General features: G+C 38.0%; 1 protein-coding gene across 3 annotated transcripts; it reads right to left on the bottom strand.

Moving 5' to 3' along the window:
* Positions 1-37,895: 37,895 nt before the first annotated feature.
* Positions 37,896-134,951, bottom strand: CBLN2 (cerebellin 2 precursor). 3 transcript variants are annotated; one of them, XM_050767904.1, is made up of 7 exons: positions 134,817-134,951; positions 53,614-53,679; positions 45,185-45,817; positions 44,687-44,734; positions 43,012-43,534; positions 39,875-39,994; positions 37,896-39,597 (listed from the first exon to the last, which is right to left on the bottom strand). In XM_050767904.1, exons 5-7 carry the CDS (start codon positions 43,366-43,368, stop codon positions 39,400-39,402), a joined length of 675 nt encoding a protein of 224 aa, XP_050623861.1. In that variant the 5' UTR covers positions 43,369-43,534; positions 44,687-44,734; positions 45,185-45,817; positions 53,614-53,679; positions 134,817-134,951; the 3' UTR covers positions 37,896-39,399. The 3 variants fall into 3 exon arrangements, with proteins under 3 accessions (XP_050623861.1, XP_050623859.1, XP_050623860.1); XM_050767902.1 differs by having other exon boundaries at positions 44,687-44,731; XM_050767903.1 differs by lacking the exons at positions 45,185-45,817; positions 53,614-53,679; positions 134,817-134,951 and having other exon boundaries at positions 44,687-44,837.
* Between the last annotated feature and the right edge of the window lie 9,228 nt (positions 134,952-144,179).

Genomic DNA, 144,179 nt, shown 5'->3' with positions numbered 1-144,179 from the left:
AATAAATATGAAAATAAACAGGCTGTTTACTCCTAATGCATTGCTAGTCCTTACATAACCATACTATGCACTCTTCCATAAGAAAAAATAAAATTAAACATTGCATATCATGTGAGCATTAAAACTGTACCAATGGAACAAAAAATAAACCCACATTTTTGTCTCAATATTCTTAGCAACTATATTATGAATATGTAATTTCTGGAGTGGACTATTTATTAAAACATATATTATTAAAATGAACAACAGTGAAAGAATGTGACCCATATCTTAATGCTGTAAACTGCCTCCAATAATCCTTTACAAAGCTTAGGTTTGCTATGTTTTACACATTTGGAGAAAATCTGTATAATTACACTTTTATAAAATATGTCTCCTAACATATATGGACCTTTGGGGTAAGTCAGTTCTCAGATGAACTTCAGTTCTGTAGCATATTCAATAGAATAGGCAAATTAAATGATTGGAGATTCAGGTTCTTTATAATTAAAATGAAGATAATAGTAACAGATTAATTGAACTGCTAAGAAGAAAATATGAGCTGATACTACATAAAGAGAAAAACATCATAAGTGAAACATAGGACATGAATAATTGGTAATTTAGTGTTACTAATATTTTATTATTATTATCATGGCTATATTACTTTTATTGTCATGGAAAAAAACTGAAAAAGACACTTACCAAATATAGGAATTATAGGTGGCTATATTTCTTTGAAGAGCTTCTCTGGTAAATTCCCTGTAGAAAATGTACAACTTAAAGTGAGAAAAAATATTTTTAAAATAGGGGATCAATATGTTATGCTTTATATTCTCTCCTCTATAAAATACTTACTCATGAATTTTATATTATAAATAACTTCCAGTAAAGAATAATTTTTCACTTTGGTCTGAGAATATCATCACATAAGCATACCTTTACTAATTAAAGCCCTCACCTAGTAAATGAATGTCCGGCATTGATACTTACTAAATGCAACTTGCTAAGTAAAAAGAGCAGACACTGACTTAGTACTTACTGTATGGCTGGCACTAAGTGCTTTTCATCATTCTCCGAACAACCACACAAGGTAAGTATTGTTGTCATCTACCGCACAAAGATTGTGAAATATACCTAAAACTATGAAGCAGCAAGGAATTTAAACTCAAGAAATATAACTCCAGAGTCTGTGATTTTAACCCCTATGGTGCACGGGCTTTTCAAGTAGTGGATGCCATTAATCATTGAAGATTATGACTGTGTCAGAACAGTTAGCATGCTTTATCCTGTCCCTCCAGTCTCAAAAAAGAGTTTATATACCAGGAAAGTGAAGTATCCTGTAAATATATCCATAGATAATCCAGTTTATCCCAATTTATGAAATAATGTTACATACCTATTTGTATTAAAAGATTTATCTCAGTTAAAATTAGGAATAAATTTATAGGAAAAGCTTTGCCATTCAGTACAGTGTGTGTCTGTGTGTGTGTGTGTGTGTTTTAAGCAAAATAATGGTGAGAAGGCAATTATTGCTAACACAGAGACAAGACATCGGGTGACACGAGGGTACTCTAACAGCGTGTAAAGTATTACTAGAAACGTTGCATATGTTTAGATAGGAAATATGTTAATATTTTCACATCTTTAAAATATTTTGTGCACGTATTCTAAAATATGTTTTGAAATAGTGTCAGTATAATTAAGTCAACAGTTACTTGAAGATATTTACTTAAAGACAAGAAATGTTGATCATCATTTAGTTTGTTTTTGGCACAGTGCTCTATCCTCTAAGCAATACAAAGAGAAATAAATGTTCTTCCTATATAAAGGAGTTGCATAGATGGAAAATAGTGCCACTTCCTGATACAAATAAATGGAATGGTGTATGTTTTGCAAGGAAGATAATGAGTTTTTTTTTCTATGAGAAGTCAGGGTAAGAAAAAAGGAGCCAGGATATAATGAGATAGTAGCTTGAAAAATTATTTTTGAGGATAAGGGACACGTTGGTGGCAGAATCTACAAAAACAAGAGGGTAAGTGTGCAACAAAGAAAAAGAACTAATTAGTAAGCTGGAGACTAAATTTCCATCAGAAAAATTCAGAAAAGAACTCAGAGAAACTGATTTCAGAAACAGGTGGAGAAGAGGGTTATAGATAGCTTGAGACAAATATGGGAATCAAAACTCAGAGAGAATAAAGATGCAGAGAATTTTTTAATCAAGACATATGTAATTAATTCACTTGAATTCTCTTGATTTAAGAAAAATACAGAAATTCGATAAAAACTGCAGTGTGGGAGCAGAGTGAGGTTGCACTGTGAGGATTTGGAGGTTGAAAACAACAACTGTGAACAGTTTGTAGAGTTTACGTACACATTGGACAATAGCCTGGCTGAGTGACAGAATCCTTCAAATGGTCCTGCCATGATTCAACCCTGACAGCACAAATGGGTCAGGGACACTGGAACTCTGTTAGAGGACAGCACCTTACATTCTGGCTTCATCACTTCTTGACTATGTGAATTCATTCAAAGTACTTAAAATACTCAGAGATGTATCTGTTAATTGAGGAAAATAGATGTGTTCTGTGATTCTTGTAAGATATTTTGAAGATGAAGTCAGGCCATGTATAAGCATATCTGTATATATAAATATATAGATATACAGACATGCAAACTGCAATGCTTCATTCCAGTGTTAGCTGTTATATTCAAGGAAGAGTAGCATACAGCAAAAAATTGAAAAAGAAATAGACACTCAGTTACCCAGGGCTGATAATTAGCAAGGCAGGAATCAAAGAAGAGAAGCGTGAATGAGCCTGTGCACAAGGAAGGACGTGATTGTATGGAAGGCAGAAGCAGCCAGCTAAGGGGGATGAACTCAGAAGATAAATATTGGCTGAGGAACTTCACATCATGGAGGGGGGTACAAAAGGCAGAGGAAATTGGAGATGTAGAAATGAACTGGAAATTGGTGTTAAAATGGCAAATTTCAAAATTTCAAAAATGCTTTCATGTAGAACAGTGTTAATTGGTGAAGTAAGTGACTGAGGTGGAAGTGTTTAGAGATGGAGCCATTGAAAAGGAGAAAGTAATGAATCTCCCAGTTGGGCTGGTGGTATTCAATGAAAGATGTTTTTTCTTCCTCTGTCCATACAATAACAGCTAGTATTTGTATGGTGCTTTGGTTTATGAAGTCATTTTAAACAACTGTTGATTTTAATATGACTTTATTTGGTCACTACACCTTGCATGGTGGACAGAGTTTCAATGTTTCTTTGGAAAAGAAAATGAAGCTTAGAGAGATTAAAATAACTACCCAAATTCAGAATACCAGCATATAAAGAGTCAACTGCTTTGAACTTAGAAATCTGACCTTCAAATACTATACTATTTTCATGCATTAATTTACTACATCTTATTTAACATAACATTAAATTCTACATAAGAATATATTTTCCTCCAAAGCAGAAAAAATATTAGGGAAAAGAATGAGGAAATGTATGAAATGAGAAAAATGATTAAATGCTTACATATCACCAATGAATTTGCATAGCCTGAGACTAAAGACATAGTTAATATTCAAGTTCATTACTTACTGCCTTCTTCAATAGATAAGCAGATCATAACAATTCCTCAGGAATTCAAGTGTCCATGCCAGAGCAGCAATTTGCTAAGAATGTGATACATGAACAATTTGCAATACTAAATAAATGGTACAGTTCTAGGACCAAATTCTTCTTTGGTTTTAAAATTAACCATTGTGGCCGGGCGCGGTGGCTCAAGCCTGTAATCCCAGCACTTTGGGAGGCCGAGACGGGCGGATCACGAGGTCAGGAGATCGAGACCATCCTGGCTAACACGGTGAAACCCCGTCTCTACTAAAAATACAAAAAACTAGCCGGGCGACGTGGCGGGCGCCTGTAGTCCCAGCTACTCAGGCTGAGGCAGGAGAATGGCGCAAACCCGGGAGGCGGAGCTTGCAGTGAGCTGAGATCCGGCCACTGCACTCCAGCCTGGGAGACAGAGCGAGACTCCGTCTCAAAAAAATAAAATAAAATAAAATAAAATAAAATAAAATAAAATAAAATAAAATAAACCATTGTTAGTTTTAGTGTGGGGCTATTTCACAAAAAAAGATACAAAATATTTTTACAGTTTTAGGGATAAATGATATATATTTATATTAGCTGAAAACAATTAAATTTTTGTAAATTTTTATTAAAGACATAATTTAAGGTGAGGTGACCATGAAGTTCCCTGGTTGTCCCTATTAAATCTCTCTCTCTCTCTCTCTCTCTCTCTTCTCTCTCTCTCTCTCTCTCTCATCCATGCTCCTTTCTCTCTCAGTTCTTGAATGAGAACATGACGCCTTTAACATATGATACAATTTTCTTTATTAAAAAAGCTTATGTCAGGTTTGTTTTTCTTGTCTGTGATTATACCATATCCTAAATTAGGTCTTATACAAGCTTTCAAATCTCTTTTCATATTAGAAGATAAACATTAAATGAAAAATATTCTAAGTTTTAAATAACTATGGCCATGAATACTATTATATAAAGCCATACTGACTTGCTAATTCAATCATTAAAATGAATTCATAAAGACAAAGCAAAAAAAAAATTCCTTATGCATGAAGCCCTTCCTGAAGTAAAGCCACAGAATAACATTTCTCAAAACTGCAATTACTTGAAGAGAAAATTAAGAAAAAAAATTACCTCCCTACATTTGAACATAATATATTTAAAAGCAAAGATGTAATGTTTTCCTAATTCATTTTGCAATCTTTCTTCACAATCTAAATTAGACCACCTTATCACAACCTACTTTCATTTTCCTGTATAGTATGTCACTGTAACAAAGACATCAACCAGGATTTTCCAATTCATTTAGAATTATCCAAATTGTCTTACACCTTAACCTTTTTGATCTACATAATTCCTCCTTTCTAAAATCTCTGAAAAACTAATTGCATGCCCTTCCTCCTATGAGGAGGCGTGTAAATGGAGTTTCTCACAATGTCCTCAGATATCCAGCTCAAGATATTCATAGCTAGTCGCTGGCTAAGGCAAGATATCTTGTTTTTGACATGTACATTCTTTAAATGACAAGTGAATTCACCTACCACCTAATTTCCTACGTGTGTGTATGTAGGTGTGTGTTTAGAAATGATTGTGGCAGAAAAGATGTCTACAATACAAGCACAAAGAAATCATGGAGAAAAAAATATAATAAGGAAAAGGAATAGAGTTACTTGTCCCATTTTTTTCTTGCTTTTATTTATTAATTTATGTTTGCAGGGTGGAGTTTTAGACATTCTTTTCTTTCTCCTCGAATTTTTTTAAAAAGCCGTAATTAATTTAAAGAATTCTCTTATTAATAAGTATTAGTGGATTATAAAAGTTAAACACACAGTAGCAACTAGGAGAGGACTCTTCAAGCTCAATTCCCTCTCCCCTACCTCTGCCCACATCCTCAGGACTTTATGCACTTTCCCACTAGGTCCTCAGCTATAAAAACTTGCAAAAAATATTTCAGAGAATGACGCATAAGTAGCAAATGAAAAGATAGTGTTTTTACTCCTGCACAGTCTTCACCTACTTGACACTGTTTTGATTTGCATTTCCTGGTTTCGTTTCATTTTGTTTTGTTTTGTTTTGTTTTACTTTGTTAAGTCTTCCTTCTTTGAAGGTCTTCTTAGCCTCAACCTCAGGCTTTGCTGGAAAAACTCATTCACCTTTCAAATCAGCAGAAGAAAATCAAATAATATCCTAAGACAATTATAATATTTTACTGCTGTTGTTTCCAGGTTACGCATTGCCTTTTTTTCTCTCCTAAAATCATAATGATGTTACTTTGGGGTAGAGAGGAGGAGGCAGAAGGGCCCTCTTTTAGAAAGTTTCGGTAATGAGTTCTCTTCAAGTCCCAGTGTTAGGAGATCTTTGGGGTATTTCTTTGCTGACTGGAGACCTCTATGGCTTGTTGGGCCTTTGCCTGAGTTCTTGTCCTGTGCCCAGGAAGAATGAGTTACACAGACAAGTGGAAAGGAACAAGATAAAGAGGAGCTTTACTGAATGTTACAACAATGTAGAGGGGACTACAGTGGGGAGCTCCTCTCTGAGGCAGGTGGTCCCATCGTCTCTGCTGCTCTCAACAGAGAGGGCAGCTCTTCTCTGCAACGGGTCTTCCCATCCTCTTGAGCCCTGAACTTTTACGAATCTCAGAGAGGAGGAAGTGTGTGCCCACTGGTCCATGCGTGGCCATGGGCAGGCCCAGGACAAAGCACCATGAGTTACCCCTCTGGTGGGCAGGACTGGCAGCCCAGTCCCCAGGTTTCAAGCCTGCCCCGGCCTGAAGGTGGAGCTTCACTGGGGACCCGCCCCCTTCTGCCTAGGAGCCTGCCTCCTGGGGCCATCCATGGCACCCAGGCTGCTGGCACCAAGGGGCACTGCTGGCCAGTGCCCAGCCACCTTCAGCTCCTCCTCAGCTTCCTTCTCAGGATCCTCAGTGGCCAAAGTCCAGAGGGGGTCACGGCTGCATGGGGCTGGCATGTCAGCACTGCTTCAGAGGTGCGCATACCTGGCCAGGCTGTGACAGTGTCCGAGTTAGCCCCAGCCCTGCTCCCTGATCGGAAGTGGGCTGGGAGATGGGAGAGTCTAGGCAGCCGGAGCAGGCAACTCTGATCCTGCAAGGGCAGGGGTGGCCTTCCCAGGACCCCAAGAGTGCAGGGATGCTGAGTTGGAGGGCTCTTGCCTACTCCTGGCACAGGGAGGAGTTGGGTGGGGTCAGTTGCACCTGCGGAGCTTCCACCCCACCAACTTGGAAGAGGCAGGGCTCCTGCTTGTCCTCGGCTCCCACCGGCTCCTGGGGCACTGCACCTACTGGCCTTGCCCCCTTGCATACTGGGGTGGGGATCCAGGTCCTCATTGGACCTGGGCCGGCATCTGGGCAGAGGTGACATTGCCATAGACTCCCTCAGTGGCCTCCGGCGCTCAGGAGTGGCCCAGAGCTCCTGCAGCGGGCCCCCAGGGAGGTGGGCTGGGGTTGGGAGGACTGTCCTCAAGCCCCTCCACGCAGCTGCTGGCGGGATGGCAGCGTGGCCCCAGACCGCCCACTGCGGCGATCGCCAGTGGTACTTACTCTTGTTTGCTTAATTACCCACCAGCGTGAGTATTAAACTCTCTCCTCTGCATTTGTTTCATCTTAAAATGGTAAAGCCTATGTCGTATCTATCCATTCCAGTCTCTTCAGCAACTAGCAGAGCTATACACACTTTGATTAAATAAATTTCGTTACATCCTATGCCTAGTTTTTATAGAGCATTGCAAATGAGAAACATTCTCCACGTGATTCTCGCTGATCTTTCTCTCACCCATAGGATGCAAGTGCACAATGACAGGAAAACCATGTCTAAAAAAGTGTCTAAAAAAATTCACTCTTTACCCATCAGAATTCTAGACAAGGTATTAGCCAAAAAAAAAAAAAAAAAAAAAAGTTGAGATAAAGAAAGTTTTCGTGTAATGGTGCATAATCTTCTTTCATGATCCTGCTGTTTAGGATAACTTCGTCATCCCTATCTTTCCTATTCCTTCTAACTCCTTTTTCAAATTCACTAAATAAAGTATACCCACATTTTTTTCTAACATTCTGAGAGTTTAGTAGTCAGTTATCTGCTATTTGCTCACTTTCCTCATCTAATTCATCAACTTGCTATGAGATAATCTGTGAAAAATATTATGCATAGTAATTGGTTAGTTGTTGGGCAAAATTAAATATGTGTTAGTGTCATTTATTTTCTATTATGCTTGATGGCATCTTCTCAAATGCAACTTTACTGAAGGTTTATGCGTAAAAAAGGGAATTAAGCTGCCTACAATTGATTCTATCTCTTGTGGCAAAAGGAGTTTGTTAAACAAATAGCAAAATTACTAGTTTAAAGTGAAAAACACAGTGAATTAGTAGTTTACACTTTAATATTTAAATACAATAAATATTTAAATATAATAAATACATACAATAAAACAGCATGAGCAACATCTTTTGGTAACAAATTACTCTGATCAACAAACTTAGTACTCATAAAATATGTGGTAGAAAATTCTATGTACATACTATAAGAATAACACTGAAATATATAATATTTTGGCGAAGGCCCTTCATGTTTTTTGCAGGATCAACCCCATGACTCTATTTCCAATGTGTTGTTTTAAGTAAAAAATATCAATATCTTGATTTATAATTGCATCAAATAAGTTATTAAAATGGATGTACATTCAGGCATAAAGTAAAGGAATTAAAGAAACACAATGAATAAATTTGTTTGTCAGAATAGACTAAAGACAAGAACAATATTATTTTTAGAGAGGCTAATCTCAAAAACTAAAATATTGAGAGATATCCAACATTTGGGGAGAGGACCAAATATTATTTTATCCATGAAAGTTTTGTCATTCTGGCTTTATTAAATGTTATTCAATATATTTTTTTATAAAATTGATGTGTTAGGCTTTTGATATTAATTTTATAAATTTTATCCTGAATTCACACATTAGGTTTTCCGGGCCAGAGAGAGATATTTATTAGTAAATGCAAGGCAGACATGCTGACTCACACCTGTTATCCTAGCACTTTGGGAGGCCAAGGTAAACTGACCGCTTGAGCCCAGGAGTTCAAGTCCAACCTGGGAAACATGGCAAAACCATGTCTCTACATAAAATATAAAACTTAGCCAGGTACGCTGGTACATACCTGTAGTCCTAGCTACTGAGGGGTGAGGATCACCAGACCCTGGGGAGGTGGAAGCGGCAGTGAGCCGCGATTGCCCCACTGCATTCCAGCCTGGATGACAGAGTGTACCCTCTCCCTCACTTACCTGACTACCTTGGCCCTGAGGCTGTGCCATGAGAGCCAGGTCAGCTATCCCGTATGAGTAGCCAGGCATTCCATAGGTGAAAGACAGGGAAAAATGACTTTGCCTTCTTGTAAAGGGGTGAAAGCAGCAGTACCCCCTCTCTTCTGAAAGGATATCCTAGAAAATGTGACAGGACTGAGTTCCAACTCCAGACCTTTGGTAAGTAAATAAAATCTCTCCAGGATCCAGATAGTGCCAAGTGTATCCACGTTCCAGGGTATCGTCTCCTGGAACCTTTAAATGCCTGGGAAGGAAGCGCTCTGGTCTCTGGCCTCCTGGGATCTAGTTCAGGCTGTCAACATTCAGCCCTATTCAGAAAAAAAGAGTTTTATTATCTCTTCCTCTCAGGGTCAGAGGTATTAACTACACAGATGGCTACCGATGTAGATCTTTTAGTATCTGAGGAGTCTCGGCAGGCTAAAGATTGTACAGGAACACTGAAAAACACAGCGGAGCGTTCTTTCCCCATAATATTTCTCAATATTAATTAATTCTACTTAATGGATCTAATTACATTATAAAACATAAAAGAGTAATAGCTGTTTATTTAAGTGTGTTGTATATAAACAGCAATGAAAACAGTTAAATATGAGAAGCATTCAACCTTTATGCAGAAACCTTTGATCAGTTCACACATTTTTTAACACTTAGTAAACATATTTTTAAAATCATATTAATGTCAAATCTAGAGCTAGATTTTAAATGTTGCTCTAACTTTTCCCGAGTGAAATAACTGTTCCCTTTTTCCTCATTTGTTCATTCCTTACAAATCTGTAATTTTTAAAGAAAGAACAAAAACAATTATGTAGGCAGTACAAATTAAGTCCAGTGTTTGCTTGGCTTTCTATATTAATGAGAAAAAAACTAGGGGTCACGCAATGATAATTTACTATTTTACTAATTTGCAGATACATTGAGGATGCGTCTCTGTTCAGGGTTCCCATATTTTTAAACATTTACCCCATAACTATGTAAGTTGCTCATGATAGGTCACAGAGATCAATACTGGAATATTCAAACTTAGATGTCGTATGTTTCGTCCAATATGTCTCTCCTTATTTTCAAATCTTAATACCTAAAAGTATACTTTTAGTGATGTCCTGTCACTAGAGATAATATATATGGAGCAACTGTACCATGTTTGGTATATCATTAACACATAATAAATTGCAGCATTTGTTGTTAGGGTATTGTTTGCTCATAACCTTTGCAAATCAGGCGAAGAAAGTACAGCCATGTGCAGAAAAAGGAAGAATTATTTGTGAAAAACATAGCTCAAGGTACTAATGATATATCATCTAATTAGGTGAGTCATTAAACCCCATGACACTAAGTCTCACTTACCTAAGTGTTAAATGCATTTAAAAAATCAGGACAGTTTTCCTATACAGATAAGTAAGATAAGGGAAAAATATCTCAGAATCTTCACATGCTAAAATTATTCTTAGTCACTGAGTAGGATGTAGAAAATAACCCAGGTATTCAAGTACTACACACCTAAAAACAAGCTTAATGAAAAGTCATCTAGTAAATACAGACACTGTAAGTCTATTCTCTTAACCTCATAATTGCCTCCAAACCTGCACCTTTACCATTGAGCATACATCTTTGTCTTCATGTACTGTGGACTGTCCTCCTGACTCCTAATGTCATTTAACTAACCTAGAAATTGATGTTTAAACTAGAAGGGATATGAGGGTTTCCTATTAATTGACATTATCAACAGGGTAAATATTTGCAAGACATGTTTTAAGTCTAACCATAAACCCCAAAACATAGTTTACAGCTCCCAAATATGGAATTAGATATGGAATTAGTCCCAAACTTTCCCACATTTTCCTATCATTCTCTGAGCCCTCCAAACTGTTCCAACCTCTGCCTGTTTCCTAGCTCCAAAATCATTTCCACATTTCAGATATCTTTACAGCAGCACCCCACTCTCTGAAGTACCAATTTACTGTATTAATCCAGGAATCAACGCACCATCAACCCTAGTGACCCACTAGCAAAATTTTTTCTTTCTGTTCACATGACCTTATACTGGCCTAGATGTCTTAACTCCAGAGGGAGGAATGCTGCCACCAGGAGACACAATGATGATTTCATTTAATTGGATGTTAATATTGCCACCTGGCCACTTTGGGCTCCTCCTACCTCTAAGTCAACAGGCAAAGAATGGAGTTACAATGTTGGCTAGGGTAACTCACCCAGACTATCAAGATGAAATCAGTCTGCTACTCCACAGTGGAAGTAAGAAAGAGTATGTGCGGAATGGAGGAGATTCTTTAGGGCATCTCCTAGTATTACCATGCCCTGCGACTAAGGTTAATGGGAAACTACAACAACCCAATCCATGTAGGACTACAAATGGCCCAGACCCTTCGGGAATGAAAGTTTGGGTTACTCCACCAGGTAAAAACCATGACCTGCTGAGGTGTTTTCTGAAGGCAAAGGGAATACAGAATGGGTAGTAGAAGAATGTAGTCATTAATACCAGCTACTACCATGTGACCATTTGCAGAAATGAGGACTGTAATTGTCCATGAGTATTTCTATTTTGTTAAGAACATGGTTGTGCATGTATACACTTGTACTAAGAAAACATCTTCATTTTATTTTCTTTTTTTCTTTATCATATTTTCAGAAGTTTCTATTTTTGTCTCGATGTTTATGACATTCTCTCCAAATTCATCTTAAAATAGTTGTTTTCTTTTTTTTCTTTTTTTTTCACAGAGTTTCACTCTTGTTGCCCAGGCTGGAGTGCAATGGCACAATCTCGGCTCACTGCAACCTCCATCTCCTGGGTTCAAGTGATTCTCTTGCCTCAACCTCCCAAGTTGCTAGGATTACAGGCATATGCCACCATGCACAACTGATTCTGTATTTTTAGTAGAGACAGGGTTTCTCCATTTTGGCCAGGCTGGTCTTGAACTCCTGACCTCAGGTGATCTGCCTGCCTCAGCCTCCCAAAGTGCTTGGATTACAGGTGTCAGCCACTGTGCCAATCAAAACAGTTATTTTCTATTAGTCAAGCTGTATGCTGTGATGGTTAATGTTGAGTGTGAACTTGATTGGATTAAAGGATGCCAGGTATTTTTCTTGGGTGTATCTGTGAGGGTGTTGCCAAAGGAGACTAACATTTGAGTCAGTGGACTGGGAGAGGCAGACCCACCTTCAATCTGGCTGGGAACCATCTAATCAGCTGCCAGCATGGCTAGAATAAAGCAGACAGGAGAAGATGAAAGAGCAGAATTTCTGGGTCTGCCAGTCTTCATCGTTCTCCCATGCTGAATGCTTCCAGCTCTTGAACCTCAGACTACAACTTCTTCAGCTTTTGGACTCTTGGATTTATACCAGTGGTTTGTCAGAGCACAAACTGAAGCCTACACTGTTGACTTTCCTACTTTTGAGGTTTTGTGGCTCAAACTGACTCACCACTGGTTTCCTTGCTCCTCAACTTGCGGACAGCCTATCGTAGGTAGGCTTTACCTCTACTTTACTACTTTACCATAAGGTAAAGTCCTAGTTTCCCTCCTAGGCCTCCAGGCCTGTGATAAGAGGGGCTGCTGCAAAGGTCTCTGACATGCCTTGGAGATATTTTCCCTGTTGTCTTGGTGACTTGTTCCTCCAAGGCCAGCCTTGACATCTAGGCCAGCCTATCGTGGGACTTTACCTTACCTTAATAAACCGCCTTACCTATATACATATATCCCATTATTTCTGTTCCTCTAGAAAACCCTGACTAATAACGCACACTGATTCTCTTAAATTCAGGCAACCAGCTCTTCCCATTATGCAGCCTTCCTTTCTCCCCTTCTCTCTCTTCTTCCTACTAGCTAAGGCACTTTGCCACTTCCTAAAACCCAGTTATTGCCCTTTCTGCAATTGAGGAGGCCTTGTTCACACTTTGGCACTTGGTCAAACACTATGATATTATCTAATTTTTCCACTGTGTATTTTATATTAGTAAAGGAATGTATCAAAAGTTAATACAATATCTTTCAGCCTGGCCTCTTTGTACCCTCTACTGTACTATACGGATAGTAGGCCTTTCCTGTTGAGTCACTTGATAGGATTGTTTAGTCATATGGAGGCACTAGCTGAAGGCCATTTAGCTAGGAAAGTAGGTTTCTAGTAATACCTGGAGGAACCATACCCCAATATCCAAAATATAATTTATTCCCCCTGCATTAAACCCAGACTGCCTTCCCCAACCACTTGAAACAGAAACAGAAGCAAAGCAAATGTTTATCTCCTTTAGCAAGCAGGTATCTCCTGAGTAGAAATGGTCATTCACCTCCCCTCTGCCAAACTCAGTTACTAATCCCAAAACTCCATCAGACCTAAAGGTGATGAATACATCATTACACAGGGTGGCACGATAATGGCCAATAAAGTTTGCCTTTTCCCAGTCTAGTTCAGAGTAGACTATGCCTGTTTTAACATGTTGAAGATGAAGGTTTTAATGGACTTTAATTTACTTTTTTTTCCACCTTATATCAATTTCTTATTACAAATGAAGTTCCAGGAATGCAGTGCCTATGGACTTTATAAGACCAGGAAAATAAATATAGAAGGAGAGGGAGAGTTTGTATTCATGTGTTATCAAAGGTTGTGGATTTTCACAATAATCTTGCTGAGAGATTAATGGTAAAATAATGCCTTCTAAATCTGAAAGATAAACTCCATTCAAACTGATCTCCTAATTTTTGTTATCTTGTTCTGGTACTTTATTTTGCAAGTCACTATAATAATGTTACAATAACATATTTGTTTCAGCTACAATATCAAGAAAAATGCCTTAGACTGAATAATTTATAAGAAAACAGCAATTTTTGCTCAAAGTTATAGAGGTTAAAAAGTTCAAGATCAAGGTGCCGGCAGACTCAGTGTCTGGTTTAGAGTCTATGGATATATCCGTAATAGATCATAGGGGTAATTTCATCAGAGGAAACTTATAATAAAGCCTCAAATAAAAATATTAAAACGAAAAATAGAAACAGATGAAAAATGCCTTTCATGGACTCATCAGTTAATTCAACATAGTCAAAATAAGAAACAGGAATTTCAAAATATTTTAATAAATATTGCCCAGAAGTAAAACACAAGGAGGAAAAGAAAGTAGGAATAAACATACAAACTCACGCATGCACACATGGGAAAACACCAAATATGACTGTGACACATGAAATAAGAGTTTCAAAAGGTAAGAGAGAGAAAGAATGAGAATGAGGGGAAATGTCTGAGGAAACAAGGGCTGAGAATTCTCCAAAATTAATGATAGATACAAAACCACAGGTCCAAGTGTCTCAGAGAATACCAAGCAAGAAAAACAAAACGCACACCGAAGCATGTCAAATTCAAACTTCTAAAAAGCAAGGGCAAAAAGACAATCTTGAAGTTAAATTTAAAAATAAGATTGTGAAAACAGGAACAATTATAAAAATTGCAGAACTCTTTTCATAATAAGTCATATAAGCCAGGAGATTAAAAAGTAGTATCTGTAAAGTGCCAGAAAACCAAAAAAAAAAAAGCTACCAACCAAAGTTATATTCCCAGTGAAAAGAAAGTTTCATAATAAAGAATAAATAAGATCTCCATGACAAAGATATGTTTTGTCAGGAGAATTCATTGCCAGAGGCCCGCACTACAAAAAACGTTAAAAGAACACTTCAGAAGGAATACAAAACCAGATGGAAATTTGGATAGACACAAACAAATGAAGTGTGCAGGAAATGGGATAAATGAAGGTAATTTTCACATTTTTATAGTACTCTAGAAGATAATATCCAAAACAAATATAGTTGCAATGTATTTTATGTTTATATTATATGTAAAAGAAAAATATATGGCACACGTAACAAAAAATGGCAGAGAGGAATTGAAAGTAACTGTTACAAGATTGTTAAACTACATGCAAAATAGCAGAAAAGTATCTGAAGGTAGTATTTGATTAATTAAAAGTGCATATTTGGCTGAGGATGATGGCTTCCAGCTGAACAACGAGAACACGTGGACACAGGGAGGGAAACCACACACACTGGTAACTGTCAGGGAGTTGAGGGGAGGGAGAGCGAGCATCAGGACAAATAGCTAATACATGCGGGACTTACTACCTAAGTGATGAGTTGATAGGTCCAGCAAACCACCATGACACATGTTTACCTATGTCACAAACGTGCACTTTCTGCACACGTATCCTGGAATTTAAAATAATTTCTTTTTTAAAAAGTGCATATTTTATTGCTAAGGAGTAGATTTTCAATATTCTCACAACAAAAAATATATATGTGAAGTGATGGATAAGTTAATTAGCTTGATTTAATCAGTTTGCTAAGTATACATATATCAAAACATCACGTTATACATCCTACATATATATAATCTTTATTTGTCAACTGTACCTTAATAAAAAGGCACATACTTTAAACCACAGAGAAATCACTAAGAAAATTTTTGTGATAGATAATAACCCAAAAGTAGAAATAAGATGAAATAATAAAAGTTACTCAATCAAAAAATGTAGAATAAATGATAAAAGGAGAGAGAATAAATGTAAAACTCTTAGCAAGATGGTATATTTTTATCCCATTAAATCAATTGTACAATTAATGTTCTAGAATGACTGATTAAAAGACAAAGAGTTTAAGGTTTGTTTGTTTGTAAACACCCAAATCCCAACTATATACTCTCTACAAAAAAGTAAACTTTAAATATAAAAGTATAAATGGCTTAGAATAAAAAGATAGAAAAATATGTACTAGTTCAACACAAATTAAAATAAAGCTGAATTAGCTATATTAATATCAGAATAGTCTTTGGAGCAAACACCATTGGGATCAAGAGACATACTATATTATGATGAAAAGGTCAATTCTCTAAGGAGATATATCATACTTAAGTATATATGCACGGAACTTCAAAATACATAAAAAATAGATGAAAAGAAAAAATAAGAACTACAATAGCCAACAAATTTTGAAAATGAAGAAAGAAAACATTATAATCATCCATACTTCTTGGTCTTTACCTAACATAAAGCCACACACACTAGTCCAAACAGTGAGGTATTAGATAAATTTTGACATATAAATTAATGAAATAGAATACAGAGTCCAGAAATTGATTCACAGATATATCGTGAGTTTGTTTTCAATAAAGACATCAAAGGTAGTTATTGAAGAAAGCATAATTATTTTAAGAAATATTGCAGGAACTAATGGATATTCATATGCAACAAAATAAACATCTATCTACATTCATACCCTGTATAAAAACTAACAATGTGGAACATAGAAAGTGCTATGTATGAAAATGCATATCAACCAGCTTTGTGGGAGTAAAAAAAAGACTTGAATTTTTGCATTTGCTGATTTTTACTGTGTAAATAACATAGACATGACTGATCTTTACCTAATAATGTGACATCAGCAATTGCACACAAATTTTAGGTATTTACTATTAACTCTTAAGAGCCAATAGCCAACTAGCTGGCTAGAGAATACCACTGATTTGAAATTGTAAAATCTAAATTATAAGGAATCCAGGTATTCCAAAGGAGAAAATCTTTATGACCTTATATAAATAAAAAAATTAAAATTTTACCACAAAATGTGATCCATATAAGAAATAATGTTATACTGGACTACATCAAAATTTAAGATGTCTGCTTTCCATAACAACAAGAAGACAATATAAAAAGAAAATACTGGAATAAAATTATTTCTAAGTCACACATGTTATTGAAAATCTGTATCCAGTACTCATAAAAGACTTTCGGAATTCAACAATAATCACTGTATTAGTCCATTTTCATGCTGCTAATAAAGACATACTTGAGACTGGGTAATTTATAAAGAAAAAACAGGTTTAATGGACTTACAGTTCCACATGGCTGAGGAGGCTTCACAATCATGGCAGAAGGTGAAGGAGAAGCAAAGTCATATCTTACATGGCAACAGGCAAGACAGTGTGTGCAGGGGAACTGCCATTTATAGAGCCATCACATCTCTTGAGACTCATACACTATCACAAGAACAGTACGGGAAGACACACCCTCATGATTCAATTAACCCCACCAGGTCTTTCCCACAACACATGGGAATTATGGGAGCTACAATTCAAGAGAAGATTTGGGTGGCGACAGAGCCAGGCCATATCAATCATTTTGGTCAACATAGCAAGATACTGTCTCTACATATTTTTCTTTTAATTAGCTGGTCATGGTTACTTGCACCTGTAGCCTTAACTAGTTGGGAGGCTGAGGTGAAAGGATTGCTTGAGCCCAGGAGTTGGAGGCTACAGGGAGCTAAGATGGCACCACTGCACTCCAGCCGGGGTGACAGGGAGGGACTTGGTCTCAAAAAAACAAACAAAAAAGATCAATAATAAGAAAACACTTTTTCAAAATTCATTGGCTATTTACAGTTCCTAGTTTTTGCCAATTTTTAAATGTGTTTTCAGTAGAATTTCCCTATAGAGTAGTATTTCCACTCTCACTTATAATATCTTAAAAGCAATTAGATATTAATTGCTTCACTCTACTAGAATGGGGGCAAAAGAGTCACTGCAAAGTGCAGATGAAGATCTATGCAACTGGAACTCCTAATCGTGACTGGTAAGAATGCAAATTTGTGCAGCTACTTTGGTGGTCAGTTTGACAATTTCTTATAAAGTTAACCAAACCCTCAAGAAGACAGTCAGCAATCTTACTCATAGGTCCTTACTCAAATGTAATGATGACCTATGTCCAAACAAAACTGCATATAACATTTATAGTGGCTATATTTGTAACAGTCAAGAAATAGAATACAATATTATACTATTAATACTCAGCAAGTAAAAGTAATGAACACTGACACACACAATAAAACAGATAAATATTAAAATACATCATGAAAAGTGAAAGCAGCCATACAAGACTGCCTGCTGTAAGATTATGATATTCTAGAAAAGGAAAAACTATGAGACTGTAAAGAAATCCATGGTTTCCGGAAACTGAATATGGAGGAAAAGGTTGGCTACACAGAGGAGGAATTTTGGGGGAGGGATGGACCTATTCTCTATCTTGATTATGGTTGCTTGGCTCTATAACACTTTCAAAAGTTGTAGAACTGTACCATAAAAGAGTGGGTTTTACTGCATGTAAATTGTTTCTGAAAAATTGGAAGATACTTAAATGTTCTATGGGCTTTTTAAAAAGTCAATAAATCAACCATATAAACTAAAATTAAACACTATAAATATAACAGACACATTTGTTCAGGAAAATTATTATAGCATATATGTTGCCCTGCAAATTGTCTTAGAAATCAGGATGAATTTGTTTTTAAAATAGCTATTCTTTCCTTAAAAACCTGTATATTGTGCAGGTGGGAAATAATGATAGACTAGAAATGAATGAGTGATCCCTGGACATTTCTTTTATGCCTCCATAACAAATCAGTGTTCAATTACATCACCAGTTAATGCATTTTCATAAGGAACTATGGAAAGATGTGCAAAGGCAGAAAATGTTAACTATCAACATTACATAATACAGTTTCTCTATAGGTTTTTCTATTCATATAATAAGAGCTCACTAGAGTGATTTAAGTTGGGTCATAACACCTGGTAAACATTTCTTTTAAATCCAAGTTCTTCTTTAGGTCCTATAACAAACTTTCAGTTTTCAACCTTACATCACCTCTTAATGACTCATTTTCTGAATAAGGAACAACTATATGGAGAGAGATCAGATGCAACAGGCAGAAAAGCCTGCCAAAGTCCTAACAACTAGATCACATATGCTTATCAAAATCCCCCCAAACCTCATGCTTCATGAACTGTGACTGTGCATGTCATCATATCTCCAGCACCTAACCCTAGTAAATAAGTGAAAAAATTGATAATACAGTACTTGGCCAAAATATATTATTAAATACATAAATTAAATCAACTTCTCTTGAAACTTACAAATTGCTGCCTCTATCGAAATTTTCTGATGCTCCCAACACTCTATGATGCCATAATTCATAATTGTACAGATTTTATGCCAGTTAGGCTGGGCCCAGACCTTGGTTAGGACAGCCCTCAGTGAGGCCCTGAACAATTTCACTAACTTCTGTTCTTCAGTTTCCTCAGCTGTAGACTAGAGAAAATGATAGCACATGGCAGTATAATGAGATGTAACAGGAGTCAAACACAGAATGACACCTGGCACCAGGTAAGCTTTCAGTAAATGTTAGTCATTTCCATTAGTGATATCATGTAGCCTCTAAGTAACAGAATTAACATATAGAGGTCAAAAAAGCAAATCTCCTAGTTAACATTTGCTTTTCTTTAAACATCTTTTAGGGGTAGTCTGATGCAGTTTTAGAATCCTAAACATAAAGGAAAATGACAGATATGACTATAACAATTAAGATGTAAAAAGCACGTTAATGCTGTAAATAAACTTTATTCTCCATGTGTCTTCTACATAAGACATTAGAGGTTTTCTGGATATATTTTATGGTATTTTATCATTTTCTAGTTCCAAGATTGGGGCTCAATCAGCCCCAGGAACTACTGAATCATCAATTTAGATTTGATAAAGAATATTAAATCATCATTGTAGCAAATTTAGTGTTATGTTCTGAATACAAAGATGGAGTTTATTTATATGTAAAATAACAAAACCCACTAATCATACATATCAAATTAAAATAAACCAGCCTTGACAGATGAAATTTGTTCATTTGGAATGCTTCATGGAGGAAACAGAGATAAAACATCCCATCCCTGGCTACTCCTGAGTTACACCATAAATAATTTTCCCATATGATAGAGGTCCCTCTTTTACAAATCACAGCCTACATATTTCTGAGGTGCAGAAGATTTCATTAAAAGTAATAAATTTCACTATGTTGTAAATCACATCACATTTCTGACTCCTGTGATTTGTCATAGGCACCATTATTTTGCTATTCATCTGAGATTAAACATGCTATAGTGGCTTAATTAATAATCACTGAAAACCAGAAGAAATCCAAAGATCCTTAAGCCAGTGAATTAATAGTAAACTTAGGCTTATGATGAAATACTAATCGGAATTAAAAACAAAGAAATAAAGCAAGCAGTAACATGGATGAATCTCAAATACATTAGAGTAAGGGGCAAATCCAGCCTTAAGAGGCTGTGTTTTGTTTTACCGTGTTTGTTTGATGTTCTGGAAAGCAAAGTGGACCTGGAATTGTCAGGACTTGGGAACAGTTGACTGCAAAGGGTCCTGTGCTGATGGAATGGTGGGAATGTACTACATCTTCGTCATCGTGGGCTACAGGTCTGTTTGAGCTTATCAAAACCAAGAGAACTGTGCACTGAAAGGGCCGAAATGTACTATAATCTATTCCTTCATAATTCTTACTAAAACAGAAAGTTGATTGAGCTGACAATGTAAAGTAACAGTTTAAAAAGTAAACAAGCCACTTTGTAAGCTGCAACGTGATACTCGAATTCAACAGATTATTAAAAGAATCATTCATTACATACTTAATAATTGATTAACTAAGTGGTTACATGCATATATAATATACAGATAAATTGCTATTACTTAATGAAATAAATACATAAAATATCAAAGTAACTCAATCATTAAAATTTATTTACTCTGGGTGTATGAAACATTAAAAAGAGACAAGGTAGTATACTATATACAATTTCAGTAACATTTGGCACTCACATATATGACTGTGCTAGATTACCTTTGGTTGTTCTTATCCCATCTTGGTGAAGGTGAGCACTGTATTTCTGTGACTGAAATAGCCAGTTATGGGAGCCCTCTATAACGCTCCTCTCTCCTCCATTCCCGTGCACAAGCAGTGAACACATCATGTCAACACTGCTCCCTTTGCATCTCCCTGACCCATTCATCCACATCATTAAACTAATACTATCTGAGCTTGAATTCTCATTGTTTCTTACTGGACTACTGAAATATGCTCTCAATAGTTTTCTGTGATAGTTGATAGTCTTCCCTTTTAAGGAAGATTGTTTCAGCTTTTTTTTTTTGAGATGGAGTCTCGCTCTGTCACCCGGGATGGAGTGCAGTGGCACGATCTCAGCTCACTGAAACCTCCCTTTCCTGGGTTCACGCCATTCTCCTGCCTCAGCCTCCTGAGTAGCTGGGACTACAGGCACCCGCCACCATGCCCGGCTAATTTTTTTGTATTTTTAGTAGAGATAGGGTTTCACCGTATTAGCCAAGATGGTCTCGATTTCCTGACCATGTGATCCACCCGCCTCGGCCTCCCAAAGTGTTGGGATTACAGGCGTAAGCCATTGCAATCAGCCCACTCTTTCTTAAAAATGGAAGAGCTTCCAAAAGAGAGCTTAGTAAAACAGTAGCAATTATAAAGATTTAAGAAAAAGGTACTGAGGGATAAGATATCCAGGAACAAGAGATATTTGGAGATCTGAGGAGCAAGCAAGCAGATAAACTGGGTGACCAGCACTCCTTCACGATTGGAGAGGTCTGTAAATATATAACAGGAGCCCAGGACCTCAGGAGAATGACATTTTTCTCAGGAAAAGCAACTAGCAGGAAGAAAATTGGGGATATCTAAACATAGAGAAATTCAAATAAAAAACAAATACTAATAATAAGGCACACACATAAGCAAAAGGTCAAGGATGGAGTTATTAAAATTAGGTGTATGTTGGAAACCGGGTCTTACGAACACTTTATTCCTGGCTGATACGGAAGCACAAGCCAGACCAGAAATAATCAGGATGCAGGGCTTAAATTTAGGCTTCTGTGCTATGTCATCTGCACGGTATAGCTGTTAGGACTTTAGCAGAGAGTGTAATGGCTTCTGCTTTGGAAATGTTAGGAGTGCACGTCTGGGAAATGAGTGGAACTTGATAGCTCAGTTGGGCTGTTCTTGGGAAGGACTAAAATAGTTTGCTGAAATCTTTAAAACTCAGGTGTTTAAATCTTTAAAACTGAAAGATTCATCATCCCTATCACAGCATTTATTTATTTTTGCTAACCACTAAAGTTGATTCAGCCATCATGCTGGTACAGTCTGCTTGCCACATCATTGGAGTTTATGTCACAGTCATCCAGAGAGATAGTATAACATAGTTAGAAGCAGAGACTGGGATCAGACTGGCTAGGTTTGAAGCAGAGCTCCTCTACTTACGATCTGTTTGACCTTGGGAAAGTTAGTTAAATTATTAGTATTTGTGACCTTAAACTGTTAACATTCAAGCTGGAGATATAAATAATACCTATATTACAGGGTTAATATGACTAAATGTACTTAAACCACTCAGAACACTGGCTGGTACACAGCAAGTGCTACATAATTGTTACACTCACCTGATCGGCTGTGCGACTTACCTGAGTTTACATCATGTATAGCAGGTTCTCATGCAGAAGATTTACTTAAGTATTTGGAGAAGATGAACATGTTTCATATGTATTTTTGAAAAGATGCATTTCTTCTTTGAATGGTAGTTTTCCTCATTACTCTTTTTTTTTTTTTTTTTTTTTTGAGACGGAGTCTCGCTTTGTCGCCCGGGCTGGAGTGAGTGGCCGTATCTCGGCTCATTGCAAACTCCGCCTCCCGGGTTCACGCCATTCTCCTGCCTCAGCCTCCCGAGTAGCTGGGACTACAGGTGCCCGCCACCTCGCCTGGCTAATTTTTTGTATTTTTTTAGTAGAGATGGGGTTTCACCGTGTTAGCCAGGATGGTCTCGATCTTCTGACCTCGTGATCCACCCGTCTCGGCCTCCCAAAGTGCTGAGATTACAGGCCTCATTACTCTTTTTAACCTTTTGGTTTTATATCTGTGTGATGGTATGTTTTATATATACATATATATAACATATACACATATATAATATATATGATTACTTATATATTAATTATATATACATATATAATATATACACACAGTTAAAACATATATAAATTCTATTTATATATTTATCTAAATATAGATTATCTTTATGCCTACATTTGTCAAATAACATATTATTCTGACAATGGTTAAAATAGTAAGGAAGATTTTATTTAGGGCTATCATATTAAGTGTCAAGACCATCACACAATGGTGAGACTCCAAATACAACAAAGACAGCTAGAGATGTGAAGCCTTAGAGCAGAGTTAGTGGACAGAAAATTACTAAGCGAAGACTTCAAGTGCAGGGAATCTTGCTAAACCGATTTAAACTGATTCTTTTTTCTGAAGTTTAATTTCAGGTTTAGGGGTACATGTGCAGGACTGTTATATAGGCAAACTGTGTCATGGGGGTTTGGTGTACAGATTATTTATAAAAAAGGTGTAATAGGCATACTACTCAATAAGTGTTTTTTCTTTCAGATCCTCTCCTTCCCCTCGACCCTCTACCCTGTTGCTCACCTCCTTGTGTTCATGTGTTCTCATTGTTAAATGGACACCTGATAAGACAAGTAAAGTGATCAGGTATCAAGGGAAGGGAGCTTCTCCTTAAGCCAATTCAACAGGATTCTTGCTATAACCAGCTAGGCAGTATTGAGAACAAGGCCCACAGACCAGGACTCATCAAAAAGAGGATTCAGTAGAGCCTGTCTAAAGTTCACTCAGGAGAGAGTCTTTGTAAGTCTCTCTTCTTATTCAAAGAAGAGGCATTCTCTTTTCTTCTGAACAATATAAGTCCATGTCCTGTTTGATTGCCTTTATTCATTAAAAGCAAGCCCTGTGCAGTGGCTGCCAGGTGCAGTGGCTCACACCTGTAATCCCAGCACTTTGGGAGGCTGAGGCAGGTGGATCACTTGAGATCAGGAGTTTGAGACCAGCCTGGCCAACATTGAGAAACTCTGTCTCTACTAAAAATACAAAAATTAGGCAGGCATAATGAATGGCAGGCACCTGTAATCCCAGCTACTTGGGAGGCTGAGACACAAGAATCACTTGAACTCAGGGGGCGGAGGTTGTAGTGAGCTGAGATGGTGCCATTGCACTGCAGCCTGGCAACAGAGAGAAACTGTCCCAAAAACAAACAAACAAACAAACAAACAAAACAACCAGTGAACCATTTGTCCAGACTTAGTGGTAGAGCAGTCAGCAGAGAATATTTCTAGATGTTGGACTGGAAGCTTCCTGATTGGCAATTACCACACGGCAGCAACTCCATGCACAAAGATCTTTCAGTGGCAGCTGGGAGGGCTGCTTTATATCCTGGGGTTGGGTGGGGGAGGATCAAGAAGAGGGACAGTCAGCTATCAGATAACCTAACCTTCCAATAAGGTTGTGAAAAGTAGGGTTTCAGTTATTAGGGACTCCATGTTAGGAGAGTGGAATAAATATTGGAAAAATTAATTTGAACAATTGTAGCCACATATTGAGGAAATGGGAGAACTGAGAATTTTGTAAGGACTGAAAAATGTGCAAGATGCAGAATCCATTCTGATTTAGAGGTGGGTAACAAAATCTCAAAGACAATGAATAGGACCAGAACCTGATAACCCACATCATGTGCAACAGTTTGCTACTGAAACAAAATTTCTCACTACAGTCACCATCATTTTTGGTCAAAGATAACCAAAGTTAGATATTCTTGTTTCCAAAATATGTGTGGTCTCATTACATTTGGCCAAATGATTTACACGAGTGCAACAAAAATGGTAACTGACCACATTGGCCTTTTTAAGTTTCCCTTGCTAAAACTTTATATATGGAATTTCAGATTTGACTTTTAGAAGCCTCTTCAGCAAGGAAGAAAGCCAAGAACCTACCAGCACACTTCACCTACATTACCTACAGATATGGGTGAATTCCTCTCTTCTCTAGGTCCCCAAATTTTCCTTTTTCCAGAATCTCCCAGAAAGTGATTTTCCTTACTGACCTCTAAAGCTGGAAACCCTGTAAGCCAGGGCCAGGCTTGTTTTTCCAAGGCAGGTTTGCAAGCACTGACTCTACAAAGTCAATCTTAGTTTCTTAAAACTGTCTGATCAGATCTTATTTTATGCACATCATTCTCAAATATGACTTTCCAGTAAAAGCCTTTGTTATGTAACCAATTTGTCCAATTATGCCCTGCTATGAGGAAGATAGACTCCTATTGAAATACGTAAATATTTATATTGCCATGAAATGAAGAACACTCAATAGGAGTCACCAAATTTTTCCTTTGGGAAAGCAAAATGTTAGTAAAGTTAATCTTCCTTGTTTCCTAGGGGGATTAGTGAGAAAGAAAAGGATAAATGCTTTTCTTCTATTTATACTACATTTTTATGCGTTATAGATAGTTTAATACAGAAGGGAAAGGAGTTGTCACATCCAGAAAATAGAACATTGAAGAACCAGCAATGTTCCAAACAAATGCCATAAAAATTATAATCATTTTTTATCAGTTCATTCAGTCCCATGTAATTAATTATTATTCCACTTGATATGGGGTTAGAAATTTTACAAATCCATCAGCTTCTTCACTGGAGTTCTGAAAATCTTTATTCAGTCTAGTGGGATGGTCTCAAAATAATTTAAAGACTACCATTAACAGCCTGTACCCACAAGTACCTATTATAGCTTTCAAAGTGTCTTTCAGACCAGTCCCTTTTTGTTTAAGATAAGCACTCTGGCCTATAGGTGACTGCAAATGCTTTTAGAGAATAACCAGATTAAAATAAAAACTATCTGTGAATTAAAAAAAATGTAAATGGCCATGGTGAAAGATCTGATGAGAATTCATTTGACAAGGAAATGTGGTTATTTCCGTGACACGTAATATTTTAAAAATATTATCTGGAATTATAACAATAACATTATTACCAGAAATAGCATGGACCATGAGGTTATTGAAAGATTTCTATGAACTTCATATAATTTTTGAAATTTTTATGCTAATAATATTTACTGAAACAAATATAACTAGGAAAGATTAAGCATCTCTTCTTTGACAATCCTTTTCATGAAATTAAACATATCAAACAAACCTAACTATTTTTTAAAGGATGTTTAAAAGGACAAATCCTTTGAGATTTTCTAGGCCACTTCAGAGGAATCTCAAAGTCAGTTCAACATCAAGAATATTTCATTTGGGATTTGATTTTGGGAAGGCAAAATTTTAATAATATTAAAATGTTGACACATTTGATTAAATGGGATCTTAGGTCATTGTGAAACAATATTAGCTACCTATTTAACCAAAGTGTCCATTTAAAAATTCAAAACTAAATATAGGAGGAATATAATCATCACAAAATTTTAATTTTCATTCTTTTAACAAGTGAGAAGACTCAGTTCTCTTAAATAATCAAGAACATGATAAAGTCAATACAAAGCACGGGAAATTATTCTGATAAAAACAGAATCCTTGTTGCTCAGGCAGATTACTTCTAAAAAAAATCTTTTTCAATCTCTTATTAAGAACAGACAAATAATCTGAGAAAACGTTGTCATTTTAACAAAGAAAACTAAATTCTACTTTTGTATTCATGTACTGTTCATAGGAAACCTTAACAAAATAAAATAAACAAATCTTATAAATAAATTCATCCAACCTTATCCATGAGGTAAGATTCCTTTTCCAAGATTCATTTTCTGTAATTTTTCTGTAACTTTATATAACCATTGTTTTTCCCCTATATTTTTCATTTCTTTTTACCCAGAACAAAATTACACTCTTTTTTCCTAACAAAAATACAACTTAACATTCTTGAATATGTTGCATATCACATTGTTTCCCATCTCTATATTTTTACTAGTTTTGTTTTCATAGCTTGATTAGCATATTTACCATTCGTAATTGTTTTCTTTCTCTAACAATGAAAATGAGGAAAGAGACAATTGTGAATTGTCTCTTATATGTAAAAGTTCTGTAGCTGACTAGTAAACTTTATGACTATACTATCTCATAATTTTTATAGGTGTATGCCTCTTCATAGTACAATTTTTCAATGCAGCATAAAGAACATGTTTATTTACAGATCCAAATATATTTAATCTCTCTTTACCACATAAAAATAAGAGTTAAAATTATACACACTTAAATGTAGGCTTAATAATTAATGCTTCAGGAATTTATCCTACTTATTAGTGAATATGCATTACTTAACTTTGCCTAAATCTAGGACTGAATGTTACCAAAAACGATTGTGGAAACTATTTTTGGCAGATATATTATAACTTAAACTAAGTCAGCTATTATCTCAAGTTGTTTTCCTGTCGATTGTATTTAACAACACATGGATATTAGGCAAGTATCAGAAAAAAAAAATCTAAAAAAGTTATATGTATGGGTTTTTTGTTTCACTGCTGTGGTTGATATGAATGAAGTGATTCATTCTTACCACTTCTTTGTACATTTGTCCTTAGGTTGAATTTATACTTTTTATACTCTTAAACGTGTCATAAATATTACTTCATTTGACAAGTAAATCAAAGCAGAATAGAAATGTATGTTTATATTTTACTTAATTATTGATAATTCAGAAGACATACTAATTTTTATTAAACCAGTAATACCAAACTAAGTCTTATTTATCAAAGGTTTACTCAAATCATGTGAACTGGAAAAACATTTGGTTTAGTTTTATATTTCTGAGAGTTTCAGGATTTAATATATATTTAAGTGTTTATTCATCTCTAAACAAATTGAAATGGAGCTTCCTACAGGACTTTATGAATTGATTTGCTAATACTTTCCAGATGCAGAAAGATGTCACATATATGTATACATAATATATGTATACACACATAAACATAATGACTGATGCATATAGATACTCTGTGCCTTTCATTTTAAAATTCTAGCTAGGAGTCAGGTAAATATAATAATACAAAATTCACTAGTTGATATAAAATAATTGGTTCTCTCTTTGCTTTACTTTGTATTTTTATCTAAATTGTGTTTCTGGTGGAAGAAATGTGTTAAGGTTACTTGTTCAATACGAAAACTAATGATTTTTTAATAATTTTTTTATTTCAATAGCTTCAGGGGTGCAAGTGGTTTTTGGTTACGTGGATGAACTGTATAGTGCTGAAGCCTGGGATTTTAGTGTACCCATTATTCCAGTGGTGTACACTGTAACCAATGGGAAACTTTTCATCCTTCACTTCCCTTCCACCCTCCCTGCATCTGAGTCTCCGATGTTCATTATGCTACTCTGTATGCCTTTGTGCACCTACGAGAGTTAATGATTTTCACCAATATTTATGAAAAAAAAACTTGATATGGTTTGGTGGTATCCCCACCCAAATCTCAAATTGTAGCTCCCATAAATTCCATGTGTCATGGGAGGGACCCATTGGGAGGTAACTGAATCACAGGGGTGCGACTTTCCCATGCTGTTCTCACCATAGTGAATAGGTCTCATAAGATCTGATGACTTTATAAAGGGCAGTTCCCCTGCATAAGCTCTCTTGCCAGTGGCCATGTAAGATGTGACTTTGCTCCTCCTTTGCCTTCCACCTTGATAGTGAGACCTCCCCAGCCATGTGGAACTGTAAGTCAATTAAACCTCTTCCCTTTATAAATTACCCAGTCTCAGGTGTGTCCTTATTAGTAGTGTGAGAACGGACTAATACAACACTTTAAGATTGCCTTTTGCACTGGTATGTAGTGGCTTTGGTGGTCCATGAGATCCTTGAGGATCCTAAGTATGGGGCAGGGGCCTGAAGTTCAAGGGATAGTCAGGAGTTGAGGGGCTGGAGTGGGGATGGAAAAGCCTCACAAGAGCGGGTGGAGGAATGGAGAAGGCAGGGGTTGGGATGGGGACAAATTAAAGGATTCAATGTGACCTAAGCTGGTAAGAGGAGGGAGGAGCCTAGGCACTGGGAAGGGAGAGGTCTGAGAGGAGCCTGTTAGAGGGCATCTCAATTTTCCTGAAGAAGCCAGTGAAGTTCCAAAATACCTAGTAAAGCCATGCCAATAAGAAAGGAATAGGACAGAGTTAGCATATTAGTGTAGAGCATGTCAGTGGGGATTTGAGAAGGCTGTTGGGGCAGGAATGGGGAGTGAAAGGGTCTAGTTCACTGAGAAGCTCCCATGTTCTTAACTAGTGGTGCCTTGCAAACAAAGAAGCCTAGGACTCTAACCCAGCCTCTATGTCTTATAAACAGAAAAACTTGAGACTGTTGCCCAGCTTCTAAAAGAGTGGCATGTATTATTAGTCTATTTTTATACTGCTATGAAGAAATACCCAAGACTGAGTAACTGATAAAGAGTTTTAACAGACTCACAGTTCCACGTGGTTGGGGAGACCTCACAATCATGGTGGAAGGCAAATGAGGAGCAAAGGCACATCTTACATGGCAGCAGACGAGAAAGGATGTGCAGGGGAACTGCCCTTTATAAAACCATCATATCCCTGAGATTTATTTACTATCACGAGAACAGCATGGAAAAACCCATCCGATGATTCAATTACTTCCCACTGGATCCCTCCCATTACACACGGGGATTATGGGAACTACAATTCAAGGTGAGATTTAGGTGGGGACACAGTCAAACCGTATCACAGCCTCATAAAAGAGCCAGAAGTTTCCACCTCAAACGTCAAGTCCTTACCCCCACCCCAACCCCTCAAAAAAAAGACAAGACAATTTCCATCCATGAAGATTTTTGCTCAGAGCCTGGGGTTACAACCCATTCTTGAGAGTACATTCAGAATCTTAAAATCAAAATCCTTCTTACTGTGCTTCCATGGACTGTAATTTGGAGCACTGGATTGGATCAGCAATTGGACTCACCTCTCCTTAAATATTAAAGTGACTTAACAGGAGTTTTGCTACAACTGGGCTGGGCAGGCTCCAGGACAATGCCAAAGGACAAGGCCTCATAAAAAGAGGGATCAGAGGAGCCTGTCTAACATTAGGTCAAGGAGAGAGTCTCTGTCATGTGCAAGCCACCATATATTGAAAGTATCTGTCTATCTATCTATCTATCTGCCTTCCTATTCATGTGTACATTCATGTACAAGTTAAAAAAATGAGAATTTTTATTCTTTGTTTAAAATATTATGAAAATATATATTCAATCAAAAGTATTATGAAATATATATTCAATTAAAAGGCTTGGTAACAAATTCAGAGTTAATAATTTTAAACATAATCCATTTCCAATCTTTAAGCTAATAATATGTGGGCTGAAAAAAATGTAATTAAAGGCAACAAAAAAGAAAAAAATATATATATTCTTAGCCGTGCATGGTGGCTCACGCCTGTAATCCCAGCACTTTGGAAGGCCATGGTGGGCAGATTATCTGAGGTTAGGAGTTCGAGATCAGCCTGGGCAACATAGCAAAAACCCATCTCTAATGAAAATACAGAACATTAGCTGGGCGTGATGACACACACCTGTAATCCCAGCTACTTAGGAGGCTGAGGCAGGAGAATTGCTTCAACCTGGGAGGCGGAGGTTGCAGTGAGCCGAGATGGTGCCATTGCACTCCAGCCTGGGTGACAGAGGACTCTGTCTCAAAAAAAAAAAAAAAACAAACTAATTCTCGGAAAAGCTTTTTTAGACATATTTTGTGTTGTCATTTACCACCTAAACTAAAAAATGTGTTTTCCTCTGATATAAGAATGCAATAAAAAGATTTAATACAACCAAATGCTGCTAACCATCTTTAAAATCTGTAATTACTTCATGTAATTCGTTTTAATTTTGCTTAAATAAACGATTATGCTTTCAGGGAAAGATATCTAATCTCTGAAGGAACTTTCTGACTCCTGATTCTGAAAGATATTTCTCAAACCAGAGTTTAAGCTTAAAGCTTCAGGAGCAGCTTTAAAAAAGCAAATTGTTCAATTTAAGGATAATTTGCATCTTGCACTTGATTTCTTAGGCTAAACTTCAGAATTCTAAACAGAGAGGGAACTCTGGCCTTTACAAAATATACATTATAGTTGGAAAAATGAACTATTTGTATTTACATGCTTGAGTATTTTGAGTTTATCTTTACAAAGAGTGCCAGCAACAGAAACAGGGGAAAATTATTTCCATTATCATTTTCTGCATGGGGATGATGACTAAACATGAAAGCCCAAACTTTGGTGTTTCCAATATAAGCAGTTTAGTAAATTTATATCACCTGTTGCAAGACTTCTCTTATAATTACAATGGAACAGATTTTATGTTTGCAGCATGCAAATCTAAATTCTCCTTTTTAAAAAGTGTGTTATATTTAAATAACTGTGATAGAAATATTTATGAATAATGAGAATATATAGATTTCTTGACAAAATTATTTTTTCACACAGTATCTCTTACACTGGACATGTAATATAATACGTGTTCAAAGAATATAATATAATAATTCAAAGAATAGGTTCTGAAGTTAGAAAGTTCAGGATTCGAATCCCACCTTTGTCATTTACTTACTTAGAGACTTTGATCATATCATTTAATCTTTTAGAGCATTATATTCATCATGTATAAAATGGTAACAATATCCCTTGTATGGTTGTCATAATGATAAAATGGAAAGATAATTGTTCAGCACTCAGTATCATGCCTAGCTATAAGGAATGCTCATTGTCAACATCAGTGGCAGCATCATTCTGCCAAAGTGCTTCTTGCATCTGCAATTTTTTCTCATCAATATGAAGCAGGAGTCTGTTATACTTTGGGCTATAACCTTCATATTATAGCTTCACTAATAGACCCTTGAAGCAGTATGCAGGAAGAAACTTGGAAGGCCTCTCAGCTCATCTTTTGAAGCATTCAATTTTGTTTGCGTTTATGTTTCAAAGATATTTGAGATATGAACAATGAAATGAGGAATAATTTCTTGACCTCAAAACATCAAGAAATATTTCTGAAGTTTTCAAATTATACAATTATGTCAATTTGCATTTAGCAAAAATAAAGCCACATTCTTGTCTTTCTATAACTTGGTGTCAGGGAATTCCCGGAGGCCTCTCTCTGGAGCTTTTTTGCATACTAATGATGCAGTGGTTTAAATCACAGCACCAGCACCATCTATTGGGGAGTTTTTTTCCTGAAACAAATGTTTCTGCAATTTTGGAAAAATATAACCAAACAAATTTAGGTTCATTTCAATTCTCCATTAAGATAAAAAGAAAAGTTTATTTTAGTATAAAATTTCTTCTAATGACTATACTCAGGAATTGGTAAGAATCATACGTAAAAACTGTATGACATTCACTATTTGGTGCAGTACATTTGGAGACATTAAAAAAAATAAGTATCAAAAAGTAACAGGCCTTAGGGGAGAATAAGTCTTTTCTAATTATCGCAGTCTGATGCACGCATGCCTTTTGCCTGCTAATGACTGGGGAGATGTGGCAATTTCCTTTAAAAATCCAGCCCCTTGTCATTCTTTTGTGCCAAGATAATTCAGATGCAATGGATGAAGAGCAGATTAGGCCATGATCCACTGATCATAACTTTCCATTGGATTTATAGCACCAGATGGTCTAATTATTCTCAACAGTTCTCAATCTCTGTCTGTCAGGGAGACCAGATGTAATTTCTACCTTCTGGTGAAATAAACTCCTAAGATTGAACACAAGAAATAAAATGTGAAACATGGACCAAATAATTGAGATTAAAAGGTAGTAGAAGCATGTAATGGGTAAAGGCCCTTGGGCCCATCATCTCCTCATCTGCTGAAAACAAGTTTCAGGAACGGGGCAGCTTCAGGGACACGAGAGGCATTTTTGTAGTGGCTACATTTTGACTATAAGTATTTGTTTATATTCAAACACACACACACACTCACACATGTGTGTCCGGCCCCTAGTGTGTGGATCCTAGGATGCTATACCTAAATGCTGTATAAAACATACAGAATTCAAACTTTCTTCCGGTGCCATTTGGTCTCACATTTATCCTTTGTTTCTTCTTACATTATGCCTTTATTCAGTAAGTTAATATCTTGCAAAAAAAAAAAAAAAAAAAAAAAAAAAAAGTCAATGGGTTAAAACGGTCCCCCATTCAGTTCTGTTTAAGATAGCCTTCAAATCATGCCTCATTTGTATCTTGCTACATGACTATCTTCTAAGGATTTGACTAATTCTAGCACGCCTTCTGTCTTCCGAAGTAATTCACTACATAGAAGACAAGAAAATATAATAAACTGCAAAAATGGCTACTATAGTTTACTCTTCATGTTTTAAATGATGGAAATTCTCTGCCACTTCCTGTCCACTTCAATGCTTCCAAGGTTGGTTCACAAGCCCTAGTTTGCAATTGGTTTGCTAGACCTGTGGCCATATTCAAAATGGAAGGCCCTTTCAGTCAGGATATCAACTGATATTCAGTATTCAATGTCAACGTCACAATAACATTATCTTCCTCATACGTAAAAAATGAAATTATATTATTCACTTCAGTAAATATGCATTTACATTTCCACCTCACCCACCCCAGCCCACACCCTCACCATCAGTTTAGCTGAGTATCCTCCCAGATGATTCTGAATGCTATTTTCTAAGGACTGCAAGCTCTTTTTGCACACCGAGGGTATCTTCAATTTTCTATCACCATCCTTAAGCACATTCTCTGGCCCCTGGGCTGCTATACATAAATGTTGTGAAATGAAAAGAAAATATCTATACTCTGTTCCCAAAAGAATAGAACATTTTTTATAAATCCTATAATTGCTTCTTCCACTTAAGAGTTTACAATTTCAGAACAAAAACTGTGCTATGACATCCTGACATGGTGCTTGGGAATTAGAAAAGAAGATAGTATCACATTCTCATGTCCTACATTTGTGTTTCAGTGATAATCTCCTCTCTGAAAGAATTATAAAAGAAAATTAGCAATTCGAAGATAAATGTTACATAGAATAATATAATGTTACATAGAATAATAAAGACTGGAGGGAATCTTTAAGATCCACGTAAAAACACTGCAAATGAGGGATTTTAGTAGTAAGAAAAATTTGCCAATTTTTTCTCAATTAATTTGGTTATTTTTAGATATTCTTTTTCCTATAATATTTTCATTGTGTCAGTTCCACAATAATGCTGCACCCAGAATCACAGGAAATGTTTCTTTTTGGTATAAAGTGAAGAAAATGCCCCTATATCCTAAAGGACTTTGAAGACATAAGAGATTAATATAAGTATTTTTACATGAATAAAGTTAGATCAAACAGACTTCAGCAAAATATTCAGGAGTTTCACATTCCAGATTATTGCCAACATTCTTCTCCAATTCAGTGTTTATTGCAACCTGATACAAATTCAAAAGAAGTCAGCATTCCTGAAGAAAGCAGGGGAACAATAATAAAAGTTACATTCATTACTAGTCAGGTTGCAAGAGTGGTAGTGGCTCATTAATTAGTAGCTTCCATTTTGTTAGGATAGCCTCAGTGCAAAGCAGCATTCTAACCATGGGGAGTCCTGCCGTAGGCATTAAGAAGAGGGAATGAAGATTTCTTTTCCAAATTAAGTTGTCAAGGAGCTCATTTACACTACAGAGTGAGTATATGTGGGTGAGCTGATGAAGATGATGATTTATGTTGCTATAGACACTTGAGTAATTCTGGTGATGGAAATCCACAGCAAAACCCACTTAGGATGATAAAACAGAACTCCTATTATCTGTAGGAGGCACAATCACGTGGCTTTTGCCCTTACAAATTTCAAGTTACCCCACTGGGTCTGGGAATGCAAGGAAAGCTCATTTACTTAAGATTCATGTTTGAGCATAATGCTATTATACAGACTTGCATACATGCCCATTTTTAAAATTTTACATCCATTGGATCTTATGAAGGATTTTTAATGTGATGTCTTCTTTTGGGGACTGGGGATTTGAGGACTGGATCTGTCCAATTGCATCATGGATAGCTATGTAACAAAGCAGACGTTTAAAATATCTTTAAAAACTGTAGCCATCCATCTGCAAAGGCAGTAAATATGCCTTTTGGTGAGTTCTCTCTGCAAAAATAAGTTTTAAAATGCAGGGCAAATACGCGAACACATTTGACTAATAATTGTGGTCATCATCAGCTAATTTCTTCATAGTGTATCATAGGAAAAAAGATACAGAGCACAAAAAGCATCAAATGATAAAACCAAAGCAAAATTTGTATTTTAACATACTTCAGTATATTTGGTGTGCTTGCTCTTTAAATGTCAAGAGAAAATAATTTTAAGAGTCTCATGAGAATTAACAGGCTTTGATATTAAATTTAAAAATATGTTTGTAATATCCCATTTTAGTAGCAAAGTGCCAGCTTTAGAAATAGAATCCCAATGACAAATAAATCTCCATATAAGCAAGGCAAAAGGGCAAAACTCATTGTAGTTCTACAGTTAATCATTCCACATTTTTACAAGTGTTTTCACAGAGTACTCAATAAATCTTTAGAAGGATTCACTGTAAGCTCCTTCTATGAGTTCCCCATCTTAAACATAATGTAAAAGAACCTTACATTCATGTGTATCTGTGCATTAGGTTATTATATACTTCTTACGCTGTCAAAACATAAACACACATTCACTACTTTATTCACACAAACATTATATCTCATTGCAACATTTTTCCGTATAAAAGATTGCAAAATTATGGTCCTACAAATTGACAGAACATTCTTTGTTCCTTTTGCGACATCTAATGTATTCTGGAACAACCAGCGCTTTTATTTTGCTTGCATAAAATAGTTTATCAAATTTTCCTCTCACATATTTCTCGATTCCAGGAGTATGTGGCCAAACCCTGCAGTTTATTTTGTATTTCTACGCTAAAAATTCAGAGGGGGATGTTCATGTATTCACAAGCAAACAGTATTTATGTGATAGTTACTAATATGTGACCACTGTAATTTCTTGATGGTAAGAAAATACTACAAATAAAGTTAAAGATTCAACAACTGTTTTTGGCTTTATATATATATTTTCTAATTCTTCTGATGCTTAATATAATTAGATTTAGCTTTAAAATATTTTCAAACAGGAAAATCTATGAATCTATGTATCTCACAGGATTATGTAAATCTATGAATCTCACAGGATTCTGTGAGTTTTTATGCTAATATTCAATAAGTTTTTAATCACCTTTACTCTGAGCCGCTATTATAAGCACACACTTTAAAACTGTAGATAATTTCACATATACATGAACATATAAATCAAAATTATTAGGATGCAATGAAGGCTCAGAAATTACAGATAGTAAACATAGTTTCTCAGGACCTAGAGCTGACTCATCAAGTGTGTGATTTAAATTAGAATATATTTTAACTTAAAAAATTGTGTTGTTTTATAAGCATTTACAATTTAGTAGGGCTAATATTTATCAGCCAAGGCAATTTACTGTTATAATGCCATAACATTACTACTTAATTTTTTTATTTGTGTTAAAAATATTACAGTTGTATATTTTTATAAAATGTTGGCATTCCACACGGAAGCAGAGAGCTGAACTTGAACCACACAGGACAGCCAAAGAACATAATTGAGAATTGAGTTAATATTACAACATATAGATTTTGATATTATCATCATCCCTACAATCAAATGAGACAAAATTCTAACCCAGTACTACAGTTTTGTCTATTCAGAAATATGGATATTTACTTTCATAAAATTGTCCGTCAGTCATTTTTTTTTCATAAATTGCATGTTAAAAATATGCTTTTGCAGAAACACCTTCCCTGCCAAGAACACACCCCATGTTATCCTGGTGCCTTCCAGCTTTCAAAGCACTTCTGTGCGGTCCTCACAGCTGTCCTGTGAGGTGGGGGACCTGGCAGGGCTACTGCCCTCACCCAGATGAGAAAACTGAAACTCAGAGACAGGGCTCAGATGGCCCTTCAGATGTTACAGAGACCTCTCTCTTTTTTTTCCAATAAAAAAATACATATTTTACATTTTGATCTGACCTATATATTTTTGTAGACAAAACACAGGAGCTTCAGATGCCTCATAGATCCTCAGCCAAACAGAACTTTGGCAGATGCTGCAGGGGATGAGAAACCACTTTAGGGACACTGGCAGCATGGCTCCTTCCTAAGGCAGGTTTTGGAATCCATCTCAAGAAAAAGAAAACAAAGAAGAAGAAGATGATGAACTAAAGTAGAATAATCAGGATATCATGTTTTTTCTAATACAAAATAAACACCTGAACTATACTCTTGTTTAAACTGTCTAATTAATAGGCTGCTTATTAGCCAGGATAGCCCAATAACAACCTGTATGTAATAAAGATGTAAATACAAACATACATGTGTTATATATGATTAAGTGACAAAAGTAACAAGTACTTGTATACGCTTCAATCTGTGGAATATTATACTGTCCTCTAACGAGGTCTCCTGTTTGAAATTGAACATAAGTTTAAGGAAATGGGGGAAAGAGGACTAAAATAACCAAGAGTAATAAACCATATTCCAGCATCCTTCTCGTTATGTTATCAGCCTTCACAAATAATATTCTTATTTAGAAGTATGTCTCCTAATCACAAAGCCAAGGTACCCCAATGCTCTTTTATTGATTTTTTTCCCTCACAAAATGCAACAGCATTTCAATTCAAATAAAATTCTGCATCCCATTATGCTCTTCATCCGAGGAAAGTAAAACTTAGACCCTTAGTCAAACTATACATTTTGTCATTTATATAATCACCACTGAATTTCTTTTTCAAAAATGGAATCTAATTCCTCTCCATCCTCACATACACATTTTTGGAAACAACTTATGCTCTTAAAATGTTAGTTTCTTTTATATCAGTGTTCACTGATGAAAATACTGGATTGGAACTTGCACCACATCAAAGATGACATGTGATAAAAGCAGACTGCCTATCCCTAAAACCTTCTTAAGCTGTCTTTTTCACATATCTCCCCCAAGATCTTCCTTTTAAAGAATACATATGTATAAACTGAAATATATCTAAGTGTACAATATCCATCCAGACCCACAGCCAGGTCTGCACATACCGGTGTGTGTGTGTTTGAGAGTACATTTTTTTTTACAGAGGCACTGTATAGATTTATCTTCCCCAGGTCCTTGACAGTCGGCCTTTACTTCCACACATTTTACGAGTTGGGAGACGAAGTGGAGGATAAGAGCAAGCCAGACATCAAACCCATTTATTCTGAATCTTAAATTATGACTTTCATCATCAATATTTTGGTTACATTGTTACACAAAGAACAAATTAACATCTGGTTTGAGGTCTCCTCTTTGATTGCTTTGGGATCAGTGACATTTCCTTGGCATATGAATTACACACCCATCAACTCTCAGCTGTGTTTTAATAATGTTGTTGTAAGAGGTGCCAAAACAAGAAGGATTTGTAACAGTGCTCCTGGGGTACCTCCAGCAATATCTTTAACCACAGTGACTTCCAGGTGGCTTCTCGCCAGGTGCATGCAGGAGAGTGGCAATGCATCCCTTTCCTGGGCAGATCAAAAGAGGATCCGGAGGAAGAGGAGCTGGTCTGTTGGCTTCGAAGCACCTGATCACTGTGCGCTCACTCAGAGGTGGATCCAAATAAATTAAAACACCCGCTGAGAAGTCACAGCACACGTGGCAAAGAAGCAGTATGTTTAGGGGACTTGGTCATTACAGCTTCCATTCCCAACTTATACAATTCAGGACCACCCAGGAACACCAGGTTCTTAAAGCATTCTGAAGTATAAATTTTAAAAAAATCCAGGTTGCTATTAATAGTTATAAAGGTGCATCTTAGAATCTCTTTGAGAGACTAAGCCGAATTGTACATTGTGTTATTTTTACTTCGATAAACAGATTCTTTTTGTTTGGTTTGGTCTCATCTAAAACAAAACATACAGGTATTTTAATGTTTTGTTTTGTTTGGTCTTATCCAGGAATTCAACATATATTTTCTCTCCCCAATCCCAGCAAGAAAAATAAAAGTGGGGTTGAGGAGGGAGAGCTGAGTGTGGAAAGAAAAGTAAAGCTATTCAAGAAAAAACACAAACAATACAAAACAAAAGCTGCAGTCCAATCGTGCAAAACTTGCTTCTCTGGATAAAGCACTTCTTGACAGGTTCACAATGTCCCCATCCCCCTCCCAAGTCCTCCCATCCACACGGTGGGGGGAAGAATACAGAATGAAAGTGAAGCCATTCTTTTTCTTAAGGCTATACAGACGCACACAGAACACATGTCAAGGACTGTCCATCAGGTGGTTCTTTGTTGGGCTCCTGCTTCAAGCCCTGACTGCAACCTGCAGTCCATCCTGGAATCAGGAGCTCTCCTTCCATTGGGACAACAATATAACATACAAACAAAAGAGGTCCATGGTCCCAACAATAAAATCCGATATTGACTTTACAATCACAGGTACAAATTGCTCAAATCGATAATTTCATTTCTCCTTAAGACCTTGTCATCTAAAACTAATTAGAGGCCAGGTTCCCGAGGAATTGTCAATATTCCAAAAAACAAAAACAAAAGTACTGGAGGTTTCAAAGGAAATCATTCTTCTACAGCAACAGTCTGATGGAGGTTGGAAACAAGGTGTCCCAATTCCAGCAAGTTCAGGGTGTTTTAAAGGGCGGATTCCTGGGTCCAGATTGCCATTCCCCCACCATCTAGGGTGCTCTGTGTTTATAGAGGAAACACCAAGAAGCCCGAGAATGTGGAGTATTTCCAACCCCCCATGAGGTTGCCTCTCTCAAGTTTGAGATGCACTTTGTCTTCCCTTTCCATGAGCAGCAGCACGCCATTGCTAGCAGCTTCTCTGGTGACATCCTGGTCTCCTGCAAAGGCCGAGATCACTGGGTAGCCATTCTGCATTAAACTGACCTAAAATGCAGAGAGTAGAGCTCAGCAGACCATAAAGGACCCAACTCCTACACACTGTTCTCTCCTCTGCCAATATCCCCATTCCCACCCCCATCCTACCCTTCCAGTACACATCAGGGGGCCTGACAGTGAGCACTCCCAGCTAGTTCAGAGCCGCATCACCCCTAAATAGCCCAATACCCTGTTTCCCTCAACCTCAGAGACCAGGTGCAGGGGTCTTTAGCGATGGGGAACTATTAACCCAAACCTGAAAGGATCCAGTTCCAAGTCTACCCACCTGGATGGTTTGTCTGTTGTACACTTTGACCACGTGGAAGCTGAAGCTATAAATCCCTTTTCTCGGTGCTACAAATATACTGGAGGCAAGATCAAAGTGGTTGCCAATATTTACTAATACCTGAAAAAGAAGAGGGAACACAGCACACAATAGCAAGCCCCTCCTCAGTGTATGTTTTCATCATCCTTGGATAACCAGCAACACTGCCTCCTTCATCAGCGGCTGGGAACACAAATTCAGCATCCTCAGCATTCTGGCTTCCCAGAAAGGAAGCAGTGCTGAAGTTAAAAGATCCTACAGCAGGAAGTAATCTCAAAGGTATTTTAATACATTGTAACTAATCAACATTTTTAAAGCATATTTTATTTATGCATTCAAAAACCGGCTGTGAATTTTGTGAGTTAAAGGGGCAGGGCAGAGAGAAAGGAATCAAAGCTTGTAAGCTTGTTAAATCCTAAATTGAGTCCAGGGAGGTCCGCGGGATTATGGGTACATCAACATGATACCTTGTCTGACAAAAAAAAAAAAAAAAAAAAAAAAAAAAAAAGAGTTCGATTCTGAGTGGGTAGAGAAGGGGCTATGGAGCAAGAGGCCAATTAAAGATCACTTCTGCAAGTTCAAGCTTGGGACCTAACTTCATGTGTTCCCAGAGACAATGGGCTGTATGAGGTGTGGATCTCCAGTGGTTCCCAGTGCCTGGCACACTCTGGACGCACACAGTAGGTAGTCGCTGATGGGTGTTGAATGAAAGACCTTTGCAGAAAAACATTTGCTACTCCTGCTTTTCCTTACTTTTCCCTGAGCAATGTGCTGCTCCCTTGCCTGAGCTATGGTGCCCTGTAAATGAGCTTGAATAAATAGAGAATCGGCAGCTTGGACATCCTTAGCTTAAGCTAATGCAAACTCTACAACATGCAAAACAATGACAAAATTAGCCACCTGGAATGAGCTCATGACCCTGCAGATGGCTTTTCTCAGATAAAAGGGCAGGAGTGAGTGTTTCATAAGCAGAATTTCAAGAGTGGCGGGACCCCCATGATGACCCAATTTCTTTCAGATGTTCAACACAGACTCTGGCCACTTTGGATGCCATCTCCATCCTCATCCATAAATGCACAACTCCTTTATAATAATAAGATGGCCTGCCTTTTAAAATAAACAGCCAGCAACAACATCAAAATCCTGGGTTTAAGATCTTGTGATCTAATGAGAATATAAACTTCAACCGCAATACCTTTGCTGTTATTTCTTACACGCTCATTATAGATAAATAACATGCAATTCCCAACGCAATGTGAAATGCTGCCAATGACGATCGCCGAAATGACTTGTGAAATATGCCTGTTTCAGCTTCTTCAACCCAGCTGGGAGCACCACTTCAGCTCCACTCAAGGGCAGGACTGAGACAGACACTCTGGGCTCCATTGTTAAGACAAGCACCTCGGGATGCCTATTCTCAGTCTCATAAGGCTATGCTCGCTGTCTTCCTTACAAAGCTTTAGAAAAGGATAAAGCAGTCTCCATTTAAGCCTCCGGAGCTGCTTCTTTCTTTCACCTCAACTCCTTCATCTCAATTTTACATTCTGGAAGCTGATAAATTCAGGTAGAATTTATCCCTGCTGTAGATGCAAGAATACCCAACCAGACCCAGAAAAGCAGACCTCAGCTCCTCATTAACTGGGGAGCCAGAGAAACATTGAACGCACCCTGCCATAGTTTGCTCATGTATAAAATTAGAATCCTGCTACTACTTATCCTGCCCTACATCACAGAGCTTTCTTGATACACAAATGCAAAGAGGGATATAAAAATGCTATGAAAACTTTGCAAGACATTGTAAGTGAATAATAATAATATAACAATAACAGCATATAAAGGAAACCGTACTAATAGAGTATTAGTTCCCAAATGCCTATTCCATTGTTGTCTCATTTGGACATAATCAAAATAAATAATTTTACATTTTGTAAAAAAAAAAAATGAATTAAAGAGACACATGCCTCCGCCCGCCCCCCCCCCCCAAAAAAAACCCTCAAATACTTGAAGCTTAACAATGATTAAGAAATAAATACCCTGGCTTAAATAGAGTCAAGAGTGTGTGTCTGTAGGTTTATGGTTATTAAGTTTAAGCGTTGCCTAACAGACCAAAAGAAAGTCAATTAAACACGTACAGTAAGCCCTGGTAGGTTGTCAGGGACTGCTAGGCGCTCCATTCTGTGGGAAACACTTTGGTAAAATGATTGGGCAATTAGCTAATTAGCTAAAGCTTGGAAATCTCTATAATGCTTTTAATTTTTTTTCTGAAAAACAACAGAAACCAGGCGAGCGGGACCCAAAAAGAAGGTTACAGCCTTTAACCCTGGGCACCAATAATCCAGAGAAGGGTTTGGAAAGGCCTGATCATATCTCTGAGACCTCTGCATTGAACCAAATGGCATAAGTTAAGTGGCTTAAGGTGATGTAAGTCACTGCTCTTTTAAAAGATTTGTATATATTGCATTTGCTTATGGTATATATTTTATTTACTATATATTTTACTTATATAATCACAATATTTTGTTTAGTATTTATATAACCATCCCTGCTCGTCCTCACGTTTTTTTCTTTCTTTCTTTCTTTTTTTTTTTTTTTTTAAGATAAACATCCCTCCCCCAATCCATTCCTCAAAATAAGCAATAGGCTGTATTTTCCAAATGCTGGCAGAGACTTGGGAAGAGTCCTTTTCTGAGAGTGGAGAGATTTAAATGCACTCAATCCTTCAGGTGGGCACCTGGGTGACTGAAGACCATCAACCATACCGCCGTGAAAAGTAAAACGTGCAATGCTTCCTTTTGGGAAATACATTTCAAATCTTTAGGTTTACGGAACTCTTAGAAAGCTTAGACAGCCTTAAGGGACTCTCAGTCATCCAAGTGCCAAGTTGGCTGATCATTTAAAAGTTTTTAAAAAGCCACAATGTGGAAAAGGGAAAGAGTAGGAGTGCGTTCTATAAAACGGGAGGAAAGAGAGTAGCAGGGCAGAGGGGGAGGACAGAGCCTGGGAACTCCACGTCCAAGAAGCCTGAACCCCAGCCCGCGCGCGCAGATCCCCGCCCCTCTCCCCGGGCTGGGGGCGGGGTGGGCAGGCTGGCGGCTGACCTGGTCGAAATAGATGGTCATGGTGCGGTTGCTCATCTCGGACGGCTCGTGGTTGGTGCTCCGCGTGGCGGAGAAGGCCACCTTGGCGCTGCCGGAGCGCACGGAGATGCCCAGGGAGGAGGTGACGGCGCCGTCCGCCGACGGGCTGGAGTCGCACACCACCAAGCACTTGCCCTCCAGCACGATGGGCTCCGTGTCGTTCTGTGCCCGCACGGGGCAGCAGGCGGGCAGCAGCAGCAGCAGCAGGGCCAGCGCCACCCCCAGGCAGGATCCGCAGCCGCCCGGCTCGCGCAGCGCCCCCCGGCGCCAGGGCATCGTCAGCCGCAGCCCGAGGGGCCCCTGGCCGGGCGCCTGCATCGGGGCTGGTGGGAGGCGGCGCGCGGGGGCGGAGGCCGGCGGGGGCGCGAGCGGCGCGGAAGGGCGCGCAGGAACGCGCGGGGCCCGCAGCAGCCTCCGCGGGCCTTTGTCCCGCGCTCTGACGGTCAAGGCCAGGGTCGTTCTCAGAAGAAAGGCGCCCGTGGACCTGTCAGGGCACAGAACCCAAAGCCTTACACCGGGAGGTGGAGCCACCGGGAAGAAGGGGGACTGGGAGCAGATGCCTGCAGCTCGGGGGCTCTCCCCGAAGGCCACCCCCTTGGTCCCGCGCACAGCCAACCCGCTTTCCGATCTGGCACAACAGGTCCAGAGAAACGCCCGGGCGCAGCGGGCAGCGCATCCCTGAAGGCTCCCGAGCGGCGCGCGGGCCTGCGACAAGGGAGGGGGCCGCGCTTGTGCAGGTCCTCGTCGCTAAGACGGGCCCCGAGACCCTCAGAAGGCGTCACCGCCACCCCGCCCATTTACCAGCGCGGAGGGGGCTAAGACGTAGGCAAAGAAAAACCTACGAATGCTTGCCTTCTCGCCTTCATCTCAAGGCATTTCCTTGGAGCAGCACCAAGGAACCCTTTTCCTTTCCCTTGTTTCCCTGCTATCCTCTATTTTTCAATCCTCGAGATGTTTTTAAAGTCCATTTAAGTCCCTTTGGTACAGGTTTTATCTATTTTCCACCCGAAGAACAAACCCCAGGAATCTCCTTAGGGCGAATAAGATTAACAGGGGAAAAATGACACCACACACACACACACACACACACACACACACACACACACACACAGGCAGTAAAACCAAACACTCACTTCCAAGGTCCCTGCAGCCACTAGCGAGCCCCCTTGGTGAAACCCCTGGGATTCCTCTCTCCGCGGAAGGACCGATTCCAACGATGGAATCTCAGGCTTGGCTTATTCTCCAGCTCTTGTTTCCAGACCCAGGGGATTCTCTCTTTCTGGCTGGGCAGCAGCCCCTGCAGGTTTCTGCGAACTTACGCGCCCATCTGCACTTTTGCCCCGTCCCCGCTCCTCCCAGGAAAGCAGACCGGCCATTTCAATACCAGCCCAGAGACACGCAGAGAAACCGCCCCCTCGCCGCCCACAGCCTCCCATTAACTCTTCCAATATTCTTTCTAAGAACGGAGAAGTTGGCTCTTGATAAATATCGCTGTCCGCAGCCCCGATCCTACATTATTTCCCTTCTCTCTCTCTCCACCTCCCCCACCCCTCGATCTGGACCAGCGAGAGTCCTGGTTAAAATCCACGCAGAAGGCGCTTGCACGCGGAGGGGAGGGCAGGTCGGGGGTGGTTACCTGGAACATCCATGCTGGGTGAGCTCCGCTGTCAGCGAAGTTGCTCTGCTTAGAGAAAATGAGGCGAGTGGGAGCTGTCGGGAGGAGGACACGGAGCGCGACCCTGCTCCCAGCGCGTGGCCAATAACCGCGCCGCCCCGCCCTGCCGCTTTCCCGCTCCAGCCTGCGCCGCTTCAGGGGTGCACCACGCCCCGCGCCCCGCGCGCCCGCTTAGGCGCCGCGCCCGGGACCGCGAACCCCGCGTCTCGCCCTGCTCAGCGCCCCGCGCTGTGCGCCCGGGCGCCTCCAGTCCCTGGGCTTCGCGCCCGCACCGCTGCCTGGGGCCCCTCGCACTCCCGCGCCCAGCGCGCCCGCAGCGCGGCTCCATCGCGGATCCCCTCGGCCCGGCAGCCCCGCCAGTCTCCAGAGGGCATAGCCGAGCGCCGCCGCCGCCCTAGGACTCCGAACCTTCCCTGCTCCCAAGCCCGCCGCACCCTCCAATGCCCCCGTCCAGCTCACCCAAACGCCCAGAGCAAAATCCTCCCAGACGTCTCGTTTGAAAATTAGGCACCCTTAAAAGCACCGGTCGCTTCTCTTCTTTTAGATTCTTTCTTTTCTTTCCCCAATTCCCTCCAAGTCTTAATCTTGAATGGCGTGACCACTTTCATAATGAAAGGGGCGAAAAAAACAATAAGTTTAAAAAAAAAAAAAGAAGACGACGATGACTGGGATGACTGGGACGAAGAGAGGAAAAAAAGCTTGAGAATTTGATGATTTAGGATCTGTGGTTCCAGAGTCCCCAGTTGGGGAACTGTCCGGTTCCCGCAGGGCTACAAGAGGGGCCTCCGGCCCGGGTCTGTGTGTCTGCTCCTCTGAACCTTGGGCTGGTGGAGCGGCTGGCACTCGCGCTTATTTATTAAATTGCGGTCTCCGCGCTGGCTCCAAAGACCCGGGGAGACGCGCTGGGTTTCCTAGCTGCGCCTGGAGCGCGGGCGAGGGCGCAAACACGGACGTGGGGCGCCACCTGCGGGTGCCCGGGCCTCCCTGCCGCAATCTGCGGACCCGCAGACTCGGACAGAAGACGGTGGAGTCCTGGCGGCAAGGCTGAGGTTTGCTGATGGTCTTCTTTCACCCCAAAAGCAGCGCTGGCCTCTGTAATAATAATAATAATAATAATAATAATAATAATAATACTAGCAACCACAAGAAGAACAACAATGACCAGTCCTCCCGGTATCCTTCAGTACGTTTACTCCTGGCAAAACCAAGCAGCAGGCTGCCTGATTTTTCTGGATCTTCACTGATCTTAACAAACAACTCTGCCAAGATGATAGATGCTGCGGTGAGGTTATCATCGGTTATTATCGTCGCCACAGCGTTTGCACAGACAGCTGGGCCGTATAGTTCATGCCGGTCTAAAAAACGATCAATATTTAAATCTACACTCTGTAGCCTGATTTTTTTAAAACATGGTTAAAAAATACTTTGTCTTTTGACATGAATGATATGTCTTTTCTGATAGGCTAATAATAATAATAATAATAATAATACAAAGTTAGCCAGTGCTGTTCATTAGAGCACCTGTATTTCTTATTCCTCCAGACTTCACACCTAACCCTCGTCCCTTTGAAGATTTCAGCAGTGTCTGATTCCACCTTAACAAACGGAGGTCTTTTCAGGTAGGGGGTTTTGAAGGCCTTATTTTCCCATAGGCCCTCTCACTGCTATTCTCCCCATTTAGAACAGAACTGCCAAGGTATCATCTCTAAGCGCTGGAGATGAAATTCACGTCGGATCAGTTCAACTGGAATGGATGTGCAGAAAGTCATTGCACACTGCTAGGTGAGACAAAATGTTTAGTATGGGTGTAAGGATGTGATTAAAAATACCTCTAAGCGAAATGCTTCCTGGTTAACCTAACATGCAACCGTAGTAGAAAATATACAATACTTCCAAAATCTCTCATCCTCCTAAGCTATACTCACTGTAAATGTCATACTTCAACATTTTTGTACCATGCTGGAGATAGGTACTGGCATTTGCCACGAAGCTTTTTCAAATCCACCACAGTTTGCCATGTTTTGTTACCATTTTTGTGAGTTTAACAGAGTGGAAATAGTACATTCTTACTTTCAGATAGTTATTTTATTCCAATATTTCATCCATTTGATAGTGTCTTATTGTCAAACTAAGCCCCCATCCATCATTCCATCATAGAGAGAACTGATTTAAGTGTAAGCAGAGATAGCAAAGAATACTAGATATTTGAAAGGCATGTGAGATACAGACATAATTAGACCAATCTGGGGATGCTAATTTATAGCAATACTTCTCACACATCTATAAATCTTTAAACAGCAACTCTACTCAGCAACTTTCCTCAATCCTGTAAGCATTTCTTTTGGCTAATACAAATGCAAGCACACAGGAACTATCATCATCAACACTGGGGTTTGAAAAAGAAAACCACTTTCTATGTGGCAATGTAAATGTTTAAATTATATATATGTAGAGACACCTTTAATCTATGTGACTTATTGGACTAAATTATTGAAAAAAATGCTATAAGCATTCTTATATAATAAAGAGGCTAGGTTTAAATTTAGACTACAGATTATTTTAGAAGAAAGTTCATAACCATAAAAGATAAAAAATTGACAGAGAAGCAGATTATGTATTCATTGATTAATTAGTTGTTTCACATAAGAAGATATTTAAGTCAAGTGTTGGAATTTTAGCTTGTAAATATGCTTAGAAAAATTTTCAGAAAATGTCAAGATTTAAAAGCAAACGTTTTTCTAGTTATCTCAGGGATTCCTTTTTCTCTCCCTTTTCCATGTTAATAATTGTTGCTATTACTACTAGAACTTTAATAGTAGGACATTCCCACAGACAATAACAATGACAGGCATTTATGGAACACCTGTGGTATGTCAGATATTGCACCATGCCTTTTGTCTAGGATATAACAAACAATTTAACACCCACAACCACCCTGTAGTAAAGACAGGTGTTCACATAGAGCTGAAGAGGAAAATATTCTCCTATCAGGGGAAAATGTGGGAAGGGGAGAGGCTAGGATAACTCAAGTACCCCTCATTTGCTCTAAATATCTATCTCTCATAGAACTTAAATTTGAGTTCTTTGGATATAACCTATCCCTGAAATGCATCTTCAGCATGCATTATAGATTTACTGTTGGATCCATTGATTCCACCACTGACTATCTACTCAAAGGAAAATAAATCATTGTATCAAAAAGGATACCTACACTGGTAGGTTTATTGCAGTGCTATTTACAACAGCAAAAATATGGAATAAATCTAAGTGTCCATTAACAGATGATTAGATAGAGAAAATATCACACACACACACACACACACACACACAATTGGAATACTACTCAGCCATAAAAAGAATGAAAAGAATGAAATCATGTATTTTGCAGCAACATGGATGGAACTGGAGGCCTTTATCTTAAGTGAAATAACTCAGAAAGTCAAATACTGCATGTTTCCAGTTATGAGTGGGAGATAAAGAATGTGCACACATGAACAAAGAGAGTGAAATAACAGATGTTGGAAGCTCAGAAGAGCATGAGGGTTGGAAGATGGTTAAGGATAAGAAATTCCTTAGTGGGTGCAATGTACACTATTTGGGTACCCATGTAAGAAAACGGCACATGTACCCCCTAAATCTATTTTTTAAAATTTAAAATTTAAAACAATCTGTTGATCTAGGAGGTAGTAGAAAATCACTAATATGCAGCTAAAGCAATTTCTAATTTTTATTTATTTATTTTCTTTTAATGTAATTGTGTAGCTTTAGTTTTAGAATGAGCTACAGGTATGATTTTAAGGCTTTTTATATCTGGAATATTTTGAGTACACATAATATATATAAATCATATATTTTTATCCAGAAGTGAATTTCAGAAAAAAGAAAATTAATGATTTAAGGAAGAAACTTGTTGCTTTTGTATCTGAAAAAGTTTATATGAGGTGATACATCAGCATGTATTTCCCTCTCAAGTGTTCTCCCATAGAAATAAAATATAAAACTATGTTGTATTTTTGATCGTTTAGTAAAGTTTTAACTCCAACAGTTGGAAGCAAATTTTAAGCACATATATAACCATTTTGGCTTTCCAAAGTATGTTTTCTTTTCAAATTGTCCTTTAACATGGAGGCGATTGTTCTGTTGGTTCTTACCAGAAGACATGCCTACATCCTCGAGAAGCAACAGATCATAGGGTATGATGAATTAAAGGAGTGAAAAACTGGCGGTTTAGGAAAGAATCATCTAAGAGGCTCTGTTTTTGAAGAGGCTTAGAGATCTGAGTGTGGTATCGGTGTCTGGAGTTGTTGATCTGGAGTCAGCAGAAAGTTGAGAGGACTCCTTGTCACCAACTCCTCAGTGTGTCCCACTAAGCTGCTTTCCATTGCCTTAGGGATCTGCCATCCGAATGTATTCTGACTGTGCCGCAGCCACAAAGCAGATTACAGATGTGACTGTTAATCCAAGTCAGAAGAAATGTGGCTCAAATATTGCCTAGATCTGAATAGGACTTTTGTTGTTTCCAAAACTATTCACTAGTACTAACTAATTATTTTATACTTGATATTTATTCTTGCTCTTGAGACTATTCTTTGAAAATACAACATCCAAAGGGAATATTAAGGAAAGATTCATAGGACTATTTTGTTTTTAAACTGAGCTACTATAAGGCTAGTGTTTCATAGAGTTCCTCATTGCCCAAACTAAGAATACCTGGTTATCACTCCGGATCCATTCTTCTGATGTAATCCACTATAAAAGCCATTTTATACTGATCATAAGTTTTTAAGAGAAATATGGTTATGCCCTGCACAGAAATCAGAGTCCAGGACCAAATATATTTAAGAAATGACTATTGATCTGAAAATGAAGGCTGTGCAGCCTGGTCATTTCAGCAAGCCACAAGTCAGCAATGGCTGAATTGTATTTCTGACCTTGTGCATGCAGCATCTGTTTTCCGTGGGCATCCTCTGCACACTCTGTCCTAGCTTCCTGCACCATAAATGCACCCAGGCTGTGGAGATGTGTGTTAACACCAGATTCACATTTGATAAAAAGATAGTGAAACTGAGAAAGGGGATCCAAACTGTAATGAGCACAAATATTATTGTGAAATCCTATTACAAATGCTGGGTGGAGCCTGAAATTTTACACGTCTGCTTTTCTCCCTTCCCTTCCCTTCCCTTCCTTCCTTTCTTCTTTTATTTATTTATTTGTTTATTTTTATTTTTTTTTAACGGAGTCTCGCTCTGTAACCCAGACTGGAGTGCAATGACACAATCTCAGCTCACTGCAGTCTCTGCCTCCTGGATTCAAGAGATTCTCCTGTCTCATCCTTCCTACTAGCTGGGATTACAGGTGTGCATCACCATGCGTGGCTAATTTTTGTATTTTTAGTAGGAACGGGTTTCGCCATGTTGACCAGGCTGGTCTGGAGCTCCTGACCTCAAGTGATGTGCCCACTTTGGCCTCCCAAACTGCTAGGATTATAGGCATGAGCCACCGTGGCCAGCAACATTTCTAACAAGCTTGCAGCTGACGCTGATGCTGCTGGTCTATAGGCCACACATTGAGCAGCAAAGATCTGTTTTTTCTTGTGGGGATCTGTTTTTTCTTGTGGGGATATTAATATCTGAAAAATATTCTGACGGTTTACTGCAGACATATAGGAGGAAAAGTGTGATTAAATATACTATGTTAAACTCACATCAGCAAATGGTCTAGTGATCATATAATAAATATGGAAGCCACTATCCAACAGTATGATTATTCCAGCTGGTATTTTTCATTAGCATCTGCTCTTTTGTAGCTACTTTCTCAAGTTCAATGTGCTATATTCTATACAATCATTCCAAAAAGAAAAGAAAACATGTTTGTGTTAAAATGTTATACTTCTTTTCACTTTTCTAAAACCCAATTTGGGCAAGACAAATGAAGCATTACTGAGAAAACAGGAGAAACGGCTTTGTAAAGGCACTTGTAATTGGCAGCTAGGGCATTTTATCATCCTGCATAAGATTATTCTATCAGGGGTTACTCTGTAATTGTCATGGATGGAGTTTCAGTTTATCTGCATGTTACTGGGCAAATGCTTACCTAGGGTTGAAGATTTTATGTATTTTTGTGAAAAAAATGAAAACCCTCTGACTCCTGGGTCAAAGGTATTGTGGTTCCTAACAGCAATAGCAGAGGGAATGGTGAGACTTATATTCGGATCTGCTAAAAACTGGTAGACATAGAAAGCGTATACACATGCACAAAAGCAAATGTTCTCCTGGATGTAATACCAACATATTCCTCTTCTTTATATGAAACTTGGGCTTTGCTTACTCACTGCCAGAAATGTTAGGAAGTTAAAATTTCACTTTAAAATAAGGAAAATGAGAAATGAAGTTCATCCCTTGGCAGGTTTTCTGAATGTATGTTTGATAAATCATGGGACTGCTATCTCATTGAAATCTACAAGAAAGTATATGGATTTTCCCTCAGGATCTCATCGTCTCCAATAAGCCTAAACATTTGTGAAATTTCTGATATATCTGAGGAATAGATTACATTGCACCATCATTCTCTTGAGAAAACTTGAACCATACAGGGAGGTAAGGAAAAACCTCAATGAATCAAAATGCAGGCAGGCCCAGAAACAGCTGATAGCAATCAGTGCTGATAAGTCACAGGGTGGAGAGACAGCTCAGTTTGGGAGCTGATACTGTTGTACTGAGTTTATGGAGAAGATGGGCTATGGGGGAAGGGGGAAGAAAAGCACTTTCATTAGTGAAATGCTATTCATATTAAATTTTCTAGACGTTGAACCCTAAGCAACTAGAAATATTTTACCTACCTTTCAAAAATACTAAAATTAAAAGTTTATATCATGAAAAATAGCATAACACACATTGCCTTATTCGAAAGAGAAATTTTCTTTTTCTTTTTTTTTTTAAATTTTGTAAATCCTTTATGTGCCTTTAGGGAGATTTCAGTGAATATTAAGTATTAAATTAAGTTTTGGTTTAATTCAAAATGTTATTTGAGGTGCTCTGCACAGAATAGTTTTTAAATGATAGACTACTACTAACCTATTCCTTGATTTATTTTTATGCATTAAATATTCCCCTAAAATGATATGTGACTATATTCTTAATAGGTACCTCATCTTGTCTGCAGCTCTGCTATGGTGCTTATATTGTGTCCTGTATGCCGATGGGTAGTGAAGGACACAGTGTAAGAGTAACACATATACATGTCTTATACACCCATAAACCGTAATTTCATTGCAAACAAGTACTATGACATTTTGTTTCACTGTTTTTCAACACATCTAGTATAGCATCTTTACTTTTTGAGAGTCCTCTATTTAAACATTGATAAATTGATTCTGCTGCTTATTAAATAGAAATTTTAGGTGTTTCTACCATGTATCTTCATGCTCACTTTCAGACATGTCTAATGGGTAAAATGTTTATATATATATATACACACACACACACACATATACACACACATACACACACACACACATATATACACACACATATACATACACACATATACACACACACACACACACACACACACACACACACACACATATGAAATGAAGAGAAAATTGTTTTTTAGTTACCCTACCAGATTGAAGGTACCTTTATTTTACTGGTGTATGTTTTGGTTTATAGAGGTTTCACATTCTCTAGACTGGTCTGGGAGATTCTGGTGTATAGCCAGAAGACTAGACATATTTTAATCCTGTTGTTTCCCTTTGTTGGCTTTTATATTTCTGAGAGATCTAAATCTTGCTTGAAATATAATTGACTAAAAAAATAACAGAATTGGGTAGACTAAAAGTGTCACAAGGTCTTCAGAAATGGAAGACGCACCATCCTTGCCCTCCTTGAACACACCCCATCACAAAAGTCTATACATCTGCATGGAGCTGGATTGATGTGTGAGTCTCTGTGTGTATACACAGGCGAAGGATCTGTTTCAGAGAAATAAGTCAAAAAGTACCAAGCATTAATAGTGTAACCATGCTGAGATTATTCAGATGCACACATTACATGAAATTATATGAACACCACTATATATATAAACACATATTTATCATTTAGGTTAATATTAATTAGCATGGCTTAATATTTCATTAAAGAAATAAATTGCCCTTACCTTCTTGACTCACCTTAGGGAATGTGAATGCTCATCTGAAGCTTTAAACTTAGAAGGTCAACTTTTTCTTTTGTGATTTTGTGATTGTACAGTTGTGTTGACGTTTCAAATCAAAAAGTTAACTACTGATTGTTTCTTTGTGTTTGTGATTGTGTTACCCATTTCCTATGTTCTCTTGGCCCTTTCTTCTTATTTATCTAACCTGTTATGTCAGTGTTTTCTGAATTTCACCGTTTATTAAAATGTCCAACAAAGCAAGATACTTTTTTTTTTTTGAGACAGACTTTTGCTCTTGTTGCCCAGGCTGGCACGATCTCGGCTCACTGCAACCACCGCCTCCTGGGTTCAAGCAATTCTACCTCACCCTCCCGAGTAGCTGGGATTACAGGCATGCACCACCAAGCCCAGCTAATTTTGTATTTCTTAGTAGAGACAGGGTTTAGTCATGTTTATCAAGCTGGTCTCGAACTCCTGACCTCAGGTGATCCACCTGCCTTGGCCTCCCAAAATGCTAGAATTACAGGCGTAAGCTACCAAGCCTGGCCAAAATACTTTTTTTAAATAGAAGAAATAGATTTAAATCAGCTTATCGTACAAATATCTAATATTTATATTTTTTCAAAATACATAAAAATCAACAAACTCCTTCCTTAAACATGTCAGCAAAAAAACCCTTTCTGCAATACAAAAGCTAACAATCTTGGTAACAAAAAAATAAAAGTGGAACTCACATAACGTGAAGTGAAAGCCAGTGACATCCACGTTCTCCTTTTTCACAAAAGATGTTGAGATGCTCACTGAAATTATGAAAAATAAGTACATCATTTCCAGGTACATAGCGAATTAATAACATAATTTTAAATAATATATTTCTTTTTAAATTACTGGAGAAAAAAGAAATAAAGAAGGCTAGTGATAGTGAACTAAATCCCCATCTTTTATGCTGAAAATAGACATTGAATAAAGTTGACATACTTGTAAATAGGCATATAATCATTTGATTTTGACTTTAGGAAACAGTAGGAGAAATGGAAAAATTGCAAAAATTGTTTCAGAAGAAACAATTTTTCTGGAATTAGGAAATTAGGAAAGTGTTTCTTCTGGAATCAGGAAAGTGTTAGGCAATAGATTGTTATTACTATTATTTAATCCTGTGTGTCTCTGTATTTTTAAATTTTCCACCATATTGATGCCTTACTTTGGAAATAATTTTTTTAAATGACATTAAATTATTTTCTGATATATGTGCATATGTGAATTTTGTGCAAAATGGTGCTGAGGAGAAAAGATTGGATTTTACAGAACAGATTCCACAGGAGCAGAAAAGGAGGACTCACAACAGGCGATCAGAGAAGAGAAATTGTCTCAGTGCTTTTCTGTCCCTGGGCTTCACTACTCTGATTTATGTGTTCATGAACAAAACACTGAGCTGGAACTCAGGGCCCAGCAACTCCAAAAAGAACTCTGAAAAATACAATGACAAGTGCACGTGTAGAATGGGAATCTGCCCTGGTCCCTCAGGGGCTTCGTCCAACATGTAAATGAGGGAAGGAGCGATAAACTTAGTTTTGTAGGCATAAATGGAAAATAAGAAATATAGCTCAGGAAAAATAGCAAATATCCCAACAGACAAAGGTTACTACCTAGACTAACAATTTGTGATAGATAGATAGGTAGGTAGATAGATAGATAAGATAGATAGATGATAGATGATAGATAGATATCAAAACAGATTATACGTGTATATATATATTACGAATGTATGCATAGTTTTGGTTAGGTTACTCAACAAAACCTTACTTTAAATAAATACATAGAAAATATAATTTTAGTGATTGGAAAGCTCAGACAAATCCTTATGTTTAGATAATTTCAGCAAAAGAGCTAATTCGTCATTTGGTTGATACACAATCTAACTGTAGGAAATTTCCTAATCCTGGCCATAGAATTGGGGAAACCGTGGAGCAATGAAAAGAGGACAGGGTTAAAGGCCATAATTCATGCCTCGAAAGTTGAAAACATTATAGAGTGACAAAAATCATCAGACTATTAATTCTGATTGATGTTATTAACTCTGATTGATTTTATCAACTCTGATCAAAGGTCTGCACTGGGAGAAATTCGAAACATTTGGCTAAAACGATATTTGAAGACAACTGTCAGATTCATTTTTCAGCTTATGCCTGGCCTTCTTGCCATGCCTGGGCGCAATCTGATTCTATTACATGAAGTGCATATTTCTGTAATGAAGAACTAGTGTAGCGTCCTTTGGTTCTCAAACCTGCAGGGAAAGAATTAATAACGAATCGCATAATCTCTTCTATAATTTATTTTGCATAATCCTTAGAGTATAATATGATGAAGAATGTTTAATGAATTGAAAATTATAAGGTTATTATTATTTGCTGTTTTCATTACCCTTTTTTTTGTTTGTTTTGGTTTGACTCTGATTAAAGCAGTCAAATTGAAATGTATTATAAAATTTGAAATCTATTATGCCTGATTTGCCTAGTGGATGTTTGCAAGAAAGTGACAAGAATAATTTTTAAGAGAAAAATAAACATTTTCTTTAGCCAGCCTTTTAGATTTCTGCAAAACAAAAATAATAAAGTATATGAAAAAAGGGTTTTTTGTTGATGATTTTTCAAGTTATTCTAACTAGAGATATTGTTCCCTTTCCTTTCAAATTTCAAGTATTGGAATTAAGTTCTGGAGTTTAGAATTACTATTTTAAAATGGTGCATATTATGTTAATTAGCCTAATATAATCATTCCACAATACATACATGTATCATAACACCATATTATATCCTATATTTGTCAATTAAACACCTTTAAAGTGGTTCATATTAAATAATTGTTCCCCATAACCTGAGTATATTAAATGAGAAGATCGACATAAAAAACTCAGGTTAAATAACACAAAGTTAAAAAAAATGGAATGCCTGCAAAGGAAAAAAAATTAAAAATTCAGTGACAAAAAGTTACATATGATCTCTAAATACCCTTAGCCAAAATTTCAGGCAAAGTCCTCAATAAAAAAGTCAAAGAAAAAAAAAAGTTAAATGTATGAAAGTTCATCTCTTACCATTGCAACCCCTATTCATTTCCCCCTTGTTGATATTTATTAAAAAGAAAAAAAAAAAAAAAATAGTGGCCGGGTGCAGTGGCTCATGCCTGTAATCCCAGCACTTTGGGAGGCCTAAGTGGGCGGAACACTTGAGGTCAGGAGTTCCAGACCAGCCTAGCCAACATGGTGAAAATCCGTCTCTATTAAAAATACAAAAATTAGCCAGTGCGGTGGCATGTGCCTGTAATCCCAGCTGCTTGGGAGGCTGAGGCAGGAGAATCGCTTGAACCCAGGAGGCAGAGGTTGCAGTGAGCCGAGATCGTGCCATTGCACTCTAGCCTGGGTGACAAGAGAGAAATTCTGTCTTAAAAAGAAAAGAAAAGAAAAGAAAAGAAAAAACAGAGAGAGAGAGAGAGAAAAGCAAATAACTGAAGGCACAATGCTGTGTTTAAAATAGGGAGAGGGCTTTACTCTAAAGGTGCCCTTGACTGGAAAGCCTTCTGGTGGTCAGATAACTCAGAGTGCATTCACTACTTTCAATTTGTGTTCAAAAATCTGTCGTGGTTGTTAAGGTATTCAGTTTAAAAAACTAGATAGTTTTTGAGGGGGAGGGAGAATTTCCTATTGATGAAAATGAGGCCGGGCGCGGTGGCTCAAGCCTGTAATCCCAGCACTTTGGGAGGCCGAGACGGGTGGATCACGAGGTCAGGAGATGGAGACCATCCTGGCTAACCCGGTGAAACCCCGTCTCTACTAAAAAATACAAAAAACTAGCCGGGCGAGGTGGCGGGCGCCTGTAGTCCCAGCTACTCGGGAGGCTGAGGCAGGAGAATGGCGGGAACCCGGGAGGCGGAGCTTGCAGTGAGCGGAGATCCGGCCACTGCACTCCAGCCTGGGCGACAGAGCGAGACTCCGTCTCAAAAAAAAAAAAAAAAAAAAAAAAAAGAAAGAAAGAAATTCACTGTGAATATGTGTTTGACTATGTGTGTGTGGGTGTGTGTGCATGTGTGTGTGCATGTATATGTGTCAGGGAAGCGGAAAAAGTATAAATATTAGGTTGAGTTGTTGCCATTAAAAGTAATGGCAAAATAGCAATTACTTTTGCACCAACCTAATACAACCTTAATCTGTGAATTATAGAATTTTACATACAGTAACGTACTTTTTCCATTTCCATTTAATTCATCATAAGCATTTTAAAAATGTACTTTAGGTTCAAATCTGAAATTAAACAGTCACAACTTGAAAATTTCCTCTCTCTACAGAAACTGGAACTTAAGCAAAGTAACGTAATTTGTTCATGACCTTGTAGCAAAGTAATAACCATGTTATCTAAAATTCGGCAAACACCTACTATAAGCTCAGCACTTTAGACAAATATCTTACAGAGAAAGTCCGTAATTCTAGTCCCTGAACAAGTTCCCTCTGAGTGCAAGGTAGCCGCACTTTGGGGCATCCTGGTGGTTATGTGGGGCAGGACAGCTTCAGGTGAGCCGTGAGGGAAGTGCTTCCTGCTTCTGTGGCACCAGGCTGGCGACAAACACCCCCGAGTTGAGCCGTTCTCCTACCACACCCACTGGCAATGTTTGGGATGGCAGGTGCTCCATTAGCCTGGGTCCCAGGCTAAAGAGGTAGGGAATAGGACCCCTAATTACCTGTCCTGTGTTTGTAGTATGAGGAAAAAACAAGTTTTTTTTTTTCCATTATGAGTTGCTAAATTGCAGCACACCCCACTCTATGCTGACTAGAACACACACGTTACTTCACTTCCTCTTTTTAACCAGCTAATACATGTGGAATTCTTTTACTAATTGTAATAATGCAGACACAAAAAAGAAAAAGAAAACATTTAGGGAGATAGGATACCTCTTCCAAATAAGTAAATAATGTCAGATCTGCAATTCTAAACCTGGCATCAATATTATCGATCTTCTATCTTTCTATCAGTGAATGTTCTGCTGCCTAAGTATGAAATTTCAGTTAGCAATAGCTGCTGTTTCGTGTTATCTGAAAGAAAGAATAGAAGGAAGGAAGGGAAAACACAGACAGACAGAAAGAGAAAAGAAAAGAAAATTCCTCCTGCATGCTTAGAAGGCCTGTTGACTGAGTTTGCTGTGGTTGGAGGAAGAGGTGGTAATTGCTCAGCATAAAACAGTCGTTTCCTGTCTGTATTTCTGTTGCACAGCAGTAAACATGCGGGAGAGTTATGGAGCAATGAAAAGACTTTACTAGTGAGACTACTGGTTCTAAGACTAAAGGTAAATGAGGGTGTTTCTTTAGACTATCTTGAAAAAAATTAAGAAAAGTGGAAATTAAACCAACTTAAAGCAAATGACTGATAGGTAGATTTTCAGTGTATTATGATGCCCAGGAGTGGAAAGTACAGAACCATAATGAAAGGCTTGAAACAAGAAGCAGGGCTCAGGAAAAAAAAAAGTCTTAAAACCAACAGAGCTAAGGATTTGAGAAAAAAGAACCAAATTATATGCAGACATAGGCTTTTAAACCACTTCATAAAAACGGAAAATGTTTTCATCATTCTTATGCTGACATCTAAAGAGTAATTGAAGAAGAGAAATATATTATTTTCTATCTTCTATCACATCAAGCGCTTTGAAATCTACATGGTTTTTCTCCAATATATCCAATGCAGTGCTTACCATTGTTTACCATTGTACCATGCAAACAAATAAAAATATGACAAATACAGTATATGCTATTTAATTTGCTTCAATTTAATTCTTTGACTTTCTCATAAAATGAACTCAAACTGAATGAAAATGATAAAGCAAAGTAAGATATATATGTACCACATTTTCTTTCCCCAGTCTCTCAGTGATGGGCATTTGGGTGGATTCCACGTCTTTGCTGTCATGAATAGTGTGGCAATGAACATACATGTGCATGTATCTTTGTAATATAATGATTTATATTCCTTGGCTATACACCCAGTAATGGGATTGCTGGGTCAAATGGTATTTTTGGTTCTAAATCTCTGAGGAATTGCCACACTATCTTCCACAATGTTTGAAGTAATTTTCTTTCCTACCAACAGTGTAGAAACGTTCCTATTTAACTGTAACCTTGCCAAATGTGGTACGTGTACACCATGGAATACTATGCAGCCATAAAACAGAATAAGATCATGTCCTTTGAAGGCACACTGATGGAGCTAGAAGCCATTATCCTCAGCAAACTAATGCAGGAACAGAAAACCAAACACCACATGTTCTCACTAGTAAGTGGGAGCTGAACAATGAGAACACGTGGACACAGGGAGGGGGAAGAATACATACTACAGCCTTTCTGGGGGTGGTGTTGGGGGAGGGAGAGCATTAGGAAAAATAGCTACTGCATGCTCGACTTAATAACTGGGTGTGGGTTGACAGGTACAGCAGGCCACCATGGCACATGTTTACCTACATAACAAACCTGCATATCCTGCACATGTACCCTGGAACTTAAAATAAAAATATGTTTTTTTTAAAAAGTAAGTACAAGAGTCCAAACATAAGAAAAACAGGAGGCTGGATGGGCTATTCCAGCACAGAGTGATGGCAGAATTGAATAGTTCTCATGAAATATGTCACGGAAGGGGTTCCTAAAGGAGCAGAGTGATACAGAGGTGAACACCCAGGTCCTGCCTAATGAATGTAGGATGCAAACAACTTTTAGGATCCTCCCACAGAAGATCTATGCTCACCATGTGACTTAGCGTGGTGCCTTGGGCCAGGTGGTATCAGCTTGACTCTGGGGGGGCTAGACACTAATGTGAGGCCCATGGGGGCTCAGTCATGTCTATGTGACCTACACCCAATAACATCTCTGGACACTATGGATTTGGTGCTGGTCACTGGTTAGGGATACCCCATGGTGTTGTCACACATCATAGCTAGGAGACATCAATACTCCGGGCACCCGGAAGCTCCACACTGGGTCTGTCCTGTCCCTGCTCCATGCGCCTTTTCCCACTGCTGATCTTAACCTGTGTTGTTTCACTGGAGTCTATCAGGTTAGCTGAGCCCGCGAACCCTTCTAGTGGACCCTTAAACCTGAGGGCTATCTTGGGGATCTCAAAACATGCAGTTGTTCTCAAGAAAGGATGTGCGAGGCTTCTGTTTTTATCTGGAAGTCATCCCATTACTTCACTCCCCATATATTGTGACAATACAGTTTTCTGCAGGAGTAAGAAGGGAGAGGCAACTGTTTGAGGAAAGGGTCAACAGGAAAAGCACAGAACATTCCAGGACCAGAAATCGCTTTGTAGATAACCTTATAAATATTTTCTATTGTATATGCATATGAGGTTTTAAAATATCTCTAGTGGTCAGGCATGGTGGCTCACTCCTGTAATCCTAGCACTTTGGAAGGATGATGCAGAAGATCACTTGAGCCCGGGAGTTCAAAACCGATCTGGGCAACATTGCACAACTCCGTCCCTACTAAAAATAAAAAAAAAATCAGCCAAGCATGGTGGCACACATCTCTAATCCCAACTATTCTGGAGGCAGAAGTGGGGAGAATCACCTGAGGCCAGGAAGTCAAGGCTGCAGTAAGCTGTGATCGCACCACTGCACTCCAGCATGGGCAATGGGAGTGAGACTCCGTCTCAATTAATAAATAAGAAAATATATTCCTAGAACCATGCTAACACAGTGAAACCCTGTCTCTACTAAAAAATACAAAAAAAAAAAAAAAACTAATCGGGCGAGGTGGCGGGCGCCTGTAGTCCCAGCTGCTCGGGAGACTGAGGCAGGAGAATGGCGGGAACCCGGGAGGCGGAGCTTGCAGTGAGCTGAGATCGCACCACTGCACTCCAGCCTGGGTGACAGAGTGAGACTCTGTCTCAAAAAAAAAAAAAGAAAGAAAAGAAAATATATTACTAGAAATAAAGGATATAAAGTACACCCTGAAGCAGTATGGCATCCCACAGCCCACCAGCACTCCCCAGGTCTGGCAAAGTTAAGCATCTTTGATGTGATTGCTCTGGGTCCCAGGCAGCAATGCACTTGATGTTTTGTGACCTGCAACACAATGAACCAATCAGCAATGGGGCAGCCATTGACTTCCCTTCAGGATTTGCAAGTTCCCTTTTCAGAGGTGAAAAGAACAATTTCTCTGTAGCTGTGAAGTCCATGTGAAGTGAACATTTGATGAATTTGACTGAGAAATATCGTGTTCCCTAACTTATTAGGGGCTTCAAGAAAGGCCTGTGCCAGGCTCAGAGCACACATCTAAGTCGTGCCATTTTGGATTTGACTTTGCTGGTGAGTTTATGGCTTGCTTTCATTTTCATAGAAAGCATAACTTATTATGAAATATTTATATTAATTAAAATATTTTATTGATAATCACAGCAGAGTATGACATAAAATGCAATTACATAAAACATCTTGATCAATATGGGGTTGATTGTGTATTTGAAAAGAGATTTGAAGAAAGCACTTTTCATTGCCAGCCGTTGGCCTGCGTTTAAAATAAATTCACCACTAACACATCCATTTGATTTTTTCAAGGATAAGTCAATGCTGAGTGACATGGACACAGATGACATTATTGTGTTTAGACTTCTAAAGGGCACTTCATATGGTATTGGAGATAAAAGCCATTTTGAAATGCAGTCTCTTGGGGTTTCTGAAATCAAATAAAGTGCAATGAAAAGTAGCAAAGAAAGACACAAAGCACCTTGATTTTGTAGTCAGCCCAAGGCATGCGCCTCAGTGACATTTGTTAATTTTTTATGTATCCATTGATCAAATATCTATTATTTTTATCCTTTCTTTCCATAGGGATAATAATATCAGCTCTCTTCTCACTGAACCCAAGAAGGAGCTCATCGATCAGGGAACAGGCAGAGTAGTTCGTGTATTTCCTGAGCTCTCAATTTTCCGCTATTTACGTGCTGCTCACTGACAGGCCTTAAGAAAGCCACTGTTCTTTGTTCTTCGTAAGAACAAGGGCTGTGTCTACACAGATCCAGCTGCGCCTGCCCCTTGTGGGTCTAAAGAGGGAGGGCGCAGGATGGCTGGGTTCCTTCCTGCACCCAGATGCAGGCCAGTCATGGAGAGAGATCGTCTGTGCACATAGAAAGAGAACTCCTCTGAGTTTAGCAAGGTACATGAGCCATCACATGGCGCCAGGAAAAGGGGCAGGCTTCTGTTTGCCTCTTAAATAGAAAAGTGAACAGCTTTATCAGCCTACAATGGAGAATTTCCAAAGCCTTTGAAGCATGTTAAGACAACGTAGGGAATTATAGAAAGACGTTAGAATCAACTTGCTTTTGGATCAATTTTTCCTTGGGACAGGGGTTTGCAAACTGTGACCAATAGACCAAAACCAGACTCATTCGCAAATTGTTCTGTGATTTCAATACAGCAGCAGAGTTGAGTGGCTATGACAGAGACTGCATGGCCTGCAAAGCCTAAAATAGCTACTCTCTTTTATAGAAAAAGTTCGCTGATCTCTATTCTATGATACATGCATAGACTCCAAAGGCTTACACTGATATGAGTTTAAAAAATAAAAATAAAAAATCAAATGACTGTGAATAATATTGTGACAGGAGTAAGTGGTACTTAGATAAAACATATAGATAGCTGTGATAAAAGCCATACACACACGCACACGCACACACACACACACATTAGCATTTATTTTCGTTAAGTTAAAAAAATCATAAACTTGAAATCACTCCCAGGAAACCAAAATAAAAACAACAACCAAAAAAAAAAAAAAAGATGCTTGACATTTATCTCCATAAAATTATAAAGAATATGAGAAATTAATTTTCAAACCAGAAGAAAACTAAAAGACAATATTATATGGGAACACTCAATGCATGAAACAAAATGTTCTGATTACTTAAACCATGTTAGTTTTAGGTCCTTACAGTAAACATAGCATCCATGACTTTAACACATCTTTATTTTATTCCTCTCTCTCTCTTTCCTCTCTCTCTCCCCGCTGTCCCCTCCAATTGAATATAGCAATCCTCTGATGATTTGGCACAATTTTCTCTCTCTAACAGGAACCTGAGATTTTAGATCTATTAACAGCGCATACATTATTTATTAACTTGCATCAGGAGTAATTTCGCAATTGGCAAGCTTCAGAAAGCAGCAGAAATTATCATACCACCACCATAGTGTGTATTACTTCTCAGCACTTTATGACAGATAAAAACATTTAAAAGGCAGTCTCCTTTTCTGAGAGCTGGATATGGAAACTATAACATATTGCTTGTTTCATATACAATTTTCCCTCTGTCCATGTGGCAATAACTTGTGCATTAGCATGAAGGCTTAGAAGTATGTAAACTTTAATCTCAGAGTGCTCCGGAGGTTCATGTGAATTATTATCATATGTCAGGGGTAAATAAAAGATATCTCAAGACACTAGGTGTGATTTTGTAAACTTTGGCAGGTGGTCTATATGATAAGTCACCTTATCATGTAACAGAATCATTGTTAGGTTACACATTTCCCCTGTGATAATTAATTATAAACAGAAGTAACTCACAGAACAGGACCTCCAAATTTATTGTTTTATGTGCCTGCTACTACCCTTTAGGGAGCATTAAGCCATGCACACGTTTGGGACTTCATTTACAACAGATGACAGCTATTTGAAGCCAGCTATGTATCAGATAAATTGAGTGTATGTGTGTGATAGGAGAGGATTGATATGGGGTGTGAGGAGCATGAGTAGCAGTAGGGATGACAACGTAGGCCATCGAGGGACAAAACTATAATTGAGAGATGGTGGAAAAGAGGATAAAATATATATCAAGCACAGGAATGAAATCATATCAGAAGAAAAGTAAAACATTTGGACATGGTGGAAAACAGGATAAAGCATATCTCAAGGACAGGAATGAAATCATATAAGAAGAAAAATAAAACATTTGGATTTGGGAAGAATGTTTTCTCTCCTCCAGAGGTAAGATATGGTCCAAATGACCCATGTAAGTATAATTTCTCAGGATATCATTTATCGTACTAAAGTGATAGGAACACATTTGACCTAATTTGACTGATGTGGTTAGACAACTCTCTTTGACTAGCTTTGGTATAAAAATTGTGGAAGATTATTTTATCTCACTATTTTGTTTTACTTTTATTTTGGTTTTAAAAGAAACCAGGATAGCACAAATGCTGAATGCATATTTAGAGTCTTTGGAAACAGACAATAGTGGAAAATGAATCCTACTTTTAAGGAGGCAGTTTAAAATGTTAGTCTGCCAAGTATAATTTAGGTTTGATGTTATGTAAAAATGTCTTCATTATTCACGGGGTTTTGAGAAGTTGGTTACCTTAGTGATTTTATTTATCTCTCTGATACTGTCTGACAGTTGAAATGTGCTTGGATACACCTGCTGGCAGTTGCTAGTTTTAAACTACAGGAAATTGAAAGCAAGTTGCTTCTAGGATATTGAACCTAGAATTCCTTTTCCATTTTAGCAAGTGGTGCTCAAATAGTGTAAGTAATACCATTGTGAAACTTTGTCTTAATATTTACAGAAGGCTTTCATTAAAATCAGCACATATAGATAGTTACATAGATTTAGATACAGATAGAGAAATACATACAGGATGCTCTCTCACACAGACACACCTATAGAAAATAATGAACACATGCTATGAATCTAGAGATTAAATCACAATGGGGCAAAGCCAGATTTACATTATACAAAGGGAAACCTACAAGATGCAATAAACCCAGATTATGTTTTTACAAGTAAGTTTAAAAAATACTAAATGGCCAAAGTTTCCTCAAAACAACCAATTTAATGAGTTATTAATATTTGCATTATTTATATAAGCTTTATTCATCTATAAGATGAGTATAAATGGTTCTGAAAGAAGACTTGTCAAAAATTCAGCTTTATTTAAACCAGTCTATCTCTAGGACATCAACAAGATAGCTGATTAGAGATGCCTAACTTCCCCCCACCCCATAACAAAAGGAGGAACAAATAAAATAAATGTTTCAACTTGAGTATCTGGACGAGAGCACTGGTGTACAGCAGAGAAGTGTTAAAGATTCAGGATGGCCACATAGAGAAAAGAAAAAAAAGACTACTCCTGCCACCTCATCTTCCCAGTCAAGATCAGCTTGGAAACAAGAGAGTTCCAAGTGCACCACCCACATTCAATAGGCCATTCACATGCCCCATTAGTTTGTAAACCAACCAAGAGTAGCTGTGCCCATCTGGTGGGCCAGGTCTGCTCCCCTCTGCACATGAACAAGTCCAACACTTCACTGAAAAGGGAGCAGTGTCCAAGCTAGTGGGACAGCCTTGCACTCTCTCAACATCCATACAAACCCAGCAACTCACTCCCAACGGAGCCATGACTGAGCCAGCAGACCAGCCATACAAACTCCTACAGCCTAGGCTACTGAGGCACTCACAGAGATTTCTGACATTCTATGAATGTCATTCTATAACACTCTAAGGAAACTGCATGGAAACCACGTCCACTCGGAACCAAAGCTAACACATGTTACCCAACTGACACTGTAAAACATATCTGAGGGTGGAAGGCTTGCATTATGAAATCCATCTTATAAAACTAGAAAAAGTGACTATTTCACCAGATATGCAGAAATCAATGCCTAGAAACACACAAAAAATTAAAAAGCAAAACAACATAATACCACCAAAGAAACACAATTCTCCAGTGAATGGTCCCAAAGAAATGGAAATTTAGAAATCATCTGAAAAGAAATTCAAAATAATAGTCTTACGAAAATTCAGTGAGATGCAAGAGAATGCACATAGACAGTTCAACGAAATCAGGAAAATAACTTATTATTTGAATGAAAAATCCAACAAAGTGATATCATAAAAAGGAACCAAACAGAAATTTCGGAGCTGCAGAATTCAATGAATGAAATAAAAATACAATTGAGAGCTTCAACAACAATAGATTAAGCAGAAGAAAAAATGTCTGATTTTGATTTTGAAGACAAGTCTTTTGAAATAACCTAGTCAGATAGTCAGAGATACAATTAAATTAAAAAACATAAACTAAATTGTCAAAGTTTCCTCAAAACAACCAAATTAATGAGTTATTAATATTTGCATATTAGTCAGAGATACAAAAAAGAATGGAAGAAAGAGAAGAAAACCTACAGTGTTTATGAGGTACCATTATGTGAACAAATATTTGCACTGTGAGAATTTCAGAGGGAGAAGAAAGGAAGAAAGGCATAGAAACCTTAATAAATAAAATGATAGCTGAAAACTTCCCAAGTTTTGGGAGAGATATGAACATCCGCTCCATGAAGTTCAGAAGTTTCCAAATAGATTCAACCCAAAAAGATACTCTCCAAAACACATTATAATCAAGCTGTCAAAAGCCAAAGTCAAAGAGAGAACTCCAAAAGCAGCAAAAGAAAAACACTAAGTCACATGTAAGATTTTCAATAGACTTATCAGCAGATTTCTCAGCAGGAGCGGTTAGGAGAGAACAAGAAGACAGAAAGTGTTGAAAGAAAAAATCTGTCGGCCAAGAATAGCACTCAGCAAAGCTATCCTTCATAAATGAAGTAGAAATAGTCTTTCCCAGACAAGCAAAATCCGAAGAAATTCATCAGTAAAGAGCAGCATTACAAAAAATGTTTAAGGAAGTATTTTAACTGGAGGAAAAAGGATGATAGTTACTATCCTGAAAACGTGAAAGTATAAAATTCACTGGGAGAGATAAATTCATAGACAAATTCACAATAGTCTATTACTGTCATGGTAGTAATACACATTGCCATTACAATATGGTAATACTACCATTATAGTATTTAATATTATTACAGTATTACATATTATAGTATGTAGTATAAATATTTCTAGTATGAAGGTTAAAAATCAGATTTCTAGTATGAAGGTTAAAAATCAAAATGGTCAACAATAATTGTAGCCAAAAAACTTAGTGAGGAACATATAACATAAAAAGATGTAAAGAAATGAAAATTATAAATTGTGGGGCAAGGGCTGATGTCCAGAATATTTGTATGCAACCAAAGTTAAGTTATCAACTTTAGAAAGTCTATATGAGAATTTCTATGTAAGTCCCATCGTAACCACACATAAAAGGTACAGTAGTTACACAAATAAGAAAGAGAAGGGAATCAAAGCTTACTACTACAGAAAACCACCAGAACACAAAACTAATTAACAAAAGAGGATGAGAGATTCATGGTTGCATGACCTTCGTCTGAGCAAAGATTTTTTGGCTAAGTCTTCAAAGGCGCAGACGACAAAAGCAAAAATAGACAATTAAATTTACATTGAACTCAAAAGCTCCTGCACAGCAGAGGAAACAATCAATAGAGAAAAAGAGACAACCTATAGAATGGGATAATGTATTTACAAACAATATATCTTATAAGGAGTTAATATCCAATATATATAAACTTCTCAGATAATTCAATAGTAAGAAAACCCATAACCAGATTTTTTAAATGAGCCAAAGAGCTGAGTAGACATTTCTCAGAAGAAGACATACAAATGATTCGCAAGTATACGAAAAAATGCTAAAAGTCACAAATCATCGGGGAAATACAAATCAAAAACACACTGAGGTATCACTTCATGCCTATTAGAACAGCTAAAATTAAAAAGACAAAAGATCACAGGTGTCGGCCAGGATATGGAGGGAGGGGAACACTTGCACACTGTTGGTGGGAATGTAAATTAGTGCAGCCATTATGAAAAATAGTATGAAACGTCCTCAAATATTAAAAATAGAACTACCGTACGATCTAGCAATCCCACTACTAGGTATATCATCAAAGGAAATGAAATAAGTATGTCAGAGACATTTGCACTCTCATATTTATTGTGGCATTATTTATGGTAGTCAAAATAGAGAATCAACTTAAGTGTCCATCAACAGATAAATAGATAAAGAAAATGTGGTATACATATACAAATTCAGTCATAAACAGGATGAAATCCTGTCATTTGTGACAACATGGATGAGCCTAGAAGACATTATGTTAAGTGAAATGCCAGGCGTGGAAAAACAAATACTGCGTGTTGTCACTCATGTGTGGAATCTAAAAAGGTTGATCTCATAGAATTCAATAGAGTGGTGGTTACCAAGGCTCTGGAGGGTAGGAGCAAAGACAAGAGAAGAGATTTGTTAATCAGTACAACGATACAGTTAGATAGGAAGAGTAAGTTCTGGTGTTCTATCGCACAGAAGGGTAGTTAACAATAATGTATAATTCAAAATAGCTGAAAGAGAGGAATTTGAACATTTGCACCAAAAGGAAATGTTATTATTACTATTATTTTTTTAATTGAGACAGAGTCTCGCTCTGTCACCCTGGCTGGAGTGCAATCACAGCACACTGCAGCTTCCACCTTCTGGCTCAAGTTATCCTCCCACCTCAGCTGCCTGAGTAACTGGGATTTCAGGTGCTTGCCACCCTGCCCAGCTAATTCTCTACTTTTTGTAGAGACAGAGTTTCGCCATGTTGTCCAAGCTCATCTGGAACTCCTAGGCTCAAGCAATCCACCTGCCTCAGCCTCCCAAAACGCTAGAAATACAGACGTGAGCCACCGCGCCTGGCCAAGAAATGTTAAACGTTTAAGGTGATGGATATGCTGATTATGCTGATTCGATCATCACACAGTGTGTGCATGCATTGAAACATCATACCATATTCCATAAATATGTATGATTATCATATGTCAATCAAAATAATAATAAGAAGAACTAAACTAGGATATTTCTGTTTCTGGAGCTTAAAATGTGAATTCTTTTCAAAAAATCTATTATGTATTCTATGAAAGTCCAAACTCTTCCTAAAATGTATGTGAGTGGTTTGGAAGCTAGCATTCTGTCAGTCACCTCTTGTTCTAAATTACTGCTTGTCCAGAATTATTATTTCTGTTATATGTCATCGGGATGCTGTTATCTGAGTTTTCTCTCTCAGGCATGTCCATACACATACTCAAGCACGTTAGCTGATACATGCACACAAGTGCACATGAAATATAAAGATACAGAATATGGAGAAGTGGAGGGTTACATAGACAAGTCAATTTCAGATTAAATATTTCATATTCTTATTCATTATTTCACAAAGTCTCCAGCCTCTAAGATGAGTTCTCGTCTTCCCTCTTTCCTTTTCTCTTTCTCTTCTTCTTTCTCCTAGATTACTCTCAGAACTCCAAAATTCCTATTACACAGATGCTCTCCCATGCCTTCAGGCTTAGCTTAGCCTTATTTTGCACATCAGATCCCTCAAGAAGTTTAACAGATCAAAAGGCCTTTCTTTTAATAAGATCTTAGAAAGCCGTTGCAATTATACATTGCATTTATATTTATCTATTGCACAAGTTAAAATCACAAAAGAAGCAATAATTTTCCATTAGAAATAAAAGCCTATAATAAAATTAGTGTTAGGATTAACATGACATCACAGTTCTTTTTTGTTGCTGTTGTTTACATACTCATTTTCACCTCTTTTCTCACTCAGAAGCTTTGATTTCATTTCTTGTCACTTTTTATTTTGTTTCAGTACTCAGGTCCTCTGTCAAATGCTGCTGTATCCATTATTCATTCTGTAAGTTTGCCCTGTTGTGTATAACCAGTCACATTCTAGGCCACTGGGACTCTCCAGGATCGCTATCATCCATGCACTGGCTCCAGGGTTAAAACGAATAACCTCTCTATCCTCTAACAGGGTAATTCTTTGGTCTCAGGATCCTTTAACCTTCATAAAACTATGGAGACCCTCAAATAGTTTCTGTTTATTAAGGTGACACCCAGCGATGTGCTGGAGCTGAGAAGCAGCATCAGCCAAAACTGATTCTGAACATCTCTCAACTGTGCTTGCTGTGACTTCATGTCGGTAGCTTCCAAATGACCACGGCAGGTGTGTTTCAATAGTGTGATGGAGTCCGCTAGCAAAAATGAATACTTATTAGATTTCCAGGAATTTCTCAAGCCAGTCTTTAAAATTAATTATTAAAAATTAAATTACATAAACTAAATAAAATAAAATAAAAATAAAAAATAAAATATTAAAAACAAATGTAATAAACATTTCTTATTATTACACTATTACCTATTCTTTTGAGGTTAATTTCTACTATATTTGCACGGTGGAAATGCTATTTAATGTTGTGTTATTGTGCATCCCTTTAAGACTCTCTGTTCGGTGATGTGAGGTCGGTGGCTTGAAATCAGCCATGGTAATATTTATACCACAAAATTGGCAAGTGCTGCAATGTGGGGCTCGATTTGTTGTTTTGCCGATTTAAGAAAATGTATATTAGGCAGATTATATTTAAAGTGTTTCCAGTCTGTAACAGTTATATTAGGAAATGTGAAAAAAAGACTGAGGAAATAATCTAATATTCAAAACGTATTATCATATTCAGCTTAAAAGTCAATCCCTATGAATGAGTGAAGTTCCAATTCGGGGATATGCTGTTTCTCATTTGTTTCACTTGTTAATGCAGACGTTCATGTTGGAACTTCTTTTGGAAAACTAGTTGTTAAATGTTTACTATGACATCGCCGGAGTCTTTACCATAGAAAATCAGGACTTCTTATCTTTTTAAGAGAACCAGTTTACCAGCGTGCCACTAGTGATACCACTGACATTTTAGACAAAAATTTGTTCTTTTTAAAAATAACAACAGTAAACTTTTTAGATGTTAATATAACAATAATGTATAGCCACTAACATTGTAATATAAGCATCATTTTAAGATAGCTGTATTTACTAAAACAAAAAAACAATTTAATGAAAATAATGATATTGTTTTATATTTTTCCAAATCTTTTCAGTATCTGGTTTAATAAAAGATAGCTAGATTTTTACATCTGCCTCTGGAAGCAATCAGTTACGCTAAATTATTTTGTTTTAATATACGAAAACAATTATCTTAGTCTGTGTTACAATGAAAGAATACCTTAGAATGAGTAATTTATGAAGAAAAGGGGTTTAATTTGGCTCAAGTTTCGGCAGGCTGTACAGGCAATGTGGTGCCAGCATCTGCTTCTGGGGAGGCCTCAGGAAGCTTCCAATCACAGCAGAAGGTGAAGGGGGCTCAGGCCCCACACATGGCGAAGGGCAGAGCAAGAGAGAGAGGGAGCAGGTGCCACACTCCTTTAAATGACCAGATCTCGTGTGAACTACCAGAGAGAGAACTCACTCACTTATCACCAAGAGGAAGGCAATAAGCAAATCATGAGGGATTCCCTTCTATGATATACACACCTCCCACCAGGCCCACCTCCAACACGTCCAACACTGGGAGTTCATTTCAACGAGAGATTTGGAGGCAGCAAACATCCAAACCATATCATCAATACAGTGTCGTAGAGTGACATAGAGATGTGCAGTTTAAATGGGAGACTCACAGACCCACAGAAATGTCACAGAGACTGAGAAGGGTCCTTACATTACATTTGTCACATTTAAAGGCTTCGAGGGTGACATTAAATTTCCAGCGAGTGTATACATACAATTGATTCTCATTATTTGTGGTAGTTAGGTTTTATGATGTCACGTGAACATTGACTTATCAAATCCTAAAGGAATTACAGATTTTGTGAATCTATGGTCACATTTTTACAAACTGATTGATACTTAAACTTGTATGTGTTTCTGTTTAAAGACACCTATTTAATATGTATTTTTGATTCATTAACTTAGCACTTGTGGCCAACAGCACTCTTTTCTTTCTCTCTTTCTGTTTTTTTGTTTGTTTGTTTCACGGCTTACTGCAGTGTTTACCTCCTGGGCTCAAGCAGTAGGCCAACCTCATCCTCCCAGGTAGCTGGAACTACAGGTATATGCCACCTCGCCTGGCTAATTTTTGTAATTTTTTGGTGGAGACGGGTTTCCCCATGTTGCCCAGGCAAGTCTCGAACTCCTGGGCTCAAGCAGCTCACTCATCTCAGACTCCTGAAGTGCTGGGATTACAGGCGTGAGCCACTGCGCCCAGCCAGCCAACAGCATTGTAACTCATGCCTGAATGAGGCTTATCTAACACATGCATTTTTTCCCCATAAAACACCTCACAGCCTTCTTACGCTTGGGAACACTCGATAGCAAGCACATCAACACTATGCTTGTAGGACATCCAAGCATCAAAAACATCAACACAAACCCCACAATTTCATGAAACTCATGGCACAAAGTAAACTGCAGAAAAGGAGACAAGTTTCCAGTAAGAGAGCTGCCACCAGAAGGCAGAGTGTGCCCTTGTTCAACCTCAGCTGAGATGGGCTACTAACGTTTTTAGCGCTCCGAGCACATCCGTGAATGACTGCAACAGAGTCACCAATTATTGATTTGAGGGTCATAAATAAATGCTAGTGATTAGGCAAATTCACAAATGCACAATTTATGAAAAATGAGGATTGACTGTGTATGTATACCTTATATCTCTCTCTATATATTACATTTGTGCAGATGTTTATCATATATTATAAATGTATATTTATACATTATATGTGTATATTTATGCATCATATTTTAAGGAAATAGAAGATAAATATTTTATATTGATAGATGATAGAGGGTATCAGGGCACTTCTAATTTCTTAAAATAAGAGAGTGAAGCATAATTTCAAGAATGTTGTTTATCTAAATTAATTCTTACTTTAAAGCCTGCAATATCAATTTTTGAACACAAATTTTAACAAGAAATCCTAAACACATAAGGACTACAAAATGTGAAAAAATTAGTTTTACTAAACGAGAGTGCAATGTGATTGGGCAGTTCGTCAATCAGTCATGTAACATGCTCATTGGCTAAAAATGGACACAGAGGAAAAACTGATTGGTGACAGATGGAGAAGCCAGAAAAAAGAAAAATTAAAAAAAAAAAAAGAGAGAGAGCATTGCCTAGAAGGTGGCAAGCAGTTGAAAAGAGCAAAAATGGTAAAAGACATGGTGAAATTTATGGAGTAAGTAAATAAATCAGCCTGTTAAGTGCAGTGAAAGAAAATGAGTGGAATCATTGGTGCTTTGACAATTAGCTCTACATATTCTAAGAACATGATGAGATTTAATTCTGATGCGAACAGGCCCATCAACTACTTGCTTCCACCACTTTCCATGGAGATTCAGCATAGAATGACAGCAAACTAAACCACACATTCTGATAGCCTATTCAGTTATACACAGAGAAATGTTAGGACAGATCTAAGAGTATTTGAGCTGAATGTTAGCCATATGGAATCTTCCAGTAAACTGCAAAGACAAAGAAACTTACATACGAAAGCTGTGTCAGAGTGAAATGAGAGCATTGACGTCTTAATCTAGAGAGATGAAAATTTTTTGACATATTATTGATTAATGTAAGAGTAACATCATTGCAAGATACCAAAACCGGGAATAATCTTCTATATCATTAAAAATGAATCTCTCTATTAGATTATATAATACTTTGTATATACAATACAATTTATCATACATAATTTGCTAGAACGCGCACTGCCAATTTTAACATTGAGACTGTTCTCTCTAAATCTTACCATAGAGGCTTTTACATTGACTATTACTGTGAAACCCATGGTCTAGGGTATGGGCTCTGAAGACAGAAACTTCAGCTGGTCATTCCTCCCCATCTTCTGCACGATATGAAGCTCGTGGTCATTGTTGTATCATGCATGTGGCTCAACTGAGATTTTCCATTTATTTATAAGAACTAAGGATCCATTATCTGGCAGAATCATTGATTTTTTTTTTTTTTTTTTTTTTTTTTTACAAAAGAGTTTTATGCAAAAACATGAATCAAAGGAGTTTTATGCAAAAATATGAATATATTTTCAGAACTGTGGCTTTGGCATTTCATAGTCATTCTGTAGCAACAGATGACTAGTGGAATCTTTTAAAGTATAATTAGAAAACTACAAAATTTAAAATAATTTAGAATTCTTTTAAGAAAAGTATTTCTTACCATAATGTGATTGTTACAGTTTTCAAGTGTCCATTTATCTCTCAGTTTCTGAATGATTGTCAAATTTGTCCATGGCAGTAATCAACAAATTGATCATAACTTGAATTATAATCAGTTTTACTGCCTTGTTTTGAGATTGGGTCTCACTATATTACCCAACTCCTGGCCCCAAGGAATCCATCCACCTTAGCTTGCTAAGTAGCTGGGATTACAGGTGCTTTTCATCATGTCCAGCTTGCTTTTGATGAGGTAAATCTAATAAATTCTATTTTTAAAAGAGCTTCATGATTAGAATATTATCATAGTTTTTGAATTTAACAAGTTTTATGTGTTTCTTGTAAGACACAAAAAAAGACTGTTATTATACATGAAAAAACAAAAATAAAACATATTTTTAAAATTTAAGTATGCTAAAGAATAAGAAAGAATAATTTTTTATTGATAATTATACAATCCCTCATATAAATTCCAAAACAGATTATCTTGATTAGTGAAGGAGCTTTTCTCTGAAAAGTTAGCTCCTTCACTGACCCAGATTTTTCTATTTACTTTGTGGCTTTGTGATTTTCTATAAAGTTGCCACACTTGTTTTCAATAAATCATGGGCTGATAAAAGCATAGGAAAGGTACCAACATTGTAAAACTCAGGGCAAACACACATCACTTCTGCTCAGATCCTGTTGTTAAAATCTGCTCAGATGGCCCTACGGTATTTCAAGAACAGCTGCAGACTGACGCCAGTTTTGTTGCTGGGATCTAGCAAGAAATATTTGTTATTTAAAATAAATATCTTGGAGGGAAGGTAGACGTGTCTATCACAACTGAAATGTAAAATTTTAACATTTAAATCTGACGTCCATTTAAAAGTGAATTATTAAATAAAACAGTAGGAGTGTCACACAGAATAGTTCCATTTCCCTGTTAACCTTCCGTTCTCTGACTATTCATCTGTCCTCTCCTCCCTCCTTCTCCCCCAAGCCCTGGCAACCACTGATCTTTTTACGATCTCTACATTTCGCCTTTTATTAGATTGTAATATAGTTGGAAGCATATGTATGTAACAGTATGTAACCCTTTTCAGATTGACTTCCTTTACTCAGTAATAGGAGTTTACGTTTCCTGTGTCTATTCATGGCTTCATTGATCATTTCTTTTTAGCACTGAATAATATTCCATTGTGTGTTGTACCATAGTTTATTTATCCATTCAACTACTGAAATATCTTGGTTACTTTCAAGTTTTGGAAATTATGGATAAAGCTGCTATAAGCATCTGTGTGCAGGTTTTCATGTGGATCTATGTTTTCAAATCATTTGGGTAAATACAGGTGGGTACGACTGTTGCATCTTATGGTAAGTAGTTTTGTAAGAAATTGCAACACTGTCTTATGAAGTATTTGGACCATTTCTCATTTCTATCAGCAATACATAAGAGTTCTTATTGCTCCACATCCTCGCCGCATTTGCTGTTTCCCTTATTTTTGATTTTTGCCATTCTTGTAAGTGTATAGTAGCATCTCATGCTGTTTTAATGTGCCATTTCCTAAAGGAATGGGAAGTTGAGCATCTTTTCATATCCGTAATTGCCACCTGCATATTTTCTTTGATAAGGTGTCTGTTCAGGTTCTTTGCTCAGTTTTTAAATGGGTTGTTCATTTTGTTTATTGTTGTATTTTAAGAGTTCTTTATAATTTTTGATAATAGCTATTTATTAGATATGCCTTTTGCAAATACTTTCTTTTAATCTGGTCTTTATATTCTCTTGATAGCATCTTCACAGATCAGAATTTTTAAAATCTTAATCAAGTTTTATGGATTGTGCATTTGGTGTCGTATCTAAAGAAATCACCACCACTTACAAGGTCATTTCGATTTTCTCCCATGTTTTCTTTTAGGAGTTTTATAGTTTAGACAACTGTTCTGAAGACTTTTGCTGCCACAGGAACAAAGAAATGGGGTGGTACCAGGAGAAGGGGGTTGTGGCCAAGAACAACGTTCACTGAAATCATTATATCAAAAGCACGGGATTGCCTAAGGATATCATCCTTGTGTATGTGAGAGGTGATGGAATCCACTGTACAGATGGAGGGGATGGTCTTAGATGGGATCATGGCTCATTCATCTACATGCATAGCAGGAATGCAAAGTATATGGGTGCAAATGCTAGAAAGTGAATGAGTGTCATAGTGAGAGTCCGCAAAGTTATATTCTAAAGGCTTAATTTTTTCAGTGAAAAGAAAATAGAGAACACAAATGGGAAAGTGGTGCTGGGTGTCTGGGGAGAGAGGAGCAGAAAATAAGGGAGTGAATGAGCTGGGAAAGTATAAATCGCTAAGGACCCTTTGGAAGTTCCCAGTGATAAATTTGAAGGGCAAGTTCAGTCATCATGGTTGCATGTATTTCTCCAGCTAGGTGAACTATGGAAATGCAAGCAAGACTTGTGGGTTATCTCAGGTTGTGGCGTTCTCCAGTAAGGACGATGAAACAGGTGAGGAAAAGGGGATTGAGAGTATATGGAAGGATGGGATTATATTGAGTAAGCAGAGGGTTAAATGAGGTAGTTAAGGAAAGGAGGCATTCAAATGTAGAACCAACAGATTAGAGAACCTGGGAGGCTAGAAAGATGATTGAAACTGGGCTGCTAAAGGGATGGAGCTGAAAGTCTGGGAAGCGCTGGTTGGAGAGTGTGATACAGGTACTGAGATAATGGAGAGTCTGGCATTGTTGCCGATGGCAAAGCCAGAGACTGGCCATGGCTGTGAGTGACTGAGGTTGGGTGTGTGCCTGTGAAGATCATCAGAAGAGAGTATTTTAAATACCTTGAGGATAGGGTGTTGGAAGGATCATCATGTTAAGACAGGGATATTTTGGACAGAGTGGCAGTGAGTCAGGAGCTAAAAACATCAGAATGAGGGAGAACAACTACGGGATATGCGTATGACAACAACTCTAAGGAACAGTGGCTGACACAATCTGCTGAGGCGGGATTCAAACGGGAAGGTTTTTAGGAAGGGGGGTGCGGTGTGATCTGAAAGCAGCGGTGAAGAGAAGGGAGGTCCCCTCCTCCAGGTCCTATAGTAAAAGCACTGTGGGAGAAAGAAGCGCCCCTGTTTCAGAGGGCTGCCGGGGAAGCTGGGCCCTCAGGAGGCGACTTGACGGAGTCCATAGGAGCCAGAGGATGAAGGGCCAGTCTCTGGAGAGGCTGAGGATGCAGGCGATTTTGTTGATGCTGGACTGCGATTCTAAAAGGGCCAGGGGTCGGATTTGGGGTTTGGAAGGAATGAGGCAAGCAAAGAGAATGGGAGATGTGCAGTGACCTGATTGACTGAGTAATCATCCCTAGAAGGTTAATTTTGTTTGCCAGTTGCTGGATTAAAACCATTCGATTCTGAAGCTGACCACTGGAATAAAAATAAATGAGGCAAGTCAGAGGAAAACAGGTTTTTCCTGGAGTGTAGCACCCTTTAGCCCTTATTACCCTAAACCTGAACCCAATCCTTCCATTTTATAAGCTATTAGTTACGTTATTCATTCAATAATATTTACAGAGAATATACTATAGGTCAGGAAGTGAGTAGATGTTGGGAATGCAAAGAAATTCGTTAGCTAAAACTAACATTAAACTAAATCTTAAACTAAACCTCCGCAGTTTGCACGTTTACAACGGCAGGTATTTCTGTGCAGCTTCTTGTTGCTTTCTCTGCTGGCCTTAGTACTTGTGGTTTCTTAATGGTGACTTTGCATCCTATTTTGTTTAGAATGTGAGCCTTCTGATACATAACAGACTATGCAAAAGAGTTATGAAGTAAGCACACACTTTTTTGCCTTAGAATGCTTAAAGCAGCTTCACATCCAGTCCAAACGAGTGTTATCACCGAGGCCAAAACACTGCATCAAATAGAGGTCACAGCTTGTCCAACTCAAATTTTGTCAGTATTTACAAAGTGCACAGCAGGTTATATCATAATGAAAACACAGATAAAATAACAAATAAGTTAAAAGGAGCACTCTCTAATCAAAGGTTATACAAAATGAAATGAAAAGGTAGTGGTTTTAAAGCTTATAAATGTTTTAAAATACGTACCCTCAATGCTATTATAATATTGTTTTCATATACTGCTGTCAAGGGTATAAACTGGTTCCATTTGCCCAAACAGTACGAGTCAGTTCAGTTCTAAAATCCTTTTATTTAGCGTCTATTCTGTACAAGAGTCTGTGCTGGGATATGAGAACAGAAAAATAAATACCAAAGGGTCTTTTAAAGGAGATTTTAGTATTTTGGAAAATTAAAAACACATCTTAAGAGTTTTAACAATAACCATTTCTCCTGACACAAAAATTCCGTATGTAAAAAACTCCACATGTAAAAAACTAACTTTAGAAAATTAGTCATATATATATATATATATATATGTCTCACTAATGTGTGTATATATATACACACATACACATACGTACATTTATTTTCATTCTAGAATTTTTATATATACATATAAATGTGAATATTTAGAATTATAAAAAGGATTCGGTCCCTAAAAATTATATGTACAAAGAATGTTGATGGCAATAGAAATGTTTGTAAAATATAGGCTTTAAATGCAGTTTCAGTAATATATAAACAAATATATATGAATATGAAAGAAAAATATTATACTAATATATTAACAATGGTTATCTGTAGGGTATTTTTATTTTCTTATATATAAGTTTTATTTTAAAAAACTAATTTTCCACAAATTAGTTTTATAATTATCTTTTACAAAACACATTTTAAAGTGTGTGGATGAGGAGAAACTTTCTCACAAGTGTATCATTTTATTCTAGCTTATTCCATATTTTTATAGTATTGGTGACTTAAGCTAAATAAAGGGTAGTATCTGAGGGCAAGATGTCAGAATTTTTCATAAGTCCTTGCTGACCTGTGTTCTCCACAGCAAAGCATCCCATTTGAATGTGAGCTTCAGCAATTGAGAAAAACAATTGCAGGGATTTTCACTGTCTGATGACTCCATCCTATCTTGGGAAATTAACACTTGGGTGTTAACTATTTCTCAAATACAATTAGCCTCCATGGACAAGAGCCAGCGTGTGCAAAGTTTCCCAGGTATGCTCTGGCCTGGTGCTAACTGGTGTCCTTTTATTTCTAATGTGCTTGGTGCAGTAACACAGATGGATTCATCACAACTGATTTCATTTTCATGTCGTGAGTTGCACATTTCAATATGTAGACGTATATGTTGTTCACTGAATATGATGAGCATTTGTAGTGTAATAGTTTATACTAAGAATTATACCATTGCCATCAGCATTAGAGCATGGTGAAGTGAATAAAGCATAATAAGACCACTTTCCAATCTCATGCTAATCATAGATTAATAATGATATGTTATGCTTCAAAGACCGTATTATTTCATTTTTCTGTAGTTGTCATACAGATTCTGCAGTCAGACAGATTGGGGTTGCTAGGTCAGCTCTGCGTCTTCTTTGCTGAGGGAATCGGCAACTAAGTTCACCTCTTGAAGCTTCAATTTACTCTTTTCTAAAATAGGGATTTTACTACCCAGAGTATTGTTATAGGGACAAGCACCTGGTATACTATACACATTCAATAAATGGTAGCTGTAATCTTAAAGTGTTTAAAATGTAATTAGCAAAGCTATCATACAAGTGTTACCATTTTAACAGTTCCCATAACCCTACCAAGCCAGTGATCAATTTACTGTTTAAAACTGTCTACGTGGAAATTACTACTAGAATTGTCTGAACACTTAATTTGTATTCAAGGATAACCTGATGTATACATACAAAATAGATTCAACTTATATTGAGGTAATGGGGACACCAGCATTGCAGAACGGTGTGAACTGTATGGCTCGAAGTCACTCAATGAGGAAAAAAACAAGGATGAAAATAACTTTCTAAGCCAAAGTCAAAACCAGTGGTGAAGATCATCATTCCTACTGCCTGGCATACTCTCTGTCCCCTCCTTTTTCTATTAAATATGCTGATGAAGTTTTGTTTTTTAAAAGGCTTACAATGTTTCACATTTAAACCATTTTGTTTTTTATTTGTGTAAATCCTTATTACCAGGCTACTAGAGTCTGTGGTATTTATCATGCAGTAATGCAGAAAGAACTCTCAATCCATTGATTTTCCATTCTTGTCTCCTGCAGACACTCTTTAGTGTGTTACTTGCCTAGAAAAATGCAATAATGATGAAGGTTTAAGAAAAACGTGCTGTTCTAAACTATATTCAGTTGCACGGCATAAAGTAAAATCAATATTCATGATCGAAATAACTTTTCCTTTTTCCTCCTGAAAGCACCCTTCACCTTTCTTCAAAACAGTGACATTGTCACTATCTGTGTCACAATCTGTGTCACTATCTCTCTGAGATGGAGCTCTCCTACTGTCACCAAGCCTTAGTCTAAGCTTGGTCAATTATAGCTGATGCTCAATATCTAATGCACTGTGGTCTATGGTGGACATCTATTTGTTGTTTTTGAGTAAGAGAAGTAAGACATTGAATGACACCACTGGTTGAACTGCTGGGGTAACACAGTACTATTACTGCCTTTTAACGAAGTATCATTAAATAAGATAGTAAAATCTTCTCCAAAATTTAAAGTGTAAATCACTCTGACGTGAATAAGAATTCCCACTGTTTTCAAATTCTCAAAAGCATAATGAAAGTATCAATCATAAATATATACGTATCTAACTTGCCATAATTAAAATGATTTATTTGCTTGATTTAATGCTTTTAGACAAGCTTTTAATATTACTAAATCAAAGTAAGAGGTCTAGCAATTTCCAATTTCAAAACACAATATATTATTGATCTGGAAGACTTTAGGCATATTCTAAGAACTAATAATACCACGCCTGTAATCCCAGCACTTTGAGATGCCAAGGCAGGTGGATCATGAGGTTAGGAATTCCAGACCAGCCTGGTCAACATGGTGAAACCCCCATCTCTACTAAAAATACAAAAATTAGCCGGGTGTGGCGGCAGGCACCTGTAATCCCTGCTACTCGGGAGGCTGAGGCAGGAGAATTGCTTGAACCTGAGAGGCAGAGATTACAGTGAGCCAAGATCATGCCACTACACTCCAGCCTGAGTGACAGAGCAAGAGTCCGTCTCGGAAAAAAGAAAAAAACAAAACAAAACTAGTAATAAAAAATAAATCTACTCAATTTTTTTCAAGGCCTTCCCAGAACCACTAAATTGACTGACATGAAGATTTTTGTTCATATGATGTTTGTCTCTGAGGCTTAGTCATTTAGGCTCTGAATCTTAATGCAAAGCCGGCCTTGCATTAAGGAAATGGAGAATTTAGGAGATAATGAACATAAAGTATTTTGAAATTTAAATAAGTCAATAATTAACACTTCTGAAAAGAAATATGAAAAATGGAGTTTTATTCTCCTTTTTCAAAAGAAGATATGATTGTAGCAGTGCAACTACTCTTTTCCAAATTATAGCACAATATATATACAAGAAAAAAATAGTAGGAAAGAATGGCATGGGTGACATTTTAATTAATGGTATTTCTGATTTTTATATGAAAAATGACTAGAAATGTTCTTAAAAGCCAACAGGAAACTCAATTCTAAATATTATACTTTATAAAAATGCTTAAAAATTCATTTGAATAGAGGTGTCAACTCTTTCTATTATAAAATACTAACGGATGCAGAAAAATATATTAAGGAAAATATTCAGCTATTGACTTATTCCATTTCATACACATACATAACTACTACCCAGAGCAAGGACTAGAATATTGACAGAAAGCCAGTAAACCCTCAGAGGTTTGTTTCTATCATAAACCCTCCCTTTAACCTCTAGAAAATGACTACTTATCTGAAAATCATGTCATCCATTCATTGCTTGCCTTTTCACTACCCAAGTTTGCATTCCTACATACTATAGTATAACTGTGGCTAATTTTAACTGTATAGAATTGGAATCACATATCTATGTTTACTTTTTACCTTTCATCATTGTTAAACATGATGCTTTTGAATTCATTCATATTATTTTATATAATATGTCATTTGTTTCAAAGTATGTTATTGTGTAAATATACCACATTTTATTTATTCATGCTACCGCTGAACATTTAGATTTTGAAATTATGTCAATTATGAATAATGACCCCATGAACATTCACATTGTCTCTCTCCTAGAACACATACACCTATGCTTTTGTTGAGTATTGACAGACTGTCTCTTAACCAAACTTCAGTCAGGCTCCTCTGAGCCCTCTTCTCAATAAGGCTTCCACCTTGGCCCCATCCTGCCTTCAGCCTCCTTCGTCCAGTATTAGCCTGTTGGCTAAGTCAGTTTGAGAATCCTCCCACCCTTGATATCTGACCACGTTTTATGTTTAAGTCCTTGGCTGGCCTTTCACAAGAAACCTGTTAGGTCAGTTTATCAAGAATCTTCCTACCCTTAGTGATTTTCTATCCACTGACCGCCTCACTCTGCTCTTTAAATTCTCAGATCTCTCTCCTGTATCAGGAGCCCAGTCTCTTTTCCCTATCACAGCAGTCTTGAATAATGTCTTCCTAACTTTTTTAACGTGTGTCAGAATATTTTTAACCATATACGTTGAGGAATAAATTGCTTAGTCATAGGACATATGCATCTTAACATTAATCAATATTTCCTATCTTCTGCAATGATTATAACCATTTATATATCTACTGTCAATATATGAGAATTTTATGATTTCCCCTTGTCTGCCATCCCCTGGTTCTTTAAATTCTAGCCATTCTTATGGATGTATCATAAATTTTATTACGGTTTAATTTGTATTTCCCTGGTTACTGATAAGGTGAAGCACATTTCCTCATGCATACTGACCATTTAAATCATTAGAATATCCCACGTTGTGTCTTGTATATGTTAACTTATACCTGTTTGGAGCTTTAGCTTATGTTCTCATGAGTTTTCTCTCGATTTCTTGTTTACATGAAGTTATCTATATATTCTCAAAATAGGTCTTTGTGATTACATGTGTTGCACATAACATCTTTTCCCCTCTTTAATGCTGAATTTTGGTTTACATTTAGAGATGTTACATTTCATGCCATTTGGTTTGTAAATTTTTTCTCTATGATGAGTGTTTACTTGTATTCTGCTTAAATATTTTTCTAGTCTGAAGTCATATTCTATTAGTTAAATTGATTTGCTTGTTTCATTGATTAGTTTGTGTATGTTTGTGAGTGTGTTTTGCATATCTATGTTCAATCTCTGCGGGTTTCAGATTTTTTGTGTCCGATATGCAATAACATTCAAAGTTTTGGGGTTTTGTTTGTGAGGAGCTTCTCTTGTCTTCGCACCATTTATGAAAGGACTGCCTTTCCTCCACCACTTCGATGTGACATTTCTGTTGTAAATCAAGTGTCCAAATCTCCACAGGGCTATTTGAAGCACTCTATTTTTTCCCTGTTCTGTCATCTACCCTTGCATCAGAACCATATGCTTTGGAACTTGGCTTTATATATGGCAGTGCAAGTCCTCCCACATTTTTCTCCAAGAGTGCTTTGGCTATTTTTGGATCTTTGCATTTCCATGTCAATTTTAGAAATATCTTGCCAAGTTTTATATAAAATATTGTGAATGAATGATTTAATTTGCAGGCAGAAGCCTTTTAGTGTCTCCTAACTGACATTATCTGAGTGTGGTGGAGCATCCGGGAACAGTATGGAGTTTGTAGGGAAGATAACATCTTTTAAGGTAATTGGCTTCTACCACTCAAGCTGCCCCATACTCTAAGTCTTGTTCATTCGGATGTCAGCAGACAGGCACACTTGCCATAAAACTTCCTGGTTCTGGGAAGCAGAAACATACTGTTTCTTATATGAGGTGAGAAATGTGAAGGAGCTTTTTCCTGGGGTCTGAGGACAAGATTAATAGGAGAGAATGCATGAGTGGTTCTGTGCCTCCTGCACCCTCTGGGAACCAAATCTTGAGTAAAACAGGTGCTCACACATCCTTTAATAAATGCATAGAATATGTGCATGAGATATCCAGGACTGTTTAAGAGCAGGGGCCCACATTCCCAGCCTAAAGCCAATATACTTAAACAGATTAGAAAAGCAGTTTCCCTGGGATTTGTGGATCATGCTCAGATTAAGCCCCACATGAGACCTAAAGTTAGACAGCAAACAGTCCTTAAGGAAATACCACGATCTTACTTGGAATTAGAATGCTTCATTTAGACCTACATCTTACGTTTGTATGCTGTGTCTAAATATTTAAATGTTTCCCATCAAAACGCTGGTATCTCAGCCTGCCTTCCCAGGCAGGGTCTTCTTGCACCCTCTGCTGAGGTTCAGTCTGTGCGATGGACTAGCTTTCTCCCTTCCAACATGAGTGGGAGTGAGAATTTGCAGAACGGAAGTGAAGAACGGAAGCTGAGCCCGGGCCCAGGCCTCCAGGGCAGGGACTAGACCTGCCAGGACGAGGGTGAGGTCTGATCAGATCAAGACTTCCAGGTTACCTGACAGGAAGCTTTCTGCTTAAGCCATACATGTTCACCTGAACATTTCCAATCGTTTTTCTCAGCCCCAGGCAGAGCTAAATCCTTGAGAAGAGAGGAAGGAAGAAGCGCAGTTGTCTGGGATACCTCGTCTACCTGGACTTTGAGGCAGCTCATGTTGAACAAAAGCAGCGACTCTTTCTTGGTTTTCTAGAGCAGAGCCTGTGATTTCCCCTCACCCACACCCAGTCCCTCCTTGCAAACACAATCCTACACTCATGCTATACTTTGGGGGCTCAATACTGCTCCTGGGGTGTTACCAAATCTGGAACTTTGCCAAAGCAGGTGTGAATGAATTCCATTTATCCTGGACATTGTAGAAACCATTGCATTTTAGCTATGTTTTCAACTTAAAAACATTAATTTCATAGATTAAGCATCATAAAATGTATAACCTTTTTTTGACATTTATTCTTTTAAAAAAAAATATACACCAGAAGCTTTAAAAAATGAAAATGGCCCAGAATTCTACTAATCTCTCAGAAACCCTTGTCTATAAAGTAACAAAGTGAGCATTCTTACCACTTATATAGTAATAATAAAATGTAATAAAGCACTCCGCAAAATACTTTGTGCAAGACGTTTGCTACATGTTAGAATCATGGCCTGGTGGCCATCCCACTCCTGACATTTTTCATCTTTGAGACTCAGGCTCTTTTAAAAGTTGCCCTGGCAATGTGATTGCACAGTCACACTTGAAAGCCATTGATCTCATGTTCATTAAGCTCCTGGTCTGTGCAGGACACTGCTAAACTCCTTGAATATATTTTCTTTCTTTCTGTAATAAAACTTCATCCTCACTTTGTTATCATGACCTGGAGGGCCTAAAGGATCTGGCTCCTGCCTGTTTCCTAGCTCAGTTGTCTCCAGGACCTCTGGCTTCTGTTTGTGCATTCAAAGCACCAGCTGCAAACAGAAGGCCACACACATTCCCCGTGCCTAGGTCACTTGTCCTGCACATATTCACAGTTGCTGCTTGATTCTCATTCAGGTCTCAGTTAAAAAGCCTTCTCCTCAAATAGGCTTTCATGAACTCTTAGCCAGTGGCCTTCCTCCTGTCACTCTTTATCATACCACACCACTCTCTTGGCTCTCTTCAGAAAAATTACTTCTTACAATCCTTTTTTTTTTTTTTTTCCTGAGACAAAGTCTTGCTCTGTCACCAGGCAGAAGTGCAGTGGTGCAATCTCAGCTCACTGCAACCTCTGCCTCCCAGGTTCAAGAGATTCTCCAGCCTCAGCCTCCCGACTACAGGCGCATGCCACCATGCCCAGCTAATTTTTGCATTTTTTTTAGTAGAGACAGGGTTTCACCATGTTGGTCAGGATGGTCTGGATCTTTTGACCTCAATGATCCGCCCACTTCAGCCTCCTAAAATGCTGGGATTACAGGCATGAGCCACTATGCCCAGCCTACAATCCCATTGTTTATGTATATAATCTGCTTATACATTCTTTTACAGGGAGAGAACTAAAATTGCTTATTTTATTTGTTACATTGCCAATAGAAAAAAGACTGCTTGGGACATAATAGGTACACAATAAATATTTGTTGACTAGAAATTGAATATATAAACCTTAAAGTGTCACAGGATCCTTGGGGTGTCACTTCACTAGTCAGAAACCTCTGTGGGCAGTGGCATCTTTTTCCGAGTTTTTATAGGGCCCACTGGGCTCATTCTGCCCACTAGGCCTGGCAAGCTGTGCTCAGCTGATACCACCAGCCTGGATCCCACACCTGCCAAAGGCGAGCCAGGCCCAGAGCAATGAAGGGTGTGTGAGCAAGTGAGCACAGGGTCTGGTCACTGTGCACAACCAGACACACCACCTCCCTGCGATGCTGCGGCTGGACCAGGTGTACCACAAGCAGCTTCCACTGCAGGTACCAGGGAATGCAATGGTGCCCAGAAGCTGGGAGACAACAGGAACCACAGAGCCCCAAAGAGGGTGTCACAGCCCTGGCTCGGGGAGCTCCTAGATTTGGGCTCCCCAAAGGGCTGCAGCTCTTCTCTCCTTCTGTCTTCTCTCCCTCTCATCACTCACAACATGGTGAGTGGAGGTGGACGTGTTTCAGACCCATTTGTGTTAGAGCTCTTTTAGTCCCACAGTTTGGCAGGTTCTGAGTTCCTGTCTTGCATCCAGGAAGAATGAGGTAAGCAGACAACTGGAGGTTGAGCAAGGTGGAAAGGTGCTTCATTGAGGACAGTACAGCTCTCAGAAGACCTGAAGTGGGTAGCTCCTTTTCACAGGCAGGTCACACCATTGACTCTGCAGCCCTCAGGGAAGAGGAAACCTAGACTGAGACTAGGTAGCTCCGAGCCACAGGCAGGCCATTCCATCATCTGTCTGAGTCTGGCTGAGTCCGGAGTTTTTATGGCTTCAGAGGGGAGGAAGTGCATGCCGATTAGTCCGTGAATGGTGATAAGTTCTCACTCCAGTGTGTGGAACTGACAGCCCAGCCACCAGGCCTCAGGCCATCCCTTGCTTGAAAGTGGGACTTCACCAGGGACCTACCCCTTTCTGCCCAGGAGCCTGTCTGCCTCCTGCCGCCATCAGCCTCTAGGGTGCCCAAGCTATTCATGCCAACGGACACCTGCAGACCCATGCCAAGCCAACCTCAGACCCCCTTGGCCTCCCTCTCATGCGCATTGGCACCCAAAGTCCAAAGATGGCCAAGACATCAGGGAGCTGACGTGTCGGCACCACCCCAAGTGTGTGCCCACATGGCCAGATTGCAACAGTGCTGGGGCTCAGCCACAACTTGGCTCCAAAATCAGAGTGGGCACCAGGAATGTGAAGATGCCAGGCAGCGGGAGCAGCCACTTCTGAGCCTGTGGGGGCAGGAGAGCTTCCCAGGTTTCCCAGAGTACAGGGATACCCACGTCTGCAGCTGCAGCTGTGTGGCTGCAGCTGTGCCTGGGAGGGCGGGGCTCCCACCCCTCCAACTCAGAAGGGGTGGGGCGTCTGCCTGTTGCTGGCTCCCCGCTGGCTCCCTGGAGCATGCATCCCCAGCCAGGCCTCCCCTGTTGCAGCCAGCAGTATGGCAGTGATGCTCCAGATGGGCTGTCGTGGCCATCAAAATTATTGTTTCCTCTCTCCCTTTTCCTTTCCATATTATTCCTCCATTGTATAACTGTGGCTGGCTTTTTCTACTCCTTTCCTTTAATATGTATGATGCAGGTGGAATATATAAGTTCTATACACTAAAGGTGGGGGAATTTGCCATAAATTTCTTTACCAACACTGTTAGGTCCATAACTTCTTAAATGGAACCAAGAGGTCTGCTGAGGCTTGAAGAGAGTGAAACAGTGATAGTGGAAAGAACATAACTGTCATGTGGGCTAGTTTTCTCAAAGAATCACTGAAAGAAAAGTCATGCCCCATGCTTCACAAGTATTCTCTCATCTCATTTTAATTCATGAACGGTTAAGCATTCAGCTTAAGCTAAACTTGAACGTTTTATTGATTCGTTCAGTACTATTCATGAAGATCATTTGTACTCACACAGTACGTTAGTGCCTGGTGCTATTAGGTGAAAATGGAAATGTAGCTGAAAAGAGAAAAAGGAGACATATATTGGGGAGCAATTACCATATAAATAGACGTTAACTATCTAAGAGAATTCTCCAACACAAAATAAGTGAAATAGGTCTTTCGGGGTGTTATTTCTGAGATTTCAAGTTGAAATGCTATTTTAACACACACTCTGTCTCTTTGGCATTAGCAGAGGGAGAAAATCCTAAGGTTAAAATTTTCAAATTTTACTATAACTATTATATATATATATATATATATATATATATATAAATGTGCTATCCAGTTACAGTGTATAAAAGGGTGCAAAGTTAGAAACAGTACTAGATTTTTTATATGTAAATCAAAATAGCATATCATCAGCATTCAAATAACATATAACAAATATATTATGGAGGTTTAATAAAATCATGCAGATTAAAAATACTCAAAGTTTTAATGTATTTTTTGTCAGTTTTTAAGGGTTATAGAGGAGTTTCCTGAAATCAGTTTGGCATGAGGTGGTGATATTTTCAAGATAAATAGAAAATACAAGAGAATATGAAACCTTTTAAATATAAGTCCTTATGGAATTTCAATACATGTATTGATTTGCTTTGCCATTAACTTAATATACAACTTGAAATATAAGTTATTCCTTTACTTTATTTATCTAAAAAATAAATCAAAGTTGTTACACAATAAAATAAATTTTAAAAGAAAGGATAATTTGTTACAGGGGCTTTTAATTCTTTTTATGTATATGTTCAAATACATCTTTCTATAGTCTTCCCAAAAAGTGAATTAAGGTTATTTAACTATAAAGAAAGTAGGTTTAAAAAAAAAAAGACTACAAAATTACGAAAGATTTTTCTCTCTCCTTTATTTCTAATATCTGTTTTTTATATTTTGAAAATCTTACAGTTTTTGCATATTTGTTGAAGATACAGGTTACTCTTTCTGTTTAACTTCAAAGACAACGGTGATTTACATTCAAGTAATGGCTCACATTTCACAAAATCAATTTAAATTATGTAGAACTGATATTAACTCTGCAAGGAAATTAATGTTCAATGAGCATGTGCAACATAGCTAGTGTCTAAAGTTGAGTAAGAATTACTGAGACACAAAGCCAAGTGTCAACTTCCACTTCTGTATTATATCCAGTATACTAAACTGCTTCTGAAATAACAATGCAATTGATAATCTTTTTAAATAATAAATTATGCCTTCCTTGCAAGTATATACATTGGCTAATGTAATTTATAGAGTCCCTGAACATCAGCCAAGTCAATATTTGGCATCACCTAATATTGTTATAATAATTATCATAGAGATTGCATTGTATTTGAATAAGGCTTTAGGGTTTACAAATCGCTATTATGTAAGTTGGCTCATTTAGCTATAACCAAATGTATGGCTTAGTCACTTGCTATATGACCTCATCCCAATTCACATAGGAAAATTTCCATCCTATCACTTATTCAGAGCTAAAGCTTTCCAGGGTGTCTGTGATAACAGTCTTTGGAAATTCAAACAAGTGTGAGGAGGTTATGTTTATTCAGCAACAATTCCCGCCCCAAATCAGTTGATACTGACCTCCAAAACATTTCAGCGTCTTTCTAAATAAGGTTTATTCACCCACTGAACCCAAATGTTTGGAATGAAACTCGACACAAATATACATCTTCTCTTTTTCTTTTTTATTCAGGTGGAATTTGAATAACATGAAATTGACCATTTTAAAGTGAAAACCTCAGTGGCATTTTGTACATTCACAAAGCTGTGAAAGCACCACCTCTCTGTAGTTCAAACACATTTTGTGTTTTCAGTTTTGACTGTGTTCCACTCACTGTGCTAATGCTGACTGAAGGCTGAAGACACATCGTTTCTGAGCTCAAGAAACTCCCAGACTAGTGGGGAAGACGCACTTCCACGGGACAGCTTCCAGTGCTCTGTGCTGGTGCCAGGACAGAGGAAAAGACAGAACCCTGGTGGATGGGAAAGGAAAGCTCCTCTTAGGGTAGGGAAAGGGTTGGCAAAAGTGAAGCTTATCACATCTGATTAGATCTTTGAAGGCCAGAAAAGAATTATCCATCCCAGGGAGTAAAGGAAAACATTTTCCAGGCTGAGAGATGCAGAGATGAAACTATGGAAGCTTGGAACAGCACCGTGTAGGCAACATTAGGTCCTTCACTCAAGCTGGAGCCTAATATTCGGAAGGCAGGAAGGAAAAGTGCCCGGAGATGGGACTAACACGTGGGCAGAAGCAGATCATGAAACACAGTGAAAAGCACTCTTCTTAGGAGCTGGAAAACATTACTTGGCATGAAACAAGCAACTATGAACCATTGTAGCTGCTCTGGTCAGATGTTCATTTCTCATAGATCACCTCTTTGCGGTATAATTCACTCATCCAAGGGAGGCAAGAGTGGAGGCGAGGATGGCCACAAGAACGTCGATTGCAGCTGTTACTGAAATCCTGGATGGCCAACGGCAGCCGGAGAAACAGAAAAAGAGTATCTAAGTAATAATTGGGGAGTAAAATCTGAGCAACATGTAAATTCTAGGTAAGTTTGCTGAGAGTAAGAGAGGCCAGAAATAGTATCGAGGTTTCTGAGTTGACTGACAGGAGAAAAGCTCATACCAACAAATTCAAAAGTAAATTCAAGTATAAAATGAGTTAATTTCATGTGTAATGAGTTCTGTTTGAGATATACTGTATTTGCAATGCCTGTGGTCCCTCCAGTGGTGTAACCCTGGAGTTTGGGATAGAGGTGGGCCACAGATACAGTTAGCATACCACATATGGGCTGTGGCTAAACTCAATCTCAGGCATGGATGAGATAGTAACGGGAGATAATGTAAACTAAGTAACTCGGTAAAAATCAAAACAACGCCACAGCCTAGAGATATTAAATAAGGATTACCATAGCATGTGTATACCTATGTAACAAACCTGTATGTTCTTATTGTACTTAAAGTATAATAATAAAACAAATTTGCGTGTGCCAAATTATACCTGCATACCTAGGATAAATACCATTTTGTCAAGATGACTAATCTTTTTAATGTGTTTTTAAATTCAGTTTGCTAGTATTGTGTTGAGTATTTTTGCATCAATGTTCATCATGGATATTGGCCTGTAGTTATCTTTTTTAAAATGTGTCTTTGTCTGGTTTTGGTCAAGGTGATACTGTCCTTTCCAAATGAATTTCGAAGTAGTTTCTCCTCTTCTGTGTTTTGGAATAGTTTGAGGAGAATTGGTATTAATTCTTTAAATGTTTGGTAAAATTCAGCAGTGAAGCTCTGGAGTCCTGGGGTTTTCTTTGTTGGGATTCTTTTTATTATGGCTCTGATCACATTACTTGTTGTTTGCCTGCAAACACCAACTAGAAGAAATCTAGTTTTCAGATTTCTTCTTGGTTCAATCTTGGGAGGTTGTATGTGTCCAGGAATTTATCCGCTTCTAGGTTTTCCAATTCATTGGCATATAGTTGCTTGTAGTAACCTCTATTGATCCTTTGAAATTCTGTTGTATCAGTTGTAATGTCTCCTTTATCAATACTGATTTTAGTTATCAGGGACTTTTCTCTTTACTTCTTAGTCTCAAAGACTTGCTGGTTTTGTTTATCTTTTGAAAAAATCAATTTTTAAATTTTATTGACTTTTTGTCTTATGTTTATTCAATTCAATTTCATTGATTTCTGCTGTGATCTTTATTATTTCTTTTCTTCTACTAATTTTGGGTTTGGTTTGCTCTTCCTTTTCTAATTCTTTAAGATGCATCATTAGGTTGTTTAATTGAAGTTTACTCCTTGATTGTCACAGGTGCTTATTGCTATAAACTATTCTCTTAAGGGTGCTTTCTCTGTATCCCAACACTTTGATACATTGTGTTTCCATTTTCATTTATTCCAAGTAATTTCTAAATTTCTGTCTTAATTTTTTTTAATTGACCAACTGGTCATTCAGGAGCATATTCTTTAATTTCTGTGCATTTGCATAGTTTTCAAAACTCCCCTTGCTATTGATTCCTATCTTTATTCCATTGTGATCAGAGAAGATTCTTAATATGATGTCAACATTTTTGAAGACTTGTTTTGTGGCCTGACATATGGTTTATCCTTGAGATAAAACCATGTGCTGAAGAGAAAAATGTGTATTCTGCAGCCATTGGATGAAGTGCTCTGTAAATATATATTAGGTACATTTGGTTTATATTGTAAATTAAGTCTGATGTTTCTTTGTTAATTTTCTGTCTGGATGATCCGTCCAACGCTGAAAGTGGAATGTTGGCATCTAGGGTTGTTGTTGTACTGGGGTTTATCTCTCTCTTTAGCCCAAATAATATCTGTTTTATATATCTCAGTGCTCCAATGTCGAGTGCATGTATATTTACAATTGTAATATCCTCTTATTGAATTAACCCCTTTATTGTTATATAATGACCTTCTTTTTCCCTTTTCATTGATTTTATCTTGAAACCTGTTTTGTCTGATATTAGTATAGCTACTTCTGCTTTTTGTTTTTTGTTTTGTTTTGTTTCAATTGGCATGGAATATCTTTTTCCATCTCCTTATTTGCAGTCTATGTGTGTCTTTATAGGTGAAGTGTGTTCCTTGTAGGCAACAGATTGTTGGGTCTTATTTTTTTTATCCATTCAGCCACTATATGTCTTTTGATTGGAAAGTTTAATCTATTTATATTCAATGTGATTAGTGATAAGTAAGGACTTACCCCTGCCATTTTGTTCCTTCTTTACTGTTTGTTTTGTGGTCTTCTCTTCCTTCTTTCCTTCTTTCCAGTATTCCTGTTACTGAAGGTAATTTTCTGTGGTGGTTTTTATTTTTTGTGGATCTGTTTTATGTCTTATGGTTTAAGGTTGCTATGAGGCTTGCAAATAATATTTTATTACCCATTATTTGAAACTGATGACAACTTAACACTGTATAAACAAAGAAACAATTAGTAAAAACTCTACATTTTAACTTCATCCTCCTGCTTCTTAACATTTTGTTGTTTCTGTTTGTATCTTATTTTACCATCTGTGTTTCAATAAGTTTTAATTATTTTTGATCAGCTCATTTGTTCATCTTTCTACTTAAGAAATGAGTCGTTTACCCACCACAATTTCAGTTTAATAATATTCTATGTTTTCTGTGTACTTTCTATTATCAGTGAATTTTTTACCTTCAGATGATTTCTTACTGCCCAGGAATATCCTCTTCTTTCAGATTAAAAATTTCTTTCAGCATTTCTTGTAGGACAGTCTGTGTTGACGAAAGCCCTTAGCTTTTATTTGTCTGGGAAGGTTTTTATTTCTCCTTTGTGTTTGAAGGATATTTTTACTGGATATATTATTGTAGAATAAAAGTTGTTTTCTTTCAACACTTTAAGTATGTCACGCCACTCTCTTCTGGCCTGTATGGTTTCCACTGAGAAGTCTGCTGCCAGACGTATTGCATTTCCATTGTACGTTATTTTTTTCTTTTCTCTAGCTATTTTTAAGATCCTTTCTTTTCCTTGACTTTTGGAATTTGATTACTAAACACCTTGAGGTAGTCTTCTTTGGTTTAAAGCTGCTTGGTGTTCTATAACCTTCTTGTACTTGAATGTTGATATCTTTCTCTAGGTTTGGGAAGGAAGTTCTCCATTATTATCCCTTTGAATAAATTTCCTATCCCTATCTTTCTCTCTACCTCTACTTTAATACCAATAATTATTAGGCTTGCCCTTTTAAGACTATTTTCTAAATCTGGTCAATGTTCATTGGTGTCTGGGCATTGAAGAGTTAGGTATTTATTGTAGTCTTTGCAATCTGGGCTTGTTGGCACCCATCCTTCTTAGGAAGGCTTTCCATATATTTGAAGTGACTCTGTGTTGTGATCTAAGTCTTTGGTCGCTGCAGCCATATCTGCATTTAGGGAAACCCCAAACCCAGTAAAGCTGTGACTTTTGCAGACTTGCAGAGGTATTGCCTTGGTGGTCTTGGGTAAAATTTTCAAGAATTCCTTAGATTACTAGGCAGTTACTCTTGTTCTCTTCCCTCACTTTCCCTGAACAAACGGAGTCTCTCATTCTGGGCTGAGCTGCCTGGAGCTGAAGAAGGGGTTGCACAAACAACCCTGTGGCCACTACCACACAGATTCCACTGGGTCAGACCCAAAGCCAGCAAAATACAAGGTATTGTCCAAGGCCCATAGTAACCTCTGTCTTAGCTACTGCCTATGTTCACTCAAGGCCCAAGGGGTCTATAATCAGCAGGTGGTGAATCCAGCCAAGCTTGTGTTCTTCTCTTCAGGGAGGCAAGTTCCCCCTGTCCCTGAGAAGGTCTAGAGATTCTGTCTGTGAGCAAGGGCTTCTAGTCTGAAACCTTAGGGATCTACGTGGTGTTCTATTCTACTGAGGCTGAGCTGGCACCCAAGTCACAAGACAAAGTTTTCCCACTCTTCCTTCTCCTTTCCACAGGCAAAGCAAAATGACCACCACTGCCCCAGGCCCACAGCAAGTACTGTCTGGCTGTCCTCAATGTTCAGTCAAGGCCCAAGGGCTCTTCAGTCATCTTGCAATGAATGCTGCCAGGCCTGAGTCTTTTCCTTTACAGACTTGGGTTCCCCTTTGGCCCAGGGCAAATCCAAAAATGCCATCCAGGAGCAAAGCCTGGGAATTGCAGATCCCAGCTGCCCACTTAGTGCTCTACACCACCATGGCTGATCTAATACCCAAGCTTCAAGACAGAGTCTTCACTGTTCCTTCTCCTTTCCTCAAGTAGAAATAGCCTTTCCCCATAACCACCAGATCTTGGAATGTGCTAGGTCACACATGAAACCAGTATGTCTCTGAGTTTCATCCAAGGTCCAAAGTAGGTACTCCCTGGCTCCCACTGCTCATTATTCAGGGCCCAAGGGCTCTTTAGTCAGCAGGTGATGAGTCCTGCCAGGACTACATCCTTCTCACCAAGGAAATGGGTTGCCTTCTGACCTAGGTTGTGTCTAGAAATGTCATCTGGAAGCTAGGGTCTGGAAAGAGGGCCTCAGGACTCTGCCTGTTGACTTATTCTACTGTGGTTAAGCTGGTATCCAAGTTGCAAGATGAAGTACTCTTTCCTCTCCTCTTTCCACTGCTTAAGCCTAAAAAAGAAGCCTCTCCTGGAGCAGTGAACTTCACTGCCTGGGGTTGGGGCAGGGGTGATGCAAGCACTCCCTTGGCCACCCTGGCTGGTGACTCAGTAGGTCACATGCCCCCCAAATCCACTGACTTTGAGCCCAGTTCAGCACTAGGACTCATCTAGGAGTTGTAGTCCTTGTGTCTTAGACTGTCTTTCTAGTTTGTTTTGGAACCCAGAGCATTTTAGCTCATGGTGGCAGGGTGCTCGAACTCAGATTCTGACCACTAAGATGGACAATTTGCCTCTGGCTATAGTTGGTCTAAATGCTTCCTCCATGGACATCAGCTGAGTTCTGTCCTGTGTCACTTTCCACTGATACAGGACAGCACTGAGTTCCAATGCAAAGTACTACAATTGCTGCATTCTCTCTCCCCTAAGTGCACAGATTTTCTCCATGCCACAAGGTCACTTTCAGGAGATGAGAGAAGGGTGGTATAGGCAATTCAAGACTGCTTTTCCTAACCTCTTTAGTGCCTGGTTCCTTAACATGATGTTAAAACAAGGTACTGTGATCACTCAATGGATTTTTGGTTCTTATGAAGGTGCTTTTATTTCTGTAAATAGTAATTCAATTTGGTGCTCCTCTTAGGGGAACAATTTTTGGAGGCTTCTATTTGGCCATGTTGCTTCACTTCCCCCTGACTTCTAATTTTTTTAAACTCAAAGCTATCAATAAATTTTGTGTGGTAATATTGTGAAATTCCATGTCATTATTAATTTTTAAATTTTTAATGAAGTACATTCTTTATAAATTTAGCCCTTAAAATGTGTTAATTTATAATTAAAAATCATTTAAAAGACATTACTAGATAACAACAGAGTTAAACCTTTTCAACAGAATAATTTGTGGGTGGTAATACAAAAATGGATGCACCCATATTTGTCCATGATTTTACTAATGCAAAGGACTCTAAGATAACTTAAAACATGAAAATATATGTGTATATAAAGGATATAATCTTCTTATGACAGTCTCTTAATTTAATTTAGATTTGAACTTTTCACTCCCACTTATAGAACTAATTTTGTGGAGTTTTTTAAAAAGTATATTACCTTCTGATTAACCAAATTAGACATTTATATGTGGCAAATAAATTCCTTGTGGTTAACATGAGACATTCATACCAGAGCCCATTTTTATAAAGCTGTGAGAAAGAGCCAGTAGAAAAAAAAGAACAGCATAAGATACTGGAAAAAGAAGGAATAATTGATAAATCAAAGTCTGAAACAATCTGAAAGAAAAGGGTCAAGAGCACAAATGATGGATCTGGCTTTCAATTCAAGTATGGATGCCCTGCATCTTGTGAGATTACAAGGAAGGTGGGTGATAAAAGAGGCCGTGAAACAGTTTGAGAGCTGAGAGTTACCTCCTTGGGGTCTCATTTTTCCCAGTGAGAAATGATGGCCTGAGGGCCAAAGCTCAGTGAGCTGGAATTGTGTGGAAAGCTGGCAGAGTGGGAGTGCCATGGCTGTCCCTGAGAGGGACTTGACCTGCGCAGGTTGGAATGAGAGTCAAACCCCGCCTGTGGTTAGAGCCTGCTCATTTGTCATTGTCATTGCAGAAGCACTTGCGGCCACACCTGTTTCCCTAGCACTGCACAGAAACCCAGGTTTCCAGCTGGAATATATTGAGTAAACAAATGTCAGTAATGTGAGTTGATCTTCCTATTGCTACAATAGATCAATCATTTAGAATTATAAATTTTAGCTACCAAAATTACTCAAAAAAAGGAATCTGTATGATTATCAACTTGATCCTGAAATTGGGGTGTGTCGAGTAGGTTTTTGGAAAGTACAGTGGGAAAGGGATTTGGGATGGAAGAGGAAGTAGTTTCTGTGCTTAATATATGATTCAAATGGGAATGGGGCAGTGAAGAATGTCAGGGGAATCAAGAAACATGGAGCTCTGTAAGGCACAGGAGTAAATGCTATGGGAATTTGGATGTGAAAGAATGGCAAGGCTAAATGTGAGACTAAGTGTAGTTTATTAGTGTTTCACAAATAAAATATTTCCTTTTGCAGACAAAGTCCTTGGCATGGCTGGAGAAGTCGTGGGAATCAGAATGATGAGAGTTAAGGACCTGGAAGGATATGGAGGGAAAAGGTGTAATTGCCTGATGGGGTCTTCCTACCCACTAAACAGACAAAATCAATTCACTGAGACTGCAACACTGCAGTAAAGAAACAGTTAAGTTGACATGACGCCAGCCACATAGGAGAAGGGGTTATTAGTCAAATCAGTCTCCCCAAAGGCTTGGAGGTTAGGGTTTTTTGAGGATGGTTTGGTGGATGCGGGCTAAAGAACAGGGAACATTGATTGGTTGGGGATGAAATCATAGGGGTGTGGAAAACAGTTCTTGTGTGCTGAGTCATCCTCTGGGTGGGGTCACAGGACCTGTTGAGTCACAAGTCAGGGGTCCCAGTAGAGTCAGCAGTCATCAGAAATTCAAGTCTGAAAACACATCTCAAAAGGCCCATCTTAGGTTCTACAATAGTGATGTTATCCACAGGAATAAATGGGGAAGTCACGTATCTTGTGACCTCTAGAACTGGCTGGTTATCATTTAACTATGCCTATATCTTAATAGAATTCAGACTCTTCTCATAATCCGAACCTTGTGGCTTTTCACTGATTTTACAAAGGTGGTTCATTATCACCATTGTAAGGGCTATTACCATCCTTGCTTTAAGGTTGAAGTACAAACTCAATTTCTTCCCAAAGTTACCTATGCGCAGGATAGACCAAGGACAGCTTGGAGGACAGAAGTAGGATGGATTCAACTATGTCAGGTTGCTCTTACTGTCACAGTTTTGCGAAGGTGGTTTCAAAGGTTGGGAGGGACTATTTCTGTAAGAATGTAGGATTCTCTCAGGTAGATAGGAAGGTTGAGGGTAGAGGGAGGTGTATGCCAGGTACCAGCAATTCCATGAATAGATGTGTCCAAGAAGGAAATAGATTCCCCTTACACAGCAAGCAGGGGTCTCCATGCAGAGGGGAAGGTTTCCCACATAAATAAAGGAGTGGAAGTTCCTGTTAGCCCAAGTCATGCCATTTTGCAGACCTTCACCATTTTACAAACTCAGGTCAGAGTGGAAAATTCCACCAGGGTCTAGGCCATGAGAAACATCCTGTTGGAAAGGAGACAGGTCCCAGGCCTAACCCCTCACCGAAGTAAATTCCTTCCTTATCAGCAGCCTGTTGTGGGAAGTCAGGGACCCCAAACAGAGGGACCGGCTGGAGCCAAGGCAGAAGAACATAAATTCTGAAGATTTCATGGACATTTATTAGTTCCCAAAATTAACACTTTTATAATTTCTTATGCCTGTCTTTACTGCAATATCTGAACATAAATTGTGAAGATTTCATGGACATTTATCACTTCCCTAATAATATTCTTATAATTTCTTATGCTTGTCTTTACTTTAATCTCTTAATCCTATTATCTTCATAAGCTGAGAATGTATGTCACCTCAGGACCACTATTGTACAAATGGATTGTAAAACGTGTGTTTGAACAATATGAAATCAGTGCACCATGAAAAGAACAGAATAACAGCGATCTTCAGGGAACAAGGGAAGATAACCATAAGGTCTGACTGCCTGCGGGGTCGGGCAGAATAGAGCCATAGTTTTCTTCTTGCAGGGAGCCTATAAACAGACGTGTGAGTAGGAGAAATATTGCTGAATTCTTTTCCCAGCAAGGAATATTAATAATTGATACCCTAGGGAAGGAATGCATTCCTAGGGGGAGGTCTATGAACGACTTCTCTGGAAGTGTCTGTCTTATGCGGTTGAGATAAGGACTGAAATATGCCCTGATCTCCCGCAGTACCCTCAGTTACTAGGATTGGGAAATTCCAGCCTGGTAAATTCTAGTCAGACTGGTTCTCTGCTCTCGAGTCCTGTTTCCTGTTAAGATGTTTATCAAGATAATGTGTGCATAGCAGGACATAGACCCTCATCAGTAATTCTAATTTTGCCTTCGCCTTGTGATCTTTATTGTCCTTTGAAGCATGTGATCCTCGTGACCTGTTTGTACACCCCCTCCCCTTTTAAAATCCCTAATAAAAACTTGCTGGTTTTGTGGCTTGGGGTCATCATCACAGTCCTATCAATATGTGATGACACCTCTGGAGGCCCAGCTATAAAATTTCTCTCTTTGTACTCTTTCTCTTTATGTCTCAGATCGGCTGACACTTAGGGAAAATAGAACTTAAGTTGAAATATTGGGGGCTGGTTCCCCTGATAGCAGCCCAAGACAGTGTCCCCACCCTATTGTGCAACAATCCCAGGCCTTTCCTGCCTGGGCCTATAACTGCCCCAGCCTATAAGTAGGAGGGGTTTCCAACACTCACTGGTGCTCCCCCTCCATGGGTTCTTTTGTCCAATAAACCTGTGTTGCCCTTGAGCTGCTTCTGTTCCCTTCCTTCTGCCTTTGGCTCTAACACATCACACTCTACTAGAGCAGCCAATTTACAGCTGCTCAGAAGCTCCTATACCTGAAGATGCCTTGCCTGGAAGTGCCCGAAGCCTGGAGGGCCTGTGGCCCTGCTCTAGCCCCTGCTGAGCCACATCTGGGCTCTCTGGCAGATGAGACTGCAGGCTGACTGCACCATGCTTCTTTGGCTCCATTGTTTGAAGCAGAACAAAGACATCCCCTTCCAGCTCCCCCCAGAAGTGGTGCTAGTTGGACTTGTAGATGTTGGTTCAATTCTTGTGGAAACACTATTCATTTCACAGTTTAGAAAACATCTTCCATCAAGGACATCTTGGGATCACACAGGCCACTGCAATAAGGGAGGGGATGGCCAATGGCAAAGCCTGTTGCTGGCAGCTGTGCTCTGGGTCTGGTGAGGAGAAAGCCTCTCTTCTCAGCATCCCCGTGCTCTTACTATGCTTCTGGTATCCCATTCCAATATTATTTTCACTATGTTTCAACAGTTTCACTTTTTTCTTTCAATATTTTTTTCCACCTTTATTTCTAATTTTTACTGAGGCCTCTTTTTAACCCCTTATCCCCAACTCAGCCCTGCATGAAAACACGCTGTGATGGTCAGTTGGATGCCAGCTCATCTTGGCAGCAGTCCCTAGTCGATCAATACAGCACTTGTGCTGCTGTGAAGGTGTTGTGCAGATATGGTTGAAGCCCATATTCAGTTTATGTGTAAGTGAGATTTTCCTAGATAAATCTGGGTAGGGCTGATTCATTCCCTTGAATGAAGGTAAGAGAAGAGCTGAGATTTGCCACAGAAGAAAAAAAATGTGCCTGGAGACAGCAGCTTCAGCTCCTGTTGGAGTTTCCAGTCCAACAGTTCTCTTCCTGACTGACAGCCTGCTCTAGGGATTTTGGTCTTGCTTAGCCAGCTTCCTAATCAAAGCACCCATTCCTTGCAGTAAATCTCTTAATCTTATCTCTTACTGGTTTTGTTTCTCCGGTTGAACCCTACCTCATTCCACCTTTTTATTTTCTCCCTTCATGGTGTGCTGGAGGCAAATAGAACACCATTTACTAGCAGGACAGGTTGCCTAAGTGATTCCATCATCTGTAACAATCCAGCATATGAAAGCTTGTCTTCCACGCTCACTGAGAGGATTAAATGGTGTGTTACATGTATATTCCATGCCACAAGGCAAAATCACAATCCTTTAGTTCCATTTCCTTCCTCTGTTCTGTTTCTTTTTCCTCTTCTTTACATTATTCTTCTTCTAGTAACATCTTTTACAATGTGTATTTGATTTTATAAAAACCTTTCTCATTTAAGTATCCAATATCCATAAATTAATAAAGTATCTTTTCAAAGGCATGGGACTATTAGCACTTGAAATAACTGAAATCATCAGAATTTGTAAGCAGACCTCTTCATTTTTCAGGTTTTAATTCAATAAGTGAAAGCTGCAGATCCCTTTTTTCCTCCTAATAATGGATTCAGAGTGTAGATTACTAAATAGGCAGCATAGTGGTGATCAATAGGTGAAAAGTAGTCACTATATATCCTTGAAACAGTCAAAGCTTTTCAATATTCCCTTAAAATGCTAATTCAAGCATTCATATTTCATCGTTTTTCTGCTCTTGCCTTGCTCAGAATTATGGATTCTTGGTAGTAAAAATCACATATTTTTTTCCTTTTCCTAGAGGGTGCCTTTCCCTCCTCAAGTCCTCCTGCAAACTCCTTTCATTTGCCATCAGTTTGAGCACTTTACTGGTAGACGTTCTCTTTGAAATGTTTCAGGAGCTCAACATCTAATCCCAAATGCTCTATCCGGTGTATCATCAAAGAAAATAAAACCATACAACCAAAACTTAATTATAGATTGCCTAAATCATTTCAGTGGGAAATCAAAAACAGAAAATACATGGAATACACACGTAAAGTAGCATAATGCTTCGTCTTTCCATGGGAAGAAAATGACCTCTGGAACTCACTTGCTCTAAGTATTAATCCTGTTATTTCCTAAAATGTGGAGCACAGTCTACACTAGGAGCTCTCTGAGGTGGCTACACATGGAATCCCGCCAGGCTGGAAACATCTTGACTCTCAACTTGCATCCAGCACCAATTACATCGGCATCCCTGAGGGTGGGGTCTAGGAGACAGTACTTCTCAAAAGGTACAATGAAATTTGAGAATCTGATTTACACTGATCTCTTCCTCCTCAAAGTGTGGTTCAATGGTTCAAGGCCCACCAGCACTGGAGACCTGCAGAATTACGGGCTCTGCCTCAGACCTGTTGAAACAGTCTGCTTTTTAACAAGACTCACAGGTGATGCACTGTTCTAATTAAAGCAATGCTTCATTCCTCCACTTGTTTTGCTCAAAGACCTTTCATAATTTTTTTTGTTATTGTCTGCACAATAAGGAGTGGGTTTAGATTCTCACTATTCTAAGAAATAACTGTTTTGTCATATTTATTTTGCATAATTTTATTTTGCATAATTCACACTTTTCATTTTACCAAAATGTCTATTTACCTGACCAGCTAGCTTTTTAAGATGGAATATCCTGTGTTTTAAGCGACACACAATTTATCAAACCGCCATATTCTGTTGCCATGATTTGCGTGTTTGTCCTATTCAAAACTCTTGTTGAAATTTAATACCCAATGTGGCAGTATAGAGAGGTGGGGCCTTTTAGAGATGATTGAATCATGAGAGCTCTTTCCTTATGAAGGCACTAATCCGTTTGTTGATTAGTGGATTAATGGATTAATGAGTTACCAAAGGAGTAGGACTGCTGGCTTTATAAGAAGAAGAAGACAAACCTGAGCTAGCATTCTCAGCCTCCTTGCTATGTGATGCCCTCTGCAGGGTCCTAAGGCCTTCATCAGATGCAGTCCCTCAACCTTGGACTTCACAGCCTCCATAACTATAAGAAATAAATCTTTGTAAATTACCTATGTTGTAAGCAACCAAAAACGAACTAAGACATTTTTCCTTAGAAATATTTTCAGTGTGGCTAGACCAGGAGGAATGGCAAGCATTTAATTATAACCCAAGCATAAAAGAGTATTCCTTTAGACCTCAGCCTGTCACAGAAGAACAACTGGTGGATTATAGAAAATTTCTAGAAGAAATGTCCCTCCATTTTGTATTTAATTCAGTCCTTGTCATATCTAAACACTTGACCCTCCCTTTCACAAAGACTTAGAACCTTTTCCTTCTTCCTCGTTTAAAATTTCCAATTGAATTTAATTTACAGTCAACCAAATATGATGGCCTTATCAACTTCCTCACATGCACGTCTTTTTTATTTTATTTTATTTACTTTATTTTATTTTATTTTTCTCTAAAGTAACATTTGAACATGCTGTGGACATATAGGCACTGTTGTATTTAATTTATGATTCTACATGCTCTTCACTTTAACTTCTCCCCTTGGTAGAGATAGTTAATGGTTTTTTTTTTTTTTTTTTTTTTTTTTTTTTTTGTGAGACAGAGTCTCGCTCTGTCGCCCAGGCTGGAGTGCAGTGGCGCGATCTTGGCTCACTGCAAGCTCCGCCTCCTGGGTTCACATTCTCCGGCCTCAGCCTCCCGAGTAGCTGGGACTACAGGTGCCGCCACCAGGCTCGGCTAATTTTTTGTATTTTTAGTAGAGACGGGGTTTCACCATGTTAGCCAAGATGGTATGGATCGCCTGACCTCGTGATCCGCCCGCCTCAGCCTCCCAAAGTGCTGGGATTGTATAAATCTTTCGCCTTTTACTTAATGGTTTTTTAAACAAAATTCAGAAGTTAATTATTGACTTTCTGTTAACAGTGCCAGGCAAGTTTAGAAACTAAATCCAACTGGCCTTGGCTAAAGTTTTTTCTACTTCTTATAATAGATGCAAGGGGATAATACAATAAATAACTTGAAACATAAAGTAACAGATTTTTATTAATGCATTTTTCTAACCTTAGTAAAGTGCTTTTTAAAATTTTATATCAACGATGTCATTTCATACTGACATAGCTGGTGACAAGAAAGATAAGTCAAACAATGGAGGAATTTAGGGAATGTTTTCCAAGGCTCTGGCCCTGGTGATATTTATATCTGGGGCTACTACAAATTCACATTACATGTGGATAGAACAAAAACTGATGCACTACTTAAGAGTTTCCTAATGTATAGTTTTCCCTCTTTAGGAGAGTCACTACCAAGAAAATAAAAAACAAAGTCCACTTAAAGATGGGCCTCACAGTCCCAGGCTTCCTTCTTACTCTGATTTTAGGTGTTTTTTTGTTTCTATCTTGTCTACACATCAGTGCACACACAGAATAATTTGTTGTACAACCAAACACTACAATGGCACCTGTGTGACTGTACCCTAAATACATTCGAAGAATACCGCAGCCTCATTTTCTTTTGGTCAAGTCTCAAAGCGTTCAATCACTCCACTGCCAATGTGGTTGATGGTGGAGTCAAGCAGCCAGTTCCTTTGGGAGTGAGGCTGCCTGCTGCATTTGCTGTCACCACATCCTTGAGATTCTTCCCAAAGTAGAAAGCTTTTCCTATTATGTAGGATACCTTCAGACAGAATAAGTATGTTGTTTGTTCTACCTTCTTTTTGTCTTTTTTTCAAGCCCCAAATCCAGTACAATTGCAATACTTTTATCTGGCCACAATTTTCATAAGTATTGTACCATTTCAATACAATAGCTCTCCAAAGCCACTGTTATTACTACTATACATTTTATCTTCCACTAATGTAGAACAGGTTAATGACAGATTGGCATATTAACTAATATTGAAATAAATTTCCCATATAATAATCTGTATGATTTTTTCCTTTGGAGGTATAGTAGTAACCTGTCAACTCACCTACATATGCCCTAAGATATAGACATATTTGGGCTTGTCTGTGTTATCTGTAGAATGTTTTGAAAATGATAGTTCTGAGTACAACGAGATGTTTCCTTATGTCAGGTCCCTCAGAATCATATCCTAATGTAAAATCTAAAATCTCTCAGAGAAACTAAAATCAAAGGGAAAATATCTTTTAGTCTTTTTTAGTGGTTACTAATGACTTCTTAATTGAGCGTAGAAGAGGCTTAGCTGCTTAAGGAACAGGACACAACAGAACACATCTGGACTGGAGAAGATACCAGCTGGGGCAGGAGTATGGGGACCTCCTTCCAACGCCTCAGTGAGGATAAGTGGGACAGAAACCTGCAGGCCCCACACAGTCTGGCCAGTAAAGTACTTGGCAAACACCATCACACAGCGGGTCAAAAGTGAGGAGGAAGAAATTGGAAGATTCCAAAGTGAGACCATGGACTGTGCTCTTTCATGCACATAGCATGTCTCCCTTTGAGGGGTTGAATTGTGTCCCTGCAAATTCAAATGTTGAAGTCCTAACCCCCAGAACCTTGGAATGTGAAATCATTTGCAAATAGTCACTACAGAGGTCATAGGTTAAAATGAGTTCATTAGGGTGGGCCTTAACCCAGTATTATTGGTGTCCTAAAAAATGAGGAAGCTTGGGCACAGGCCTGGTTACAGGAGAATGTCCTGTGAACATGATCATATGTGAAGCAAAGAGGAAGTCCTGAAACAGATTCTTCCTCACAGCCCTCAGAAGGAACCAACATTGCAAACACCTTGAGTTTGAATTTCCAGCTTCCAGAACTGTGAGATAAATGCCTTGTGTCTAAGCCATCCAGTTTGCGGTACTTTGTTGTGGCAGCCTTAGCAGATGCACACAAATCCCTTGAAGATCTCCTAGGTTAGCATCTGGGAAGGTATATCAACCCACTTGGAAATGCACATGTGTTCATTTCTCACTCAGGAGATAATGAACATCTTTTCTAAGGAGAAAGAGTAACAACTGTTCCCTTTCTCCTGTGGGATCGGTTGTGGCTACTTTCTTTTTATTCAAGCTGTTAAACACAGAGTCTAAAAGCTCTCTTCCTTGTTGCTTCTAGAGTAACCTACCAAACACAGATTTCATGGCTGCTTTTCTGACATGCTATGCTAATTACACTTTATTCTGTAACATTTTCCTTAAGTATATCACCAAACTGAAGTTTTAGCCAAAATAACATTTATAGGAGCTATGTAGATAGCTCTCTTTCTCTCTCTTTCTCTCTCCTCTCTCTTTTCATCTAAATTTAAAAGACTAAATGGAGTATTGGATCCCTTCTTTCCTTTTCAATTGAGATTTTGAATTCCATCATTTTAGTCTAAACCCCTAATCAGCGATCCATTCCCTTCATCACACTGTCACTTTATTGAGAGCGTGAAACACATTACAAGCTTTTTTTCTAGCCACATCCAGCAGCAGTCTAATCAGTACCTTTCTGGCAGGTGTTTTATTTCCAAAGAGAATTGTATTTAACACAGGCACATTTAAAGGCATATTCCCTGGACTCTTTCAACAGGCTTACAACCTCTTATCTATTTTCCACCAGAATGAGCCATTCACATACCTGCAAGGTTTTTTTTTTTTTTTTCTCTCTAAGGTTCATATGACTGCAAAAATATCTTAGAATTATACGTGGTGAATTTATAATGACATTTCCCACACTACTTTTTATATGACAACTGCTTTATTCCTTGTAAACAAATCCTAGAAAGAAAACTCCTTCATAAGAATCCATTCCTTTCCTTCATAGATTTTGAAACATTATACATTTCTGTTTCAGCCTCTGACTTCTTTTCTTCTGGGGGGATGACTGCAGGGAGAATGAAAGAGTCAGAGGTTCCTGTCTTTTCATATTTTCCCTCCTCACTCTGTTCTTCCTTTGGGGCTCCCATGCACAGTGTCTCACATTGTTGGCTTCCTTCTGAAGCCCTTGCCTGCCAGCTGCCTTCCTTTCTTTGGGTGCTGACACTCACCAGGCACCTGGCTGCACTTGAAACTTCATAAATTCAGTCTCACATTTCCTGATCTTATGGATTTCACATTTTTCCGAATTCCTGATGAATACTTTATTAGTGAGCAGCAAATTGAGCCTGAAAGTGAATCAAACAAGCCTTTATCCTCTGTTGAAATGATAAGAACCCCATCTTCTCATGTTCATGTGTAAGGAGCCATTTTCACAATGGCAAGTGATTGTGAGAAAGATTTTCTCCCATGTGCCTAGGAGCACAGGTGTTGGGGCAGAAGGGTAGTGTATTACTCTGTTCTCATGCTGCTGATAAAGACATATCTGAAACTGGGTAACTCATAAAGGAAAGAGGTTTAATGGGCTCACAGTTCCACATGGTTGGGGAGGCCTCACAATCATGGTGGAAGGTGAACGAGGAGCAAAGTCACATCTTACATGGTGGCAGGCAAGGGAGCTTGTGCAGGGGAACTCCCATTTATAAAACCATCAGATGTCCTGAGACTTATTCACTACCGTGAGAACAATATGGGAGAAACCACTCCCATGATTCAATTATCTCCACCTGGCCCCACCTTTGACACGGTATTATTACAATTCAAGGTGAGATTTGGGTGGGGACACAGCCAACCCATATCAGGCCACAACAGAAAGGATGGAGAGATGGTGTCTGTATCTCAGCACAGGCCAAGAAGGTAAATTTGACTGACTCTTTTATAACTTACTAATGCATTTGCATAAATAAAAAGTGTTATGGGCTGAATTAATAGAAAATTTTATGGGCCTCCCATAATTTATATGTTGTATCCAAATCCATAGTACCTCAAATATGACTATAATTACAAATAGGGTCTTTAAAGCTATCATTGTGGTAAAATGAGGTTATGGCGTGGTCACTGATGCAATATGACTTGTGTCCTTAAAAGAAGAGGGCATTAGACACACACAGAGGAAAGACCATTTGAAGACACAAGGAGAAGATGGCCATTCACCATCCAAGAGAGGTCTCAGAAGAAACTGGGCATGCTGACACCTTCATCTCAGACTCTAGCCTCCAGAATTGTAAGAAAAAACTTTCTTTTGCTTAAACCACTCAGACTGTGGTACTTTATGGCAGCCCTAGCAATCTGAAAGCCATCCTGCATGACCTCTACCTACAGCTATGAGAAGCTGTAAAACAGAAATGTTTCTTCAACATGTCACACATCAGTTTCAAAGGAGGTTTCAATTTGCCATCCCCAGGTGCCATCCCTGTCACTCCTAATCACTTTCTGTAACCTGGATGGGACGAGTAAGCATTTACTTAACTCCATTTGGAAGCAAACTTCACAAGTGCCTACTTCTTGATTGTCTTTCCATGACTGGAAATCGTTGTCACTAGCTGGTGTACAAAACTTCCACTCCGTACTTCATGTCATTGGGCCCTTCAGGCAGTTCTGCTTTGCTCACAGCTGTCATCTGGGGATGGTATTCCCTGGGTTGTCTGGCCACCTCTGCGCCTGTCTCACTGACACTTGTTGCCATTCTGTGTGGACAGGCAGGACCATTAATGTTCCCTAATGCTCCACAGACTCCCTCAGCTGGTTGTCAACCCCGGGCCACCCACACCTTTGCAGGTTGAAATAGGACATACTCAGCTCTTCCCACTACCACCACTTTCCCAGCATCATCCTAATGTTTCTTTCTTTTAGAAGTAAATGATGTAGACTCTATTTATGGCTTTTCTGAGGTGAGTTGTCGTTGTTGTTTCTTTTAGCCTGAGCCTCAGTGCACTCCTCTCCCCCATCTCTCTTGCACCCTTGCCCACCCTGTCCCTTCAACACCAAGCACACTCCATTCTGAGCATGTGTGCAGTGCTGTTCTCTAGGGTATCCGCTACTGGGAAAACAATGGCTCTTTCTCTTCCTTTCTTCAGGTCTTTGCTCAAAATGTTTCCCTTCTTATAAACTTTCCTGATTTTCTTAACTTAAAACACATCACTATCATTTTCTTTTTTTCATCTAGATTTATTTTTGTGTAATACTATTTTTCACTGCTCTGATACTACATCAAATATATATGTATCTATTATTGTGCATTTACCTCCATTGGAATGTAATCTACATGACGGAAGGGACTCTGTTTGTCCTGTCCACTGCTGCAATCCCAGCACCTAGAATAATATTGACTCGCAAAGGCTTCAGAATGTTGCTCCTCTGAAGCAATGTAGAAATCAATAAGGAGCATCCCTCCTTTATAGCAATTCCAACTAATTCCTAGACACAAACCCAGTGGTGGTAAATCTGGCTAGACCATCAAGTGGCTCATTTAAAAAATAGAATTTAAAACTTTTATTTTAGATTGGGGGTATATATGCAGGTTTGTTAACTGGGTATATTGCATGATGATGAGGTTTGGAATACAACTGGTCACTCGGGTACTGGGCATGGTACCCAGTAGTTAGTCTTTCAACCCTTACTTCCCTTACACCTCTAGTAATCCCCAGTTTATGTTATTATTATATTTATGTCTATGAGCACCCCCTATTTAACTTCCACTTGTAAGTGAGAACATGTGGTATCTGATTTTTTGTTCCTGTGTTAATTTGCTTAGGAAAATGACCTCCAGCTGCATCCATGTTGCTGCAAAGAACATGATATCATCCTTTTTTATGGCTGCATAGTATTTCATGGTGTATATGTACCACATTTTCTTTATCCAATCCACCATTGGTGGACACATAGGTTGATTCCATATCTTCACTATTGTGACTAATGCTGTGATGAACATAAGAGTGCATGTGTCTTCCTGGTAGTAGGTTTTATATTCCTTTGGGTATGAATCCAACATCATGTAATTGCTGAGTCAAATGTTAGTTTTGTTTTAAATTATTTGAGAAATCTCCAAACTGCTTTCAGCATGGTCTGAACCAATTGACATTCCCACCAGTACTGTATAAGCATTCCTTTTTCTCTACAGCCTCACTAGCATGTACTTTTTTTTTTTTTTTTTGACTTTTTAATAATAGCCATCTGACTGGCATGAGATGGTATTTAACCATGGTTTTTATTTACATTTCTCCAATGATTAGTGATGTGGAGCATTTTTTCATGTTTGTTGGTTGCTCATATGTCTTCTTTTGAGAAGTGTCCATTCATGTCTTTTGCCTGCTTTTTAATGGGTTGTTTTTGGCTTGTTCAATTGCTTAAGTTCCTTACAGATTATGGATATTAGACCTTTCTTGGATGCATAGTTTGCAAATATTTTCTCCCATTCTGTAGCTTTTCTGTTTACTTTGTTGATGGTTTCTTTTGCTGGGCAGAAGCTCTTTAGTTTAATTAGGTCCCACTTTCCAATCTTTGTTTTTGTTGCAATTGTTTTGGAGGACTTAGTCATAAATCATTTACCAATACCAATGTCTAGAATGTCTCCTAGGTTTTCTTCTAGAATTCTTTTGGTTTGAGGTCTCACATTTAAATCTCTAATCCACCTTGAGTTAACTTTGAGATATGGTGAGAGATAAAGATCCAGTTTCATTCTTCTCCATATGGCTAGCCAGTTATTCCTGCACTATTTATTGAATAGGGAATCCTTTCTTCATTGTTTATTTTTTATCAATTTTGTTGAAGACAGATGGCTGTAGGTGTATGGCTTTGTTTTGTGGGTTCTCTATTCTGTTGCATTGTTACATGTGTCTGTTTTTGTACTAGTACCATGCTGTTTTGGTTACTGTAGCCCTGTAGTATAATTTAAAGTCAGGTAGCATGATGCCTCCAGCTTTGTTCTTTTTGCTTAGGATCACTTTGGCTAGTCAGGCTCTTTTTTGGTTTCATATGAATTTTAGAAGAGTTTTTTTTCTAGTTCTTTGAAAAATGATGTTAATAGTTTGATAGGAATAATGTTGAATCTGTAGATTCAAGTTGTTCATTTTCATGTGTGTATGTTCCTGTGTGTGTGCACATGCAAGTGCACATGAACACTCACATTTGTTGTGTGTCTGCTTTCTATGTTTAAGAAACATAAAAGTTTACTTCCCTCAAACTAAGTGTGGGCTCCCCAGCCTTACCTACAAAGCCCTTTACAGAATGACCCCCTTACCTCCTTCCCTCCTTTCTTTTGGGGTCTTATCCTGCTCTGTTGGATGCTTATTTTCTGTGTTTTTCTGTACTTAATGTCTTCCTCTAATAAAAAAATCTCCTCTCTGCAATACACACATTCTTACTGCACCTGCTCCAATTCTGTCAATTGCTTTAAGGTTTAGCTTAAATGTCTACTCTGAGGAGATTTGTCTGATCTGAAACACCCACTTACGTTTATCTAGAAGTTTAAAATCATACATGATTTTGTTTATTCTTCTCTTCTAACTTGTATTCTTATTTTATATTTTATGGATGTGCGTTTGTATTTTATTTCTCCCAGAACAACTATCAAGCTCTGTATGAGTTTGCTGGGGCTACTGTAACAAATTGCCATAAACTGGGTGCCCAAGACACAGAAGTTTATCATCTCAGTTCTGCAGGGCAGAAGTCCAAGATCAAGGTGTCAGTAGGGTTGGCTCTTCCCGAGGGCTGGGAGGGAGAATCTTTTCCAGGCCTTGCCCCCCAGATTCTGGCAATTTTCCAGCAATCACTGGTGCTCCTTATTTTGGGGAAGGATCACTCTGATCTGTGCCTTCTTCTCTTTCTCTGTGAGTCTCTGTGTTCATATTTCCTCTTTTTATAAGGACACAGGCATTTTGAATGAGGGCCCGCCCTATTCCACTATGATCCCATCTTAACTAATACATGTAAAACAACCTACTTCCATGTGTGATCACATTGATACGGTAGAGGAGGTTAGGACTTTAACTTATGAATTTAAGGGGGGCAGATAACAAGCTTCTTAAAAAGGGTCTTTCTGTTCTGTCTTTGTAGGTCTCTCTATAGTGCCCAGCCCAGTGGGTTTCACATTACAGTGACTTCATAAACATTTTGTTGGATTGAAGTATGCCACATACTCGTCTCAAGAGTGCCTTTCACAATATCTGGCACATAGCTAGCATTTCACAATTTCTTTTAAAGTTATTATTAGTAATAGGTACCTTTTTTTCTTACACACTTTAGTTGAAAGATTAACCTGCAATTCCATTTCCACCTTAATGTGGCATGCCCTGGTGATACAAGCCTTGGTTACAAGCTTTGCTATTTGCAATAACCTAATCCTGAACAATGCTGGGGTCAGAAGGCGGCAGGCTGTGAGTGAGGGAGTGTCAAAGCAGATGAAATGATGAAGGGGAGAAAACAGGACTCTTGTCAGGCCTTCAGCCTGCTCAGAATGCAGAAAATCACCTATTTGAACAGTATCTCTACACAGGGCCCCGGGGACTCATTTATTTACATGTTTTCCTCAAGCTATTGCTCATCCATTTCTTTGAAAACCTCATAGACTCTATGCTCGTTGACTCAAGAAGGGAAGCATCAGATTTATTCCTGTACACTGTTGCCTTTCAAATTCATATTATCGACTTCCTTTTCAGTGTCTTGTGGTATATGCGATTTGTATTCAAAACGTCTTCTAAGACAATATATCCCTCTAGCCCAGTGATGTGTTTTGAAGTTCCTTTGTAAGATAGTTCCCTCTGTTACTCCCTGTCAAAGAGATTTTCTAAATGTCCTCCAAGATCACATTTTCTTTGTTACATAATTTTTAATAGCCCTTGGTACAGCTCTCAGTTTGCTGCATAACTGACATCCTCAAAGGAACATTCGCCTGAGTCAACTATGAATGAGCTTCACAGATAAAGTGGTACCTTTACCTTTGGGACAGGAGCAACAACTTTATAAACAAATGAAAATATGCATTTATCTTAAAAGCTATTTATACATTTCAACATAAAAACAAATTGATTTAAATAAATTAATCAAATCTCAGAACTGAAATAAGTAACACATTGACTTAACTTTTGTAGTGTCTATTTATGTATATTATTAAACAATTTAATGAAAGTATCACGACAGACTCTTAAGAGTTCATCAGGTAATATTATTATTAATTCTGAGGTGTGATTTCTTCTTTAATTCAAGAGAATTGCAAAATATTTTAAATATTTTTTGGTATACATTAGGCTTCTTTACAGAACAAATTGTGTGGAAAGACTTACTCCATTGGATTTGGTGGTTTGAGAATTGCAGGTATGATTTAAAAGTGCCAGACTTATTTCTAAGTACAATGTTAATTTACCATACCAACATTCATCTAACCATTGGTGTTACAATGTAGCCTGTGTTAAATTCTAGGTTGTCGGCCGGGTGCGGTGGCTCACGCCTGTGATCCCAGCACTTTGGGAGGCCAAGACGGGCAGATCAGGAAGTCAGGAGATCGAGACCATCCTGGTTAACACTATGAAACCCCATCTCTACTAAAAATACAAAAAATTAGCCGGGCGAGGTGGCGGCGCCTGTGGTCCCAGCTACTCAGGAGGCTGAGGCAGGAGAATGGCAGGAACGCGGGAGAAGGAGGTTGCAGTGAGCCGAGATCACGCCACTGCACTCCAGCCTGGGCCACACAGCAAGACTCCATCTCAAAAAAAAAAAAACAAACAAAAAATTCTAGGTTGTCAAATGTAAAAACAAATCACTGATTTAACATGATATTTAATGTAAAGGGATTTGGGACTTTGACAAATTACTACATAGTTAAATATATTATTAAATTCATTCCTTTTGGTAGAGTTGGGTAATTTTTTTCTTTGATAACTAAAATATACACTCACCAAGCTAATAAAACTGTTTCAGGAAGCTCTATCTTCTCTGGGTTTTAAAAGTCTTTTCAATAATAATGACTTCATTTAAATTAACATTGTTATGTATTACAAAAATATTTCCACTGCTTTCATCATAACGCGTGTCTATTGGCCTGAGCCTGACAATGCTAACTATACACATAACATAGTTAGGCTTTCTGTTTGTCACTTATCAACTTATGGAGATCAAGTGTGTGTATATATACATATATATATAGATTTTTTTTTTTTTGACAGAGTTTTGCTCTTTGTGTCCCAGGCTGGAGTGCAATGGCGCGATCTTGGCTCACTGCAACCTCCGCCTCCCGGGTTCAAGCAATTCTCCTGCCTCAGCCTCCAGAGCAGCTGGGATTGCAGGCATGCGCAACCATGCCCAGCTAACTTTGTATTTTTAGTAGAGATGGGGTTTTTCCATGTTGGTCAGGCTGGTCTCAAACTCTAGACCTCAGCTGATCCGCCTCCCTTGGCCTCCCAAAGTGCTGGAATTACAAGCGAGAGCCACCGCGCCTGGCCCGAGTAAAATCTTTTAAGATGTGAGTTAGAAGGTATAGAAAATGCTTCTTACTGAATTGCTTTTACTAATACTGAAATACACGTTTCTCTTGCACAACATATATATTAAGCATTTTCTTTTGTTTGCTTTGTTTTTTACGATTATCTATGAAAAATGACCAGCAACAAACAGACTTATTTCATGACGTCAAGAGAATTTCTACAATATAACAAATGATGCAATCTAACTGATAATTCTAGAAAGAAATTAGAAGAATTTGGCTCACTTTCAGGGGCTGAATATTCTATGAAGTTGTCTTCTGAAATGTGATGTCCACTTGTATTAGTTTTTAAATATCTGAGAGAATAATCTTATCAGAGTTTCTAACTTTCTTCCTCTTCTATGAATTAACCTTCAATTCTAAGGACTCCTGTCAACTTTTAACAGTAAAAAGAGCTTTCAGAAGTTTTCTAAGAATTACATTTTTAGTTTCCTCTTGTTTCAAACACCACTGTGTTCCTGATAATGTTGAATTTTACCCGAGTCTTGTGTTCCTAGAAAATAATCAAGGTTAAGAAATCCCCCTATCCTTTTGAAATCAACCAATGTTTTACATTCCAGAAAGTGGCTTACAATATATGACCACGACCACCCTGCTCTTTCATACCAAGATAAGACCTGTTTTAGTCTTCCTTCAGGAATCCCTTGTTTTACAAGGCCCGTTTCCTCCCTATATGTAGAGATGATACTCCTTAATGAATATGTTTCTACTACCATTGCCTGAATAAAAACATTTCCTTAATTGGTGCATTTTTTTCTTTCAGTCTTTGGGTGCCATGGCTTGGGTCATATTGGAACTTGCCTTTGAGTCCCCATTTGCTCTATCCAGGTCTTGAGGTTTTGGGGTGCTTTGTGCTCTGTTTCTCATTGGAAATCCGGGAACACAATGGTGATTCTGATTCCAGTCTTTGTTCTGGACTCTAGCCCACTGGTAGCATGGAAAGGATATGATTTTGATTACTTTTGAGTATTTGTTTGAGTATGGATGCTGGAATATTTTTCCATTATTGTGTGAGCATGTGGCAATCTCTATAAATGGATTAATGGTTTATAGAGATCTTTTCTCTGTGGAGTAAAAAATGACAGACAATCTAATTTGTTAGCCTTTTCTGTTTGTCCATTTCATCTGTCTTGAGCTCCAATCAATTAAAAATTCATACCTTCTATGAAGAGATTAACTGCTTAATATAGACGAATTAGTTTTGTGTTTCTGTGTTTATGTTTAACCCACTACTGAATTTCTGTGTGTGTCTGTGTGTTTATATTTCTAAAATTCAGAAATACCTTTATCTATTATGGTATGTATACAATATGTTCCTAAATGGTATTGTCAAATTAAATCATTAAACATTTTAACACAGTCCTAATCTGATTGGATTAGAGATAAATAAATGCTTATTTAAATGGTATATTCCTAATTTCTCAGAAATTAAGAAAATTGAACTTCAAATACTTTTCCACCACGCCTGGCTGACTTTCAATATACTTTAAAAACACATTCTTACAGAAACAAACTCACACATCTTAGTACATCTTACAAATTCAAGCTCACATAGGTAAGTAAACCTTTGGCAAGAGAGATTAGTATAACATTGTTGGTTCAATAGAAACATCTAATTGTTCTCTGAATTACCAGTGTTAAGTATAATACAAGCTTACATTCTTATTCTCCTTGGGTATGCTCTTCGTAAACTTATAGATGTTTACTGATTGAACGAATTATCATGAATTCTACTACTTAAAATTATGAAAAAATGTAAATATGTATGTTATATAAGCAAATCAGATCATTATTCTGACAAACTTTATTTTAATAGTAAGTATGTTTTATAGTGTATCGGTTACAAGATAATTTCTAAAGGCTTGGAATGATACTAAATTGAGTCAATTAATGGAATTTTGTTACATATCAAGATCATTCTAAGAAAGATAAAACATTAAACCATTAATTACTAAACATAATTTTAAGTATGTAGCCATTTTGCCTCGCATGTTGTACGTGATATAGGAAGGTGAAATTTATTTGCAAATGCTCATGGGCCTGTTTGATTTTGCCACTTTGAGGAGTTGTACCATATAGGATGCTGTGAAATGCTGGTGTGAGTACAGACAGTTCACAATTATTTTCCTCCTGTTTTTCTCTATGAAGTAGAAGTCAATGCTGTGAAAACATATAATCTATATATGTGAATGAGACTCAGTTAGTAGTAATAGTGTAAAGGAGGCACAACCTGGTGTGCAAAATATAGTGGATGAGTTTTTGTTAAGAAAAAAGAGAATAATTATGTTGTAAAATAAAATGACGGCTTATTCCAGAATGAGGAAAAAGAAAACTAAAGGAAAAAACTTAAATGGAAGAAAAAATTTTAGAAAGTTATCAGAAATGGAATTGTGGCTGTTATGGTTAAACTGGTTAAGGTTTCATGGATTTATTTATAAGATGTTCAAGTAGAGTTTGAATATCAAACATTCTAGTGCTGTAAAACTAGATTTTGGTTTTCTGTCTGTTCTACTGAAATTTTCTTCTATTATTGGTCTTTTGAAAACAGGCTATAAAAGTTTCATTTTTATGAGATCTGTTTGGCAGCTTACTCCTTCTATCTGAAGTCAAGTTCTTTCTCTCAGACATCCAGCTGCTTCTCCCTTTGTCTCTGACTGAGTCTGGGATCTTTATAGGCACAGGATGGGGGGCAGAGTAAGCTGTGGGTAGTATAGGAAAAGGCAACATTGGAGCAGAAAAAGAGGGATACAAGTTCTCACTTTGGGCCATGGGTTTCAGGATTTTCTACTTGAAGGTGGGGTTTTGCCAGGGACCCACCCTTGTCTGCCTAGAATTTCTCTGCCGCCTGCCTCTATCATTGTATCAATATGAACTTGTTCAAGTGTTCAGATCTTCCAACAACTTTTGATATTTTCCCTTCCCAAGATTGGATTGTTATTTTCTCTAGGAAATCTGTCTTTAAAACCACCCAGATGGCCCCAGACATAAAAGGCTTTTTTTCACATTATAAAAAGAAAAGTGCTATAAATAATCAAATCTATTTGATACTTTACTACAGATAAGTGTGTAGGAAGTGCTTGAAAATTAGAAGAGATCCTAAGCTTTCCCTAGGTGAAGTTGTTATGGGTAAAATATTGTTAATATAAATATCTCAGAAACTGTATGCTGGATTGGAATTAAATAGAGATTTGTCAGTGCCCTTTCTTTTCATATGTTTCTCTTTGTTAGAGTCTGGTGCTACTTTGCCTGGGTTAGACAACAACACCGTAGTGTTATCATTCATAATTTTAGGTATTTCTTTTAAATATTGACTTGGTCACAATTTTACCTCTTTAATTTGAATCTAATATCTTCTAGACCAGTGGTTTTGGACTAAGAATTTACATGACTTACTTACGACATTTTACTAATACTCAGGTGTTGAGGATCTAGTCTAGACTTCCATAATATTTTACTTGATATTCTTGATATAACCATAAGCTTGATATATTTGTGTTATATTATGTATCAAGATTAGTATATGTAATATCTGAACTTTTTCTGTGTAAAGATTACATAGAATATCTCCTCTTTTTGATAATAACTAATTGTTATGTTTATAAATATTCTGTCTAAAACCTTTTTGGATTTACTTTATTACCTTGTGTTGTAAGCAACAAAAACAACAAAATTTCTTTGCCTATTGAATTATTTTTTTAAAACAAATCTCATCAGACCTTGCACTTTTGAGCCTTACAAGTAAGAAATTAACCACAGGCATTTTAAGTCTTTGGTCATTTAGAGATATTGTTTGTTTTACCCTGAAGGTTACATGAAAGCTCTGGTAATCTACTACAGCTCAGAATTTTCCATCCTCAACAAAGGAGACTCTCAGAGCCCTGTAAAATAGGACTATGTCAGGTATGTTTGGAAATAGGTTTCTGATTGTATCATTGCTTAAATGAGAACCTACCAATGGAGTGAGCCAGGATTTCCAAAACTGATGGAAAAAAACAGTTTTTCAGTTGAGAAAACAGCTGAGAGACCGGTGGATTCATATTCATGAGACTGTCAACCCAAGATCGAGTGGAACACATATTAATTACATCGGACTGAAGATACTGAAAAGAGATGGCTGTGGGTTTCGTTTGTGGTATTATTGGTGCTTTGATTTTCTATTTTTATAGATATATAAGGAAGCCTTTTCTCTTTATCTATAACTCAAAACAATGCAGTAGACTTTGCTTTTGTAAACTGAAACATTTTTAAATGAAATATTTTTCTCTTTGCCCAACTCTTTCAAAATTGTGAACCTCTTGAATGTTCTTATTTTCATAGCAATATAGTTCTGTGCATACATTCACATTATATAATACAGTTATTTGCATGTCCTTGTCAAAAGAACACAATTAGAAACATTGCTTATGCAACCAAGATCTTGCTTGGAATGTCATATTTGAGAATGATGCTCATTTAATCAGATGCAACTAGACACTTTAAGCTAAGGTTGACTTTATGGGGCCAATGCTTACAATGCCCTCTTAGAAACCTGGCCTGACACTCAGCTTACAAGATTCTCAGCCTTATGAGTGAGTAAGAAGAGTGACTTACTGGCAGGTCCAGAAATCAGGATATTTTGAAAACCAGAAAGGAGAAAAATTTGCTCAAATTTCTAGTGCTGAATTGTTGCCTTGGATTCCTAGGCTTCCCAAATATCCAATCTGAGATCCCTTATAAAGATTTCCAGCACAGCAAACATAAGAATGCCTATGTGGTAAATTACCATTCTTGCTGTACCTGTGTACATAATCAGGCCAGATCTAAAGAGATCAGCCTTATTTTGTGATTAAGAATGCGCTTTCTTTGAGGTTACTTTTGATCAAAATGCTGTAGCGAAAAATGACAGGTCTCAGTGGAAAACCGTGTATCACATGCCGTACACTGCTTTGTGTTATCAGATTTTATCCCTGCTCATCGTCTTTGAGCTGTGTTCTGCTTCTTTGTAAATTAAACATAACTTATGGATATGTACACTGTATTTTGCCTGGTGTATTAGTCTGTTCTTGCACTGCTATAAAAAACTACCTGGGACTGGGTAATTTATAAAGAAAAGAGATTGAATTGATTCACAGTTCCACAGACTACACAGGCATGGCTGAGGAAGTCTCAGGAGACTTACAATCATGATCAGAGGCATGTCTTACATGACAGGAGCAGGAGGAATAGAGTGACGGGGAAGGTGCTACATACTTTTAAACAACCACGTCTAGTAAGAACTCAAACGCTATCATGAGAACACCATGGGGGAAATTCACCCCCATCATCCAATCACCTCCCACCAGTCCCCTGCTTCAACACTGGGGATTACAATTTGACATGAGATTTGGGTGGAGACACAAATCCAAACCATATCACCTGGTGAACACTTAACTGACTTTTGCCCTCCCTGTGGAAAAAAAAGAGAGTTGGTGTTTAACTGCAAATTGGGCTGGAACATGTTACCTTTCCCAAACTGATAATCCTTATGAAATTCTCCCTTTTCCTCTATTTTCTTTAATATCGGGTCACTATTCTCTAAATGACCTTTTCCAGTTTTTCTTGTTTTTACTTGATTGGAAGTCACTGAGGACTAAAATCGAGCTGTCCAGATCCCTTACTGGGTCTCTTGGTGGCCTGGAAGCTGTCTCTGGATCTGAAGAAGCCCCAAGAGCTGAAGCCTGATGACTTTGTATAAACCTCAGAGACCTCATCATGCTGCAGACCACCACTGGCCTGAGTTCGCCCTGGACAAGCTGCTTGTCTATAAACTACTAACGTAGTTTGAAGAAATGCTCAGGACATTCATGCCCTCATACGAGAGGGGACCTGGATTGTGAACAACATTACAGAGGGCATCAGCATCCCAGCTTGAGAGCTTCAAGAAACTCAAGAAGTGCTGTGGCATGACAAGGGATTTGCTTACACCAGTCTTCTAGAATTCACTGGACTGATCGCCTCAGAGCTCAACTCCTGGATCTTTAATATGGCTTTTATATATACTTCTGCTTTTTATTTCAGGAATCCCTCCTTTATGTAAATAACTTGCTCTCTGGGAGCTTAAATCACCTGGGATCTTCCCCAGAGGTTTCTGCAAACCAGTTGAATTTTTTAGAAACATCCTCAACAAGAGCCTTTCAGTGATGATTTCTTAAACTCTCTTCATCTCATTTAGGAAGTCTATGACATGCTCAGTATTGCTCAGTGACTCACAGTGGACACATAGGAGGACTGACAATGATGAATTTATCTAAGTCTAGCACTTTCAGAAATCAATGAGGATTAAGAAATCCAGATGCCCCTTTTTTTAAATTTAATTTAGGAAAATGGCTACCACAAAAGACCATCGTGCCCTTGCATACTCCAGACCCATCTCCACCCGCCCTCTTAACACCCTTCCTTTGTAAAACCTCAAGCTTTTTCCCTCTTCTTTGAGATGTTTCACTTACTATTGCAATTACCCTAATTAAAACTATCTTCCTGTAATGCCAGCATTTTGGGAAGCCAAGGAGGGCAGATCACTCAAGGTCGGGAGTTCAAGACCAGCTTTGCAAACGTGGTGAAACCCCATCTTTACTAAAAATACAAAAATTATCTGGGTGTGGTGGTGCATGCCTGTAATCCCAGCTACTCAGGAGACTGAGGCACAACAATCACTTGAACCCAGGAGGCAGAGTTTGCAGTGAGCCGAGATCATGCCACTGCACTCCAGCCTGGGTGACAGAGTGAGATTGTCTCAAAAAGAAAACCAAAAACCTATCATCTTAATTATCTTTTTCATTCCTGTCTTTGGCACATCATATAATAATTTAAAAATGCTTAATTTTGGTAAGATAGCTTACGTTTTCCTTACATAATTGTGTGTGTGTGTGTGTGTGTGTGTGTGTGTGTATATATATATACACACACATATATATACACACACATAATACAAATATTCAATACAGACATATATATATATATATCTGTATTGAACTGACAACTAGTGCTCAATGCACCTTGCAATTTCTTTTTACATTACATCCTATTAAAATATGGGGAGAAGAAAACTTTAATAAAAAGTTGTTAAAAGTTGTCAAATACTAAAGGAGGCTGGTATTAAATCCTGTTATACCAATGTATGGGGCAAATGATAACTAGAAGCAGCTTTAGAAAAAATAAAAAAATTAGGAAAAGTAAAGAAAAAAACAAAATTGCTTTCCTAGCTTTAGAATTATTACAAGTAAGTGAAGGTGCTTTAGGGAACCTCTCTCCATAAAGTCTTGTCGTCAGGTAGGTTTTGACCACCCTTTGTTAAGGATATGGTGATTTGGAAAGCATATTTTCTAACTCATATGGAGAGATTACCTCAAAATCTTCTGGAAAATGACAGCCAGGAGTCTGTATGTCAGAGGGGGTGAGAGGCACATTGAGAATCTGAAAAATAACAGCCGGCTGAGCCATACCTACTTTGGGTATTTAACGCTAAGTTCCACGTCTCTGTCCAGTTAACTCTGAGAGTAACTCGGGCTGTGGGAGACACTCAGGAGGACAGTCAAGCCTTTCTCCTCCTCCTCCTCCCCATCTCTCTAAATTGGGACCCTCCTTGTTCCTTCTTAATGTTTACCACTCTTGTAGTTTTATGTTATTGGTGTGATTTTTAAAATTTTATCTGTATCCCTAGATTTTAAGTTCTAGGAGTGCATCAACCATGATTTTTTTTTGTGCTCACTCTTGTATCAGTTGCAGCAACACAATGCATGACACACCATAGCAACTATTTGTTACATGAATGAATGAATGTATAAGTAAATGAATCTGAGAGTAATACTATATATATATGAGAGTAATACTATATACATTACTATATACATTACTATATAGTATTACTCTCTATATATTACTATATAGTATATACTACTACTATATATAGTATTATATAGTATTACTGTATAATGCTATATATAGTAAATATATATAGTACTATTATCTATATATTACTTTATATTACTCTCTATATAACTATATACTATATATTACTATATATAATCTATATATAGTATTACTCTATATATATAGTGTTACTCTATTATTATAGTATTATTATATTATTATATTAATTATTATAGAATTATTATATATATAGTATTACTATATATGTGTATATATACTCTTGTCTGTTAGACCAAATGCTGAAGAGTGTATATATATATATATATATATATGTATGTGTGTATATATATACACACACACACATACACTCTTGTCTGTTAGACCAAATGCTGAAGATTTTCTTATACTATTTTGGATGTGTTGTGATTGAGGCTACTCCTTGGCAAAGTTGTGCAGAAAGCACAATTTGTTTTCATATTTTCAGTGTTTATTTCCAGTCATTTATCACAGCTTCCCAGCTGACCATCACTCCCCAGCCTTGTGGTCCAGTGAGAACAACGTCTCCATAGCAGAAAATATCCCTGAGGAAAGAATCTGGGATTGATTCATGGCAGCATGTAATGACTGAAGAGTTATCTCCCATTCGGCAAACACTTTTCATTTTTATTTTTTGTCAAAAATTGGTACAAGGCATTGGGTTTACAAAGAAGAATAAGAAATGATCTCTGTCTTAAAGAAGAAGTTGTAATTCATTACTTTCCCTAGGAGTATTTTTTTTTTTAATCAGTAGAGAACAATGTCTTAAAAAATCCAACTCTTTACAATATTGGTATTAGTAGAATTTCAAATAAGAGTCAAGTTAGTTTGAAGTTCTTTTAGTGACATCAATGAAAAGTATTCCCTTAGCCACACGCTCACCTAAAAAATAGTCACCAATCCTTGAGGTGTAAAAAAGAAGTCCACTTTGGGAAGTCGAGGCAGGCAGATCACCTGAGGTCAGGAGTTTGAGATCAGCCTGGCCAACATGGTAAAACCCTGTCTGTACTAAAAATGCAAAAATTAGCTGGGCGTGGTGGCAGGCGCCTGTAGTCCCAGCTACTTGGGAGGCCGAGGTAGGAGAATTGCTTGAATCCAGAAGACGGAGGTTGCAGTGAGTCAAGATTGCACCACTATACTCCAGCCTCTGCGACAGAGCGAAACTCTCAAAAAAAGAAAAACAAAAAAAAGAAGTCCAGTTCATGACCCAGGAGGAGTCAAAAGGAAGACAAAGCAACAAATGAGTACCTGTCTGATTTCATGACCACTGGCTCAAGCAAGAAGTCTTGAAACTGAATTGTGGCTTTCATCCAGCCTCTGCTCAGCCTCTCTTTTCATGTGATTCAATCTGAATCCAAGGATTTTTCACCTCATTTCAATATTGTGGTTTCTAATGCTGCAGGTTTGCCTGTGTTTGAACTTTGTATAAATGGACACATGCAGTGTGTACTCTTTCATGTTGGCTTTTCCACTCAACATTATTTTTGTGAGACATCCATATTGTGGCAGGAGGTTGGAGTTGATTTATTTTTACTGTTGTGGATATTCTATGTGTAAAAACACAGAATATTCAAAAATATTGAGTATCTATTGCATATCCATTGAATATCCACTTGGAGAAATATGCATTGCATCACTAACAGACACAAACTAAAATTTACCCAAATGCCAATCAATAGCAGATGGATAAATAAATATAATTGGGATGCTATTTTGACTGTTTGCTTTTCTTAAGCAAATGTAGCATAGCACACAGTACAGAACATATGTTATTCGAGGAGTTTCTTTAAAAAGGAAATGTGTCAGAAAACATTTTAAATCCATATGAGGGCTTCATAATTGCATTGCTATTTTTGTTAGTAATATAATAATAATAATAATTTATGTAAGAAGATGTTGCTGCGTGGCAGGGCTTAACAGGTCTATGCCTTGCTCAAATACTCTTCAAATGGGGAGCTCTGCTTGCTCTGAATACTGTCTACCGCTTTGAATACTGGCATCTTGATCGAGACAGTCAGTTGTGCTTCACCAAATCCCAATAACTATTTGTAACAATCATCTGGGCCATGAGGTCAAGGGGCGGATAATTTGACTGAGGACACTGCATTTATAACAAGAGATTAAGAGTGAGTGATCAAAATATGTGCAAGCACAATCCTAAAACCTTTTGAATGGTGTTTGCACATACTAGTGATCATGACATTAGCTCACATAAGATCAGAGTCTTTCTAAAATTTTAAGTAATTTCACTGTCTTTTGTGCTACAAGTGTTCAAAGTTCAAAATTTTAAATAGAAGTTGTTCTATTTCTTATATTTATAGCTTCAGATATTGCTGTAATTTCATGCAGTAATTTACAAAATTATGTTTCTTGTCAATGTGTTTAATAAAATGCCTATGGCCAAATTTTATTACCAGGAATTTATTCGCATGGCTCTAAAACTGTCCCATTCTTTGAATTTTCTCCTGTCTTTGTATTATCTCCCATGGTAAATCATCAGAAATATGATTATATAGTCTCTGAATTCTTAATGACAACAGTGATTTCTGCCTAAATAGGGTGGGCATGCAATCAGTGTCATCACATTGGTCCTGCCTGTAGAAGACTCCACACTTGGTTTAATTTTCTGCAACACCATCTAGAGTCTTACAGTTTTTTAAGAGATCCCCTGTGTGTTCATTTTGCATTGGAACCTGCAAATTATGAAGCCAGTTCTGACATTAAATAGAAACTGAAAAAGTATTTGCAACAGTCAGGTTTTCCAGGAGGCAGGCTCTGCACTGGAGTTTAGTACACAGGATGTTTATATTCAGGAGGGCCTTTGGGATCCATATGTGTGGGAAGGATGGGAAGGACAAAAAAAATTGACAGAGGGAGAAACTAAGCTCTCATTTAGGACCAACCACAGCCCCAGCTGACCCCTTAGGGAGCTCACGAGCTAGACTGGCCTGTCTGAATTGTCTAGCATTGGATGGAGATGGCCTGGCCTTCATACTCCTTCCCCCGCAGGAACCAGGTAAAGGATTTTGGCTGCTCCTGCAAGAGAAAGGGGTGAAGCAGTCTCTGAAAGGGCTGCGAGCCGAAGGGACGTGTCAACGCACTTGAATCATCTCAGACAATAGTCCTTCATTGAAGGGGAAACTGTTCCACACATTTCTTCATCCCCTACAGTCTTCTACATTTATGGACAAATGTTTGATTTTTGAAGGTACTTATGCGTCATCTTCAAATATCCTCTTGGCATTAGGAATCAGCCAGTTTGTCACTATTCAATCATTTCCTAGCTGCTGGCTTCTAAGCTGTTTTTATTTTTCTTAAGTTGCAACACGTTTTTATGGATCCATCCCCATGTTCTCATTATTTCCCCTTTGGCCGGCACATGGATTTATTTGTTGGATGGATGTCTATACTTAGAAATTCAGCCCATGGAAATGAAAAGGGGCAAAGCTAATTGAAGTGGAATTGAATCTATGACCTTGACCCTATTAAATATGCCTTGTAGACCAAACAAAATGACCCCATTTGCCTTACTAAACTAAGCTGTTCCAGTCCCAGACGAAGAAGTGAGAGCTTCCCAACCATCTGCTATATTTACATGTAGAGCTCAAAAAGTCTAGCAAATTTTAAAGAGTCCATTGGTCTTCATTTAAGAACAATGAAATCCATTTTTGTTACTGATTAATTAAAAAACAAGTGCTTAAATGTTTCAACTACACTAACAACATAACAGAATTTGAAGTGCAAGATAATTTTTCTACTTTGGTTTGCTTTATAAAACCAGAGAGAACATTGAACAAGCACACAAACACAATCAAAAATGTAAAAGCATGTCCTAGAAAGTAAAACTCCCAAACTTATGCGTAGTATTAGTATCCTTTGTAAGTGTAAAGGAATGAAGATAAAGAAAATAAAGAAGATGAAAAAAAGGCAGTTCATTAATTAAAAAAAAAAAAAAAAAAAAAAAAAAAAAAAGCAATGGCCTAGTGACTTCTAGGTAGAAAGAGGAAGAAGACAAATTACAACTGTTTTATGAAAACATTTCAGAGATGCTTGGTAGGGCAAGAAGAAGAAATCTAACTTTAATTTGAATTCATGATTTATATTGACTGGGTTTATTGCTAATTCTTTTACATAGAAGGCCCCTCAAAACATCTTATTATTTGTAAATATAATGTTTGGACTCTCTGAAAGCCTAGATGTCAGTATTTCTCTAGTAACTTGACTTCTTTTTCCTTAAGATTCCATAAATGCTGGCTGGTAACTTTATTTAAAGAACAGAACAGACAATGTAAAAAATATTGTATAGATGTTTTCATTCTTCTTAATATTTCAAATAAACAATTCCAAAGATCTCTAAATATTTCTGAGACCACAATTTTTATATTTATATTTTTTATATTCCAGAGATACTAGAAATCCATTTGAACCAGCCCACTTGTCTCTTAACCAAAAGATACCAAAGTGGAAGTTACAAAATTAGCAGCTAAATTGTTATTGCTTAGAAAGGGAAAACAAAATATTATGTTATGTAATTTTAGATATAGTATCTAAAATTAGATACTATAGATAATTTTAGATAAAATATCTAACTACACTAGCTGAAAATGTATGACTTCTATTAACACGGCTTCATGGCAATAGATTTTATACCTATAAAACTGTCAATCCCCTGGAAGACTGTATACTAGCATGGTATCATTTTTTGCCACAAAATGAATTATGATTCGACATCTAGGTAGCAGCACTGGGGGTATAAAGGTAGACAGGAAGCTTAAGTGCGTCATAGAAAGGATTCATACATGAAAATCCAAGTGAAATATTGTAATTAGTCCTGTCCTTACTTTTAGCATTATAATTGTCTTTTGATAGGCTATTTGTCTATCTTTTTCATTACACTGCAGACTTCCTAAAGTTAGGAATTTGTTTAATCTCTCTAGCACAGTGATGAAGTAAACTGTCAATGAATAATTACGGAAAGACGAGATAATTAAATTGGTGATATCTACTGCTCCAGCACACACACACACACACACACACACACATCCTGCACAACACTCACACCCCCCACACACACACATATGCAGAGAGAGAGAGAGATAGAGAGAGAGAGAGAGAGAGACTTTCTGTATTTAGACCAGAAAATTGAGATCCAAGCTGTTTAACTGACTTATACAAGGACACTTAGCCTGTTGACAGATACGATTATAACATGAAACCTCTTGATTTGTAGTCCAACGTCCTTTCATAGGTACTAACTCTTTCTTCCTCTGCAATCATTTTAATATCTGCTGAATTCTTTGCTGTTTCCCTTCCTGTAGAACTGAAGGACACCAACATTCTTGCACTACAATTTTTTCGCTACTTTACTCAAACACATAATAATGGATCCATTCTTATTCTGAAATTAATACAAGCCATATATGCCTGCTGTGTGAAAATAGGCCTTATTGAATTCTCAAGCATGGAAGTGTAAGAGCCATTATTAAATTGTTTCTGCCTTAAAACTAAAATCTTTATGGTAATGAAGAAAAATTGTTACCTGTCTAATAATAGGATACTTGTCTCTCTCTCTCTAAGAAAATCAGTGGAATGCACTTTCCTGTGGAGGACCTCAGCGATACAAACATACAAACAAGGAGATTAGATGCTTTGCAAACTTTTTTAGTAAAGAGACTGCTCCGTTTCTTTTTAATGGGCATTTTTGTCTCCTAGCAACTGGAGTGTTCTAAAGCAATCTATACTGGCCTTCTTATGGGAATAAATCAACTCAGGTGCTATTTATGGCAGTTAAGCTCTGGAAAGAAGACAAGCGGGAAAGCTTGTTTCATTTTGTTTTGATCCCTACTGTTGGTTCAAATTATATGGTCCCAATTTGACTTTCTTGGGGTTGCAAATTACAACATTGAAGCTTGATTCTAGAGGTGCTCTACAGTTATTAAATGGAAAAGGCTAGTGTGTATTAAAAAAAAAAATCTTTCCCTATTTTGCTTAATCTCAACTAATAAAATTATTCATTTTAAAATCTATTCCAAATCCACAAAACATTTTCTGGATTTGGGTGCTTGGAAAACATGGGGTGACTATCTCCCACACATCTGTGTTTCTAAAGGAATTAGCGAATGGAAAATAACAGTGTCACATCTCAACTGACTCAGGCAAATCTGGGGAGAGACGTCATGGAATTCGAACTCAGGACCATTGTCTGCCAAAACCCAACCCTCATAAAGCTTGACACTCCTGTCTTACACCAAATTTTCTCAAAACACCTCACTAGCATTAGAGCTTCAAAAATTAATCTGAAATACACTCAGGAAACACAGTTCAAACACGCACAGATTTAGGCATTACACAATGTAGCAGGGATGCCGTCTGAATCAGTAGCTTACAAACATTGACATATGCAATTTACAGGAAATTTAATATCATCATCTGATCGATGATTTTGACAGTACTAAAATATGCCCTTTTGAATTAAAATTAGACTTATCTCCAGTTTAGGCTATTTGCTTTTTTCTTATTCTCTCATCTCAATCCATTTCTAATTTAGAAACTATTCTTTAGTTAATATTATAAATGAAAATAATCAAGAGTTATATTGGTATTTTTCATAGTTGAAAAATAATAATGATCAAAAACTATCATAATTTAGAGCTTACTCTTTGTTAAGCATTTTCAATATTTATATACGTAAGGTTTGTGTAATTAGTCAATATGAGAAGCTCCTAAGGGTTTAACATCATTCATACAAATTATAAAGGACAGATTCAAAATTTTAAATGAGGTCTCTGTTTTTTGATAAGGTAATGTTTTACCTTGTTTGTTTGTTTTCAATATATAAGACTGCCCCAGGAAAAAATCAGTGATTTGAAAGTATTTTTTAATTGAAGTCAAAAATAAATCAAACAAGCTTTCATTCCAAACATGGAATAAGTTAAATACCTCAAACTCCACTGATGGGTGTATGTATATGCTTTACAAATAACTTAATCCTCTGTGATTATGTTTTCATTTTCTGCCTTCATGCTATGAACTTTTTCTCCCAGCTCTCCTCCATTTAATCACTCGTTTACAATGTGGCCATGACTGTCTTCTTAGGACGCCATCTGATAATGTCACACACCTGCTTTAGATTTTCTTACAGTATCAGATTACCAGGTGAAGTTCAAACTCCCTAACATGACAGAAATAAACTTAGCTCAGATATCTCTTTCAAATGTTACCCTCTAGGCACTATTATTTATAGACCGGTATTCAGATTCAGCTACACTTGACCACTAGGTTACTTCAAACTCTCTTTGCCCTTGCAGAATAAAAGCATAGACTGTATCCAGAGAACCCCCAAAGAGCGGTTCTGCTGTTTTATAGCTGGATCTACAGGACAGAAAGCTCCTTGCAGGCAGGTCCCACATCCCTGGTAATTAATGCAGTGCTTGACATAAATTTTGAATACATTAATGAACACATGAACCAATGAATGCAATGTGACTTTAATAATTCACTTAGTGTAACCATAGCTCAATTTCCTTGTTCGTTAAATGCAAAAGTTGCTCCGATTGTTTCATTACCTAACTTTGAGTAATAGTATAAAAAGTTGGGTACGTACTAAGTATTCAAAAAATCAATGGCTATTGTTACTTTTGTCATTGATATTTCATTATCACCTTTTCTCCCCTTAGAATTTTTCTCTCCATCTACTGAAATCAACCCCATTTTACAAAGAGTTGCTCGAATTTTGCAAAGCAGACTTACTTCACTCAGCATCTGTGTTGTGAAAACATTGTGGGCATACCTTTAATGTAGTTTTTAACACATTGTGTTTCATGTCTACGTTTATAGGATTTCAGTTCCACTGTGCTATGACTGTTCCTAGGACCAGAGCCCTGTGTTACTCACCATTTTCCCAACACAAGGCTACATTTGTTACTTATAAGAAACGCTCCGTTTTAGTTGAATACAAAAACACAATAGTAACAGGATAGTAGCTAGCTTAAAACATCACCAGCTTATTACTGTATCTGTAAGAGCTGGAGCAGCAGGAGAACTCACAGAGCAAAGAAGGACATGTGTAGGTAGAAAGGTATTTTCCTGAATACACAACTGAAATAATTTCTAAACATTCTGCTATAATAAACTACTGAAAAGTAATCAGAACAGTTACTGTGTAAAGATAACAATGTTAAATGTGCCTTATCCTCTGTTTTGTTGATTCAGCTTTCACAGAACACTTCCAAATATTCTAAACTTGTGTACTGAAACATTTTAATTAAGTGGATTTAAATTGCAAATTGAATTTTATAAACATGCATCTGGCCTCTTCTTTACTTCTTTACTTTATTAATCTTTACTGATTAATAACTATTATAAAAGCAATCAAATCAGTCAACAGTTCTACTGTTTATGAATCTTGATGAGAGTAAAATAAATAATCCAGACTGCTCAAAAATACAAATAAAACTATTAAAGAGTAATTACAAAACTATTAAAGAGTAAAACAGGATTCATGAGTAAGTACTCATGAATCCTGTTTTAGAGAAATTTTCATTTATTGTAGTATACAAACTTCTTTTTAAGTTATGTTAAATAAAAAAAACTAAAAATTCATCTTTAAAACAATAACAATTATTTAATAATCTGAAAGAAGGAAATGTTTATATGGTATGCACAATAAAGATTTGGACATAAATGAAATTTATCTCTTTGTGATTTTAGAATTGATTTTACAGATGCCTTAAGTTCATCATTCCAGAATATACAAGGGTTTTTAAGAAGTTCTGTAAGCAGTAATTTTGTAGAAAGATGTTACTGTAGGAGCCTATGAATCTACTCAAATATGTTAAAGGAGATTTAATATTTCTCCTTTCTTTTTCAATGTATTTACTAACCTTTCTATTATGGCCAATGTTATAATTTAATTAAATTAAATATTGTTTATTCCTTATAAAATAATCCATGTGATACATATGATACTGAGTTGACCTAGATAAACTGAATAAGACCCTCATAATTATTAAAATTATAATATAAAGTGTATCTTTGCTGGGAATGTAGGAACACATAGGGCCTGAGGGTATTACAATACAAAGGATGTGATGGACACGCAGATAAGTATTCTATAACATAACATGCTAAGTGTTAGACAAGTGGTATTCATATTAAAAATTAGTTACACTATTCTGCATGGCAGGCTGGTGTCAGGGATTTATAATTGCAGCCACAGTGGCCTCCTGTGGCCAGGAGATATTTCTACAAAGTAATACTCTTTAGTTATGCTCAAATAAAATTTTACAGCTTATTTATACAGATTTTGCAAGTACAGAAGCATAAGAATAGTGACAAGTCATCCAGATAAACACTCTTCTTTAACACTTCTCTTCTGCAAGCACATTTGCTTTTGGAGATTTGGAAAACCCAATGTAGCCAAACAAGCAAAATGAACCACGCAGTTTTTGTTTTCTAGATGAACCCATTCTTCTTTGATCAAATTAACCAAAGACATGTTTCCTTCCTGTTCCCCCATTTTTTCCATGGCTTATATTTGTTAGTGTTGGTGCTTTTCTGAGGGCATGGGTTGTCTGGGCAATGCTTTGACTCACATTTTTCTGCACAGAGTTCCCACTTGGAAAACTGTTAAACTCTCAATTGAGCTCAATTAATATTAAATTAGTTAAATAAGCTGCTTGAGTACCGGACTCAAGTAGCATTAATTTCAGTCTCAAAACAAAATCAGTTTCAACCTCCCTAATGCAGTTTATTCACTGTTAGTATTTAAAAAGCAAGGTCCCTAACTCTGGTCAGCAAATATTTATTCGACAATTTACTGAGCATCTAAAATGTTCTAATTGTTCAAAGTGCTGAATGCAAAATGGAACAAAAGACACAAAAGTTTGTTTTTATTTTCTTATATTCTATGGGATGGAGGCTAGAGTTAACAAGCACAAGAATGAATGTTAGGGGGTGTTAAGTGCTATGAAGAATGCCTTTCAAAGTAAAATTGCAAATCTATGACTTCAGCACATTTTGGCTTTCTTTTCCATAATTGTATTTTGTCTTATTTCCTTAGGTCAACTGATTTATAATAATGTTTTATAAAAGACTGTGGAGCAGACATTTTTAGAAAATACATTAACCTTTTAAGAAACGCATCAGTTTTTAGGAAAATATGTTATTTTAAATTCAAGTAAAATATTTAGAGAGTTCAAAAACACCAAAATTATTAAAAACTCAAGAGAGATTCAGATTTTTATCTTTAAAAGTCCAATTAGGTGTCATAGTAATAGCTCATTGAGGCCGGGCATGGTGGCTCAGGCCTGTAATCCCAGCACTTTGGAAGGCCGAGGTGGGAGGATCACAAGGTCAGCAGATGGAGACCACGGTGAAACCCCGTCTCTACTAAAAAATACAAAAAAAAATTAGCCGGGCGCGGTGGCGGCGCCTGTAGTCCCAGCTACTCGGGAGGCTGAGGCCGGAGAATGGCGGGAACCCGGGAGGCGGAGCTTGCAGTGAGCCTAGATCTGGCCACTGCACTCCAGCCTGGGCAACAGAGCGAGACTCCGTCTCAAAAAAAAAAAGAAAAAGAAAAAAAAGCTCATTGAAAAATGAATCCACTAGCTTATCATTTAAAAGAGAAATTCTCAAACCATACTGAATTCTGTCATATTGGTAAATAAACTGTCAGGGATCACATGTCATTATCTTCATGCACATCAATGGGGAAGTAAAAATAAAAGACAGTACAAATGTTTCTATAAAGGATTGCAACATCTGCCTACCTGCAAATTCTTTTAAGGTATAAATATAGAGGGAGATACATCAATTTACCCTGAATCAAATATGTTATTTATTTTTAAAGTTTGATGTTCACAGTTAAAAAGAAAAAGCACCCTTTTCTTTATTTTAGAAATTTCCAAATAAATGATCTATGTCAAAAATACCCAGTGATATTTATAGTGTTAATCTTTGGACATTTACATTATCTAAATTCAAATTTAATTTTCTTTCTAAAATGGAACGTTATCTAAATAACCCTTTACTCAAAATATTCAAATACTAGTTACATAGCTCTTGAACATGACCTCACATTTTTATTTAATTTTATTTTCACATAAGCAAGCATTTATTTTCCTCACTCAGTACACCTTATACAACACAGCACAAGGAATTATTTGGCAAGTTACAACACCGGAAGCTAACGTAACACAGCCAATAGAATGATAAATGAAATTAATTATTAAGTGCCAAACAGATGATTCTGTTCTATATGGCAGAGTGGTTTGGACACCTTTCCCTGCATGAAAAGCGTGCAGGGTGAGGGATGGTTGTATCTTCATCAGACTTGGGCCATTTCTCTAGCTGGGCACAAGTATTTTCTAAGCGTCCACAATACAAGGATATGCACATGGCACTGACCCCCCAGAAGTCTCCCGTTCCTGTGGTACATGTAAAATTTTTAGGTGACTTATCTTCTCATTCCCTTCAAAAGCAAAAGATAACACACAACTCTGGTTTTATATTTAGACTGAGAAATTATATACAATAAAACAGATTTAGAAGAAATTTCATGGCACAGTCCTACCATGAGTCTGGGTTTTTCACATGTAGAATGGAAATTGTTTCTCCTCGGTATGGTTGTTGTAAAGAGTAAAGATACATTTGTAACACCCTGGTATGAAAAATTCATGACTTGAGATTTTATAGCTCTTGTCATTCTGACTATTGATAACAAAATTGGCCTTGAATTTTCACATTTAAATTTCAGTTTCAGTCATGCAGAAGCTCAATACACATGAAAAAAATCTTAAATGTTTATCCCATTTAGGCAAGCAATCATGATCATAATCAGTGTTTATTAAAAACAAAACTGCAAAAAACCCCAGTTGCAATGAGAAAACAGCTGAAGCAGCAATGAGGTAGGCAATGGAAAGCAAGGAGAATTTTATTTTCCTCTTCCATGAATTTTGAACCTTAGCCACTCTGAGAAACAATTGTATTGTATGTTCCACATATGTTTCTATTTGATTAAAGACAAAAATCATTTTTGATGAGTTTAAACACTTGTAGACAGCTCAAAGTTGGGCGATTGTGCCATAGAACAAGTAAAACAATGGCCCTTGTACATATCTACGTGGTATGAACTAGTTACCAGTGACCAGTCCTTGAAGAATGAATTGCAAAGAATCAGATTGTTAAGCAGTCAGCTTGGTGACAGCAAAGGCAAGCCTCTAAGACTCTGATTACATTTTCTGAGCAGAGCCACAGCCCTGACACCCCAGCAGCTGGTGGTTTTTCTGGGCACAGAAACTGGTGTGAATAGAAAGCGACAGCAGTGTGCCCCATGTCACATGTGAGTGAACAGCTACCATGACAGGAAGACTTTTCTTGTCAACACAATCACGGTGGCTCTGTGAACACCCGAGTTATGTGCTATTTTCCCCTGGAGGGAAATTGGTACCTGATAAGTAAAGACTTCATTCAGTGAAATCAAAATATATTTATTAAGTGTCTACCCTTGACAGACACCGCAATTACCCAGAGATTGACAGGGGAGCCCCCATCCCACCTCTCCTAGGTCTTTCATTCCCTGAGAGAAACAGGGGAGAAAAGCAGTAAGCAGAAATCACAGCCATAAGTAAGATAATTTCCAAGAGTGGTGTGTGGTATGAATAATGCAAACAATCAACGGGGCAAGAAGGCAGTCACTGGCAGGCGTTGAACAAGACAGCGGAGCTCTGATGAGGAGCCAGCCGCAGCGACGAGACTTGAAGGATACGACGGAGCAGAATGCGAACACCAAGGAAGTGAGCATCCCAAGACTGTGGTAAGAAAGCTTGGAGGGGTTGTGGAAATCGCAGGTTTAGAGTGAGGGCCCTACTATTTCTACCTGCAGAATGTATCATACATGTAAGAAAATGAAACTACCCCTGAAATAATTGGTTTTCAAAACAGCCTGTGGCTTCCAGTAAGTTGTAAAAGAATACCTATTATCACGAAAACAGAAGTAAATACTTTGCATTGCATTTATTCCTTAATTATTTATCATGTCTCCTTGTTGTTCATTCCACAGTCTTCGGGAGCTGACCTTTGCTAGGATAAAATGCTTACGTTCTGTCTAGCCTAAAGTTTTGACACCCACCTTGTCCCAATCCATTCCAGTACTCACAGAAAATGAAAATATGTCCCAGCAGATCTGAAGAATGTTGTCCAGTAAATTCAATGTATTTCTCTTTTATATCTAATTTCACTTAGGATCTATCCAATGACAGACTTGTTATCCTCACTGATGGACGCAAAGTCCTGTTGTACACTCTTAGAACATTTATGCTTATGACTAAATTTCAAGCTGCCCGTGATTCATCTGCTATTTCCCACATATCTATTTTAGAATTCCCAAGGGAAAAACAGTTATGAAATATATTGTTCAAGCAGTGCTTTTTTTCAAATGACATATGCCACATGGCTCCTCACGCTACAACAGAACATCCTGGGCAGTTTCTCTGTCAAAGTCACATCCACTGCTATCAATAGAGTTACCAGTGCAATATTTGGCAATGGGATATTACACTACCCAAAAGCAAGCAGTATTGTGAGCCGGAAACTAAAATCCAGTTGTATTTTGAGAATTTGAGAGAGAACAGACAACTTTTCCCAACACGAGACCGTCTGATTGACGCTTCCTGGCCACATCGAGTCTCCTGTGCGTCGACACCACAGTATCAGACCACTTAGAAAAAGGCCAAGCTCTCAGATCAGACTGCAAGAATTTCCAGAGACCTCATCTTATTTTGAAGGTTCAGTTTCAGGCACAGTTCCTTTTTTTTTTTTTTTTTGCAGAAATGGGTAGTCAACAAATTAGTTTTAAGCAATTGAAGTTTTCAGGAATGAATCATGGTATGCAAATCATGAATTTACAATTTTTTTCTTAAGGTAGAGTGGTTTTATTTAGAAAAATACTATTTTGGGTCCAAACGAGTGCTTTTTTAATCTGTAGTTTATTTTGTTCGTGTGTGTGCGTGTATGTATAACAAAGTATGTCTTCAGATAGGTAGGCGACAAGAATGGCATATTCGGGATGAAGTATGCTGAAGACTATCAACAAGTAAGACATTGCTAGTCCAGCTTTCTGCTAATCATACAGGATGGAAACCCATTGAATAGACTCTTACTGACTCTACACGAGACTTGATATTTCAAAATCATGGCATCAAAACAAAATAGTCTGGAATAATCAGACATTTACATACTTTCATTGTCGTTTCTTCATTTTTAGACCATCTAGACACTTTTAGCTGTATCTGTCATGATCATACAGTGTCTTTGTCCAAGGTCAGCTACCTCTTGGATTAGGATAGACGTAGAGGATCCACCCAAATCAGTACAAACACACACATAATTTAGCGCTTTGGACTAGTTGGGTTACCACGCATCTCCTTGGACTGTCCAGGTTTATGCCTCTTGTGGAATTAATAGGAGCAATGCTAAGATATTTTAATATTGAGGTATATGAGTATCATACGGATGATGAAAGTGTCAATCTCAGTTCAGGTGGTGAGACTTGGCCACTTAGCATTTATGGTAAGATCATGGCAAATGTTTTCGGAGGGATGGTTCACACTGATGTATTATTATTGAAGTGGGAATTATTGTGTCTATGTCCTCATGCACATATATGATTATACTTAAACATATAAACCTAGAAACAGAAAAAATGAGTCAATAATTATCAGTGTTTTTAAGTCTCTTGATAATTATTTTCTTTAGGAAAAAATTACACAAATTTTAATATATGTTAAATAATAGTGTTCTTTTGTATTTCTGGTCACATTAAGTATTATCTTATTCATACTTGCTTATTTGGAGTAAATATTTTTATTACATTAAATTATGCACTTTTTACCAATGAAAATTAATATTGATAATTTTTATTCACGTAATGCCACTTATAGTTTTCTTTTATAAATTGTAAACTCATGTCCATTCTTTTTACTGGGTTGTTGGTTAAAAAATATGTTTATAAGGCTGGGCATAGTGGCTCACACCTGTAATCCCAGCACTTTGGGAAGCCGAGTTGGGTGGATCATGAGGTCAGGAGTTCAAGATTAGCCAGGTCAAATGGTGAAACCCCATGTCTACCAAAAAAATAATTTAAAAAATAGCTGGATATGGTGGCAGTTTCCTGTAATCCCAGGTACTCAGGAGGCTGAGGCAGAGAATTGCTTGAACCCAGGAGGTGGAGGTTGTAGTGAGCCGAGATCATGCCACAGCACTCCAGCCTGGGCAACAAGCGAGACTCCATCTCAAAAAAGAAAAAAAAAAGTTTATAAAAGCTTCTTTAGAATGAATTTTTTTCCTGGTCATTTTTAATAAAAATATTTTATGTTAATTTCTCATTTGCTTATGATATTATTGAACCATAGATGTTTTAATATTTTTATGTGGTCAAACAACTTTTTTCTTCTCCTTTTTTAAACCAGGAAAGATAACACATTTGAGTTTTATGCATGTACACGTTGAAAGGACTATGGACTTTGCAATTAAATTTGGAAAGCTGCACCCAAAAAAAGTGCTGACACAGCGAAAGGACAAATTATGTAAATGAGATAGATATAAGACTGGATGAGATATTGAGAAAAACTACCTTGAGAGGAAAGAGGAAATAAGATGAAAGTTGGCATAAACCCAAATGAATGAGGAAGCAAAGAGGAAAAGACAATTTAGAAAAACAAAAAGGAGCATTTGATTCAGGAAAAAGAGATAAGGTCAGCACAGTATGAAAGGAAAATTCCTGGGACAAGGGCATTCAAGAAGAAAGCCATTAGGAGCATTAGATAATGCAGAGCTGTCAAGAAAAACAAAGATTGAAAAAAAGGCACTTGAATTTATCTGCCATTTGTAAAACCCTCACCTGCCACTCAAATTATTCAGTACTTCCTTGATAAGCCCTAGTTAATGACTCCAGGTATCATCTATAATACAACAGAGATATGGGGAAAATCCCATTTAATATAGCTAAGAAACTGACGTTTATCACTCCTCTCACCACAATGAAGAATTTGCTAACATACAATATCCTGGCATTGGGAAGAGTGTGGAAATATGAACACTGGCTATGAAAGTTCACAATGTGACACTGATTCAAAAAGTTGTCATGACATGGTATAGATATCTACTGTTAAAAATGCGATTTCAAGAAGCATTGTCCCAGAATAAGGACATCTCCTTTAACAGCCTCCGTTGGAAAGCACAGTTACTGTTTGGGAAAGCGCTGTGGCCGTCCACCCTGGGGAAGAGACTCAATCTGTACTTTCCAAGCCAGTCCTGCTGAGATATGCATGTACGTGTGCACCTCCACCATGCAAAGCCCCCTCCTACAAAAGCGTATAAAACTGTCTCAAGCCACAAGCCACTGTCTCATTTTTCATCTATGTCTAAACATCAAGCTTCTGAAAAACAACTGGCTACCATCACCATTCTTCATGTCCTTGCCCCGCTACTTGCCTTTCCAATCTGACTTATGCCTCTGACCCCCACCCAAACAATTCGATATGACTTTCTCAGGTGTCTATTGACTGAATTCAGTGAACTTATTTTCACATATCTAACAGTATCTTCTGCATCTGCCCACCAAACTCTTTTTTTTTTTTTTTTTTGAGACAGGATCTTGAACTCCTAACTCAAGTGATCTTCCTGCCTCAGCCTTCTGAGTAGCTAGAACTACAGGTGTGAGTCATCATGTCTGGATAATTTTTATTTTATTTTTATTGAGACAGGGTCTTGCTATGTGGTCCAGGCTGTTCTCAAACTCCTGGCCTCAAGCAATCCTCCCAACTCAGCCTCCCAAAGTACTGGGATTACAGTCAGGAGCCACCGTGCCTGGCCTCTGGGCAAACCATTTCTCTCCTTGGCTGCTAGGATGTGGTAGTTTTCTTGCCCTCCACGATTGTTCCTTCTCTCTATCCTTTAACACATCCTTTCCCATTTCCACCTCTTAATACTCCATTACCAGTATTTTCTAAGGTTCCACATTTAAACTCCATTCTCTGTCTCTCTTTCTCTCCGCCTCTGTCTCTGTCTCTTATCTTTATACTTTCCACCCCACCCCCCTGGCAATCCCATACTCCAGGAATTTAACTCCATCCTATCTTTGTTATGTTTAAAGAAGAGCCATAAGAAGAAGAAAGAAAGATTTTCTTTTTAGGATTTTCCTTAAGGGACATCTGCTTTTTGATGTAGCCACTGTAAATCCAGTAGCTTCTCTGCTGTATTGGTATTTCTTAAACTTGTTTTCATCTACTTCTCAGTGATAAAGACAACCCAAGAAAGAAACCTTCCTTGTGAGCTCATGAGATGTTTGAGAGCCGAGTGCCTGGCAAAGGCCCCTTCCTCCTGCTGGAAACAAAATAATGACCAGGAGGTTGCTGTCAGAGAAAAGAAAAAAAGAGTTAAACATTTTCTCAATGAAATTTTGATCAAGCCATGGTGGCTGGATGAATTGCATTCCTCTCTTTGATGGTGATTTTTATCTGGATAATCAGGAGTAGTTATTAGCATCAGAGAATTCTCTCTGCCAGACAGTACAAGAATGACACTGACAACCTCGCTCTCCAGTCTCCTAATGCAGAGTTTCCTACAGCCACCTGGTAGGTGTCCATCATTATAATACTTCCCTGTGCTGGGTTTGTCATCAACACCACCGCCTTATGTCACTTTAGTTACATTTGGATTTGAGATGCACTTCTGTTACAAGAGACCTCTGACTTTCCACTCAGGTGCAGAAAACGACCTAGTTCTATCACCAGAACCCTCAGTGATCACTTTTACAATGGGTTATTTTTGGGAACGATTCTGCAAGTAGCTCACATCATTCATCTTGTGTTGATTTTTATTAGTCTGAAGTTATGTTTTCTCACTTTACCTCAAATGCTGCTGGACATTTATTTCTCACAGGCTGTATGTAGAATATTCTCTAGCTTTTTCCTGTCTTTTTAGTTCAAGTTTAAAAAAAAAAACAAAACTTGTAGAACATTTCTGTTACATTTTCATAACTAACAACCTTAAGACACATTTAAGGTGAAGTTCATCACCACTCCCTGTCCCCTCAACCCCTTCCTTTCCAGGCCCTTAGCAATATAGATTTGCCTACTTTATTTCCTATTAGATATTGATATCAATATCCTACATGCTCTGAAATATCACCATTGTCTTTGATTTCTCACTAACTCAATATCCACTCTCTTGTGTGTATCTACCTTGGAAATATTTCTAATCCCAGGACATCCATCATGGTTCAAATGTCCAATACTTGTAATAACCTCTTCATTGCGCTCCAGTTTCTAATTATCTCTAATAAATCTATCCAATGCACTACAGCTAGCAGAATCATCCTAAAATACAGTCCTATTTATATTACTTTCCTACACTGAAGCCTTTACTGGCTCCCCTTGGACTTACTAAAACCTAAGCCATATAAAGAGAATAATTAAAACTCAGGCTCAATCACACCAAGCTGGGTTTTTATCTAAACAATGCCACCTGTTAAATGTGTGACTGGACTGGATTTCCTCCTCTGTAATACTGGTGTAACAGTGTTACTTGTCCCTTGGTGGTTGTGAGGATTACACTGGAAAAACAAATATGAGAGTTTAGTGTACACATAGCATATTAAGCTATTACTATTATATATATTCTTTAGCGGAATATTGAGGGTAATTTGTCTCCAAACTCTTGATCGATGTTTTCACCTAACTGACCCACACATAGATTCTCAATAATCATTTCACTTTCCTGTTTCCATTTTTCTCTTGTTATTCCATTTTTAGAATTTCAACTCTAGATGTCTACTTACCTAGTTCTACTTATTATTTTAAATCCATATTCATTGCCATTATCTTCAAGAACACAACTTCTCTCTTCATCACCCTCAGACAGGATAAAAATGATATCCATAGTGAGAACTAATAATAATTGAACAATGGCAACCTGCCACACTATGTCTTAAGAGCTTTATATGTATTGCAACATAGCCTCCTTCCCTGGATTCTCATTGCATTGTGATAGCTCAAACTCCTTATATGTACTATGGGCAGAATCACAGTACTAAATCACTGTTCTGATTGTGTCATCTCCCTGCCCAAAAATGTTTTCCTGGATTCCAATTACACCCCAAAGGATAATGCTGAAATTGCCCAGGTGCTAATTTGATCCACTGCTCCTCACTGCTCCCATCTTCTTTTCACCCCTTGGACACAGTGCTTGTCGCAGTTGGCGCCATGCACCTTCCTGCACATCCTCCTTGCTCTCCTGTTGCCATGCCTCTGCCCATGCCACTTCTCCTACCTAGACACCCTCCCTACTTCTTTACTCTCTCTGCCATTACAGCCTCCTACCTAGACACCCTCCCTACTTCTTTACTCTCTCTGTCATTAGGGCTATGCCAAGTCCTACCACCCTCTCGAAGTTGTCTTTAATAGCTCTAATCCCAAATGATGTCATGAAATATGCAAGCACTGCTGGCATCACTCATTTGGAAGCTAACAATGCAGGGAGTTTTCAGTGTGTTCTTTGTATTTGTTTCTTGCCTCTACAAATAGCTTCTCAAGGACAAGGAACATGTTTTACGCTTCCTTGTATAATGAAGAAACTATTTTAAGTATGACAAAATGACACATCGCCATTTCAACCTTAGGTTGCCTTTCCTTGCAGCCTTCTCTCTCCTTGGCTAAGCAAAGAGGCAGAAGATTATATGAAAAGAGAACACAGACCCTGACCAGAAGAATGAGACCCAGATGAGCTTTGAACCTCAAAGAGGACTGCCTTGAATTCTGCAGCCAATAATAATCCCGAAAGCCCAGCTTTGCTGAGATGAAACTACCCATTGATCTCATGTTCTTTAGCTTCCCTTTTAAATATCAAGAGGCAGGTTATGCTAACTTAATCACAGACCTTAAGAAGGAAAAACTTCAACCAGACATGGGAAGGAGATGGAAAGCCTAGAACTTCAGATCCTTGGTGGTTGAGAATGACAAACTCATCAAGAAGGAGCAGGATTGGAACACCGAGATCCTGCCCTCCCCTCTGCAGATCACATCTTAGAGGGAAGGCAAAAGGTGTGTTCCAGTTACTATGGCTTTTTAATATAATGTGTGCCTTAGAAGAGCTTGACTCTGTAGCCTGGGCAGGCGCTGCTGCACACTGTCACCCAGGACTACTGTAAACGGGAGTTGAAATCATCAGAAGGTTCCCTCACTCATTCACTCACAGGCTTGGCACCCATGCTGGGAAGACACTGGCGCCTCTGCCATCTGGGGAAGGGGCAGGGGAGCCTCCTCACGAATGTCTCTAACTCTGTGTGACCTCTTCCCCTTGTCCCTCAAGCTGATAAATCAAGGTAGCTGCACTTCTCACATGGTGGCTCACTACTTAGAGACCAAATGAGAGACACAGACTGTATGGAAACAGCTTCCTCTTGGCCTGGCTAGCCTGAAAATTAATGCATGGCTTCATCAACTCATTAGAAACAAGACACTGGAGATAGGTCATGTTCAGTGGGAGGAAGTATGACACCATGGTTTGTGAAGGAGCGTCAAAGATTCTGCGCATCTCCCTTAAAACTACCACGACAGGTTATGTAGTTTGAATGAAAATGCGAAAATAGAGAAACACCCTTGGACCAGTGCCCACGTGGGAACCTCGCAGGAGACACCATCCCAGGTAGAATTTGCACTGATGAGGATGAAGATGAAGCAGCATCTGTATAAAAATGACAGTGCAGGCTGGCTGGGCAGATAAAAAGCACTCCTGAACCCTATCCAGTTCCATGCAGGACAGAAAGGATTCTGAAATTTCCACAGCCTTGCATTGATACAGCAAGTACCCCAAGAGAAAGAAAGAAAGGGCTGCCAGGCTGCCCGCAGGCCAGAGATCAAATGACACCTGTAACCACACGTCCTCACCTGTAAGAGATAAGGGTGGGGACAAGACAAGAAGAAGGACCAGTAGGCCCTGACAAGGTCAGTGCAAATAGATCCTGATTGCATTCTGGTCTTCACCAGAGGACACCTGCAGAACTAAGGTCTCAGAGGAACCGCTCAGTGAATCTCATCCCAGGGATGCAACAACAAGTATCACGCACGTTATACACATGTACCCTAGAACTTAAAGTATAATAATAATAAAAAAAAAGTATCATGAGTACCCAATAACACCCGTGTTTTTACTCAGACTCATTTTCAGGAGAAGGAAAAAAGCACTCTCAAAGACTGATGATTTCCTGAGCAACCAGGTCATAGGACTTATGTCAGTTTGGGACAGAAACTAAGCTTCAAACAGTTGCGAATTATTTATGGAAAGGAAACAGTTAAAACAAGAGGAGACAGAGAAGCTGCCTTAATTTTCCTAGGATGCAGTGGGATGGGGACGTAGACGTGATAAAATATAGAATATAAAAATGTATACTGTAGTTCCTTTGTACATCTTAATGTAAGTAGACTTTTGACACTGGTATGATTATATCTACATGACAACATGCTATAAATGTCTTGCATACAGGCAAGATTCAATACATATGTATGAAGTTGGTCCTTAAAGGATTTTGCAAATGCAGAGAATTTCAGAATATTCCAAGGGTAAATATGTTTTAAGAGTAATCAACACCAAGAAGCGTTTAGATAGGGCACCAGACAAGCCTTTCAGTTTCACATGAGAAAATGCTCCGCAATGAGCATGGGTGAGCAACATCCCTGGGCTATCGCTCCCTATGGCTCGGAGGTTCAGGTGCTGCCGCTGTTGGCAGCTGACTCCCGGCCTCCTGCCCACCAGCTCTGCTCCTTTGCTTTTGCTGTCATCTCCTCGCTTCCTTGATCACTGAGCCGTAAGTCCTCACAGCTGCAAATGCAAGGCTGAGTTTCCCAGTGTTACCTGCCTGGATTCTAGCTGATTTAACTTCAAAGTTGTTAATATCTTTTTCACTCTCGTTAAAGAAGTCTTAATCTTATTTTATGTTAATCACAGACTGAGTTAGGACTGATCAGTGTAACACCACCTTTCCAGTGCTGAAGCCGGCCTGGTGTCTAAAAGCCTGGAAATATTTTCAGCATTCTCTAAACTCAAAGAAGAGTCCTATCTCTCTGTGTATATTATGTCCATAGACTATCAAGATTACTACTCTCCTCACATCATAGACCTTTCCTTTTTAGGGATCTAGTCACCAGTTCCAAACACCCCTCCTCTCCCTTTAAAAAAAAAAAAAATCAGACAGGATTGCTCTTAATTTTCAGGTAAAGGGGCAAGAATGTCAAAGGCTGATGGAGGTTTGAAAAACAGGCAAAAATGACCATTCGGATAAGTTTCTACCACTTTTGTTCACTATCAGTGGTTTCCAATAGCAAAACTCACAAGGTTGAATGTGCTGAAGCCCTAGCTTCACACATTCACACATTGGACAACACCACAATGTGTGTTGGTCCAAGTGAAGCCCTAGCTTCTTTGTGCTAGGGCTTGAGTTATCCTCAAGCCTCTGAAGCAAAGG

The sequence above is a fragment of the Macaca thibetana genome, chromosome 18 (assembly GCF_024542745.1).
Source record: "Macaca thibetana thibetana isolate TM-01 chromosome 18, ASM2454274v1, whole genome shotgun sequence".
Lineage (NCBI taxonomy): Eukaryota > Metazoa > Chordata > Mammalia > Primates > Cercopithecidae > Macaca > Macaca thibetana.
The sequence above is the reverse complement of the archived record's forward strand: the minus strand, read 5'-3'. Positions and strand labels throughout refer to the sequence as shown.

Coding starts and splice junctions, on each gene's coding strand:
- CBLN2 (XM_050767904.1), bottom strand. CDS start 43,368: ATGCAGGCGCCCGGCCAGGGGCCCCTCGGGCTGCGGCTGACGATGCCC. Junction 39,995..43,011: donor TGACCATCTATTTCGACCAG/GTCAGCCGCCAG, acceptor CTTCTTTTTCAG/GTATTAGTAAATATTGGCAA. Junction 39,598..39,874: donor ACAACAGACAAACCATCCAG/GTGGGTAGACTT, acceptor TCTGCATTTTAG/GTCAGTTTAATGCAGAATGG.